Raw genomic sequence first — 144,179 nt, 5'->3', positions numbered from 1 at the left:
TATACTCACAGGACGACTTACAAAGCATATGCGTCCAACAACACTACTCTAACAAAATAAACAGAAGGAACACACAGGTTCCTAACATCCCCTCTCCCTTAGAAAAAAGCTTTGTCCTCAAAGCTTAAGGTGTGGAAATTGTTGTTGAATCTGAAGAAGGGGTTCCCAGGTAGCATCCTCTGGTTGCATGCCATGCCACTGAATCAAGACCTCAGAGATGGAGCGAGAGCGAAGCTGGCGAGTGCGCTGGTCAATGATTGCCACCGGCTCCAGGATAATGGATCCTTCCGTATCCATTTCAGGGAGAGTAGTTTGTGCTCTGACAGTGGTACCCAGAACTTTCTTTAGACAAGAAACATGAAAGACTGGATGAATGCGGGAAGAAGGAGGAAGTTCCAGTTTATAAGCAACTGAACCAATCTTCTGCAGAACCTTATAAGGCCCATAAAATTTTGGGGCCAGCTTATGACGCCCTTTCAGCTTTAGGGAGGATTGTTTGTATGGCTGTAGACGAAGAAAAACCATATCCCCAACTTGAAATGAGTGCTCAAAACGGTGTTGATCTGCTTGCTGTTTCATCCGATTACGGGCCATGTGAAGATTATCCTGTAAGGTACGAAGAATCTGATCCCTGCTGCGGAGAACTATGTCAACTGCCAGGACTGGTGAGCTGTTGGGAGTGTAGGGAAGGAGCACTGGAGGTGCCTGACCATAGACTGCTTCATATGGAGTCATTTTAGAGGCAGTGTGGTAAGAGGTATTGTACCACCATTCAGCTAAAGGGAGCCACTTGGCCCACTGATGTTGCTGTTCGGAAGTGAAGCAACGAAGATAAGTTTCCAAGCATTTATTGACAATTTCAGTTTGACCATCAGTTTGTGGGTGATAGCCCGAACTCATCTTCAGTTTGGTGCCAGTTTTCTGAAACAGTTCAGTCCAAAAATGACTGGTAAAAGTTGCATCACGATCAGAGACAATGGAAGAAGGGAGTCCATGAAGACGAAATATCTGGTCCATGAAGATTTGTGCAATAGAGGAGGCAGTATAGGGGTGGCTGAGGGCACAAAAATGACTATGTTTCGAGAGACGATCAACCACAACCAAGATCACTGTCTTGCCACCGGATTTAGGAAGCCCTTCAATGAAATCCATAGAAATATCAGTCCAAATCCATGTAGGGATGGGCAATGGTTCGAGCAAGCCAGGAAGGAGGGTCGTTTCACCCTTGTGGCGTTGGCAAGTATCACATTCAGCCACCATCTGTTGAATCGTCTGTTTCATCCCTTTCCAAAAGAAGTTTCTCCTTGCTCGCTCATAAGTTTTGAGGAAGCCTGAGTGCCCTGCTGAAGGAGAAGCATGGAGTTCATAAAAAATAGCCTGATGTAGAGCTGGGTTCTGAGGAAGCACTAGCCGACCCTTGTATCGAAGAGAAGCACCATCCCAAGAGTAATGTGGTATAGCAGAAGGATTATTGGCTAGCTGGTGAATGATTTGAGATAAAGAAGAGTCACTATCATAGCCCTGCTGAATAGACGCTAACCAATTGGGAATGGGCATAGAAATAGCGGAAAGGGAAGCTTGATTATCAAATGTGCGAGAAAGAGCATCTGCCACAATATTCTCCTTACCCTTCTTGTAGGTGATCTCATAATCATACCCCATGAGTTTGCTGACCCATTTCTGTTGTGTAGGAGAGGATACCCGTTGTTCCAGGAAGTATTTCAGACTTTGGTGATCGGTTCTGATGCAAAAATGACTCCCTAAGAGGTATGGCCGCCACTTCTGTACAGCATGCAAAATAGCCATCATTTCTTTTTCATAAGTAGAGAGGGCTAGATTCTTACCAGAGAGGGCTTTGCTAGTGAACGCAATAGGATGGTCATCTTGCAGGAGAACAGCACCCAATCCATTGCCGCAAGCATCACTCTCAATAGTGAAGGGTTTGGAAAAATCTGGCATCGCGAGAATAGGTGTACTGCACATAGCCTGTTTCAGTTGTTCAAATGCAGTCTCAGCAACAGGGGTCCAGGAGAAGGCATCCTTTTTTAACAGAGCTGTCAATGGTGCTGCAATTTTTCCATAATCTTTGACAAACTTGCGGTAGTAGCCAGTCAACCCCAAAAAACCTCGAAGGTTCTTGAGAGTTTTAGGATGCGGCCAAGTTTTCATGGCATCTATTTTTGTAGGATCCACCTGCACTCCGTGGTGTGCAACAATATGCCTGAGATACTCCACTTCCTCCTGGCCAAACACACATTTAGATAGTTTTGCACAGAGTTGATGATCAGAGAGAAGTTGCAAGACAAGCTCCAGATGATGGAGATGCTCAGCCCAAGTTTTGCTATATATGAGGATATCATCAAAGAAGACCAGAATGAATTTCCGGAGGTATGGTCGAAATATGTTATTCATCACTGCCTGAAATGTTGAAGGAGCATTCGTGAGGCCAAAGGGCATGACTAAAAATTCATAGTGACCATCATGTGTGCGGAAGGCAGTTTTAGGTATATCCTCCTCATTAACCCGAATTTGATGATACCCAGAACGAAGATCTAACTTGGAGAAAAAATGAGCCCCATGAAGTTCATCAAGAAGTTCATCAACAACTGGAATGGGAAACTTGTCCTTTATAGTGAGATGATTAAGTGCTTGGAAATCAATGCAGAGTCGCCATGACCCATCTTTTTTGCGAACAAGCAGAACTGGAGAAGAAAAGGAACTGGTACTAGGGCGAATAATACCTTGCTTCAGTAAGTCACGGACAAGTATCTCGATTTCGGTCTTCTGATGAAATGGGTAGCGGTAGGGCCTGATGTTCGGTGGAACACTGCCAGGAAGGAGCTGAATACGGTGGTCCTCTGGACGAGAAGGAGGTAATCCCATAGGTTCAGCAAATATACCAGAATACTTGTCCAAAATGTGTTGGAGATCGGCAGGAGTGCTAGAAACTGCTGATGGCTGCATCTGAATGGAATGGAGCTGAGCGATGACACCATGTGAATTCTTCTTAAGACGTTTTTCCATACGGTGTGAACTGATGATGCTGAGAGACCCTGGTTGTAAGCCTTTCAAAGTGTGTTGGTGCCCCTCGGCTGAAAACTGCATCCAAAGTTCAGCAAAATCCCAGAGAATGGGGCCAAGAGTGCGTAACTATTGGGCACCCAAAACCACATCATAGCCACCTAAGGGTAAGGCAAACATGTCAGAGCGCATGTTATAATCTCCAATAGAGGGACGCACATTGCGACATTTCCCTTTACAAGGTAAAGTGCCCCCATTGGCAATCATGACTTCAAAGCTAGAGCAGGGATGGATAAAGCAATCAGCCTGTTTGGCTATTCGTGGATCAAGGAAGTTATGAGTGCTACCAGAATCAATGAGTATAGTAAGAGGGATCTTCTTGAAGAAACCCTGGACCCGCATGGTTTGTGGAGTAGTGACTCCTGCCAAAGCATGGACAGATATCTCTGGTGGAGCTTCTGGTGAAGGAGGTTCAGGCTGGTGAGGCTCATGGCTGACTGCTGAAAGTTAAGACCCAGAATTTTGTCATCCAGATCTTGAAGTTTGGTTTTGAGGGATGCAATTTCCTCTTCCATGATTTTTGCTCCTGTACGCGTAACAACCATAAAACAAGGTTCTTTTTCTTTTTCTTTTTTTTTTTGGAATGGGTAGAAGATGAGAAACAAAAACTTTTTTAGTTACGGCAAACTTGGATTTGGGTAAAACTCATATAGGAAATGGGTGTTCGACGGGTGGTGGGAGACTATCTGGGGACAAGGGAAAAAGAAAAATGAGGGTTTCAAGGGTAGGGAGGCGAAATGAGGCGAACAGTCCAAGAGGGATAAGGGAGCAAAATGAGGAATTGAATCTTGTGGCTCAGTTTGGTGGCGATTGGATGAGAGGTGAAAAAGATAGGGCAAACCCTAAAATTAGATAAATGAGGGATTGAGGGCTTTGATATGTAAAATTTGGGGTTGGGTCGCCAAGGAAGGAAGTATGCGAAATGATATTGCAGACGTTCTGCGGAAGTATGAGCAGAAACAAAAAGCAAACAAGAGATATTAGAAGTGAGAGGAACCTAAAGGCCACGACAAAAAAAAATTTGATGTAATTTCCACCCAGCGAGCCCAAGAGAGTGCTCTGATACCAGATGTGAAGAACCTCCTTATAGCAATATCGTGAGAATGCTCGAAATAACAGAATACAAAGTGATAGCAGAACTCAGAATGAATCTACTGATCACAGGCCACTTCGAGGGGGTAACCTCCTTTGAGCAAGCTCAATACAATAAATTCATCCGTGCCCATCAAGGGCCTCAACCTATTCTTATATACTGGGTACGATCTAGAAAAGTAATACTACCTATGCATGTGGGATAATAAAATATACTCACGGGACGACTTACAAAGCATATGCGTCCAACAACACTACTCTAACAAAATAAACAGAAGGAACACACAGGTTCCTAACATATCAGCGACCCTCCTCACAATGATACTCCCTGTTAGTCCTAAATCATCAGGCTGTAATGGAGTAGTCATGGATCCTCTTCTTAGTGACCACATAACAAGGGCAGCTTGATCATTACTGAATGTTGTTCCCAAGAATTCCTTTTTATCTGGATCCTGTAATCCTAAATTATTTGACACAGAATTAAAAATTAAGGCATTAGCAATATCCCAATTGGGCAATAATAAAATATTTTCATTTTTCACCATCTGTCTACCCTCGTCAGGGGTTATATTCTGGAATTCTTGTATCATTTGTTCCTTTATTTGATTCTGAATGGAGGCTTCATCCATTTTTGGATGCTCTGCTTTCATATTCCTACACCTTTGTTCAAAAATATGCATGTTTGCCCTCCATGCAAACTGATGGAAAGCCCTAGATTTTACAAAACTGTTATCAGACAAAAATTGCTAACTGGCTTGTTCCAAAATAGGGTCTAATTCCCTTCCTTTGAAATCTGCTACAGTTAATTCAAAACTTGGCACAGGAGGCTCCTGGGGGTTCCCTTCATCAATTTCTGCTTGAGTAACAAAAACTCCTCCTTGCGACCCCATTTGTTCAATTTGCTCATTGGTGAGCTGCTCTTCCTCAATTCTCATTGGAGTTTGGGAAGGTGAGTAACCTTCATCATGGGATTCCTCTTCCCTTATTATTTTTCTTCTTTTGGGAGAAGGTTCAGGGGGTCTTTCTTCAAGGACAGTATTAGTAGATTCAATTACCTATTTTTCTTTGTTTACAATGGGTATCTAATCCCGAATAATAATATATCTTGTCCTCTTTCGCACAACCAGTGGACCTACTCCTATGTTAGGGGTGAAACCCAATTTCCTCATAACTTCTCTGGCTTTATCTAGAAAAGAATCAATAAAATGTTGTTTCTTTTCATTCATTACCTCCATTATTTCTGAGAATGTACTCATGAGTTTATTTATCCTATCTGCATTAGTTGCAACATTACTAAGAGGACTGTAATCTTTGTCAAAACAATTAATAAACTCCAAAACTTTTGAATAGACTCTCCATTTTTCTTTCTTTGTTTCTTGTTCCTGGAGAGAATATTCATTCCTTATTATATCTTCAGGGAAATAGAATTCATGCTAATTAGGACGAAGCTTGATCCTATGTCTAAGAGGTGGATTAAAGAAATCTTCTGTGTCAAGAAAACGAGCATGAGATACTGCCATCTTATACCGATCCAAAAATTTGTAGAGGAAGATCCACCCTTGTTTAGTTATTACAAACTGGTGAGCTACAGTGCAAGTAGGAAAAATTGATCCTGTTCCCCTTTTGTGCAAAAAGGTGTCCTCCACTCCTCCCAACTGCCATAAAAATTCAGCTACCCCTACCTTTAAAGGTACCTGATAGGGTAGTACATGGGGTGTCCCTTTGAACCCATAGACCCTAATGACAGTTGAGACTGGATAGGGGATGATATCTCCCCAATTATGTGAAACTTTTAAACTATGGGGTCTGTCCATAGGCCTAACAAGATGCATTAGTGCCTTAGGAATTCTGGGATTGTCACTCAACATGAGGCATCTTAGTTTAGAAGCAAAATGCCTATCAAATCTAACAAAACTAGCATTTTCTGCTTCCCCAGTCATGTCTGCACTCCATAATTGAACCGGTAGTGCCTCCCCCTCTTGTTCCCTATTTAAAACCATTTCTTTACCAAAATATGTAACCCCTTTACAAAGAAACATATGCATCAATAGGGAGTACTGACCCCAAACCTTTTCCACCTTTCCCTTTGCAATCCCCACCAATCCATTGTGAATCTCATTAGCTAGGTAAGATGCAAAATCAAAAATTATTTCTACACCAAAAGAAGAGATTTGGGTGATCATATACATGAAGCTCACTGGAATAAAGTCTTCTTCACCCTCTCCGAAGACTCTACACAGGGTCCTGTATATCTCTACTGCCCTGGCATTAAAGCATGATTTCTTGAAAGGTTCTTTAGAAGATGATGTTATTGCTGGTAGGTTTCCAATTCTACCTATGTGGGCTTTCAGTGCACCTTGTCTAACTACATCCCTTTTGGACATATATTCTTTTTCTAACTCTATCAAATTAATGGGCACATGATACATAGTGAGAGGTCCTAGACTGAAAACCTTCCTAATTTCTTCTGGACTAATGGTAATTAAAACCTCACCATCCATTCTTCTCACTACCTTAGTGGTTGGATCATAGCTTTTTGCTACAGTTTCAAGCAGGTCATAATCCATAAACACACTGGGAACAACAAGCTTTCCAAGATCAAAATTCCATATATTGGCATGAGGGGCATATAATTTCCTTTCTGCAAACCATTTTTTGAACAAACTCAAACCAGTTTGAGAACTCTGAGCATGCTGAACCCAATTACCCTTATCATACAATCCATCAGCTATCCTTAGCCTAGGGTTCAATGAGGTTAACCTTTTAACTTGTATTGTCTCTACAGTAGACTCAGGAAGCAACTCAAGCAAATCATCATGCACATTCCTATCCAAATAATTTACTGCACTTGACAATCCCTTCTTTGGAGGCATCTTGAACTTATTTTTTACAGAATTGAAAAACCTTAGGAGGATTATGGTAGTACTACTTACTTGAATTCTATCTTAGTTTTCCTCTGTATTTCCGCAAACTTTCTGCAAACAGATAACTTTACAATTTCTACCAGGCTTCGGCACAATTTCCTTCAGTAATTGCTTCTGCACAAGAATGGCTCCAAATCTTTGCTCGCATAAGATGAAACCGATGAAATCTCTCTGTATTATACTCTATTTTTTCTCACGGACGATGCTTTCATGTCTAATTAATACAGAGAGTGGCACTAAATTTTGCGTTTAAAACTGCACTGTTGATTTTCAAAGATCCTACAATCATGTGATACGGAGAGAACAACTAGGAGTTGCATTTGACATGTCAGTCAATTTACCCAATGAGAACTTACCACATATATAATTCTTTCCTTGATGGCGCTTGTATCTAGACCCATTGACAACTGAGGACACGTTTCAGCATGTCGCTACTTCGTTATGCATAAAGAACAAGCATCTTGCCATAGCGAAGCAACGACAATCGTCGATCTGATCCGAAATCAATCAAATGATATGTTACTGGGTTTGCTCAGAAAGAAAACGATGGGCCCTATTCGCTATGTCGCTATAATTATCTCCCTCGCAACTCTTCATAGCGAGAAGACGACAGCCGTTGATCATATACTCAATCAAGGGTGAGGAAACTGCATGGGGTCTTCTAATTCATATTCGCTATGTCGCATGGCTTAAAAGGCATGCAATTTTTCAAAGCGAGGTAGCGAGGACTATTGATTCCATTCCAATTTGACATTCAGGATCGCTTTGTACATTCGATTAGAAAGGCAATAATGAAATATAGATTTCTGCATAGTTGGCGCCTGTCAAGATTTTATTGTAGTCCTAGTTATCATTCCACGTCACCAAAGGTCCTGCCGACATTCAGATTTCACGGGGCATCGCTACTTTGCTAACAGCGAAGTATCTAATTTTTTTGATAGCGAAGTAATGAGCTCCGAAACTTTAATGAATTTTATACCAAAAAATGCAAGGGGCAGCAGATAATTATTTCTGTTATTTAAACTGCTTCTGACAACGGCATTTATGACTTGTCACGCCACTTGGTGTAGTCACGGTACCGGCAAAATGCAATGTCACCACCCCTTCAAATTTTACGGGCCTCGCTACTTCACTAACGGCGAAGTGTCTAATTTTTCCGATAGCGAAGTGGCAAAGCATCAGAATAATCCTCATTCTGGCTCTGATTTCAGATATTCTACTGTGTCCTCTTTCCTGTTTTGATGGTAGTTGCAACGTGTACCTACACAATAAACCATTCAGAAAACAAAGCTCTGACCGCCGTATCTTCACTTTGCGGTCCTACCTCGTAAAATACTCAGCATTTGCTACCTCGCCATACTTAAAAAGCATGCAATTTTGCATAGCGAGGTAACAACAGCGGTAGATCTACTTGGATCTGACGGCTGGGAAAAATGAGAAAAAGGTGTCTCGGGGGAACAGAAGATAAAAAGTGACAGAATATTCGTCTCATTTGAAAATTTAAAATTTCGCGCTCGACAATTTATGAATAGATAGAACATAGGGTTTTCATGAGTTTTTTAATGGATGGATTATCCAGAAACCCTATGTTTCACTTAGGAATAGAAAATCCAACTTTTCTACAATTGAACAAAAAACTTCTGTTACACAAAAAGTCAGACCAACATACAGCTTCTATTCTCAAAGATATAAAATAAGGAAATATTAAATCCAAATGCGAAGGCATTCCTTGGGAATGCGATAATGTTGTTTTCGATGGAGTAGTTTGTGAAGTGTTAGACAAGAGTCCAAGCCCTCAAGGCATAAATTTCATTTTGTGGCTTCTCCAAGGAATGAGCTAAAATACAAAGAAAAGCTTTGTGCGAAAAAAAAAGAGTGATAGGATATCCGAAGGAGTATTGCTCATGTTGTGATCCTGAATCAAAAGAAAAGGAAAGCTTATAGAAAGTTAGGTTTATGCTTCCTTCCTTGTACATAAAGAATTATAGCATAAACCTTGTTCTGGATCCTGAAATAAAGAGGGTAGTTTCCATTAAGCCAAAATCAATTGATTCAACGAGTGACTAATCTCACTACTATAGGAGATTTAAGTGAATGATATTTTCATCAAATTTATGAATCATAAGGTAGGTGGAAACAAAATGTTTAAAGAGCCACTAACCTATCTAATTTATTACAAATCCAATTGTTGTGGTCAGTAGTTGTAAGTTATTTCATTCATGTGGTACCAACATTCAAATTTCTAAGTCCATATGATTAGATTTTCCCCAAACGGAGTTCTTCATATTGTAAAGGTTATTTTATCAAAGTGATTTGTCTCCTCTATGAAAGTATAAGCTAATGGCAATTAGAGAAGCCAGGCATGATTGTCTGATCATATTGGAGAGTGAGTTAAAAAACTATTCTAACACTTCCGTCAAATTTTATGACCTTGGTAACCTACATAGAAGATCAATACCCAGCCTCTCCATCCAATTACCCATAAATTGAAAGAGAGCGGATTGGTTGAGGCTATTAGGTTCCCCATGGTCGTGCAAGTACCATAATTGGTAAAGGAATGTATTAAAAGATACAACTTGAAGACAAAGCAGATATTGCTACCCGATCAGTCCATTTTGCTTTCTATAAACAAAGAAGTGATGCAATCTACATTTGGCATCCCAATAAAATAAGAGTATTGCAACATCATCTTTTCTTCCTCTGTATTGATGTTCAATGAGAAAAAGACACTGAGGAGAGAGGACATGCAAAGAACATGGTTTCAAACACCTTGCTCCAAAAGTAGTAAGATGCCAAGGACTTTTTTTGGAACCAATTTAAAGAGAGAAATCATCGACATCTTCGCATTATTGCTAAGATTAAAAGGAAGGGAGGAGATCTTAGATTTTATAGAGCATCACTTCTACATAGTCCATGTCATTTATGTTGAGGGACTACAAATTCACTGGGTGTATATTATATGTGAAGAGCTTGCCTCTTGGCTAAATTTGGCTAAGGCATTCAGGCAGTTCTATATGTTGTCATATTTGATATATGCCTTAGCTACACATCATCTCTGGACTGGTATTCCCAGTATTCAAGACTATGATGAGAACACTAAGGTGTATGAATTCTACCTTCACCTACAACTATAGAGGACCTTTGAGGAATATGTAAAGGTTAATGGTGCCTTTACAATGAGGCTATGTCGAGAATTGCAGGAGTGCCCTAAGTGAAGATTTTCACCAGAGGCTATATTAGCAGTAGGCCAGTTCAAATGTTGCTTCATCCAATTCCCATCTTTGTCCTACTTGAGGATTGGTGCATTCGATGGTTTCCCAAAGAGGCTCCCCAGGTATCGTGAAGACAGGGTTTTTCTTGTTGAGTTATGTAGGAAAATACTAGAGGTGAACACCTTGTGTTCCAATGTGAAGAAGATAGTTGGGTTTTCTTTTCCAATAGTAGTAGGACCTTACTCTTGTGCCTCTAAATTTGATGCTTGAAATCTAGTCAAGGCCTTTGAGAGCATAATTAAATTTATTGATTACGAGGTAATAAGACCCAAATATGACCCATTGAACTTTGTAAAAGATCACCTAAAGCTAGGGTACACTCATAGGCATGTTCTTGACATTAAAGACTATTGGTTTGGGTGTTATGATGAATTCAAAACCAGAGAGAGGTTCTAGTCTAGGTTAATAATAGATAAAATTAAATTTTATAGTGACAATTGATGTTACTAATCTTGTAGATTATGGCTCCTACATACATCCCTCAACCTATGAATCAACTCTGCCTAAAAGTCCTATTGTCGACATAATGGAAGTCTTGATGCGTGGAATCATTAAAAGGAGGGACAAGCGGGTGGAATGGAACAGAGCAAGAAAGAAAAGAACTGGAACTACAAGTTCTACTAGTGGATTAGCTTCTAGGGTAGCCCAATCAACTCTTCCTACGTCCACAACTACTCGTACATCAATATCAACTAGACCAACACAATCTGTTAGTGGAGGAGGAGACCAACCTGTGGAGGTGGATCTTTGTCAAACACAGGAAAGGTAGGGGACAAAGAGAAAGACACGGAAAAATGAAAGGAGAAGGAAAAATTAATAGCTAAGCCCTCTTCCACTGTGCTAGTGATCAATCTCGATGGTGACAATAATCCTCTAGATGGTCAATAGTAGGAGGCATCTCAATAAGGTGATACTCTAGCCGTCTTTGTTACTAAGGCTACTTCTTTCCCTGTTGCCAACCAAAGCAAGATAAACCCTCCAGTTGTGAGGATTCTATTTGATCCTATAACTCTGTAATCGACACTCAATATCCTTTCAACAGAGTCTTGGTTAGAAGTGACTATTGATTGCAAAAAGAGAAGATGTAAGGAGGCTTCTCCATCTAAGGACCTCATCGTGCAAGCAACTTCAACTCAACCAATATCAAAGAAGGAAAAGAAGCAAAAGACTATAGCAACATTGGCCACATATTCCTCTATTGGTCTCATGCTAGTGGAAATTGTAGAACCTCAGAAGGAGGGGAAGTTTGATGAGCTAACTACTAATAGTTTTCATATCAAAATGGTTAAAATAGGCATTCCAGTGCCCGATTCTATGGTCAACATTTGGAAATCAACTAATGAGAAGATTGAGGACAAACTCAAAGAATTGAGATTAGAAAAAGAGGTACTCAAAACCTTAAATAAGGAATTGATGAACTATGTTAGAGTTGCACTTGGAAGCACTTCTACAAGCACATTCGACCCAAGTACATAGGAGAATAAGAATTTTCTACTTAAGCTACAAAAGGAGAGGCAGTTTGGTCAAATTAACCACGTCTAGATTGATGACTTGAAAGCCCAAGGTCCCCCTTCATTGAGAACCTTGGAAATATGTTGCTAGACACTGAAAAATTGAGAGTAGTAGTGACAAGAAATCAAACTTTGATGCACAAAGCATCAAAGAGCCTAACCAAGCAACTGGCCTTATTGCAAGAGGTGATTGATATGAAAACTAATGTTGTTATCACCCATGGGATACTTAAAACAGGCCAAGAACCATTGCTTTATTGGAAGCAAACATTGGAGTTCAAAGTTGAGAGCTTAGGAAAGTTTGAGAATGAGCTAAAGGATATATATGATTCAGTGAAGAAGGTAATGGAGAAGACATTTGAAAAATTAATGATTTTGCACACTGAATCATATGTCACTAGTAATGGTCAACTGGTAGACATCGAATGGATGAAGACTAAATTTCTAGTATTTGTTGACGAGGCTACTGGTCCATGAAACTTCTAGTTGGCAAAGATTCAACAACTATCAACAATAGTTTCCATTTTGAAGCGTGTAGTGGAGAAGCTCAAATCAAATATCTCCAGAGTTGAAGAATTGACTGAAATGCATGATTACTAAATGATTAGAGTTGACAACATTCTCATCTTAAGTGTCCATGAGCTAAAGAGTGTAATTGATGTAATGAAAACATACATAGCCAAGGTTGTAACCCCAAAGAAAAACTAATGCTCTGAGAAAATATTACATTCTTCCTACAAAAATATGACAAGTGTCACCTCTTCTCTCTTTATCACTTTCTAATGTTGTAGCCATATTTGGCATTCTCCTCATGGATAAAGTTTTTTAATGGATGACTAATGATTCAATCCTATTATTAGGATCATTCAATGATGATTTGTTAAGTAATCATGAGATGTAACTGGCCAATTCTAAAGGGGCCTATAAATGTATCTTTTTGAGAAGTAAATAAAATTGGAAAAATTGGGATTTGGGCAAATTCTTGTAGCTAGGAAAAATTGGGATTTGGGCAAATTTTTGTAGCTAGAATTAGTGTAAATTCTCCACAGGTTTGGCAGCCTCTGAAGAACAACAAAGCAATGAGCAAAAATCAAGTTCTGGAATGAGCCCAAAATGTCTCCAAATCCCTTAAAAGAGGGCATAACCCTAACTCACGTCCAAGAGGGGTTAATAAAACATATTTTAATAATAATTTTCATTTATTAGTCCATTGGTTTCCAAAGATTAGCCCCTTTTTTTGAAACTTCACCTTTTTGGGTCTGCCTGCCTTAGCAGAGATTATTATTTTTAATTATTTGAAAAGGGGACATGATAGAATTTGTCTCTAAAGGGCTTTAAAACCCTTAAGTGTAACACATGTGACTCTTCCACCACACTCTTTTCATTGAGGTATTTTTATACTCCTGTGGAAACCCTAGTGTAAACTACCTCACAATTGGCGATATGTCTACACACTTAGCCTAAACGATGGTCCTAGTGCAATTGCCTCATAGTCAGCAATCTGTTTACCCACTTAGGAACTCTGATACCACTTGATCAAGGGTGCTCCTTTTAATACCACAAAGACATAACTAAGACAAAGAAATAACAACAATTTATGAGAACAAACTATGGGGTTCTAATTATCTCCACAAAAGAAAAATTACAAAAAATAGAAATATAATATGCAAACCCACATGAGTGCCTTACAATAATTTGCAACGCAGAGATGCAAAATATCACCCAGAGCTATCCTAGATAATGTATGAGCATTCATTAAATAGACATTTTTACACCACCTGCGAAGTTTCTAGGCATCAAACCCTAACCCTTGAGACCAACTAACTCAAAGTTTCCATATAGAGTCGCCCTGATACACCTTTGACACTTATTTTGCAAAGTTTGGTTGGCCCATCTTTGGAAGGGCACAACTTTCAAACTATTTCTTTGGTTGGCTATTATAACCACTTTTTAGAACCCTCTGCTTTAATCTAAAAGTCTTGATTAGCGAAGGTGACCCCATTTCAAAGCATATTCGGGGCCTCTAAGGTCTTTAACGGTGAGCCTGAAGTTTTTATACTAAATTGTACACCAAAGTTTATGCTATAAATCCATGAATACTCATGATATGGAACTCGGCCTCAACTGGTAGGCTAATATATCCAAGATAAACATCCACCTCTAAAATTAGGACATTTTGAGCTCGTATGACTTACTTACTAAGTAGCAAGCCTCAAGAAACAATAACTCTACACTAAGAAAACCATTATTCAAGAAACAAAAAGGACAATTTTTGGGTGATGCAAGATTACTCTTACACCTAGGATGCTCATGCATTAGACACGTGCGGTAATTTGAGAAGTGACCCCTTCACGTCTTAGGTGTTCAGAGAAAAACCAAGATGATTAACCTCCTCCCTTGCTAGTCATGACGAATCTTCTACTAGCATACCTTTCCACTTGGCCATGTACTCTTCATAAGTTTTGTTCCTTGTACTCTTGCCAATACAATTGTCTAATATCTCTTTGATCTCCTTTCTAGTTGAACTAGTTGCTGGAATACTCCACTGCGCTTCTGCAACTTCATCTCCATCACCTCCTTCACAATACTCTATCAAATCTAAAATGTTAAATACTAGTGGAATATTCAATTCAACAGGAAACTCTACTTCATAGTCATTTCTAGAATCATGTCACTTTACTATCTTGCATAGTCCAAACTTCTTCATTTTTAGTTTATTATATGTACCTACTAAAAATGCTTCTTTCTCAAATGAACAATGACTTCATCTCCAATATGAAATTCCTTATACCTCCTTTTCATATCTACCTTAGCTTTACACTGTGTACTCATCTTGATAATGTGCTTCCTCACCTGCTCATGGATATTCTTCAAATGTTCAACAAATTCTTTTGCTTTAGCACTGCTTATTTAGCCTTTATTCAATTGTTGCAATTCATAAGCATTTCTAGGACTATTCCCGTATACAATTTGGAATGTTGATTTACAAGTACTCATGTTGATAAAATTAATGCATGCAAATTCTACCTCTGATAAAATTAGATCCCAACCCTTTGGTTTATCTCCAACGAAGCATCTCAACAAACTACCCAAACTCCAGTTCACAACTTCTGTTTGTGCATCATCCTGTGGATGATGTGATGAATTGAACTTCAAATCTATCTTCAATTTCTTTTACAATTTTTGCTAGAAATACCTAACAAACTTGGTATCTCAATCTAAAACTTTACTCTTTGGAAAACCATGTAGTATTACCACTTCTTTGAAAAATAACTCTGCTACACGAACAACATCACTAGTCTTCTTGTAGGGAATGAAATGTGTCATCTTTGAAAATCTTTCAACCACCACAAATATTGCATCATGCCCTCGCTGGGTCCTTGGTAAACTAAGAAAAAAATCCATGCTGACATCCTCTCGGGACTTCTTTGGTATAGGTAACGGCTGATACAACTCAGTATTTTCTTCATGCCTTTTGCCATCTAACATAATCTGCAATTCTTTACAAACTTCATCACATCTTGCTGTAAGTATGGCTAGTAATAATTCTTTGCAACCAAAGCAATGGTCTTATCTCTCCCAAAATGTCCATTTAATCCTCCACTATGCTTCTCCTTGGTGAGATTCTCTCTTATAGAACTTCTAGAAATTAACGATTGACATCCTTTGAACAACATACCATCTTGGATAATGAAATCCAACTACTTGGTCCTTTCAAGTGTAAGAAAGTTTTGTACAAGCCTCCCAAGCTTCGCAAAAATCAAGATATGTTGGATATAAAGTCTTGAGTTCCTTGAACCCAACCACCTCAATCTGCTTCTCTATCAGCAAACATTGTCTTCTACTTTGAGCATCTTTAAATTTGTTAGACTTCCCACTATAGTAATTCAAAACAAATGTATAACTCTACAAAAACTCAACCCACTTCAAATGCCTTTGGTTCAATTTTCCTCGACTATTCAAATATTGCAAAGATTGATAATTAGGATACAAAACAAACTCCTTAGGAAGAAGATGGTGTCTCCAGTTCTTCAATGCCTGAACTATAACATTAAATTCCTGATCATAAACATAATATTTTCTTTTGACGCTATTCAACTTCTCATTGAGATAAGAAACATGTCTACCTTATTAGCTCAAAACAACTCATATTGCAGTACCATTAGCATCACAATCTACTTGAAACACCTTGTTAAAATCTAGAAGTGCTAAAATAGGATGCTTTATAACTTTCTATTTCAACATATTACAAATTTTATATGCTCCTACAATCCACTTAAAGTCTTTCCTATTTTGTCTCATTATTTCAGAAAAAGGCCCACAAATATTGCTAAAACCTCTAATAATTTTTTTTGTAAAAACTAGCCAGTCCATGAAAACATCCTACCTCACTTGCACTCCTCGAAGTAGGTCATTCAAGGATTGCTTTGACTTTCTCATGGTCCATTTTCAAACCTTTTGTTGATATGACAAATCCCAAGTACACCAACTCCTCCTTCACAAAACTACACTTCTGTAGAGTTATTAGCATATTTTCTTCCCTCAACTTATCAAACGCCTCATGAATATGTGTCAAATGCTCTTCTAATCTCTTGCTAAAGATCAAAATATCATCTAGGCAAATAATGACAAACTCCTTCAATACCTCTTTCATGAGCCTCATGAAAGTACTCAATGCATTGGTTAGCCCAAAAGGCATGACTAACCACTCATACAATCCTTCCCTTGTCTTGAAGGCAATCTTCCACTCATCTCCTTCTCTGATGCTACCCACTCTTTAGATCCATTTTTGTGAAATACATAGCTCCACTCAAACAGTCCATAATATCATCCATTCTTGGAAATGAAAATCTATACTTTATTGTGATCTTGTTAATAGCATGTGAATCTGTGCACATCCTCCATTATCCATTCTTCTTTGGTGCTAATATTACCAGTACAACAAATGGACTTAGACTCTCTTAGACTCAATCCCTTCTTCTACAACTCATGAACTTGTCTATTTAATTTTTCACTTTTTGTTGTTGTCATTTTGTGCGATGCCTTGTTTGACAACCTAGCTCCTAGAATCAAATCCATTCGGTGACTGATTTTCCTCACTAGGGTTAATCCACTAGGTACATTATCTGACTCAATATTAGGAAACTCTCCCAATAAATTTTCAACTTCTGCAGGTATCTCCTCTACTTCTTCTTTACCATCTTTCGAGATTACAAAAAAATACATCTGCTTATGCGTTATGCCTTTGAGAAAATCCATTCTATCAACAAAACATGTTCTAGTAGCACTACCTACCTTTTCTTCTTTCTCCTTCAACAACTTTGACCTATGGTTCACTCCATCCTTTGTTAGAGTGTAGGTATTTGCTTGCCCATCATGTACAACATGTCTGTCAAACTGCCATGACATGTCCAACAACATATGATATATGTCCATATGTATGATATCACACAACAACTTATCCTGGTAGCTTCCAATCTTGAACTTCACTAAGCACTGCTCATTGACGATGACCTTGTGGTCATCCTGCACCTAGGCAATATGATATGAACACAAATTTTTATGCCTCTTGAGATTTAACTTCATGATCATCATCTTGTCTAATACTAGATTTTCAATAATTTTACCATCAATGGTCACATCACAACACTTATCTTCACATTTGCACCTTGTGCGAAACAAATTTCTCCTTTGATTTAGGTTAATTCTCATGACTCAATAAGACTCGTTGATTAACTAGGACTTCTCCTCTTTCAACATCTTCATAATGCAATGATTTGGCATCTTCATCAACATGCGCAACTTTGGCCTAGCCTTTAGTTGTTCTATCTATTCTTCCTTGGCACTGGGAACATTCAAATGTTCTATGCCCTTCTTCTCCATGTGAAAACATTTGCCGCGAAAACCTCCTCTTCTAGCTCCTTGCCCTCTTCCTCTTCCTCTCTGATCTTTGTTGTTCTAGTCATGGAAGTGATTGTAATTATTTCCCCTCTAGTTCTGACTACTACTACTCGCCTCGTCCTTGTTCTTTTGATCATCATTTCGGCCTCCATAAGACCATCTACCAAATCTTCCATTGCAACCTCTTCTACTATTCTTGTTATCAAAATTTTTGTTTATCTTTTCCTCAACTCTTAGGGAAAAGTAGTATGCCTCTTGAATATTATTTATTCAAACTAGACTCAACTCCTCCTGAATGCTTGGCCTTAACCCATTAAGATAACAAAAAAATTCTCCTTGTCAATTTTTGGATGGTTGGTTCTAATGAGAACTCAATAGAACTCTTTAGTATAGTCTTGAACAAATCTTTCCGCTTGCTTCAACCCTTGCATTTTCTTTAGCAGATCAAGCTCATAAGCCATGGGAGTGAATTGTCACTTCAATTTAACTACCATTTGGTGATTTTTTCCTCTCCTTTTCCATTTCTCTCCAACTAAATATCTTGCCACCAGATCTTTGCATGTCCCTTCAATTTCACCTTCAAAAACTTGACCCTATTAGGATCCTCAATATCTTCATACTCAAATTATTCCTCCAATTCATTGATCTAATTGATCAACTCATCTGGGTTAAGGTTTCTCAAAAATGCGAGAACCTCAAACTTGGGTCTTTTACTAATATTGGAGATGGCTTTAGAAAATCTTTCTTCCTGAGGGTTCATAACTGGTTCTTCTTCAACATTTTCTTCTTCTTCGCCTTCATCATTGATTTTATCTCTTACAATAAGATTTATGCCTCTATGCATATGTTTTGTCAATGCTTGCATTTGTATCTAAAGGATTCTAAAACCCTTAGGTGTAACACATGTGACTCTTCCACCACGCTCTCTTCATGGAGGCATTTTTGCACTTTCACAGAAATCCTAGTGCAAATTGCCTCACAATTGGTGATCTATCTACATGCTCAGCTCAAACCATGGTCTTGGTGCAATCGCCTCACAGTCGGTGATCTATTTACACACTTAGGAACTCCTGCTATGATACCACTTGATGAAGGGTGCTCCTCTTAATACCATAAACATATAATAGAAACAAAAAAAAACAAAAATTTGTGAGAACAAAACATGGGCTTTGTTGTCATTGAGGTTTGCACTCAAAAGGGGCGTGGGTCCAGGTAACTGCTGACATCAACGAACTGCCCAACTGGCGATGAATCAAAGCCTTGTTCCAAGCACAGTCATCCTTCCACGTTGCCTGAGGTCCCACCGTGTGCACTAAATTTCATCACTAATATCCAACAGGGCATGCTTGGGACCCACCTTGCTTCTGATATCGCTGTAGTATCATTTTTCGTTCGGGCGCTATGTCGCTAACGGCGAGGAACACAAATTTTTTGATAGTGCCATAGCGCCCACCGTGGATCTATCAAAACTCAGAGCTGGAGAAACAACAAGGAAAGGGAGGACCCACCCGACACACAGCCAAAAAGCGCTATGTTACTATGGAAAAACAACGTGCAACTTCCCATAGCGAGATAGCGCCAACCGTTGATCTTCCTTAGATCTAACGATGGGGACTTGCGGGCCCACAAAAATATTAAAATGCGCAAGGAAGAAATATCATAAGGTTAGCCTAAAGTATATTGCGCCCTTTTGAATATTTGAATATTTAAAACTTGTGAACGTTACTACGTTGAATTCAAATGTGGTGATTCTGGCGGGAAGGCAAAAATGACCAACATGCTTCTTATTGTCACCGCAAATGCATAGTTACAAAATTTTGAAATACAATATGCAAACCCACATGGGCACTTTCCTTTCAGTAATTTGCAACATAGAGCTATGAACTATCACCCGGAGTTGTCCTAGACAATGTACGAACATTCTTTAAATAGACATATTTACACCAACCGAGAAGTTTCTAGACCAATCTTATTAGATTTCCACAATCCATTAAACATATAATTTTTGCTTCCGGATTTGGTTGTGTTTGCTTTTTTTAGCATCAACATTTCATATCACACTCTGTGATCCATCATCAGTATGAGAGGATGCAAGAATGGAATAGTTCTGGATTTGATTGTGTTTGTTTTGTTTAGCATCAATGTTTCGGATCACACTCTGTGACCCATCATCAGGATGAGAGAATGCAAGAATGGAATAGTAATCATACTATTCCATTCTTGCATTCTCTCATCCTGATGATGGGTCACAGAGTGTGATCCGAAACGTTGGTGCTAAACAAAACAAACACAATCAAATCCATAAGCAAACATTATAAGTTTCTAGACATCAAACCCTAACCCTTGAGACTAACTAACTTTAAAATTCCATATAGAGTAGGCCTGATACACTTTTGACACTTATTTTTGAAATTTTGGTCAACCCTTCTTCAGAAGGCCATAATTTCGGACCGTTTCTCTACTTGGCTATTATAACCACTTTTCATAATCCTTGGCTTAAGATTTGCAAGGCTTTACACACAGAAGGTCCAATTGACCCCATTTCGAAGCTCATCTAGAGTCTCCAAGGGCTTCAACGGTGAGCTTGAAGTTTTTATACCAAAATTACACACCAAAAATACCTAATAAATCCACAAATACTTATCATATGGGACTAAGCCTTAATTGATAGGCTGATATATCCAAGATGAACATCCACCTCTGAAATTAGGACATTTCGAGCTTGTATGACTAATTTACTAAGTAGAAAATCTCTAGAAACAACAACTCTACAGTAAGACAACCCTTATTCAATAAACAGAAAGAAAATATTTTTGGGTGATGCAAGATTGGTCTTACACCCACGATGGTCCTCTGTCACAACCTTGTGTAATGGACCCAAGAAGTTTAAAATAATAGGATCTAGTGCCATTCACTTCTAACCTTTTGAATTTATCTTTATCAACATAGAATCTATCCAATTTGCAAAAGGTTGTTTTATCCCCTAGTTAAAGATTGGACTCAGTATACAATATAGCTTTTTTTTTAGTCTTATTGCTATCCAAATTGCCAAAGAGCTTGTGTTTAATGATCTTTTTATACCAAAAGTATCTGTTTGCACCATTCTAGTCAAAATGACACCCTTTAACCTCATTTTAAGGGGGTTCAATCATATTAATGTCATTTCCAAAAATCCATGAATTGTTTCTTAGTTGGAACATCCATTTCCACAACTCAGTTCTTTCTATGTGGTCATTTTCTGCATATACATTATAGGTGCCAATCTTTTCATGACTATATCTAAAAATGATCCAAATTATTTAGATTAATCTGTGACAAGGAGGACATTCCCAATTGGTAATATGTTTGCTCCACTTAGGGCCAACTAAAATGACAACCCCACTTTTCCTTTATGGCGAGATGTGATGAAGTATTTGAGATCTTTTGAGATGCATTTTAGGGATACATCTTGATAAAAATCAACAACTTGAATTTCTTGGAGAAGGATAACATCTTTTCCTCTATTCATCATAAGAAATATTTTAATAATATATTTCCTATTAGGGGAATCAAGGCCGATGACATTCCATGAAGTACATTTCAAGTCCACAGGCAACCTTAAAAATCAATATCCATGAGTGTTATAAAAGCTCTTATAGAAGCTTGGGAGTTGTTTCCTTGGTATTTATTCCCTTTATTGTTATTAAAGGAGTCCTTCAATCCCCCTCTCTTCTTCTTAATCACAACCTCTTAGGGGTCCAAGTATTGAGTAGGGGTTTCCAAAGTGTTTCTTAACCTTTTGATCCTTTCCCTCCCCTTCTTTTTTAGAGCATTAAAAATAAAAATGCTAGGTTCATCTTGAGTGGCATTGACGAGAACAATAATGATCTCATTAATATCTTCTTTACCTAATTTTAGTGCATGAAACATCTCTTAAGGAGCATCACTTGGCTCTACCTCTTGAATCTTAATGGTACCAGGCTTGGAAGAGACATAAAGGGGAAATGCAAAAATGAAATGCTTGCAAAGGGGAGGTGGGGGAGGAAGATTCAAGATGATCACAAGGGAGAAATTAGAGAGCTTCTTCTCTTTAGCATACATATTTTGAAGGGCTTCCAAGCCATCACAAGAAACTACAATATTAGTATCACTGTTTAAATTCTTAACCCTACCCAAATTCCTAGATTCGTTCTTAGTCACCTTGTGGACACTTCCAACCTTGCTACCATTCTTATCTAGGACTAAGGGTGAAATGACATGTTTTTCCAAAGATGCCTAATCCACGGAGGTAGGATTGTGGGGTGAGGAACCTTCACCTTTGGAGGATCTGTTACTAATAAACATAGGATCAAGGACCCTTGTGATTTTTTCAATAGAAAGTTTTTGAGCATTCTTAGTCCCGTGTTTAGGGTGAGGATCATAGGGCTTCAAACCAAATGTTCGACCACCAATGATTTTTGGAGACATTGAACACTTTGATTATGGTTGGCCATTGGGAAATAAAGACCCTATAGAAAAAAAGGTTGGATAAGGAAATAAATGCTATTAATATAAAATGACCTTCTACACACAAGGAAGGCCTACTTGAAGATCATACTCAACTTGTAGTACAATCAATAGATTTCTTATTTATATGTGAAACTATTTTTAAAACTAGTTATCAAAAATTAAATGAAAACAACTTCAAATTAATATGAAAACTATTGTAATATGTCTACCAATATTTATATAGTTATGTAAATTTGTAAAATTTATATAGTTATGTAGATTTGTAAAAGTATATGTTAAATAATTTTTTTTAAAAAAAAATTCCTTTCATCCAATTTAATTCTTTTCGGTCGCATAGGCAAGATTCAGTCCTCCAAAACCTAAAATTTATTTTCAGAGGTTTAAGCCGATGAAAAAATGCAGTGGCAGCCAGAGAGTTTCTGAAGGAAGGCGCCGCCATTGTTAAAGCTGAAAAGATCAAGATTTTCGAAAATGTTTAATATGAAGAAAAACCAGCAGCGCCATAAGAGCAATGTATCCAAAGGAGGAGGAAGAGGAGGACGAGGAGGAGGAAGTAACAGTAAAAGAAAAACTCCTGCAATTGGCAATGACCCATTTTTCAACGATAAAACCTTTAAACGACAAAGAGGGAAGGGGGAGGAGATTCACAGCAACGAAGAAGACGACGACGATTTTGTTGACAGAAATGGGGAGGAAGAAGATGAAGACGTCGCCTTGGAAGATACAGAGACTGCTGATGATAAGCGACTTAAGTTGGCCAAAGCTTATATGGACAAAATTAGGGAAATAACAAAAGATCAGGATGAGGAAAATGAAGAAGATTAAGATGAAGAAGGGCGGAGGGGTAAACGGGATTCGCTTGTTGCTGAGATTCTTCAGCAGGAGCAGCTCGAAGAGAGCGGCCGTGTGCAGCGTCTTCTTGCTTCAAGGTATTTCCCTTCTTCATTTAAATTTATTTATTGGATTGATAAAATTATCTTTTTGGCTAAGGTAATAATTGGGAGGATGAATTTGAAGGTATCATGTGCGAGAAAACTTTTTCTTGACAAGAACGTTGAGCAATGGAGTTCATGAAATCATTAAACTGGACATCTCGTCTGTTAGCATTAAACCATGAACATAAATAACAATTTCATGCAAATATAACTAATAACAGAAAAATAATAGATTACACAGAAAAAAGAACACAAGACACCAAGATTTAATGTGGTTCACCCAATGCATGGGCTATGTCCACCAAACAACAAGTCTTATATTTTTATGATCCAGTGATTACTACCTGATTACAATCCGTAATCCCTTACAGCTCAATACCACCGCAAGAACCAATTTCACATCACAACTATAAAAAAACCCTAACCCTAAGCCCTTTCATACAAGTATTAAATCACTTTAGGGTTACTACATGTCAACCATAAATTGGCAAATATTAGCCATTACTTTAGTGGTGAATCTACGAATAGTACCAAATAATTTATGAAGTATGTACAATACTTTCTTGATTAGTCACCACAAACTAACACTATTGAAATAGGACCTCTCTAGAATCAGGATCAAACAACCTGTAGACCTTAACATCCTCATAGTAGCCAACAAAAATGAGGTGTCAGCTCTTCTGCTCCATTGCTCTCCTCTGAGCATCTGGTATAAATGCCCATGCTTCACTACCAAAAACTCAAAATGAAGATACATCATTCTCGACATGAGACCAAGCCTCCTCAGGAGTCATTAGTTGAACTGCCTTGTGAGGCATCCAATTCTGAATATAGTTGGCACAATTGACTACCTCTACCTAAAAACATGAACCTATGGACCTAGACTGAATCATACAATTAGCCATCTCCCGTAGGGTTCTGTTCTTTCTCTCGGCCACACCATTCTGTTGAGGGGTGTAGGGCATTGAAAACTAATGTTGAAGACCATGTTCAGAGCAAACATCCTTGAAAGCTTGGTTCACATACTCCCCCCATTATTTGTGCATATCTGCCAAATAGAAAGACTAGACTACTTCTTAATAAATGTCTTAAATACTTGAAATGAATCAAAGACATCAGAGTTGTACTTCAAAAAGTACACCCATGTACATCTGGAGAAGTCATCAATGAAAATAAGCACATATCTAGCACCTGAAAAGGAGTTGGAAATGACATGAGGTCATTATAAATCAACTCCAATGGTGCCAAAGCACGAGTGGCTTGTCCATGAGGAAAAGGATCCCTATGTTGTTTTCCAAGAGCACAACCCTAACAAACACCATTTGTGTAGGAAATCTAGGGAAGCCCAAGAACAAGTGCATGTGTGCTCATCTGCTGAAGATATCTGTAATTGACATGGCCAAAATGCTCATGCCAAAGTCTACTTACTGGATCTACATGTGCTATAAGAAAAGAACTTGTGTCATGAGAAGACTCAAATCCATCAAATCTGTAGAGGTGAGATGCATAGTCAACACTCCCAGTGGCCACAATCAACTCAGAATTAAGTAAGTCCCGAATAAACACATCATGTGGTGAGAACTCAACTGTCTTACCAAAGCCAGAGTGGCAAATCTAATAAATAGACAATACGTTTGTCAATATGTCAAGGACAAAAAGAACATCCTAAAGAGAACCCCCAGCTAATGCAAGATAACTAGAACCTACGACTGAAAGATGTGATGAGTTTCCAACAACAATCTATGAAGTAGCACAAGGAGCACATGAGGTAACCAACTGTTGAATGTTTCCCCTGAGAAGTCTAAGCAACCAATGCTTGGATGGAAGAGCCAGAGGCATCCATCTATTGGATCTTTTCCTGTTCCCATGTCAATCGATGACAAAATGTCTCAAAAGAAGGCATCTGATGTCTGTTACCCAAGGCATCCATAGTGGAGTAGAAAGTGGAAGAAAAGAACTGACACTGTCCTCGCAACTTTGAGAGTATAAAAAAAATACACTCATCATCTATTTTGTTTTTCCCACATCCCTGCAAAACTGTATGTAGAGTTTTAAACTTCATCAAGAAGTCCTCAATGGTGGGCAAGCTAGTAGGTGTCAAAGAAGTCAACTCTGCATCAAGTTGTAGTACCCGAAACTCATTCACTATGCCAAGCAAGTTGTGAAACTTGGTCTAAATAGCCTGAGGAGTGGTTAAACCATCCAGGTGAAACAATAGACTATTAGAGATGTTCACTGCAATCAATCCCATGGCCTCATCCATTTTGTTCCTATGCTGAAGAACCTCAAAAGGGTGCTACAGGATAGGTTCATTTTCATCCAGACATGACCATAAGCCACGTGACATAAGAAGTTGAGTCATGTGTGCTTTCCAATTGTGATAGTTGTGTGGCGTTAGCCAGGCCATAGAGGGGTTCGACATTGAGAGAAAAAGACGAAAGTAGAAGGGTCGATTTTGAAGTAAATTATAGAAAAGAAAATGGTTACCCCCACAATGGATAAATATATCCCTCAAAAACCAAAGCAACAACTATTGAAAGCACAAAAATTGAGAAAAGAACCTGGATTCTGGATGCAGAGTGAGAGGAAATTGAAGCCTCTTCTTCAACACAAAAAGTGGGAGCTCAAATAGACTCAAAATGGAATGAAACTAGCATCATTATCTTTGTCTTGGAACCAGCATTTTGATGCTTCTTTCGAATTGAAAAAAGACCTCCATTTTCTCAAATTATGGCCAAAAAAGCAACTGTTGCTACAATAGACAAGCTCATTGGAAAATTACAGACATGACCATCGTTGAAAAAAATTTCAGCCATTAGAATGATGACATCAACTGTCAGATTGATGATGTTAGCAAGGTAAAAAAATTGGTGCCAAAAAATGATGTGGCTCATCGAAAAGATGACATAATCAGTCGTGATGTTGATGTATTCTAGTCTGAAAATGATTTCATGCCTACATCATGCCTGCACAGGGGTTATCAACGGTGTCACTGGCAGAGGTTGTAGTGGCGGTGGTGGATCTTGGTGGTGCCACTAGTGTTGATAGCGATGGGGTTGAGTGGATGTGGCTGGAGGGCGATCGTCGGAGGTGGCCTGGAGTGGCTAGCACTGCGGCTACGCATTCGGTGTCGACTGAGCATGAGCTGAGCGCAGGCTATGCTCCAATAGTGGCGGGGTGGCCAATGGGTGGAGTAGCCTGTACGACCATTTTTTAAACCATTTTAAAAATTTTTTGCAATAAATGCATTTGTACGACCTTCCAGGAGGCAAAAAAAATTTGCCTAACGCTATAGTAGTCAAAAAACAAAAATTTTATATGGATTCTGACTGTAATGGCAACATCTATTTGGGCCCAAAGTGAGCCAAAAAAATGTCCTCTTGATTGAAGGAAAAAACCTTGAAAAAGCTAGGTTTTTTTACTCCTAATCATGGCTTCAAACTCTGTAAACCAGGAAGCAGTAAGGACGCTCTGATACCATGTAAAAGTTGTCAAAACCAACTTCATAAATCGCCAAGAACACATGCATGCAAATAACCTGTACTGAAGAGAAATCAAAAAAGGAAAAAGCAGAGCTTGGAAAATCTCAATGGTGTGAGAGAAAAATTGTATTCCATGTTATGAAAATAAAAGGTACAAAAGTTCAACCTTAAAGGTGAACAAAACCCTAAAGGCAAAGAAAATTAGGTTTGTGCATTATAATTAATATAAAATATTAATTATATGCATCTAAGAGAAAGCTTAAGTAACTAGAGTAATAAAGAACTTGATTAATTAAATCAATACGATCTAATTAATAAGCAAAATAAATAATTACTCTAACAACACATTTAAGTAATAGGATAAAGAGTGTGAATGAAATTGTTGAATGGTGCAAAGATCATTTTGCTACTCGAGATATTGAACACAATAAGTGCTATTTTTGGGAAGTGAAAGGAAAATATTATATATACATTATTTATTTGATATAATATTTACATATGTATATTTTTATAATTCAAGTTTTAAATTAAATTATCTGTATTTGTATGTTTAGATATAGATCAATCTAATCATTACAATTGCCAAATGATTTCTAGTATTAGAAGTTTACATCAAGTGGTGACTATAGGACACCACAAGCCTCCAGTGATTAAAGTATGAGAGAAATCATGTTTTTGTGATGACTACATGAAGGACAATCCAATGAGTTTATTTGAAAATATTACGAATGGATATGTTTCACATTGGGATTTGAAGCACATAGTCAGAAAGCCTCCTTTTGAAGATGCTGACATTGACATTGACATTCATGATCCTGTATATTTAGTTGATTATGAGTGTGTTTCTAATTCAGTTATGGCAGGTTTGTGGCATGTATTACACACACACACACACACACACACACACACACACACACACACATGTATGCTCATTAAAAAAAACTTATATATATATATATATATATATATATATATATATATTAAAGTTTTCACTTTATAAACATGTCTATTTTTATGTAAATGTAGGAGATATTTTTGCTGTCCAAGCCTTAGCAGATAATGTAGAAAATGTAGACTATTATCTTCTAAGATGCACAAAAGCAAAACACAAGTTACTAGAAGGAACTATAGATGTTGATGGACAGTCATATCCAATTGGATCAATTGTTGTTGAAGGAACATATTATCAACAAAATAGGATAACCAATAGTGGTATTGAATTTATTGAATACATGCTTGGACAATTTTTTTTACAATACAGTAACCAAGTTATAGCGACAAAGTTGCAATTTGACACAATACCAAGAAGAGGACATCATGGAAATCAAAAGTGGAAACTGTCTATTGAAGAACATGATAATATTCTAGAGATAATTAAAAATAGAGAGGATCCTAACAATAAAATGTTTGTGGAGCTCTACTTTAGCTATTTGTACTTATTTTCTATATACAACTCTCATACTTACATATTTACTACATACACATCATTTTGGATATATGTTTTATAAATTTATATACATTTGATCATGGATCTTGGATATATGGTACAAATTATAAGTTACATGTATTGTTATTTATATCTTGTGTATGGTTTGATGTATATATATGTATACATCCCATTAGGACTTCCTCTTTGGACCTCCCCTTAAGACTTCCCCTTAAGACAACCCCTTAAGACATCTCATTAGGACTTCCCCTTAGAACCTCCTCTTAAGACTTCCCCTTAAGACAACCCCTTAAGATATTCCATTAGGACTTCCCCTTAGGACCTCTCCTTAAGACATTCCATTACGACTTCCCCTTAGGATCTCCCCTTAAGACTTCCCCTTAAGACAACCCCTTAAGACATCCCATTAGGACTTCCCCTTATGACCTCCCCATAAGACTTCCCCTTAAGACCCTCCCATAAGACTTCCCCTTAAGACAAAGACTTAAGACATCCCATTCTAAGAACTTTCCCCTTAAGACATCCAATTAGGAAAACCCCTTTACTAATTAAACACACTCTTATTAGATTCTATAGCTCATGTATTACATTCTTTACGTTTGTATGTATTATTTGTGTTCTTATATGTATACAATTTAGTGATTAAATGTTGTAACACATGTTTTCTTTACTAGTACTCTTTATGTTCTTAAATATATATTAAATTTATTGATTAAATGTTGTAACACATGTATTCTTTACTAGTGAGCTTTATGTTCTTAAATATGTATATAATTTATTGATTAAATGTTGTAACACATGTAATCTTTACTAGTACTCTTTATGTTCTTAAATATGTGTACAATTTATTGATTAAATGTTGTAACACATGTATTCTTTACTAATACTCTTTATGTTCTTAAATATGTATTAAATTTATTGGTTAAATCTTGTAACACATGTATTCTTTACTAGTGAGCTTTATGTTCTTAAATATGTATACAATTTATTGATTAAATGTTGTAACACATGTACAAAATAACACATGATCTATGAAATAAAAATATCAATATTGAAAACATAAATACATTCAACATGAACATAACATGTACATCTACAAAATAGCACATCTATGAAATAATGGACCCATGTAAAATGTATCCAAAATACCACATCAATTGTCTCTAAAATGGCACATCAAATGTATCCAAATAACATATAAACAACATCAAGGTCTCCAAATCAAAGTATCTGAAATAACATGTATATATATAATGTCCCAACAAATCAATGAAATAGACATCTAGAATGAGATTAACCACATTCCCCTCTGATCCATGATCCCAAGACGCACTATGATTTGGGTCTGAACCCTGTGTCAAATGAACAAAATTTGTTATATTATATAAAATTATGTACGTGCATATATATATATATATATATATATATATATATATATATATATATATATATATATATATATATATATATATATATATATATATATATATATATATATATATATATATATATATATATATATATATATATATATATATATATATATATATATATATATGAATCAAATATATATTAAAAAATGCAACATACCTGTGACTCATGTTGTGCAGGATCTATTGGGGTCTGAAGATCTCAAAAATCCAACGCACTATCACTAAGACCCTATAGAACAAATGTATGTACACAAGTCAGATTGAATCACTTGAATATATGTATGTCTTTAAGTACATGTATAAAAGCTCAAGTACACGTTAAACTTATAAGTGTAAATTATAGTAACAAGTAAATTTAAACATATATAAATTTATATTTACCATAGCATCATGTAATGCTTTGCCAATCTGATTGATATCTGAATCATAAAGTGATAAAGTAGCTTGGTCCAGGTTGACTACCTCATCTGAAAGCATAGTGGTAAATAAACTTCGTTGTACTGTGGGGGCCTGATTATGGGGGGGTGCTTTAGAAGGTGGTACAAGATCCTGAGCAGTAGGTGGGGGGTGGGTGCTGTAGGGCCCCGTATAGGAGCAGGTGTTGTAGAAGGTGCAAGGATATCCTCCTGTCTCTGTGAACCCAGTGATCTTGCTATGCGTGAGAGAATATGGCTGATGTGTCCACCAATGTCACTAAGAGTGATATAAACCAAGAAGATCAGATGCTAAATAGGATGCCATACAACACAATTCATCCACATCTAATATAGCAGAAACCTTCAGTGGAGATGTTATATCTGCTATCACATACACATCATCAACTCCTGTGCTAGAGGGTGTAGCTCTCAGAATGGTACCACGAGATCATAACATATATCTACCACATCGATCTGAAGACATCTCCTGTAACTGTGTAGTAACTGTGGCAATGCTAGAATAGATTTGAGTTGGATTGTATCATCTAGAATAGTCATACCTACAACAACCATCTGTGGAGCTCTTAGCATGACCAAAAGGTTTGGACCCATCATTGCTCGTTTACTAACGGGTGTAGGGGTGTCTGCAAGTCTAAATCTCTCTGATAATCTATCGAGGCCCTGTCCAACATGACTTGAAAAATTTGTATAATCTACATCATGATGTAAATAAAATTTTGCAAACAATTGTTTGCATAAATAAAGAGGAAACTCATCCATCTATAGCCACCTGTGATGAGTAACTAACCAACGAGGATATATAAATGGTGCAACAAGCTAATCCATACACTTTAAAGCCAAATAACCTCCAAGCCTAGACCTATTTGTATAAAAGGGAAACATACTCTTCACCATAGCGATGGAGACCTCTCTAACAATCTGTGTATACTTCACAGTGCCAGTGACACTATGAGAAAGAGAAGAGTAAAAAGTCTCAATACTGATTTCATCATATGGGTTGTATGCCTCTATCGTCTAAATCATATGGCATAACTCATCTCTCATAGAAACAATTTTCTCCCTGTTAGGGAGAGTGGTAGAAGCCAAAAGTGTAGAATCAAGAAACTCTACAGCATGAGATAATCTAGCAACTGTGTCTCTAAATAAATGTTGTCTCTCCTTAGAGGATGATGTAGGTCTACATGTTGTACCTGACTCAACACTATGACCCCCTCCCTGAACACTAGCCTCCTCTGAGGATGTAGGTGCACCACTAGTACCAGATGTCATAATGATATGCAAAGAAGATCTATGCCGATAAATGCAGAGTTAAGATATATGTAAGTAAATATAAAATTGAAAATTTAATTTAATTCAAAACGTGTATAAAGTTGAATGTAACTAAAAAATATAGATCATCATTTTATTTAACACACTTTTATAAATATATATCAACTTGATGTGTCTAGCTCATATATGTGAACAAAAAATATGCACATGTGCATGTGTGATAAAAAACTAATTTGAAATTAAGTCAACTTTCTTCTACCTAATTTTTGACTACATGTTAAAGTACATAGGTTTACTATGTTAATGCTTTCTAATATGTAACTAATTTTTAGCTATCTTGAGGTCTGAACAAGTTTTTTAAGTTTCATGTACATGTATGTTGAATTATAGTTTCCAAGTTTTCTAAATTTGAAATTGGTTAAATTTTAAGTTTTCAAGTTTGAACAACTATCTAAGTTATTATAGTTTAGTTCTACCTAATGTTTCACTGCATGTTAACTTTATCTATATAGGTTTCTACTATGTTAATTTTTTCTCAAATGTAATTAATTTAGTTATCTAGGTCTCAACTTGAGTTTTCTATGTTTGATGTAAAATCTACATTTATGAAATTAAGTAAATACTTAATTAAAAAATACTATATAGCTCTTTATCTAACATATGATCTAACTATATTAAAAAAATTAACTAATCTAAATAATCAACTACTAAAACACTTAAAATAATATTAATTTGATTACTAAAACACTTTAAAATAATTAATTTGATTACTAAAACACTTAAAAAACAATTAATTTAATTACTAAAATACTTAAAATACAATTAATTTAAGTAATACTCATGGTTGTGCAAAGATTTGGGATGGAAGATTGTCACAAAGTGTTAAGTGAATGCCGCCTTTGTCAAGGCTCTTTAAGCAATGATGTTGGGGTGATATTAGAGTGGATGCAAAACTCCATTAATGGGTCTTAAATATATCTTTATATATGTATTACTGATACTCTAAGATGTATGTGGGCATGTTTTGGAAGAGGGCAGCCAACTCATCTCACATGTTAATTTTGTAGTAGAATTTATAGGTAGTCTAAGGCCATCACTCTATTATCAAATTTATATTATGTTCTGCTTTTTTTCTTAATGTTGGGTATATTTTGTTGTTACAATACTTGGAGGATTCCACTCCAGTATTGTGTTTGGTCTATCATTTTGTACATTTTTTAGATATATCATATCTGTTTATCATTGAATATTTTGCCTAAATATAAACTGTAAGATCGTAATTCCAATGCAGCATTCACCTAAGTTTTTGGTTCTGCAGCTTTTTGTCTCCATTCCTCTCAAATTGCCTGCACCAAACCCTGCATGGAATTATCCGAACTCTGTACAATTGAAGCTTTGGCATTATCGGTGGTCACAAGCATAACTATGACTGATTTTTATGATTTATCTATGCTCATCATACCTACTTAAATGCTTACCTTGTTATAAAAGACGGCATGCTAGGTTAGCTTCCTCCTGAGCTTTACTTAAGGTAGGGTGTTAGAGTAATTATTTGTTTTTCTTATTAATTTATAGATCATGTTGATTTAATTAATCAAGTTCTTTATTACTCTAGTTACTTAAGCTTTCTCTTAGGTGCATATAATTAATATTTTATATTAATTATAATGTGCAAACCTAGTTTTCTTTCCCTTTAGGGTTTCGTTCACCATTAAGGTTGAACTTTTGTACTTTTTGTTTTCATAACTTGGAATACAATTTTGCTCTCACACCATTGAGATTTTCCAAACTCTATTTTTTCCTTTTCTGGCTTCTCTTCAGTACAGGTTATTTGCATGGAGGTGTTTTTCGTGATCTATGAAGTTGGTTTTCATAACTTCTACATGTGTAACATGCATGTATATATAATTTAAAAAAAATTAAATCTGTGTGTGTGGGTGTGTGTGTGTGCGCGCGCACGTGTGTCTCTCTAGACATAATTTATACATGTATATATTCTATAAGTAGATCAAGAACACACTAAATGTATGTACATATGTACCTACAAATTCATGTTGTTTAAGTGCGCACTTTATACATGCTCTTGCTCCATCGTGCTCCCCTTTTCCATGTCCACTTTCAAAGCAGTTCCACAAAAAACTAACATTTCTTCTAGCAAGTTGCATGGCTAACCAATTAAATCCTTTTGCAGATTTAAGTTGTCTTGTGAGTTCATGAAATGAGATTATTAAAAATAAAAATATATAGAAATCAAATTGAAATATGTGTACAAATCAATTTAAGTTTCGAATTTAAAGTTAAATAAAAATGTACACATACATACACTAACCTACACAACCACCAGACCAGATCCATTGCTCTGAAAAATTTATTCGACAATTTTTAAGATCTTGAGAGATCATTGCAAAAAATGAGCAACATAGCTCCTATCATGAACTCTATCATCACTAATATAGAAATGAACCTCCTTGATGATAATGTGTTCATTTTTCTCCGAACTTTCTATCTCATCCACCTCAAATTTTGCATGTCTATAAACCACTTGCACAAATATTGCAACTTGTTCAAAATGAAAATATTTTCCTTGAAGCTCTGTTTGAGGTGAAAATGTATAGTTCTCAGAGAAATCTACAACTAGAATACAACCAAGTGGAAAACAATTTTTTGAATCACAAAATTGTCTAGCTTGCCATCGTGCACCATGACAATGTTGGATATGTAGATATATCAATGGACGAAAGTTGTTCGCAAACTCATCATACCGCATTCCACTCTCCTTCAATACATTTTTTTTGGATTCAACTCCTGTCTTATTTTGGTATGTCTCATATTCATATCTCATGCATGAAACTGTTGTTGATTCATCAATATTCTCAATTTGCGATGGAAATTTAGATAAATCTCCATAATCTGGACATTGATTTATGATGCACTGTACTTTGAACTCATCTAAATCTTCTAGTATATCACGAAACATAGACTTCACAAATTGTGATGTACTGCTAAGGATGACCAAATTTGGATCAAGTACTGCCATAACCTTTTTTTATGATTACAAGTGTAGACCAAATTCAATATGGTTTTGACAACACCAAGTTTTACGTTTCTTATTTATGCATACAAAGGAAGGATGTAGGCTCTCAAACATTCTCTAACATATTTTCACATTTGAAAATTTTTGCTTGAATATTTGAAATAATTCACTTTGTGTTATATCTATAAAATGTTTTGGATGTTCAATTTTTACCCCTGTCTCTTGATCTTTAATTTGTAGAGTATCATGTCTATTGGAAGAAACACGAGACGATGTGGTCCCAAATTCAATAATCTATATTTTTTTATATCTTCAAAAATTCTGTCTTTTCGAGGAGCTCTGCAAATATTCACCCAAATATTCTCAATGTTTTCATCTAACATATTTCTCCTCCTAATGTATCTTTGAATAGTTCTAGATATATGTAGTAAATCAAAAATTGCACGTACTTGTTTTCTATGTGTTAACTTTCTACTAGATATAATAGTCATCAACGCTCTATATGTAGCACTCAAATCACCTCCTTGAGTTGTGTTGTCAATTTTGTTATAAGCAGTTTGCAAATTTTTAACTATTATTTTATTAACATTATGTGCATGGTTTTTCCTGTTATCAACACCCAACAACTCCAAAACAGGCCTCATATATTTTCTCCTAAATAACTTGACAAATAATTGTGTCTTTCCAAATATACTTTTGTTTTTGAAATATTCATCCCACATGTTTTGACAATACTTTTTAATAGTGTTCTCTTTTGCCATTTTTGTAGATGGAATTCGACTATAAAATAGGTCCTCATCCATATCCATCAAATTTCCTACACCTAATAATATGTTTCTATCATTAAAACTATCAATTTGTTCATCTTCATGAATCTTGTCCTCTTCATGAATCTCATCTTCTTCATTAACTTCGATAGGTTGGTTTTGATTACGTTTTGTATGACCCTTCATTTTGTCATCTCTTATTCTGTCGTATTTCCTTGATCTAGCCTTTTTATTACCTATTCAATACTTTGACGATCCTTTAATTTAGATTCCACTAGAAATATATTTCAATACTTCAATATAGAGTACATAAAAATAACTAGGTGAAAAAAAATACCTTATTGACGATCCTTTGTAATTGTCATTAAACTCCACGAAACAATTGATAAACACGGCTTCAAAAAAATATTTATTTTTGAAAATGCTCCTTTAAATTTTGCAATTTATTGTGCAGTTATTATAAATTGAAATTAAAAGAAAATTATTTTATATGAAACCACCAATGTAACCAGTAGCGATTTTTTGGGGCCGATAAGGGTTACGGCCGAAACCGTTACAGCCAAAAGAGTTGTGGTCGAAAGGGGTTTGGTCATAACTGTCTATGTGTCATCCTAAGTGGCAGCCACACAAACAAAAGATGCAATTTCTCGAAACTTTTCACTTTCAATACTAATTTCTCCATACAAAATGAAGTTTTTCTAAAAACTAAAAATACCCTTTTGACGAGCTTGGGGTCAAGATTATGTTCATATAAATTTTGTGGTATTTTGATTATTTTAAGTATGTTATATTTATAAAATATTACGAGTAGGTCTTTTAAAATTCAACAAAATGTTTGTTCAAAAAAAGAAAAAAAATAGTAAATCATGTTCAAAAAATAAAAACTTTATGTGTACCTCTCCAGGAGAGAGTCATCTTCAAGAATATGTAATTTTTTTTTTTTAAATGTGTATATTTGATAGAAAAAGTTTGGCGGGAAAAAAAACTGTCAATTTCTGACAAGTTCGACTTTGAACACTTATAACTTGAAACATATAAGTTTAAAATCTTTTTTTGTCCTCTAGGTATACAAGTCCACTATAACATAGTTTAAATTAGACCAGCATATGATCATTTGCATATATTTGTTTGGTGCGAACAAAACTGTATATTTTCAACATTTTAAAATAATTTAAAAATAGACTTAAAAATTTTTTAAAATGATAAAAAATTATAGGCATAAACTTCATCCAATTTTACACATTTCATTAGTTTACATCATCTTCAAATTTTAAACACAAATGTCCCTTTTCTGTCATTAAATTTGAACAGTTTAAATTTTGATATCATTTTCCTTTATAAAAGGGTGACACATGTTTGTGCTTTTACCCTTAAGTCTAAGTAAACCCACAAAGGATCAAGAACAAGAAGGAACCAAGACTGGTAGGAAGTAATGATGATGTTATGAAGATGTTTTCATTGATGTCAAGGCATAAGAAGGAACCAAGATTGGTAGGAAGTAATGATGATGTTATGAAGATGTTTTCATTGATGTCAAGGCACAAGAAGGAACCAAGACTAGTAGGAAGTAATGGCCAAAAAGGCACATTAATCTTATAGGTGTGACTCTAGTTCACAGGGGTGATCAGAGAAAGATGAAGTACAAGCCTAGTAGAGGCAATGACAAAAGAGATCCACTTAGATGGAATTATGCTAAGTGAAGAGAGAATCTGTTGAAGGATGTCAAGTAGAAAGAATGTCAAATCAACTAGTGACTATGAAAGATGGCTTGGCCAAGTTAGCAAGAAAAACATGAAGCAAGATACTAATGACTGCGATGTCACCAAGTGGGTAGAACTGCACTCATCATTGCACTTAATGGTGATGGGGTTGACATATCAAGGAATGGTCGAAAGAATTCAAATTTGAATTCTTTCCAACAAAAGAAAGTCATCGAAGACACAAGACACCCATGACTCCTATACAAACATACTACATCTAACAAGAGTGACGCACTACTGCAACGAGATTGTTGATTGATTAGCCAAAGAGTCAAGATAAGTGTAATCTAAAAGTGTGAAGAAAGTGACAAAGTGAGGGAAGATCTTACACCTAAGAATGTGTTGAGGATAATGTAGTGAGCCAAAACAACACAAGTGTGATCATGTGCGAGAGTGAGCAGAGCCAAGTCCACAAGTGATCGTGTATGAAGTTGTTTAGCCAAGAGAAGATGGAGCATAGTTCCAAATGTGTCAGAATGGCTGAAGAGGGATCTATTTCCAAGCTAAGTGTAGTAGCTATTTTATTAGATCAATCCCTATTGTTTACTAATCTCTATAACAGAAAATCTCATTGAGAGTGGACCCTAACAGGGTTCTTGCGTCAAATTCCCTAACAGGGTGACACATTAACTTGTGTTCCAAAGTCCTTTGACAGGGTTGCTCCTAATAGGGCAAGATTTTTATAGGCCTCATCAAAATCCCTTAACAATGTCTTTGTAATCTTTTAACACAGATAAGATTGACCAGGCGCACTTTAGGAGAGTGCAAGCTTTGTGAGGATCGACTTACACACTGTAGTTTTTACCCTAGCCGGATTTCCATGAGATAAATATTGTGTTATGTGTTGCTACGTTCATGTTCATTGTTTTTACTTAATTCTAACTAGTTAAGTTGTAGCAAGCACAAACCTGTAGACTGGTGTGAAGTGTGATATAAGCAAAAAAGTTGAAACTAGTATAGTATATTAATTCACCCCCCTCCCCCTCTCAGTATACTAATTTGTGTTTGGGCCAATTGTATTATCAATTGATAAACTGATGTGGGCAAGAATAAAAATACAATTTTTAAAATACTTGGTAAAGTAGTTAAGTATGGTATCTTAGTTCCTATTAAAGTGTAATCAATTGTCTAATAAAGAGGATAAAAGAAAGTTAGATAAATGAGTTATTGATCAATTGATAAATTTTAGTAGAACCTTGGTTGAAATTGAAGATCAATTACTCGAGCATTGATATGGTATATTGGAGGAGAGATCGATTGCTTTAGACAAAAATTGGAAGATTAGTGAAGCATCACTACCTATAATACTCCATTTAATCACTATCGATGAGATATGTAACATGTTGGAGCAAGCTAAAAGAAGAATAAGTATTTTCACAATCGAGAAGCAAAGGAAGTTACCGCAAAATTGATGATGTTATACATAGAATGATTGGGGAAGTTAGACCAGATGTTCCAAGGAAGAAAGAGCCAAGAACTAAGAGGAACAAAGACAAGAAATTTGTTGATGATCAATTCTTTCACAGTTAGAGAATCAAATTTGTTTATAGCTAGAATCCTTGTTACAATTCATTCACATGAGGATATCAATTTTGAGATGAATGAGCTCAAAGATGTAGAAATTAATAAAGGCCAATCTTTAATTGACCCTATAAATATTGATTCTAGACCATAAAGTAATGTGCCTAATGTATTAGACAATTTGAGATCCATTTTAGTCATTTTAAATTGTCATTTTCAACTCAATGAAGTAGTATCTAATTCACCTTCTGCTAAAACCTTTTCAATCAAATATGAGCTTGAACCAAGTGGGTCCACTTTCCTTGGTGTAATCAAAGGATATAGCTCTATTTCCTAGTTCGCATAAATAAAGTCAGGAACACATTATCCAACATTATAACTACTATCAACAATCATAATTAATCTTACATATAAACAAGATTTATTGGAAGAATAACACAACACATGAGCATAACACATTGCCTGAGAAATTGTATGTCATCTCTAAGTCCTATAAGTCTGAGCATACAATAAGAATCACCAACCAACAAATGACAAAATCACAATGAAGATAAGTGCAAGCATCCATGTTAGATCTCTTAAGATCATTACTCACTTTCAACTAAGAAATGTTGTCCTTGCTCAAACTTAGATGCAATGTGTGTAACCTCAATTGGATAGTCAACTGTGTAGTGGTTTGGGGCAACCTCTTAACACCGACTTGCAACAAACTTTTCATTGGATTTGGGATTAGGGCAATCAATGACCACATGCCTAATGGTGTAACATCACCAACAACAAACGTGTAGTTCTTTGCTAGTACATGAGAAACCTAATTTGGTCATCCACGCTGGGCTTTAATTTTGTGGTAGATCCTTTTATATGTTTAAATCTACCAAAATATGTGTAAATGTTGTGGATGAAATATGGAGTAATTGTCAATATCCAAATGTAACCTAATGCATCACCAATCACCTCAAAACAAGAATCACTACAATAATGTAGTGGGAGATGTTGAACCCAAACCAAATTGAATATAGAATGATTCTACAGAAAGATCAAAAAAATGGTCACAGTTTGACCAAAAGATATTGTTCCCATGCATTTAGATTGTGGAGAATTGCATTACAGTCCTCAATATGATCACAATACACAATTGAGAAGCCACTAACACAAGGATAAATTTCTAAGATTTCCTTCAAAATAAGCTTCTGGATATTAGTGATCCATTGATATATAGCAAAAAGAGAATGTCAAAAAATTAAGTGAACAAGAAACTCATACAAGCCTTGGTCGATTAGCATCACCATTGTTGAGTCCCTTGCGTTATCTTTAAATATCAAGTATTCCCCAAGCTTTTCAAAAGAAATGATCACATAAGACTTTAGATACTATATCAACACAAATCCAGATCATATAGTAAATTTAAGATATTGTTAGATTACTTGAATAATTATATTGATGTGCTCTATAAAAACTTTAAAATAAAAACATCCTAAGAAAACAATCTTTTTACATATTGTTTTTAATACTTACATTATAGAAATTATTCAAATTTGATACTAATTATACTTGATAAAACAAATAAGAATTTATATCTATAAATGCAAGATAACTTTCCATTCTCCAACCATAGTAAAGAGATCCACTAAAGGACTAAAGGCGGTGGGATGTCAACATCGGTCTTAATATGTACCTTTCTAAGATTAGGCAATCCAATCTTCCTTCGAATGGAAGAATTATTCAAAACTAAATATCTCGAGAAGGATAGATAAGTTCAAATAATGGAAGAAATTATGACGTAGATAGAGATGAGGAAAATAATAATCCAATGAATACAAATTATTTAGGTGGAAGACTTTATTAATTGAAAGGCGTATAAAAGAGAAATATTAGTTTGCCCATATTCAACGTGATTTTAGAGAAATTACTAAGAGTACAAATCTTAAATAAAAGAGTAAGGCACAAAACATAAAGCAGGTATATATGTACATCAATATATTTAAAAATATTGATGGTTATGTTACAATCCTTATTTTACTTTATTGATTTATGTGCGTCTAGTGTTTTATTATTAAATGATAATAATAAATTATTTAATTTAGGTTTGATTCTATTTGTACTTTTTTAAAATTTATATGTAAAATATCAATTATGTTAATATATATATATATATATATATATTAATTAACTTATTTGGTAGTCACAAATTGATTGGCTTGTGAGAATATTTAAATTGTGTGCTATATTTATGGAGGAAAAAATTTATTTTATTTTAAACATTGAAATGAGAGAGCATAGGTCATTTATAATCCATTGCACAAGCCTACCTCATACTTCAATATGTAGGAGACATCTGATTGCACTTCCAATATTAGTTGTACAAACCCTATCTCTCATACATTTGAATTCGTGACTTCTCTTACAAGAACACAAGTTTCTCACCATCTAGAGTTGGGGTATTTAAATTGTATGCTATGTTTATGAAGGATGAACTTTATTTTATTTTGAACATTGAAATGGCATAGCACATAGGTCATTTATAATCCATTATACAAGACTACCTCATACTTAAATATCTAGGAGACGTGTTATTGCACCTCTAATATAAGATGTGCAAACCCTATCTCCTATACATTTTAACTCGTGACCTCTCTTACAAGAACACAAGTTTCCCACCATCTAAAGTTGAGTATTGAATCATTGTTTTAGCTTTTTTTAACATTCAAAGAATATGATATTAACATTATTTCATCACTTATGCTTCTTCCAATGTGTATAGCACCACTTATGCTCGGATCCTAGTTGAGGTCAACATCTCCAAAGGTCTCTCAGCGAAGATTTGTTTGGCCTCTCTAATTGGATCTTGGATCCAGTGTCTTGATTACGAAGGTATCCCTTTTCGATGCAGGAAGTGCCACAAGACCGGTCACCTTGCTGCTCCTCTGAAAAACCTAGACAGAAGAAGTCTCCTTGGTGGAAGAATGTGTCGAATGATCATTACACTATCCTCAAAGCCCCCTCTGTTGGGGATGGTGACTCTCCTTAGGACTCTTTGGTGGTTGCCACGACTGTTGTCTCAAATGGCTCTCTTGTGGCCCCTTCTTTGGAGACCTCCTCTGTTCTACCCTTGTCTACGAATGTCTCCCTTGCAGATGATTCTTCGATGGAGGAGTTTGTTGTTCCTCGTGGTCCTATTGGGGGCCAGGACCCTGTTCCCTCTCTTGGCCTCGCCCTTGTTCCGGACTTTCCTCCTGTTTCAGTGGGGGGCCAATTGGCTTTGGGTTCTTCTAGGGAGATTGTTGTTTTCTCGAATTCTCTTGGGTTCCATTGTTCTGTTTCTTCTGGAGATCGGATTGCTGAAGCAACTAAGGTGGAGGATAGTTGGAATGCAGTAAAAAGAAAGAAAACTAGGCCATCTACTCCTTAAAAATGAATCTTCGATCATGCAAGGGAGGCTCTAAATCAAAGGACAAATCGTGATGTATCTGGCCCTGCCTCCTAGCTGGATCTTTTCTTTTGCCTGGTGACTGGCTTTTTGTCACCATGGTTACCCTTAGATTGGGGGGTGACTAGTTCTGCATTTATTTATTGTACCTTTTGTTTATGCACTCATTGAAAACTTTAGGCTTGTACAAGGTTTCAAGCACCCTTCAAACCCTATTTTAGTTAATCAAAAACATTATTTCATCACCCTAGGATAGTACTCTTTGGTCGATTGCTATTCTTATTGTGCTTATATTAATGCTTTTAATATAAGGTGTACAACCCCTCCCCACTACAGATTTGAACTTTTGACCTCTTACAAGAGCACAAGTTCTCTACCATCCACAATTGGCAAAGTATCAATTCATTTTTCACTTTCTGTATCATTCAAAGAATATGATATTAACATTATTTCATCATCCTAGGGCAAAAAATTTGGATTATTGTCATCCTTCATCTTTGCTCCAAGCCTTTAAATCTATTCATCTCAAGGTTTGATGAATGGAGAAACTAACCTTGCCTAGTTTTTGTGTGTGCGTGTCATCATTTACAATTTGATGAAGCAAATTATGTCATGCCCTTACAAATCAACAACAATGATTTTAAGTGATTGTCACTATTTTTGCACCAATAGACTCAACAAGACTTTGCATAAAAGCATGCAAATCAAAAGCCAACTAATGTTGTCAATCTTCAAATGTATAGCTATGGAAATAGCATGCAAATAAGCTCAAAATGTAAAATCATAAAGTTCACCCCACATGCAATATTCTGATATGTGCAGTTCTCTACCACTGAGTGGAACTTTGCTTCTTTGTGTAATGTGGAATACTATTGGTTATTGTCGTGACCGGCACTCATTGTATTCTCTAATAGCCACGGTGAATTGTAACTCCTTGCATGTGTGCCATACAATGCCCATTGCTTATTTTACTGCACTTGAACTCCAAATTTAACATTAATCTAAATTGCAAAAAGTATAAAACATATAGTTACAATGAAAATTGACACCAATTGATTTAAACTTGAAAAGGATGCCATCCGTGTAGTCCAATGTGGTCTTCAGCTGATAAAGAACTACATATTTAACTTTGATCTACATTACACATTATATAACACCATAACGTTAAAATGCCAAAAATAATACGACGATTGATTTCAGCATAAAAGGTGCCACACATGCAGTAACATACAGCCATTCAATTTATCACCAGCTCCTGATTATGGTTTCGTGAGTTATATGTTACAGCACATTGCATTTTTATGTTGTGAAATCCATTCTTTAATTTTTTGCGACTTTAATGTAATTTTGTACTACCAACCTCATGTGTCAGTCACCTTGTTTGACAATTTGATGACATAATTCTTTATGATACAAGTAAAGATCGAGCACATTTTCTGTATTACAAAAAAGTTAAATATGAGAAATGCCAAAATACATAATGTTCAGTAGAATCCAACTCCACTAAATAATGAGACATGGACTGATAGGCCATACAATTCACCTTCTATGTAAAATTATTTTGCGAGGCCCATTTAGATATAGCCTAAAATTTGATAAAATCTGGCGAATTTGCATGGCACCTGATGTAGATTCAGGTTTCTCAAAATTGACCTCAAGAAGGCAACTTCTAGAGGTGTATTAAAAAGATTAAATCATTAAGCAATTTTTTTCATATCTACTACAAAATTACATTGGCTTTACAACAAATAAAAGAATGCATAGATTGAGAGGACAAAATTAGAAAATTCTCTCTGCACTACGTCTCATGCCAAGCCAACTTCCTAAAAATACATTTGATATATTCCCGAATAAAATATTCTGGTCGGCCACAGTTAGGGGTCAGAACGATCTTGGTGCTTGAAACTTAAAATGCGGCAGACGACCTTAGACATAAAGCAAACATTGACAAATTAGGAGAATGTGTTGCTATAAAGGATTTCCCAAAACATGCACCAAGTTCTCCTATACACTAATGTACATACCAGGCATATCACTGAGAGAAGCAACAAAGATATGATACGATAATTCCAATTTTCTCCTCATGCTCATCATGAAATATCTATAGGGTACAAAGCAACACCGTTGCGAGCAGCTTGAATGCGACCCCATCTACCTAACCGAGGCTCCTGTTTAAGAAATTTCCAATTAGATAATTAGTGCTTGCTCTAACTGTTGATTTTAATGATTGATAAAACAACTTGAATTGTAATATATGAAGGAATCCGTACAGAATTCAAAATGAAAAGATATGCAGATGAATGTGAAAAATTGTGCATTTAGCATTGGTTTGTAGCTATAAATCAACAAGCATGGAAGCAAAAGTATAGGAGCAAATAGGATTTATTGAAACCAGAGCCCTCCCTTTCCCAAAGACATGTAACACCATATCCAGTACATTTAGTTTGGATATGTATTAACTTGTTAAATGTATTGGATATAGTATCACCAAAAAAATCAAGCCATGAACTAATTAACAATAGTGCAATGCAGTCTTTTATAACAAGGTAAGCATTTAAGTAGGTACGATGAGCATAGATAAATCAAAAAAATCAGTCATAATTATGCTTGTGACCACCGATAATGCCAAAGCTTGAAATGTACAGAGTTCGGATAATTCCATGCAGGGTCTAGTGCAGGCAATTTTAGAGGAATGGAGACAAAAAGCTACAGAACCAAAAACTCAGGTGAATGCTGCATTGGAATTACGATCTTACAGTTTCTATTTAAGCAAAATATTCAATGATAAACAGATATGATATATCTAAAAAATGTACAAAATGATAGACCAAACGCAATACTGGAGTGGAATCCTCCAAGTATTGTAACAACAAAATATACTCAACATTAAGAAAAAAAGGAGAACAAAATATAAATTTGATAATAGAGTGATGGCCTTAGACTACCTATAAATTCTACTACAAAATTAACATGTGAGATGAGCTGGCTACCCTCTTCCAAAACATGCCCACATACATCTTAGAGTATCAGTAATACATATATAAAGATATATTTAAGACCCATTAATGGAGTTTTGCATCCACTCTAATATCACCCCAACATCATTGCTTAAAGAGCCTTGACAAAGGCGGCATTCACTTAACACTTTGTGACAATCTTCCATCCCAAAACTTTGCACAGCCATGAGTACTACTCCCTTGCACTAATTACAAAAAACAAGTTGCAATGAAAGATGTCCCAATAGAAATGCGGTTAAATTAGCATATAAAGGTAGAATCATATAAAGCGATTGGGAAGCATTAAACTATTGGAAGTAACCTAGAACCCTAATAAAAACACTTATATATTGTATGCAGAACTTCGCAGAGAATTATGTATCCTCTTTGCCATAAGTCACAACATGAATGAATGCATGTCTCAAGGTTTGCCTTTTTAAGCTTATTATTTGAGTCTGTAAGACATGATTAAACTCTCCTTTCGAAACAGTGCAACAACTTAAGGACAATGAATTAGTGAACAGTAACCAGCCAGGAAGAATGGCACACATTAAAGCAATTTAAGCATAAGAAGAAGTTTCGTGCAGTAAAACTGAAACACAAAATAGTAATGCGTAACAGAGGAGTATATGTCCGTCAATGGAAGGGTGGTTTTTAGGCCTTATTTCTAGATCTGAAATCCTTTGACCTCTTTGCCGTTTCAAATTTCTTGTAGTGTTACTTTTAATATTTTATTGATCTGTGTTAGTATTTCTTTATTTAGTTATTAAATTTTATTTTTATTTCTATTGAATTGACCCACAAATCAGTCAGCAACCTTGGTTAAAAGCCAGCAACAATTCTTTCCAGCATATAATCTGATAGAAACTTATCTTCAAAATCAGACACGGTAGCTGAATGCAGAACATTAATTGAACCTTTGTGCAGATGCACAAGGCAATTGCAAGCATTTCTATCATTGGTTAAAATGAAGCTTCTGTACAGTAATACTTACAAATGTTTAACAGGATAAACTCAACCTTAATGTGTATTGATTTCAGCATCTGTGTAATTAGTAGACACGTATTAAAAAGCTCAGGAAATATTGAACTCAACCGCAGTGTTTTCAGAATTACAAATTTTATGGTAAAATTGTCAGTGTAGCATAAAACTTCCAAAAGATTCTACAAAAAAAAATGGTTTGACGGTGAAATGTTTGCAAATTAATGATAGACTACTTAATTTGGTACAAGCAGTTCTATGTCTTGTCTTAGATGCATGAGTTGATTTCTAGCACCACAATGCACAACATGGAAAAAAATTATCCTGTTTTTTGAGACAATTTGGTATGTATTGCCATCTCACATCAGAGTTAGGCAGTGAAAATGTCTTAAGGTTGTTCGATCTCAGTGATCTCTGCCCTTTTTTTTTTCTGGCATTGGTACTAACCAGTAATTGCTATTGGTGTGTGATGGGTACGCCAAAGAGGAGTGGAAGGTGAAATGGGGAAAATTTTGGTCTATTTTTGACATACGTTTTTGATGTCCATGAGAGAGAGAGAGAGAGATACAGAGGTTGAGGAAGAGGAAGCTAGAGAGGGAGAGAAAGAGATGAGAGGAGAGATGAATGGGCAAAGAGACTAAGACATGTCTAGAAGTAGATGCAGATAGAGCGAGAGAGGAAAAGAGAGACAAATAGATAGATGTAGAGAGAGAGATAGAAAGAGAGAAGGGGAAAAGGGAGATAGAGAGGGAGAGGGAGAGCATAATGTTCCCTATTAGAACTTCACTTAATTTTCACTAGGACCCCTAAACGAGGTCTGGATTAATACCTTGGTTTAAAGCCCGCACCAAGTTAGTTATCAATAGTTAAACAAACACATACTTCAACAATGTTCCAAAGAAAATTCTAATCATTATTATATAATCCTAATGTACACGAGATTTCCTCAAGGCTTTTTCAAAGAACCCATCCTCATTATGAAGCACCATGGGAGATCGTACAGGGCACATGGAACCTATCCATCAAGCCCAAGAGCGAGAAAGTGACAGCCACCATTCAACCTCCCTGCCCCACTCAGGGTTACCACTCTCAAATGGATCTTATACTACTTACAATCCCTATATGTACACTCCCCTCCATGATGGAATGGTAGATTAAGCTTATTGGAATCTTCATTATTAATTATACATTAGAAGCAATAGAATATCGGCACACATTCCCACTTCCCATCAAATGAACGTCCAATAACAAAAATTAGCCAATTGATATTGTAAACCATTCTTGCTTACTTTGAGTGGATACTCATACATTCCCATAGATGATCAGAAATCGTGACCTCTTGTATGGTTATAACTGTTATACAGGCGTGATTGGGCTATTTGCATTGTTTTGAATATTGGATTCATAATACATCTTTGATCCATTGTTGGCAGAATTCGTGATCAAGTTACCGATTCACAAAATGGGCAGCGTGATGGGCATTATATTTACCCCATGCTTGATTTGTTTCAAGGTCACTGTTTTAGCAAAATTATTCTAGAATCACAACTAAAAATGAGATCCATAAATATGATGCAATGGACAAATTTTATGGCATTTAATTGACAAATGTTGGAGTCCATTATGAATAGCCCTATGATCAACTATGCAAAGAACATTGGGAAGTAGGAGAAACACTTCTTTCTTATAATCCTTGGTTAATTTATGATGTAGATATTATTGGGTGGCTAGAGAGTTTCAAAGAAAAGCCCGACAAGAACGACCAAAGTTATATTTTCTCCCGGCAGTTTATAAAGGCTTTGGAATAGCTGAGATAAGTAGAGGATCGGGCTCTTTCTTAAGTTCAAAAAAAATGCATGCAACTCCAATGCCGAGCTCCAGCTCTTACGGTCAATCTCCGAAGTTGCAAAAACAGAGGATTATGAGGCAAAATAGTGGTTGAATTGTCTATGCATGTGACTGTATCATGGTTAGTCTAGAGAGAGCTCAAGAAATGGTGGTTGCTGCAATTGGAATGTCTGAAGCACATCATCAAACCATTCTGTTGTGACTTCTCTATTGGAACATTTCCCAGTTGGCTATACTGCACCGGTGGATTGGACTTCGTGACACAGTGACAGATATTCACTGTGTCTTCAGTACCTTTGAAGAGAATGTCACATGTCATAAAAGAATGCTTATTGATTTTGAAGCCCAGGGAGATGCTGTTTTTCAGAGACTGTGGTCTTTATGACATGGCAATGCTATGATTTCCTTCTGCTCAAAACATTGCAGATCGTCATTATGTACAAGGTGACAGTGTAAGGCCTATGGATACTCTACATGTTTTATTTGCTGACATTTATCAAGCAATTCATGAAATTGTGACGCTGAATGGAAAGACTGGGGCAGATCATACAAATTGCCAATGTCTGGTTGAACGATTGAAGCTTTTGAAGCCTCTGCTGGATGATGTTAAGGACTCAAAGACAGCTTTGACGGGATCAGTTGTCAGGGTATTTGAAGAACTATATTCTTCTTTGAAGAAGGCTCAGGAACTTATAGAAAGATGTAGTACAAAAGGGAGTCAAGTTTATAGGGTACTTTGCAGCCAGCAGAATATCACTAAATTTCAAGAAAAATCTTTGGATATCTATCATGTCCTGAATTCCTTGCCTCTTCTCTACATAATCCAGACCAGTTACAACTTCAAGTTGAAATTTGTGCTGAGGAATTGCGCAGGTTAAGATACACTATCTCAAACATAATGCCATTATAGGAATCGACACAGTTGGTAAAGGAGAAGCTCCATGAATGGTTATTCAAGGTTAGGGCGCAACTTCTGCGGGAGATGCAGGATACAAGTTTTGAGTTTGTTCTTCAAGATATAAATAAGGCAAAGAAGGCAATGGATAAGGCTCCTTCTGGGAGTATTATCAAAGTTATTGAAAACATGCTAAATACTGGAAATCTCAATACTCAATCTGGTCTTGATCTTCAATAGAGTTCTGTAATGACTGTCATTGCAGAGAAGCTCAACTTTTTCCATTTTCTTTCACATTTCTGATCTTTTCACAGGGGAGCATAGTTTGCACAAATGCAACCAGTACAGTGTGCAAGCTGCTTCCAGAGTCATGGGGCTTTATGTGTCTTGTGCACACACACCAGATGATCACACTCCAAACCGAAGTGTTAATAATGTTAACCTGATCACCTACAGGTCTGATAGTACATACCATAAATGTTCTTCTCAATATAATATATCTCTAAATTAGCATTTTATATAGGACTCTAAGGGCCAGAGACTTCTTAGGAAACAAGATTATAATGTTTAACCAAACTAACAATTAGTTTGTTAAGTGCTATTAATTATATCTTCATGAATCGCCGACTAGGAAGGAGTTTGATTAGTGCTCATTTAGGAAAGTTTATGTCCCTCTAAGGGACATATCCTTTAGAAAGGATATATAGTAGGTTGTAAATGCAGTTTATATGACACACAGTTATAGCAGTCTGCTCCTCCAAGCATTTTACATCCAGCGTATTCTAAATCAGAGATATTCTAATTCAATCAAGATCGATTGTAGAGTACTGGATCTGCATTTAGGATAAGTGTTAAATTCCTCAACAATATAAATATTCATAATATTTAGAAGACCATTCTCAGCAATTCAAGACTGAACTAATAGTCTGATCCAAAGAACAAAGAATTAGCAGAAACTTTACATGGTATCAGAGCCAAGTTATCGGTTCTAGGGCTCTGCAAAACTCAGTTATCAAACTTCATATATATTTAGTAGCTTTCTCCTATCTTCAGTGGCATACACAATCAGACTTGAGGACAAGTTTGATGGAAAAGAACACTTTGAAGCCTGGAAATTCAGAATCTTGATGATTCTTGAAGAGAACAATGTTAAACAATTCGTTGACGGAGCATCCAAACAACCCCCAGTTGAACCTCACAAATCTATATGGCGAAAAGAAAATAGAAAAGCTATTCAAATCATCTTGGATGGAGTTAAAAATGATATTGTACCTATGCTTACAAAACATCAAACTGCCTTTGATATGATGAACGTATTACAAAATGCATATGAAATAAAAAATGCAACCAGGGTTCTTGCACTAAAAAGGCAACTAAATCACATTCAAATAAAGAAAGGAGAATCGATAAATTCTTATTTCCTAAGAGTTTCCGGCATTAGAGATGAACTATCAAGCATAGGAACCATCATTAGTGACACAAAATTAATACTTATGGCTATACATGGATTGCCAGATTCATGGGAGACATTCGCACAAAGAATAAGTGGGAGAGATCAGCTTCTGGACTTTAACAAACTCAAGAATAGTTGTCTTCAAGAGGAATCTAGAAAACTAAAGAAAAGAGGGAAACCAAAAGTAGAAGATGAAGAACTTTACGTTCTTAATACAAACTCTTATAAGGGCAAGAAAAAGCATTTCAAGAAGAAAAAGGGAAATCAAAAAAATGTGAAGCCCAAGAAAAATCTATCTAAAATAAAGAGTTTCAAATGCGAAAAATTTGGACACTATAGATCTAATTGTCTTAAAAATTCCAAACAACAGGCAAATTGTACATATGTCACTAAAGAAGAAGATACTAATGATCCTGAGAACCGTGTTTTGTATTCCTCTCTATCAAATGAAATTTCAAATAAAGCATGGGTAATTGATAGTGGATCTTCTAGACATATAACGAGATACAAAGAAACTCTAGATTTTTTATCAGAGAAGGTTAATAGTGAAGCTAACATTGGTGATAACTCAGCACAACCCGTTGAAGGAATTGGAAATTGTACTTTGAAACTAAAATCAAGAAATACTCTTCTTCTTAAAGGTGTACTCTATGTACCAGGGATTAAAAGAAACCTAATCTCAATTATAGCACTTGAAGATGATGGACATAATGTTGCATTTATAGATGGCAAAGTATTAACTTGGGCTAATAACTCTTCTATCAAAAAAGAAAAGTTAATTGGTCAAAGAAAAGAATATTTGTATGAATTAAATACAGAATCTAGTCAATCCACTCAAGCCCTAGTCCATGAAGCTATAGATACAAATGAAATATGGCACAGAAGATTAGGGCATCTAAATTTTAAAACCTTATCAACTATGGAGAAGATGGTTACTCGATTACCCAAATTAAATAAAGACCATCCTAGTATTTGCAAAGGGCGTGCTCTGGATAAAAGCACCAGAAGTCCCTTTCATGATAGTACTAGAAAAACAAATAATGTACTAGAATTAATTCATTCCAATTTATATGGACCTATGTCTATTCCTTCTCTTGGAGAATTTTGGTATTATATCTTGTTCATATATGACTTCTCTAGGAAAACATGGATTTACTTTTTAAAATGCAAGGAATTAGAAAAAATCCTACAAAGATTTAAAGAATTCAAAGCATTAACTAAAAAAATTTCAGGACATAAAATTAAAACCCTTAGTACTGATAACGGAGGATAATATACCTCGGACTTGTTTAAAAGTTTTGTAACGAATCAGGAATTAAGAGGGAGTACATTGTTCCTTATAACCCAGAGCAAAACAAGGTAGCAGAAAGAAAGAATAGGACAATTATAGAAGCTGCTAGGGCTATGATTTTTGACCAAAATCTAGAATACTATCTTTGGGCAGAAGCCTCTTGTACTGCAAAACAGAAGCCCTCACTCCTATCTTTAAGATAAAATCCCTGAAAAAGTATTTACTAAAGTAAAACCCAATATAAGTCCTCTTAGAATTTTTGGACGTCCTGTATATATCCATATTCCAAAAGAAAATAGAACCAAGTTAGAACCCTCTGGGAGGAAAGGTATTTTTGTAGGGTATAGTGAAACTTCTAAAGCATATAGGATTTTCATACCTGGACAAAAAACTATTGAACTTAGCAGAGATGTAATCTTTGACGAAGATCTTGCATTCAAAAGAGTCATAAGTTCTGATGAACCTTCTTCTTTATCTATTTTTGAAAGAAATAGTGACTTTGGGTCCCAGAGGGAGAACTTAGAAGAAATCAAAGATGAAATTCAAAATATGAACCTTAAAGAAAATTCAAAGAAAAGACCACTTTGGGCCATTAAAACAATTGAAGCAGCCCAAGACTTTGTTGCACCTTCCGAAACAGTCAGAGAAAGCAAAAGACCTAAAAGATTCTCTGGTTATAAAGGTAACATGAGTGACTTATCCAAAACAAAGCCAACCAATCCCTCTGATGCTATTAAACAGATAGCTTGGAAAGAAGCTATGACAGAAGAATACCAATCTATCATAAAAAATGATGTTTGGGAAATTGTTCCAAGACCTAAAGGAAAACCTGTTGTTTCTTCTAAGTGGATATTTAGAATAAAGCATGTTGTTGATAGTAGTATTGAGAAGTATAAAGTCATATTTGTAGCCAGAGGATTTTCTCAGAAAGAAGGGATTGATTATGAAGAAACCTTTGCTCCTATTGCCAAATATACCTCCGTAAGAGCAGTCTTAGCAATTGCCGCATCAAAGGGATGGAAGGTACATCAGATGGATGTAAAAACAACATTCCTAAATGGAAAGATTTAAGAAGAAGTCTATCTAGAGCAACCGGAAGGATTTGAAACTCATGATCCTAACGCTTTTGTTTGCAAGCTCAAGAAAGCTCTTTATGGGCTTAAACAAGCTCCCAGGGCCTAGTATGAAATAATTGATAAATATCTCATCGGCTTAGGATTCTCCAAGAATGAAGCTGATTCAAACTTGTATTATAAAAGAGATAAAAATGATATGGTAATTCTGATATTGTATGTTGATGATTTATTAATCAAGGTGATGATCATCTTATAGATCAATGCAAGAAAGATCTAACTAGAGAATTCGAGATGAAAGACTTGGGGCTTCTCCATTACTTCCTAGGATTAGAAGTACGACAGTATTCTGACAATATCATACTTAATCAAGGGAAGTACACATCAGACATTTTGAACAGATTTAGAATGTGGAATTGCAAGTCTATGTCTTCTGCAATGGAGACTAATTTACATAAACTTAAAGAAGCAGCAGCAGAATCACCTTCCATAGATTCTACTCTCTACATACAGATGATTGGATCACTTATGTACTTCGTAAATACAAGACCAGATATTTGCTATGCAGTTAATGCCTTAAATCAGTTTATGTGTGAACCAAAGGAGATTCACCTAGTTGCGATTAAACACACTATGAGATACTTACAAGGCACCCTTAATTTTGGACTCAAATATGAGAAAGTTGCTTTAGATTTGCATGGATTCACCGATTCAGATTGGGGTGGAAGTGTTAAAGACGGGAAAAGCACTTCAAGATGCTGTTTCAATTTAGGATCAACTCTAATATCTTGGATATGCAAAAAGCAGTCTTTAGTTGCTCAGAGCTCCATAGAAGCAGAATACATTGCAACAGCAATGGCCTCTCATGAAGCAGTCTGGCTGAGGAAGTTACTTGTAGGATTATTAATTTACTTGGGCAAGCCATGAATCCTACGATTATTCATTGTGATAATCAGAGTTCCATCAAACTCTTAGTGAATCCAGTTTTCCATGACAGGTTTAACATATTGAAATTTCTTACCATTATGTAAGAGATATGATAGACAGGAATTCTGTAAAATTGGAATACATTTGTACTGCAAATCAGACAGCAAACATACTCACCAAACCTCTATCTAGAGTAAAGATAGAACATTTCGAGAGGAGACTTGGTATGGTTGAGTTGTAATCCATTTGTACTCTTTTGATTATTAATAAAATAATTTTATTTTTGTCAAGCTATCGACTGTTATGGCTCCACCATTTGTATTCATTATTTTAAGAGGTGATGATCTCTGAAAAATAATGGACACTTGTACAAAACATTATGAGAGATGACTATCTCTTAGATAATGTGTTAAACATAAGAGTTCTACTGTAAGATCTAGATGAGTTCAAGATCATATTGTGATGTAGACATTGCTATGTTTATGAGTCACAAATTGGATAAAGGGAGAATTTTATTCTTCTCTGAGGTTATCCTGTTTTTTGATAGATCTTAAACTCTGGATATTGTTGTGATACTAGTTTCTATGAAATCACAATTTGGATAAACGAAGAGATTACTCTTCAGATTTATCCTGTATAATATCACTAGTAGTAGTGATTTGTCATACCACAAGTTTAGTAATATGACTTTGTATCATGTGTTCTATGATACCATATACTAAGAAGAATCAAATACATAGAGAGTATTAATTCTTCTGTATTGGTATTGCTAGATATAATATCTCTCTATAGGATTATCAGTTTAAGAGGGAGTGTTAATAATGTTAACCTGATCACCTACAGGTTTGATAGTACAGACCATAAATGTTATTCTCAGTATAATATATCTCTAAATTAGCATTTTATATATGACTCTAAGGGCCAGCGACTTCTTAGGAAACAAGATTATAATGTTTAACCAAACTAACAATTAGTTTGTTAAGTGCTATTAATTATATCTTCATGAATCGCAGACTAGGAAGGAGTTTGATTAGTGCTCATTTAGGAAGGGTTATGTCCCTCTAAGGGACATACCCTTTAGAAAGGATATATAGTAGGTTGTAAATGCAATTTATAGGACACACAATTATAGCAGTCTGCTCCTCTAAGCATTTTACATCCAACGAATTCTAAATCAGAGATATTCTAATTCAATCAAGATCGATTGTAGAGTATTGGATCTACATTTAAGATAAGTGTTAAATTCCTCAACAATTTGAATATTCATAATATTTAGAAGACCATTCTCAGCAATTCAAGACTGAACTAATAGTTTGATTGAAAGAACAAAGAATTAGCAGAAACTTTACACAAAGTGGGTTCAACTTTCCTAAATTTACCCTTGAATGGCAAAGGTACATCAAAAAATTAAAAATTATATCCATTTCCAGAAGTAAAGGGGATTAAAGGCAACATTTTGCATGAAGTATGGTATTGAGAATTAAAAAATTATAGTTCTCTCTAGGCCCAACAATATGCCAAGTGAGTATTGCTACTCAATTGAAAATATTTACACAAAGTTCTGAAAGGTGAAATTCACTGGACAGGAAACCTGGATATATATTTGCGATCTCAAGTGAAACTATATTCACCCAGATTAGCAATTTTTAATATCTATTAAGAGATTAAATCTTTTCATTAAAGGTGAAAATTATGTTCACGGGAGAGTTAACGTAAGTGTTAGCCATTTTTGCCTCCCATTCAACCCACCATCAATAACCGATCAGGGATATCTTCAATGGACTATTTTCTTTTTGTGGGTTAACACATAATTAGGTTGGGGTTAACATTTTGTGTTAACTCGGTCTCTTCATGAACCAAATTGACTCGGTTCCTTCATCAATCGAGCTAGTTCAGTGTGTTCTTTGACCTAGTGAACTAGGTCGTCTCATTTGTCAAGTTGCGGGTTAACACACGTTTTCTGTCAGGGTTAACCATTTTCGCCATTTTAGAGAATGACTTTGCTCCTCTTTCCAAAATAACGAAATTTGCTATTTTGGAAGGCTTACCCTTTTGCTTTCATGAAATCGCATGCTGCCTCCTCCACCGTGCAATTGGGAATGTGTTGACCAACTGATTCATGCCACATGGCAAATTCTTCTTATGTTGGGTTGCTTTTGATCCAATGGTTTTTGTATTTTTGCATAGCTGCCTTAGATCTGGACGCATCTTTTAAAATTTATGTATGCATCTCAGCCATCCATTTGTTATGAAGATCTTGATCTACAGTTGGGTTTTATTCACTTGTTGAGGAGATTTCTTGCAGCATTTGGGCCGTCTATTTCAGAATGAAGATCTACATCGAGGATTCATCTTTTTTGGGGAAAATCAGATTTATTCCACGCGGGTTAACTCTACAATTTTGCTGCAGGTTAACAGTGCATGTTATCCCATCACGCGTTTTCTAACAGTGGTGTGAATTCATTTGTTGCAGCCATGACACATTACAAGGATTGTTCTTTAATGCTGAACTACATTCTTAGGCCTTGTTTGCATAACACCTTTGCATCTCCATGCCTCTTTATTGAATGTAATGATCAAATCTCATGGGATTTGATTTCTTACGGCTGGGTGCATTTGTTTTGCCCTTCTTGTCACTTCACTACAGCAAGCTGATTTTAAGATCAGATTTTACTCTGATATTCATTTATTGCTCTCTGTAATTCAACTCCACTTAGGTTGGGGTTTGAACTCCATAGTTTAGATCCGAGTTATGCCTGCTCTATAAAGACAAGTTGTAAATACTTTTTCTGAGTTCTTCTCTGTTCTTCTCTGGTTCATGACAGCAGCCTTGTGCACTGTTATTATAACTGCAACTTTTCCTTCCATTAATAAAACTTGTCATTTTCTTACCTATTCTTACCATTCTGCTCTCTAGTGCATGTTTTTGCCTTGTAGTGAATAGTTCCTTTCTGTTTTCTTGATTCATATGTTGTGTTAAGTCTATTAGTAATTGTTGCATAGTGAAATATCTTTCCTTTCAGCACTTCAATCAGTTCCAAACCTGCATGTGGTTCCTTTGACATAGAATAGAGTCAAGACTAGAGTATTCCGGATTTTCATTGTTGTGTAGTGCAGTCATAGGCAGAGCTGTGACCACACTTCTATCTCGGAGCATCACCCCCTTTCCCTTTCTACATTCTCTTTCAGTTCTCCCTTTTCCTTCCCAGTTTTAGTTTAGGTGCATAATAGTAAGGAAGCCAGCCTTCTCCGAAGATTCAGCCTCAGAGCGCAAGTCGCACATTTGAAGGTTGTTTCCATGTTACACAAGGTCGCTTGAGGGTCATACCTCAAGCAAGGGTGCAGACTTTTTTGTCAATAGTAAAGAAATTGGTAAAAATAAAATGATATTTCCTTACAGCAAAGGTAAACATAAGGGTCAGATATTTTAAAATAGGGAAAAGTGAGAAACCAATGAAGAGGGACCTTTTCAAGATTCAGTTGCAAAACTGAATAATGTTTTCCAGGGGAATCTGTTTATTGAAAAAGATGGGCCAGAAAAGGCTGCTTCTTTCTCGAAAGTCTGTAGGCTACAGGGAAGAGAAGATGGTTTTCGAAGTTCTGATTGTAACAGAGAGAAAGGGGAATTATATTTGTGTTTTCTGCAGCTAGATTTTAATGGCAGGGTTAAAAGTGATCCAAGGATCATTTTTGTTGTGTATTGAAAATTAAAGAGAAGTTTGTATCCTAGATGTTTTGGTCCAGATATTTACTTCTCTGATTGAAATAAATCAGTTGGTTGTTTCTTTCATGTTTTTTAATATTATCCTGTATCATCTTGTCAAGTAGATGTTTGCAATGTGAATCTGTTGGTTTATGTATACATGTTTTGCAGATAGAGATATTAAATTCCCTTTTGATTTCTCTGTAATAGGGAAGATTGAATATGTGATCTGTTGATCATTTGTTTATTTTTCTCTGAATCTTTCATGTAATCACATTCATTTCGTATTGATGAATGAATGTCAGTTGCCTTCGTGTCTTCTAGTTAAAGAAATAATCAGTAACTAATTCGTTGAATATCTTTTAGGAGGGAGCTGTAGCTCTCGATTCAGAGGAAAGCTAGCAATTCCATGATAGTCTTTCCAACTGTTGGTTGAGTTTGTTCTTCTGTTAGGGCATTCTGAGTCTTTCTGTATCATTCATTTTGAAGGATAAATCTGTCAACCAACATATGGTATACCTTCTCCCGAATGTACTGTGACTGTTTCCAACTAATTGTTGGCCTTGATCGCTTGTCTTAATTAGGTGGTTGCTCTTAACTATGACTATCTCTAACATCTATTCACAACACAACTAGTAATATTCTTAATACATAATCGATTGCGTACTGCTGCTTGACAAAAATGTATCATCAATATCCATGGTCTGCTGTAGACGATGAACTACCATCACCACCTTCACTGGAGGAGAGTAACAGTTTTTTGGGTGGAATACATATATCTTCATTATCAATTTAAATATTTGTTTTTACTTTAGGTTATTGCGGGGCCATGATAGTCTGCCCTTCCCAATATTGCTTATCCTCGAGCAATCTCAAATTCAGACAATTGATGATCTTCTCTTTCCCATGTAGCATCTTCTATAGGCAGGCCTTTCTCCACTGAACCAATAATTTTGGAGTCTTATTCTTTTATCTTTTCTTCCCCATAGCTCGGAAGTCTTATTCTATAATCTTTTCTCCCGCATAGCAAGGAAGATTTCAAGTTTCAAAAATAAATTTGCCTTCGATGGAAACATGAAATATATTGTGGATTCTAATATTTCCAGACAATTCCAATTCCAAAGCTATCACATCTCTCTAATAATCTTGTATTATCCAAAAAATTGAGCTTCCACTCCAGTAGCCTTGATTGAAAATTATTTGTGGTTGTAACCTAGGATACCAATGTAGGCATTGTAGGCTTCCATCCACATTTGGATGCCTGTGGGTGGCATCCGGGAAATTCCAGTCACATCCACGTGCGTCAGCCCAGAAAAACAAAAAAACAATGACTTTTCACTTTTACAAGAAAATTAAAACATGTACGTTTTAGCACTTTAATAACATTTTATTTGCCAAACCCTAAAACGGCCCTAATAGAGGCCTTTCAACCATTCAACTATCATTTTGTTGCAGCTGGGTTTGCTCTTCTCATTTGGCTTCCATTTTGGCCTTTTGAAGGCAACTTAATTATATTTTCAAAGAGGAATCATCGTAGGGTGAGAGTTGACTTCCACAAGTTCATTAAAACACAAAGAGGTAAGCATTTTATCCTATTCTTGAGTGTCTCAATGAAATTTTTTGATATTTTGATGAATCTTTGGAAGTTTGTGAAGAAATCTTCCATGTTTGTTTCAATTTATTTTTTCTAAAGAAATTTAGAAACAAGTTTAGGTATCTATTCGAATGGTTTTGTATCATTGTTTTTTACTTGTATGCTTGATAATTGATATTCATAGTTTTTTTATTTATTTAAATTTATTTAATTTCTTATTATAGAAAGAAACTACATTGTATTGTGCAAGAATGGTTGCCACCAGAAGTTAGGACCACTAGTAGTCAAAGTTCAGTGGGAGGGAGGGCAAGGTCAGAGTTCAATGGCAGGGGAAGGAGGGGATAATTTCAAAATTAATTTAGGGTCTCCTCTATGAAGACATGCAACAAGAATATCACAGGTTTCAAGTGGTGGCTCCTATAGTTGGAGTTGTAGTTATTATCAAAGTAACAAAAGCAAGCCTTTTAATAGCTCTTATTCCCGAGTAAAACTTCATTTTATGGGCCCAGTTCGTAGAGCCTTTGGAATATGCAAAGGTGCAGAGGGGAAGGGGTTGTTTGATGCACAGATAGCTTCGTTCATAAAAGAACAAGAAGTTGTTGATCGTTTGGTTAAAAGATCAAAAAAAAGTTATTATCAACCTCCTTCCTCAAAAATGAACAAAATGCAATCACCCATTGAACCGGAACCAATTGTATCCTCCAAACGTTCATTCATGCAAGTACTTGTACTGGGAGAGGAGGAAGAAGTAGAAAATAGTGCATCAGCCCAAAAAAGAGGCCCATTGCACTCTACATTTAAAATGAAGGCAAGAGACCACGCTAATGAAGCCATTGCACGTTGCCTCTATGCTAATGGCCTTGCGTTCAACCTGGTAAGATCACCACATTGGAAGGAAATGGAAAGAGTCATCAAAGAAGCACCAAATGATTACACAAGTCCTGGGTATGAAAAGGTGTGTACCATACTCTTGCAAAAGGAGAGAGTTTCTATAGAGAAATAACTTCAACCCATTAGAAGTGCTTGGAAAATTTTGGGTGTGACAATTATGTTTGATGGTTGGGAAGATACAAGAAACAGGTCATTAATTAATGTGATTGCAGTGTCCCCAAAACGGGAAATGTTTCTAAAGGCAATTGATTGTTAGATGGAGGTGAAGGATTCAAAATTCATCTCTAATATTTTCATTAAGGCCATAGATATGGTGGGTAGTGAGAATATGGTCCAAGTTGTTACAAATAGTGTCAAAAATTGTAGGGGAGTTGGTGCTTTGGTTGAGGGTCGGTATAACCATATTTTTTGGACACCATGCACTATACACTCCCTCAACTTGATCATGCAAGAGATTGGCACTCAAATAGATTAGGTGAATCAAATATACAAAAAGGGAGAGGACACACAAATGTTTGGAAAAAAATCACAATCCATTTTTAGAACGTACTCAAAATTGGAGTTGCTGAAGGTAAATTAATTTTTTGTAATTATTAAATTTCATGGATTTGCAATTTAGTTAATATTTACACTTTTATTGTCAATTGACATATTGTTCACTTGCTTAGGTTGTTAAGACCCGTTTTGCATCTCATACTATTGTTATGAGACGACTTCTTAAGGTGCAAGATGCTTTGAGCCAAATAGTCATTTGTCCTCAATGGGGTATGTGGAAGGCTTCAAATATAGAAAGAGCCCTAAAGATTAGGGGTATGATCTTGGATGATTGTTGGTGGACTCGTGTGCAATACGTACTAGATATCACTGAGCCCATCATGACTATGCTTCGCTTTGCCGATACAGATACACCTTGCTTGGTAGATGTGTACAATGGCATGGACACCATGATTGAGATGGTAAAACATTCTATACAAGCACATGAGAGTGACCCTACAGAATGTCAAGCCTTATGAATTAAAGCAGAAGCAGTAATTCTTCATCATTGGGAGAAGATGACTACCCCATTGCACCCCCTTGCATATGCTTTATCTCTCAGGTATTATAGTGAGGCGATACTTTCAATGCCAGATAGAATTGCACCATATGGTGATGAAGAGTTTGCTAATGGGTGCTCCAAAGCTTTTGCAAGAATCTTCGAAGATGATGAGATGCATGAAAAGGTGAGGCTAGAGTTTAACTATTTGCTTTCGGAGCAACACTTACTCCATTTCCAATTAAGGACCAAAATGAAATGGGAGCAATCACATGGTGGTACATGTATGATCAGCCATACCAACATCTACAACATCTTGCAATCAAAATCATCTCACAAGTAAGTTTTGATTTTTGTTTTTAGAATACAACTTGTATTCTACAATCTAGTGTTTAACATCTATCATATTGTCATTTGCTTTTCGTTTGTATGTTTAAAAATTAATTTTGTGAACACAATGTGAGTTGTGAATTCTTATGCTGCTGAAAGGAATTGGGCTACATACTCTTATATCCATTCAGTGAAGTGCAACCAATTAGGGTCAAAGAAAGCTGAGGACTTGGTCTACATTCATACCAGCTTGCATCTTTTGTCACATAAGGATGATGAATACTTGGATGGGGCAGCCAAAATTTGGGATGTACTCCCTCAGTGTGCAAACTTGGATGCAACACTTCATGATCTTACTAAGATGGTGGATGATTGTGATGATAGGTCTATGACACAGGGTGCATCTAGTGCAAGTGGAACCATTCTTGGTTCAAATGATATGGAGCTTGCAAATGTTGGAGATGAGGAGGATCCAGAATTTTTTGAGAATCCTTATGATTCTGATTAGTGAACATTGAATCGTGAACTATGTTTTTGATTTTGTAGTTTGGACATGGAGTCTAGAACATGAATAATTGTGGCTATGAAGTTAAATTTGAAGTTTGAACTATTTAATTGACATATAAATAATCTTGAATCTTGATCAATGGTAAAGCATCATACGATACTATCAAATGATGTATGTTTGTCTATTTCTATGTTTCTAACTCTAAGTTCTTGTATTTATAAATTTCTTAAATTCTTTGCATATTTATTAATATGCAAAGAATTTAAACACATCCGTACCCAAAAAAATCCTACATCCTATATCCGCATCTGAATCGATAACTTAGGTTGTAACCATAAGAAAGCCAAACCTCCAACTTCAAGCGTTCTCTCAATGCAATTCCAATTGGTATAGATCTTTTGTTAGTTCCAGGTACGATGCTAGATGCCCTTGAGAGTCTTCGCGATATCCATATTTTGTTGTGCAAAGTCCTTGGCCCTTGGTACTCAACTTTCTTGGATGAACAATGACATGTGGTTGGAGGTATTATAACAATGATCACCAAGGTGCAACCATCTTGTCCATTCATTTTCTTGTCTAGAGACATAGTTCCTCAAGTATCCTTGTATCACTTGTTTACAATCTTTGTTTGTACATCTATTTGGGGATGGTAGCTTGTATTGGGTGTAAGTTTAGTACCTATTAAATGGAAGAGAACTTACCAAGATAGGCTCAGGAACTATCTTTACCACTGATAACTTGCAAGGTCATGCGGTTAGAAGTTTCAACTATTTGCAGAGCTTGACAATCCACCACTACATACATACAATCCTTTCCTTCAACCTTGAGTAACCAGATTATGAATTCCATAAAGATAATTCCCATTTTTCATTTGGATTGGATGAAGGTTGTAGGAACATGACTGGATGACTTTCTTCAGTTTTGTTTCTTTGATAGTCATACATTTTTGTACACATCAAAGGACATCTTTTTTTAAGTCCCTTCCAAAAGTATTTTCCCCTTTTTTGTAAGTTTTGTCAAATCCATGGTGACCGGCTAACGAGTTGCCACAATATTCCTTAATAATCGTGTCCTTCATTTTAGAATTGGGTACCAAGAAAGCCTATTCTTGTACAAGAAAAGTTTTTCTACTACTTTGTATTCTTCATTGAGCATATTTCCTTCTAGAATATTATCATCTTGTGTGTCTTTAACATATTTCGCAATGATGTCATTCCTCTAATTGGCTCCAATGTTTTTCATGGAGTTAAGGTGGGATCCTTATGATAGGGCATCTGGGGACAAACATAATCAAGATCAAAAGTTATAGGCTTGTATATTGTTTTTCATTTAGGTGCTTTGATTAATAAAGAATCTCAAGCTATTATGATCTATTTTGACATGGAACTTCCCACAAACCAAATAGTCTTGACTAGGTTATAGGGTATGCATGATGGCTAACTTCTTCTTGTCATAGATGGAGTACCAATTTGAAAGAACGTAAAATCAAGGATGGCTATGAAAGAACGTAAAATTAAGCATGGCTAAGATAGGGCATAAGCTCCTATACCTCTTTTAATTTCTTAGAAGCCTATTGAGTCGCTTATTCCATACAAAAGCGCCCTTTTTAGTTAAGCCTGTGAGTGGAGTGGCCAGTTCAAAAAAACCTTTTACAAACCATCAATAATAATTGCATATTCCCACAAATCCCCATAAATGTGTTAGGGTTCTTAGTTGACCATTTATTGATGGCTTTAATTTTATCCTCATCGACACTCACTCCACGTGCATTGATTTGATGACTATGGTACAAAATCTCCTCTAGCCCATATTCAAATCTGCAAGTCTTGGTGTATAGTGGTTCTTGTCACAAAATGCTTAGAACTCGCTTAATATAATTCCTATGTTCCCCGGGGATGCATACCCGGCCTAAAACCCGACATTTTGAGGACAGGAACGTCCTAGGGACGAGGGGGACAAGTAGGGGACGTCCCCTAGCCGTCCCCAAAAAGTGAAAAAATGCAGGGGACATCTCGAAAACTTGGGGACGCTAGAGGGAAAAAATGGGGGACGGCTAGCTGTACCCAGTACGAAAAGGGAACGTCCAAACGTTCCCTTTCCGAACATTCCCTTTCCGTACTAGGTATGGCTGGCCGTCCCCCTTTTTTGTTTACATAAAATTAAAAAAGTTTTAACATAAAAAAATATTTTAAAGCCTCCAACTTGGTCGGCTAGGTTGGCCCCACCCGTCCAAATGCCCTAAAAGGCAATAGAGGCAAAATAGGAGCACCAAGCTGCTTCATTTTTCTATGTTTTGTTTTTTAAGTTAAAAAAAAACATGATTATGATACATTGATACTTATTACTTTATGGCAGCCCTCTATCCTTTGGGCCTATAGCTTTGGGCATATTTTGATTTTGATTTTCAGATTTATCATGTTTATCATTATGACATTTTGATATTGACAATTGTTAATGTTTATTGTTCAGCGTTCACTGATATTGTTATGCATTTTGACAATTGGGTACTAAAATCGGATATTATTTCCTAGATGGCATTCAAATGTTGTATGTTATGGTTCTATAATGTTTAAATGACATGCTCATATGAATGATGTGTATATTTGCAAATTTGAACATATATTTTTAATTTTTCTATATATATATATATATATAGCCGTCCCCGTTTGCCATCCCCCCCATCCCCAAAATCACCATTAAAATTTGCCGTCCTGAAAACCCATCCTGCCATCGAACACCGTCCCTGTACAGGAAACTTGGGGGAACATAGTATAAATCATATGTTCTTTGCATGTCCTATTGTAATGAAGGATATTATCGGAGATCAATAGAAACCTCCTTAGTTGTTTCCTCAATATATTATTCGTGCACAATTCAAATGTTGCAGGGGCATTGGTCAAGCCAAAGGGTAGGACCAAAAATTCAAGTGTCCAACCTAAAAGTCGTCTTGGGAATATCTTCTTTTCTCATTTTTATTTGATGGTACCTAGACCTTAAATCGATCTTGGAAAAATATTTTGATTTGTGTAATTCATTAATTAATCTGTTAATTCTTGGGATAAAGTAGGGGAGTTTTTCTTGTCTTTTTGTTTTAACACCCTTTTATTTATGCACATCTTCATAGTGCCATTGACTTTCTCAACTAGCACCAGGATGGATGCAAAAGGTTCAAATCCTCTCTTTGGGGGTAGTCCTAGAGGAATATCACCAAATACCTTCCTATGTTCTTTTTACATGGGTTGGATATCAATGTGAACTATCTTCCCTTGGGAAAAAGTCTTGTTAATAGTCATACATTGCACAAACCATGTTAATAGTCCCTCACTGGATTTGCGACATGGTTTAACAACCTCATGTGTCTTCAATAAGTCTAGTAGTTTGTATCAGGCATTGACAAGTCGATCACTTGGTGCAACGGCACCCCTAGCAGTTAACAAGTGATATCAGAACTTGGTCACAAGTTTGAATCCTTGCAGGTCGCAATGAGCAATGTTGGGAGGGGGATTACTAGCAATTGCATACATGTGCTTGCAACGATAATTTGATAGGTGCTCAATAATAAAATTATTTTTTAAAACACAATCTTACGTGAACAAATTAGATTATTAATAATTTTTAATTTAAATAACATAGCATTTTACTAAAATCTTTTAAATAGATAAATAATTATTATTTATTTAAATTCAATTTATCAAATATGAAGGCAAGAGCCTACAACATAACGGTAAATTGTGAGCCTCTTAATTGGGAGGTTTTGGGTTCAAATCTACTCAAGCTTAACTAATAATAAAAAATCTTTAACCACAAATAATAATAATTAACCGATAAATTTTTTGTAATCAAATATGAAAAAAAATTAAAATTAAAAAAAAATCAAAAAATCTATTATGAAAAATTAATAAGAGAAATAAAAAAATAATAATATGAAAAACTAACATCTCTAACAAATATTCTATTGACTAAATAAAATATAGAAACTAAAAAAACTACACTAATATAAATATAATTTAAAAACTAAAATCAAAATCAATTTTAAAAATCAAAAGCTAAATAAATAGAGATCACAACATGAGCTAATGTGGAGATCACAAGTAATTATTTTTAAAATAAGTAGGAAAAGAAAAACAATAGTTAAAAATGGAGATTTAAAATATAATCTTCTGTGAACAAATTAGATTATTAATAATTTTCAATTTAAATAACATAATATTTATTAAAAATCTTTTAAATAGATTAATAAATATTATTTATTTAAATTCAATTTATCAAATATGAAAAAAAATCATTTAAAAAAACCCCTTCAAAAAATCTATTATGAAAAATTAATAAAAGGAATACAAAAAAATAATATGAAAAAATAGCAACATCTCTAACAAATATTTTATTGACTAAATAAATTATAGAAACTTAAAAATAATATTTAAAGAAAAAAATAAACTAATATAAAAAACAAAATAAAATAATTTAAAAGCTAAAACCGAAATCAATTTTGAAAATCAAAAGTTAAATACATAGAGATCACAACATGAGCTAATGTGAGATCACAAGTAATTTTTTTTTTTAAATATATAGAAAAAGAAAAATGATATTTAAAAGTGGATACAACAACTAATAGATATCTAAACAAGAGTAAAAAGTGGAGTGAGATAAAAACTGGTCGGTAAATAATTAACGGGAAATATCTACAATTTTTCGGCTAAACTGACAACTTTTTAGTCAAAAATTTAATTTTTGGGAACAAAGTTCCCACAAATAGCCTATCAGCTAAATTAGCAATAGGCCAACATCCCTCACTGGATTCGCGACATGGTTTGACTGACTTATGTGTCTTTTATAAGTCTAGTGGTTGTATCAGGTATACATAGGTCGATCTTTTGGTACAACCCTAGTGGTTAACAAACCACTCTTCTTCCTTTGAGATGAGACTACTTTTGGTAACTACTACTCCATTATGTTGGAAACAAATCTCCAAATTTGGAAGGTCAAAAATGAAACATCCCAAGGAGTGTATCCGAGTACCTAATCTGTCATTGGCATCTAATGTTACACGGAAATCCTCTTTGATGGGGTGTTTTCCTGGGGTAATTTCTAGTCAGGGAATTATCTTGGTAAGTTGACCCATTGTAAAATCATTGAAGTCCTTATCTCCAATTTCAATTTTGCAACTAAATCTTTATTGATCAGGTTGTAGAATGCCCCACTATCCAAGATCTGGAGGCTTGTGAGATGGTGGCTAAGTTCCCATGATCTTCCCTTCTTCACCCCATCTTCATTTGCTAGGGTCTTCTTTCCCTCCTTTCTATGTTACTTTGCCAAATAATGCTTCCATATAGTATGCTTGACTTTCCTTTCCACACAATTGCCTAGTATCGATTCTTATTGGTAGCTAAACACAAATTTTGATCTTCTCATTGTCTTTTACAAATGTATCCTACTTCCCTTTCTTCCTTGCACTTAAAACACAATTTGTTTTTCATAGACTCTTTCCTTTCTTTGTAAGGCATCAATGTTTTTTCCATTTGTCTTTATAAAAACTAAAAGGTTTAGGAGATTTTGAGTCTTTGTATGGTTCTTGTCCTTTGTAAGCATGATGACTACATTAAGTTCTTTTTGAATAGCATAGTTAACAGGTGTAGGCTTAAGTGCACTTACCAAGCTCCGAATACAATCTTTTAACTTTGGACAAATAGCTAGGTCAGTCTTCTATGAGATACTTTTGGTACTATTATCAAAAGGCACAAAGAAGGGTTGTGACCCAATTCTTATGAAAGGAGGTGACTCTTTCACCAATGAAGTATAAATGAGAAATTGTTTCAAGCATTCAATGTTCGATCATTAGAACAAAATAAAATAATTTAAAAGCTAAAACCAAAATCAATTTTGAGAATCAAAAATTAAATAAATAGAGATCACAACATGAACTAATATGAGATCACAAGTAATAGTTTTTTTTTTTAAATATATAGAAAAAGAAAAACAATATTTAAAAGTGGATATAACAACTAATAAATATCAAAACAAGAGTTAAAAGTGGAGTGAGATAAAAACTGGTCGATAATAATTAATGGGAAAGATTTACAATTTTTCGGCCAAACTGACAACTTTTTCGTCAAAAATTTAATTTCTGGGAACAAAGTTCCTACAAATAGCCTATCGGCTAAATTAGCAATAGGCCAACATCCCTCACTGGATTCGCAACATGGTTTAACTGACTCATGTGTCTTCTATAAGTCTAGTGGTTGTATCGGGTATTCGCAGGTCGACCTTTTGTTACAACCCTAGTGGTTAAAAAACCACTCTTCTTCATTTGAGATGAGACTACTTTTGGTGATCTATCAAGTAACCCTCTCAAAGTGACTACTACTCCATTATGTTGGAAAAATATCTCCAAATTTGGAAGGTCAAAAATGAAGCATCCCAAGGAGCGTATCCGAGTACCCAATCTCTCACTGGCATCTAATGTTACACGAAAATCCTCTTCGCTAGGGTGTTTCCCTGGAGTAATTTCTACTCAGGGAATTATCTTGGTAAATTGACCCATTGTAAAACCATTGAAGTCCTTAATCTCCAATTTCAATTTTGCAACTAAGTCTTTGTTGATCAAGTTGTAGAATGCCCCACTACCCAAGATCTGGAGGCTTGTGAGATGGTGGCTAAGTTCCCATGATCTTCCCTTCTTCACCCCATCTTCATTTGCTAGGGTTTTCTTTCCCTCCTTTCTATACTACTTTGCCAAATAATGCTTCCATACAGCATGCTCGACTTTCCTTTCCACACGTGCCTAGTATCAATTGTTATTGGTAGCTAAAATACAAATTTTGGTCTTCGCATTGTCTTTTACAAATATATCCTATTCCCTTTCTTCCTTGCACTTAAAACACAATTTGTTTTTCATAGACTCTTTCCTTTCTTTGTAAGGCATCAATGGTTTTTTCATTTGTCTTTATAAAAACTAAAAGGCTTAGGAGATTTTGAGTCTTTGTACAGTTCTTGTCCTTCGTAAGCATGATGACTACATTAAGTTCTTTTTGAATTGCATCGTTAACAGGTGTAGGGTTGAGTGCACTTACCAAGCCCCAAATACAATCTTCTAACCTTGGATAAATAGCTAGGTCAGTTTTCTATTAGATACTTTTGGTACTATTATCAAAAGGCACAAAGAAGGGTTGTGACCCAATTCTTATGAAAGGAGGTGACTCTTTCACCAATGAAGTATAAATGAGAAATCGTTTCAAGCATTCAATGTTCAATCATCACTCCAAAATCCAACAAAACAAATCCTCCATTCATCCATCAATCAACAATCCCTAAAGAAATCAAGCAAACAAACAATCAGTTAGGTCAATCAAATCATCATCAATCATCACTTCATCTTGTGAATAAGATAAAAACAATCCAGCAATCAACCATCACTTTACTAAATCAACAATCTTAGATCATCATCCACCAATACCTCAAATCAACAAATCAAAGGAATTCATTCAATCAATCATCACAGACATCAATTTGGAAATACAAATAGAGAGCAGCAACTTGTGTGTGTGCGTGCGTGCATAGGGGTGTGTGAGTGTGTGTGTGTGTACTTGTTACATCTGTTTGAGAATAAATCTATTAATTCATCAAGAGATATTTTGCTGGCAATGATAAAGAAATTTCCTTTAGGAACATATTTTGAAGTTCATGAGACCCAAGCATGCCCACCAAGATGACTGTTATGCTTGTAGGCCAGAGGCATTAAGTGCCCCTAAGTTTGAGGCCCCATCAAGTATGCCACTCTAAGATGGTTGGAGCCATTCTCATGGGTTGAGGCGAGTTGCATGCCCCCAAGTCAGAACAAGGACAGCAACCTCCAGGGTGGACTGAGGGATGGAGGAGACCTTACGCTTGTCATACATATGGACCAAGGGCATTGAGTGCCCTTGGGCTTGAGAGTCTTATCAAGTAGGCCACCTGGGATGGATGGATGTGAGCTTCGCGCATGCTCTCAGAATACAAAAACAATTATCCTTGGGATTGCAGTATGCAAGCTATTCCTAATACATTCCTAATATGATTAAATATTGGAATATAATTGCTTAAAATGAAATTGATGTGGAATTAGATATTAATATGGATTTATGTAATTAAAAAGCTATTATGGATTATTAATATTTATTGTAGTAATATAAGTTTCTAGTGACTATTGACAAGTGCAGATCCTAAACCAAAAATAATTCCAATTAGGATCTTTAGAGTGGGCAACTTTATTACAAGTTTATGTCACTGAGCATTATGCATTCTCATCTTGAAGTTGATTTTTTATTTTTGGGCTTAATCCAAGTAAATCCCAAAAGGGACAGACATCACATGTTCACCTAAACGTGTAGGTCGACTTGCATTTACCTTGGATATCTGCATGTCCATAAGATATCTAGTGTTGCTGTTGCTCAAGAAAGGTATAAAAATGGTCCAACATTGCATTCAAAATTTTAATCAATTGAGAAAGGTTCATAAAAATACCAAATAACAAGTTGTGCAAACAATTATGAATTTGTGTTCACAAAAAAGGTTATTTATCATTCACGGTCGTCCAATACTTGAGCTTAATGAAATGGTAAATCAAGATACAAGGTATATGGGTACGTGAATCTTTATCAGAAAAGAAACCTTGAGCTAGGGAGATAGAGGCATGATGCACATTTAATCTAGCAATTAAACAAATAGACTACCCCTTATAAATCAATGTTTCAGTAGTAGGAGAATAGGAAGTATTAGGTGCAACCACATAAATGCAAGACCACGTTTATCATTAAAGAAGAATGCTCCTACCAAAAAAATGCAATGTCAATGCATGTATGTTAGAAATTTTGGCATTCTTCTAGATTTTTGAATATTAGAAGTTAGAACAAAAACAGACAAGAATTCAACCTTGAGCTATTGTTGCCCACCATAGAAACAACAAATAAAAACCTTCAATATAAGCTGAAAATAAAAAATACAATGGTTTTGAATCATACTGAACTCAGATTGCGTATAAAAATAAAAAGCGTACCTGCCCAACTCCAGCAATAAGAAATCGTCCAGACTGTGCAAACGTAAGTGAATTAACAAATCCGGTCTGTTTTCCACATAGCACAACAAGGCATCTATTCAGATAACTGACATAACATGAACATAGGCTTAATATTTGAAACAAAATAAAGTATAGCCTCAGAGCATATGAAATGCACAAAACAAGAAATATAGCATAAAACATAATACTAATGGAATCGTGATTGTGTACCAGCCTGAAGACCCAAAAATTTAAAATAAGAATATAATTAAATATCAATCTGAGAGAGAGAGAGAGAGAGAGAGAGAGAGAGAGAGAGAGAGAGAGAGCGGAAAAATGCAGAGAAATGACAAAAAGATTGGGAGCACAAAAAAATGGAGCAATAAAGCAGAATAATATATCAATTGAAGGAAAGTCTCAGGAGGCAAGAAGAGGAAGGGCAAGAGGTGAAAGTCCAAAATCTGCAAAAGGCTTCTTCCAAGTTGAGTGTGAATCAAAGATTCAAAAAAAATCAATAAGGGACACCTTGGCTAATGGATCGAGCTGGATTCTACATCAAGGATTAGGAGCCAAACTTTGACCCTTCTAACCACAATGTTTTGAATACACAATTGTGGATTAGAATGTATAACCGAACTCTAAAACTGGAGCTCTTTGCTCCTGGTAGGACTAGACAATTACCTATACACTTTCATAATGGCTGATAAAATAAAATCATAAAATGATTTTGGTTATATGTGCACATTTGTGCCTTCCTAAACCTACCACACAATGCCATATTCAATTGGAATCCGGACCTAAGAAAGGAGCTGAATACAAAAGGATGAAGTCAAGGGTTGTCAGAGTTCTACCCTAACTGCTCAAAATGTGGTCAAATCAAAGAGAATTGCTAAAGAATTCAAAACAACTGCTAGCCTTGGAAGAACCGAGTCTCTCGAGAAATAAGAAACAAAATCAAACCCCAAAACCTGGCAATAATTAGGTAGAAATGGAGATTTGCAAATAATATTGCATACAAATCATACTTTGTTAGGGGGATATTTGGATATATAAGGACAATCTACCTTTGATATCACCTTGAATCTTTTTGGAGGTGCAAAAAAAGTAGGGGAATATTCACCCCTAGGGAGAAATGAGAAAAGGACAAGGAATCGATCAGCAAACAGCCCACCCAATTCCAAATGAAAGATAAGCGGATGCAATACAAGGAGAAGAATAGGAACAAGTGCAACAAGAGATCCTCAATTATCAAACATGAAATCACTTGAAAAGAACGACACTAGTGATGAGTAAAATTAGTAGTATTACCTATATCTTTGTTCAAATTGAATATTTTTCTTGATCAAATGTATATGGCCCAACTATATGCACTAATAAAAAGAGTTCGGGAACAAATTATCATCTTTATTGATACCATTCATGTAATGTCCCCTTTCAGAACTAATATTATATCAAATCGAATATTTTTCCACAATTAAAAAAGGATTCAAGAAAATAATTATCATATTTATTGATACTATTCACGTGATGTCCTTTTTCAGAACAACTTATAGTTTGCTCTGAATTCACAAATCCAAAATGAAGCAAGAGCAAAAATGCAGTTAGAGTTGTAATTCTTAGCAGTTAGAGTCGCAATTCTTACTTAAATAAGATGAAATAAGTTGTATGAATACCGAAAGTCCAATTTTTCATATCAGCTTGATCTCTTAAATCAATCTCCTTTATCAAATGTTATTCTTCTACTCAGTCTACTCTCAAAATCTGCATAACACTCTTTTACTGTTATTCCTCCATTTTGGCTTGGAATGATAACTCTTGTATACTTTATTGGTAAAAGGGTCACCACATTTCATTAGAATTGAGTCAACACTTATCAATGCTGCCTTTGAGAATAATATAATATTCCCCAAATTGCTCTCCCTAAATGTCCTCAAATGAAACACTTGCCCCTTCATATCTTGCAATGTGAGCTTGAACCACACCTCTTCATCGTGGCTCCCTTTGCAAAGGTTTACCCCTCTTTGGATGAGACAACCCTTAATAATTATGCCTTTGGAAAGAGTCACAACCCTTGAAAATTGGCCCTCTTTCAAAGAGTAACAAACCTCCAAAATCACCACGTTTTCAAAGAGTCACAACCCTTCAAGACTTTTGACCTTTGAAGGAATCACTTCCTTATTTTCTTCTTATTTCTATTTATCCTCTTCAATTAATCTTCCTTGCTTCACACCTTCCATTTTATACTCTCTCCCCCTTTCAAATGAAGTTCTCCTCCCACTATATATCACATGTTTGATCGAGTTGCACCTTTTCATTTCATGCCTTTTGACCCTTCACCAACTTAACTAAAATTAATTATATTATATATTAATATTTATTTTATTACTTTATATTTTATTTTTATCCTTTTATATTTTGATTTAATTATGTTAAATCCTATTTCAAAAAGGGGACGTTACATGCCCTTCCCAAATTTGCTCATCCTCAAGCAATGAGTAAATGATCATGGAATCTCATCCATATCCACCTTCCACTGCACAATTATTATCATGTGTTCTCTCCCTTATTTTGAAAGTGAATTATGATCAATAGTAGAAACTTGACAAAGCTTGAGAGAATTTTTTCTCTCTTCTTCTAGAAAAAAGATCAAGCCCATCTCATAATGGTGTCAATTGAATTTGCAAATGCCAATGTTCGCATGATAGCATACCACAAATTCATATCTTTTTGTTCACTCTTAGTTATTCTCTTCTTCTAGATCAACTAAAAACATAAAGCAAAGCATGGATCGTACACTTGAAAACATGATGCATACACATGAATGCGTGAAAACATGGAGCATTCACAAAGAAAACAAGTGAATATATCGAAACACAAAGCATAACATTAAAACACAAAACATACACATAAAAAAAATGGAGGGAACACATGAATATAATGTAGCCAAAGTTAACTTGGTCCACAAAATAGGTAGGAAAGTCCAACCAAGACCAGAACCATCTCTTAGGGTAATCAATTCACCACTTAGGCCACATGAGGCAATAACATAAAATCGGGACCAAAACCATCCCTTGGGGTAATCAATTCATCATTTGGCCCACAGGAGGCAAGGACGCCCAACCAGAACCAAATCCATCCCTTAGGGTAATTAATTTATCATTTAAGTTTTTAACCCACAAGAGGCAAGAATATTCAATCAAGACTAGACGCATCTTGTAATGTCCCTATCATAGATCACCACAAGTTGCAGAGAACATTAGCCTATCAATTAATATAACAACCCTTCATCATTTATGCCCTTTAAAAGAGTCAAAACCCTTCATAATTGGCCTCTTTGAAAGAGTCACAAGCCTTCGTAATTAGTACCTTTTCAAAGAGTCCCAACCCTTCAAAACTTTTGCCCTTTGAAGGAGTCACATCCTTATCTTTTAATTTCCTTTTTTTTCTTCTATTAATTCTTCCTTTCTTCATACCTTTCCCTTTTTACTCCTTTCTCTCCCCTTTCTAATGAAGTTCTCTTCTCTATTTATATATGTCATGTTTGAAGGAGTCACAACTTTTCATTTAATGCCTTTTGAACCTTTATTGACTTAATTTTGTATTGTTATATTTTAATATTATTAAATTTTTATATATAAATTATTTTGTGTTCTCTTATAATTTTATTTTATTATTACTTATTATTAGGTCCTATTTCAAAAAGGGGACATTAGAATTCAACAAAAATATATTATTAATGAGATAATTTAGCGGTTGTTAAGAAGGTGAAGCAATCATAACTGGACTTTATATTATTTGTAAATGGAGCAAGTTTACCAAACACTAAACTAAAAGACGCACCCTTAACTTGGATAAATCATCATTTGAGTTTTTTTAATATAACTAAAGATACTAGATCAGTAGCAACTGGAAATCTTTCCCACTTGTGCATAAAGTATGCTTGTTATTCTTGGATCTGACCACTTCTCAATTTAGCTACTACACAAAGAAGATCAAAACCTAGATCAATGCCCGTTTGAATTAGAAAACATGTGGCTCAAAGATCCAAATTTCAATTCCAGTATGGAATAACAACAAGCTGATGCTAAGTCACAAGGTTCTAATTTGGGTTTGTAATAATAAAATTAAGATTATGCAAGGGTACAAATTTGAAAAAACAAAATCAACATTACAATCGCCTTATATAAATTTAATTATTTTGAAGTAATATATCCACAAAATTATCAAAATAATTTAACATTACCTATAAGAGTTTCTGGATTAAATTGTGTCGAATAATTTTGCATCAATGTTCCAAATCACACTCAATTATCCATCATCAAGATGAAAATAAGAAAGCATAAGAAAAATAGGATAAAGTTACAAACCTAAACAAGTGAAATAGAGTGGGAGAGGTGGAAAAATACAATTTTAGAGAACTTGTGATGCAGGAGCATCCTGGGTTTCTTTATAATCCTGCACATTAGTTCATTCTGCCTAGTTCCAATTGGGCCGACTTCGCTCACATTTAATTTTGGTATAGTCAAATTATATTTGATGAGGGCCGACTTGTGGTTTCTCCATGTTCTAGAATTATCCGTAAGCCATTTTGGCAAGTATAAGTAGGGTGTTTAGGTTTAGGGTTAAGGTAGACTTTTGGGGAGAGTTCAATAGAAAAGAGATATGTGGATTTAAAAAGCTGATTTGAAGATCTGGAAGTTGTACATTTGTAATTGGTCGTAACCCAAAAGGCCTTACAGCTGGGCATGTATGCTGAATATTTGATGAATCAATAAATATATCCTTGTTCTCCCTCTCCTTGGTGCTGTTCCTCGTGTTTGCTTCCGTTGTGTTAACTCTTGTAGGGTGGTTTTGATAGATGGGTGTTCCTTTGGCCCTAGTTATTCATCCCTTGCCTGCATCAGTTGGTATCAGAGCCCAAAGTTCATCCTTGTGGAGATTGGATCGTGTAGAACCCTGATTTGGATCTGGTTGTAGGGTGGCAGATCTGTGGATTTGACCTATAACTTGCAGAGGGTTACGATCTTGCAGGAACCTAATTTGTAAAGATGGTTCGTGGTAGAGGAAATAATGTTGATAACGCTATATTGAATCAGTTAAGACAAATTGCACCCAGATTAGATGATGTGGAGACAGCCCAGAGGAGAGGAGCGCATCTTGAAGATGTAAGTGATGATGAAGCAGCAACACCAGACCATAATCCAGAATCTGAAGAAGATCGAGATGAGGAAAGATTGTTGCAATTATTGTCTAGGGAAAATTCAAAGCCTGTTGTAGAAGTTGTCCCTTATGATGGGAAATTGGATACAAATACTGTGCTAGATTGGATCTCTGATATGGAGAAGTTCTTTTGGTATGAAAACACTCCTGATAATAGAAAGGTGAAGATTGCAGTCACTAGGCTGAAAGGTCATGCATCATTATGGTGGGAGCACTTGCAAACTAATAGACAAAGGAGAGGAAAGGAGAAGATAAGAACTTGGCCAAAGATGGTGAACAAGGTAAAGAACAAATCCCTTTCTGCTGATTACCAAGTTAGCTTATTGAGAAAGATGCAAAATTTGAAACAAAGGGACATGACTGTGAAAGAATATACCGAGGAATTCTATAGATTGGACATCAGATCTGGACATGTGGATGATGATGTTGAGAAAATTGCAAGGTACATTAATGGATTGAGACTCTGTATCACATGAAAAGTTCTAGTAACACTATGAGGTGTTCAAGTCATTTCAGATTGACAGGTCTAGAAAATGTGTAACTGCTATTGAAAACATCCCCAAATCCATCATAAGCCTCCATGCATGATACAAGTATTATGGTGAATGGTCATATCCCCCCCATAATATTGATGTAGCCCCTCTATCATATGGTGCGATAGTGAACATTGTTCCAAATATGCAGATTTTTCCAAATTTGACTTTATGTTAGATATATTCTAGAAGTGTTTAATGATATTTGTCTCTTCCGAAGATGAACATGATTGTTACCATCCCTATTAACAAAACATTGTTCAACTGGATCACGTATTTCCTATCTCAGCTACCGCTGTGATGACCCCTTCCTTTTGGTAAGTTTTCTCTCAATTTGTTTAGGGTGATAATATAATTATCTTATTTTGACAATAGACGTTACACTCTTACACTCTTACTCATTGAATCAACATTCCCATTTCATACTTCCTTATCACTAAAATTATGCTATCAATTTCTTATACAACTGGAGACCATATTTTTGTTATGATGACATTTCCAAACCATTTTCTTCACAATAATCAATGTCCTCAAATATGATTGCTGTCTAGTTCGATCTTGGTTATTGACTTATCATAGATTGGGATGATACAATTGCAGTCTTTAATAGTGCCTTGTGTTAATTTGGATCAGTTTGGATTTTTCATTAAACTCCTCAACTAAGTAAGAAATGGACCGACTTCCTATGAGACCCCCATCATTGTTTGTTTATATGTGGCAAAAATACTGACCGTATGTTCTAAGTGATGAATCGATTCCCTTTTCTCCAATTCGGTGATTATATCAATAATAAGCATCACAAAATTCTTCTGTGTCTTCACCTTTTAGCAAATACCCAAAATAGTTGATTTAATATTATTCCTTGGGTCGATACTTATGCTTTGTTAGCATGTTATTTGTATATAATGATCATCAGTAGTTTCTGACATATGCTGAATAGACACAAAGTCTGAATCTTCATTCGTACCATTGACTATGTATTCTTCCATGTGTATTCCCTGGTTGGATATTCATTGTCTGATTATATTCCAATCATATGGGATATTATTCGATTTATAAATTGTAATCCCTCTTTTTCCATCATAGTCATCTGCGACTAATGAATTTACCCTAGAGTTGAATTTCTGTCTGATAGCTGAAAGAGAAACTGAGATTTTTTATGATATATAATTGTGAGGTTCTATACTGGTCGCTGATTCTGACTGGACCTGACTTATGTGATTCCTTCCTTCTTGATTATTTCTATCAATCATTTTTATTAATTGATTGAGGTGTCATCCTAAGCTATAGAAAACTGGATAATATATATTGATGTCTGAATTGAGTCTAATCATTGATGCTTATAGTACCAACACTGCCAATAGAGAATATTGCTGGAGCATTCGAATGAATCTCTGAGATAACTTCTATTAATATTCATCTTCCTTTACAATTCAGCAATGGTAGGTTTTTGTGTGAAGAGAATTTTGTTCAATTCTAGTTTCTGCACTGTGTATTTAAAATATGGTCTGTAGAACAAGTCTTCAAATGATAGTAGACCTGATTCTCTTCCATAGTGTGGATGCTCAATAATAGGTATCAATGTAAGTCTTGTTTGATGAGTCAATCCTTATATTCCATTGACTCGAGTATACGTGGTAGTAGGTTAATTGTGATACCTTATCTTCTTTCATTCCCATAGCTGAGATGAAGTTTGTTTTGCCGGCAGATACCTTCCATTTTTGTTGTTTGATAATCCTCTATGCACTATACATATATAATCTTTATTATATCAACATTGTATCTTATGATTAAATCAATCCGACTGTAGCTATAATCTTAACAATATGCACTCAAATGCAAGGAAAGTTTTACATCAGAAGTTAAAAAGGCAGAAAAGCAAGCCCTTAATGTAACATATATTTGCAATATGCAATAGTGCAAGACAATCATCTTTTAATGAGTCGAATTAGATAACCTTAGCATTTAACTTCAGCAATATGAACTTCCCACTAAAAATATGCTCACTGGTGCTATTTAAATTTTAATTAGGCCTTTTCTCATCTGACATTGACTTCAGAACAGAAAAAGGTGATCTCATTTCTTACCAAAGGTATATCATGCACAACTTTAAGGCTTTTATTGCTGTTCTCAATAGCCCACAATCGCACAATTCCATCACCAGCCCCTGATGCAGCAAGATCACTCCCTCTACACACTGCAAGAGCTCCAACCCAAGACTCTACAGAAGAGCTACTTCCCATTTTATGTGTTACGTTACCATTTCCTGCATCCAAGCAAAAAATTCAACACAATGTTTTAAACACATAAACTAGAGAAGAAAAGAAAGAGAAACAAATGAACCAAAACAAAAGCGTGTTAAAAACATAGACATCCAAAAAGCAGTAACAAGGTCCAAACTTGCAGGTCGTGTAATGTCTCCATTTTGGATTTTTTTTACAATGCAATTGGTGTTGGCTTTGCAGGTTAGTGTCAGCCTGATCAGAGGAATAATTTACCAATGAGCTTAGATGGTTTAAAGGAGTCATTAGTACTTTCACATGTTATTTACGACTTCTGGTTGTTAATGTTTTCGAACCAGAATACAGGAATGCGATAACAAATGACACAATAACTTATCCTGAGAAAACCCTCCTACTCAGGGGTGGAAAATCTAGCCCCACAAAATATAGACCCTTTTATAGAAAGCTAAAACAAATACACAGGGCTCTTAAACTTCTGATTATCAATACCAAACAATCGATCAGTCAGTAGTATACGAAGTTCAATCACTTCAACTATGCAGATACAGAATATAAAAGTTCTTCAAATGAGATTAACTAACTCACTCAAATCTGGTTTATCACAGATCACATACATAAAAATACAATATCATAAGATGCGCTTGATACAGAAGATTTACTCATATTTCAGACCAGTAAATATCTATGCAGCAAAATGATCAAACACCCAATACTCTCTCTCAACCCAATTTCTCTCCAACTGAACAGTATAATAAAGGCACCAATGATTTATCAATTAATTATATCTCTTTGAATAAATGACATTATTTCTCTTGCAACAAATTTGGCTAGTTACAGGGGTTGTCTTTACAGTCCACTCATCCTTGATTTTTAAAAAAATATCTACCATAGAGATTCCGGAATAGTATAGAGAGAGAGAGAGAGACTTCAAGTTTGAAGAGCTGCAGTTGTGACACTTATTTTGCCTAGCATAATTGCTAATTGCACCTTCCTATGCAAATTAATTCATTTTGTTCAATGTTTTCTTTTTTAACCTTTCTCAATAGATCAATTATTTTTGTTCAATGTTGGCATTTTAATCAAATAGTGGCATGACATTAAACCCAAATTTCCAATTATCATTTACAAATTGCTTACCAATATCATTGCCATCATTAACTTGTGATGATGTCATTTCTTCTGGCTTTTCCTCAGCGCCATGATTCTCTGAGAGATGTTGAATACCCGCATGCCCATGTGCACCTTTTGCAATAAAAACCGGTTTTTTCCGCATCATGCTCCAAAGTTCTATGCTTCCATCATCAGAACCTGATATAAACTCTTCATTGTTGACAAAACAACAACATTCTAAAGATGCTGCAGGTCCTCTAAACACTAACTGTGTCTCCTCAGGAATCTGCACACCAAAGTTAGTCATTGGGGAGAATCTATTAAATTATCAGTAAACCATAACCATCACACAAGCACTCTAAAGAAAAAAGGCCATAAATAGATTTCATCATAAAAGTTGAAGCCACTGAATGGATGGTGATGGGAATTTCTAGTTTATCTGCCTTGAACATCATTAGTAATAAATGATCCATCATTTTATATAATGTCAACAAATAAAATACTAAAACTATACAGGGAAGCTAGAAAAAAGGGGTAAAATATTGTGAAAGATAAAACGAACTTTTCACAACCATGGGAATGCTCCATAATATAGACACTAGATTGGGAGAATGATATGATGAGCTAAGAACCTACACCATAAGATCATTCAGATTTTCTAGACAAGAAGTTTCAAAGCAAATTACAGCAGATCTTGGTATTTGTTTCATGACACACAACACATACTGATAGCAAAAATTTCAGAATACTATCATCAAACACCTCAAAAGAAGTGACATTATTTTTTAATGTAAACTTGAGCTGCTATATAAAAAATTATATATGAAACAGGATATCTCTAAGTGCCTAAATCCTTCCACCAATACATTAAAAGATACCTTCCATAAACGCAATGTGTGATCACGTCCAATAGAAAGAACTCGTTCTTTTCGCAAGCAATCTACCATTAGGATTTCACTTTGATGACCGTAGAGAGTATCCATGTACAATCTGTCTTCTGCACTCCACAATTTGATTGTGTGATCAAATGATCCAGATATGAGTTGTTGTGTACCTTGCCGAAAAGCTAAACAAGACACAGCTCCCCTGTGACCTGGAAAGGCCTGCAGTAAATAGAGAAGATTAAAAATTGAATGATTGCTCTGCCCAGATTAATAATGGATAAGCACTAGAGGTTATGAAATTTGTACTTGAATATGTTCCCGTGTGCGGGTATCCCATAGATGAACAAAATGATCTAATCCTCCAGTAGCCATGTACCGGCCATCAGAACTGATAGCCATTGATAGAATATGTTTGCTGCGCTGCTTCCTATTTAAACTTTTTGTAGAGGCTTCCTTGCTAGGCCAGTCATATTTCTCACTTGCACCTGTTTCAACATCCCAATGAAAAATAGTACCATCTTTTGATGCTGAGAAACCCTTTGAATCATCTTCTCTTAGAGCTACAGCTATTACAGACTGCTTGTGTCTTTTAACAACTCGCCACTCTACCTGATTGGAAGGCTTCACAACCCTGTTGAGAATTGACCTTTAGCATTCATTTATTATACGAAACCAAACTAACATACCACAACATATTGTCTTGAATTTCCATTTACTAAATGAATTCTTTTCAAAATTCTGAAGGGCTAATCAATAATTTCCCGTGGCACTTATTAGAGAAATTTGGAATTTGGAATAATTGTCCACTCAATTACTTACTACTTCAAACCATCATACGAGGCTATGCATTGAACTCTTTTACAAAACTCAGCACCAACCACACTATCAACATTTCTTTAGCAAAAAAAAAATATTACCAATAGGCTGGATAGCTATTCAAAATTCATGATATAAACATCAAAAAAAGAAACTAAAACAGCTATAAACATTCATGCGCATAGACTTGTTCCTTGAATGAAGTATGCACACATGTAACAGAATCAAACGACTAGGCAGTTCAGTTGAATACAATGCCTTTTCTGGAAGTAGAGAAAAGATAAATGCACCAGCAAGCTATCATAACATCTATGAAAAAATGATCTTTAAATTGTATTTTGTTAATATTTCATTGACAATCAAGTAAACAAGCAAGTATTTTTAGATTAACAATCTTCTGTTAATATTTCAGATTATCATAACTACTAATTTTAAGTGTTTGAACCATTCTCTGGTGAATGAAACTCAAAAACTTTAAAATAAAAGCCCTGGTCTAAATAAACACAAAGAATCACCTCAAGAAAAAAAGTTCTTATAATAAAAAATTTAAACACAAGAGGTTTGAATCTCCAGGCCATCAAGTTGCTCTTATTTGTTGCATCAACAATAATACACAACTAAACCAATATACAGTTGAGAACTCCAGACACCAATAAAAATAACTAAAAGATCATTGTAATTTGATGGCATACAGTCAACTGTGACTTATTTCTGGTGCAAAAGCTTAAGCTGTATATCCATGGCATCATTTAGAGTTGGATCCACACCCAAAAGAAAAACGTGCAGAACTTGTCCCAAAAAGATAATTTTTGCAATGTCCCTAAATTTAAGTTCCACTAAGGCCATAGCTAAAATTAAAAATGTATAGTACTGCAAAAATGCGAAGTACTATAACAAAAATTTAGGTACTATAAAATCATAACTTCAACTTGCAATGTATAAACTTACTGATAACCAAAGCAGAGTATCTCATGGTTTAGAGCCCCATAAAAGCATAAATCGTTTGGGGAGTAAATCCACAAACCAGAGGAGTGGGATTTTTAAATCCGCAAACCAGAGGAGTGGAATTTTGGAAAAAATCGACAAAAATCAGATATAGACAAAAAAATGTGAAAAACTCAAGAAAAGCAGTCAAGAACTGCGCTTCTTTTTTAATTAAAGGACATTTCCATAGAATGGATGAAAAGGGACATACATAATGATTCAAAGCACTTGCACAACCTCCTGATATATTTTAAACTTGGAGTACTCAAAGTTTTAACCGTGATATTGTTTGTTTAGAATTCAATCAAGCTATGATTTGAACAACAAAATATGATGTGGCCTTTCTTATTTTTCAAAATCAGAATGAAGCTACGAAAATCTTCATATTCATTTAAGTAGAATTCATTTGTGATATTGCTATCAAGATTCGTCTGTGTAGTTTTTGAGTCAAACTCATTGACCCAAGTTTCATGAGTAGTAGTTTACAATATTCCATCTCACATAAGAATGAATGGAACACTATGCACTCATTACATCCAAGTGGTGCTCACAAACGTGAACCACTAGGACTTCCCAAAAGGTCACCCATCCCAGTACTACTCCAAGCATAAGTGCAATTAACCATGATTGTACCTTAAGAATCATTCTTTAGAAAGCCTCTTAAACTCATCAATTGATAAGTGGGAGATGTTTTCCACAGAAAATCTAATCGTTATATTTACTATCAGGATTCATCTATGTAGTTTTTTAGTCAAACTCATTGACCTAAGTTTCATTAGTGGTTCGCAAGAACCCATCTCTTATGAGATTGAATGGAACAATTAGCATTCATTTCATCTAAGTGATAAAGAGTGAAGCACCAAGACTTCCCAAGTCGTCACCCATCCTAATAGCGGTCTAGCTCAAGTGTGTTTAACAACGAAGTTTCCTCCAAAGTTAATCCCACTTGGCTTGCAACCCCATTTACATAACCTTCAATATGTGTTGTGCCTTATGAACCATTTATTGGAAAGCCCCTTATACAAATCAAATAATAAGTAGGCCATATTTTCCACAAGTAGTCAAACTATGATATCTCTATCAAAATTCATCAGTGTAATTTTTGAGTCAAACTCATTGATCCAAGTTTCTTGAGTAATGGTTCTCAAGAATCCATCTCTCATGAGAATGAATGGAACACTTAACACTCATTGAATCTAGGTGATGAGCAGAGGTGAAGCATCGGGACTTTCCAAAACATCACCCATCCTAGTACTATTCCAACTCAAAGTGCACTTAACCACAAAGTTGCCTCCAAGGTTAGGCCCACTTTGTTTGCAACCCCATTCACAAAACCTTCAGCAAGTGTTCTGCCCTATGAAACATTCATTATAAAGCCCCTTAAGCTCATCAAATGATAAGTTGGAGATATTTTCCATAAGTTAAATTTTGATATTGCTAATAATTTTTGAGTTAAACTCGTTGACCCATGTTTTGTGAGTAGTGGTTCACAAGAGCCCATCCCTCATGAAAATGAATGGAGCACTAACCACTCGTTGCATCTAGGTGAAGCTCGTAGAGGTGAAGCATTAGGACTTCTCGAGAGGTCATTCATCCTAGTATTATAGCTTAGACATGCTTAACCATGGAGTTTCGTCCAAGGTTAAGGCTACTTTGCTTGAAACCCTGTTTGCAAAACCTTTAACAAGTATTGTGCCTTATGAAGCATTCATTAGGAAGCCCCTTAATCTCATCAATTGATAAGAAGGAAAATTCATTATTTAGAACTCTCTCAAGTTCCTTTCATTATATACACTCAACAAACAATTGTATACAAAGTTGGCATGACATACACATATGTGAAGTGATACATACACGTGTATATAACAAAACAATTCTATATATGTTGAACATAAAGACTGAGCTGCGTGAATTATAAATTTAATTTAAGTTATAAATATTGAGCAATTTCATAAATCATAAGAACTTATATGTCATAATTGACAAGCCTAAAGTGATTTATATAATTATCGACGGGTTCTTTGTTTTCTCTAAAATAGATAGTGAAAAACAATGTTACCCTGCTCTTTTAGATATATTGCAACAAATAAGGAAGCTTTGTTATGATCTTCTTTTGCTTCATATTGCAACAATTTAAATATTTGAAATTCACATAAACAAAATCAATGTTAGAAAAGAAATATTATCAATCAAGTTATACAATATATTCAATGCAGAGAGGAAAAATTTCTTTGTAATTGCCTATCTCTCATGCCACTTCCCGAATCTACAATACTTTGCGACTACGCAAAACTTTCAACCCCACTTTCCCAATTGCATCTTGAACGCCACGCATCAATTTCATAGAGAAACATGTCATATTTTTGCAAGTTTTTCCCATCACAATTGCTATTAGAGTTTTCGCTAGTTTCCCGTAATTATTTTGCTTATCAAATTGTCACTTTTTGCCAATTAATCATCTAATAAATTGCAAAAAAAGTTGAAAGTCGTTGACCAAAAATCCTTGATTTTTGGGAGAATGAATCACTGCACATGCCAACTAATGATTAATCACACATAATCGTGATTTTTTGTCATTTTTTGCTTCTATGCTATTAATATTTATTAATAGACAATAACAATTAATATTTTGAAACTACTTTGTAATATTAATTATAAACTATAAGAGTTTGTTGCTTCTTGTAAACGGGCAATCTATAATAGTCATAGTTACACCGCCTTCGAGGACGGGGGGACGGCAGAATTGGGGGGCAAGTTCCTAGGACGGGCTTACAGAGGGGCCTCAATTTGGGGACAACGGGGAGACGGTGGCAGGGGACGGGGCGTTGTATATACTATACATATGATACTTAAAATGCTAGTTATGAAAAGATGTATTGCAATAGAAGATATAAAGATGTAAAAGTGTCAATACTTGAACATTGCATTGAGTTGGAACATCGAACATTGAACATAAATAGTCAAATCAGCACATAGTAAACATTGGACATCCCCCCATCCTCAGTGAAGGTGGCAGAAATTGACGGTGTCGCTTGGGATAGGGGGACAAAGTCCCCAAGTACCTGGTGCATCCCCTTCTTCGAGATGTGGGGCAAAAGGGGAGGGACGTGTCTCCATGTTACTATGATAATAGTGCATAATAATTATAGTTTCATAGCCCAAGTCCCCAGTGCATCCCCGTCTCTTCATAGCCTTTGCTCATTATAAATTAGAGGTTGCTGGCATTTGGAACACAAATACCAATCTGGCAGCGCTTAGTACATTTGCAGCGATCCTTCGCGAAAACCAACAAATAATGCTCCTCAACCAAAAGCCAACTACTCTACAATTATTGGTGTTGTCTATTATGATAATGGTCAAGATAAAGATGTAATCAACACATGCACCATCTTCATCTCCCCCTTAAAATCCACTATTATTAGATGCATTTTCCTTTTACAAGTCACTTCAATGACTTTGATTGATCAACAACTAAAGGTTTCCATTATTCCATCCATGATATGGATACCTCTACCTCATCCCACAAATTACTTATGGGCTTCAATGGATCCCTTACGAGGTTCGTCTTTTGCAATTAGTTGTCACATACCTCAAAACCTAGGCACTTGTACCCTTTTCAATCTTCATTAATTTATCTGAGCATTTTTTGCCAACATGGTGAGAAGAAAATGTTGAAAGTCAATCCCTTTGCATAGATACATCTATGAATGTGATAATTGGCAATCTCTTGAAACTCTTGTAAAATATCATTTCCAGCTATTTGATTTGGTCTCGTGTAAGAACCATGGATTGTTCTTTAAGTGTGGCCAAAAGTGGGCAATTTCTCTACCAAAAGTTCAAGATCAGATGGAGCAAGGGGGCTCATTTCTTGAGGCCCTCTCCACAACCCAAAACACATGTTACATCACCAAATGTAAAGAACTAGCCTATAGAGATTACTATAACAGTGTGTCGTGGTCCCCAAGAAATTGAAGATGAGGATATTCCTTCCAAATGTCCATTTAGCTCTTCTAGAACCCATATGACTACCATTTCCCCACGTATATAAATCACCAAAAAGTGTTATACAGCACAGCTGAGATATTCCCCACATGCTAAAAGCTCACCGCTAGTATTAACGAGAGCCTCAACATGTTTTGGATGTGAAACATTGACATCTACAGCATGGCCAAGTCTACCTCCACAAGCAATGCTCCTATACATCAAGCACTACAGCTGACTTCTATCACAGACTTTTGTAACTATTTATCTACCCCCTTTTACCTCATTTCACAGTTCTTGTATGATTTCTGCATGTTTTCCTCTATAGAATCATATGCGACTATATTTGAGGATTGTTTTAGGTTTGAAAGTTGCCTTTTAATGAATACAGTTTTGATTTGAACTATGAAAACTCTTCATGCCTATGACTATATAATTGCATGCTTGTATGTATTACTCATCTTGACAGATTCAAAGGAACAAAAAGTTTCCATATTTCTGAAGGAATTTAGACAACTACTACAACCAACCATATGATACAACTTTACGTTTGCAATATATCATGCCCATGCTAGAGATCATGTTCTTAATAAATAAACCTAGGATATACAATAAAATATAATGGCAATTCATTATAATAGGCCACCGCCAACCATATCTACAAGAATTAAACAGAAGAAATTTATTTTAAAAGGGAAAGTAGAGTTAGAAGAAATTATAAAGCAATTTAATTTTTAATAGGGTTGACTGGAATATTTTTATCATTAAATAGCGGCTAGGGGCAGCGCCCTTGTAGTAATATCTAAAAAATCACATCATTGGGCAAGAGACTGTATTCAAAATGTCCTGATTATTACTTCTATCTGTAATTCATCTACCCCTCAACCGAACATCTTCTATAAATCCTACTAAACAACAACCCATCCAGGCATTTCCTTGGCAGCACAAACCTTGACTAGGCATCCAGGGCCACACTTAGAATGAATGGCCAAATCCTCTTTCACAAGTAGCTCCACACTAGAGGAGGCAACACTGATATCTTTGACCTGAACACTCTCCTCATCCCTAGCAAGACCTTCCAAAATGAATTACTTCTGCAACCAACCAGGCCACACTCCTTTAGTAGGTCCATCAATTTCTTCAGAAAAGTATTGCATCTTGCCACCATCCACCGCTACACAATTCTAGAACCATCCACCCAGCAAAGGGGATATCTCTTCACTTCCTTCCCTCATTGACATATCACATAGTAGACTTTTAGCAAAGCGATCATCTTCTTTTCATCAATGTTCTCCTGCATATGGTCTAATTCATCAAGGAAATTTTCTTGAAAAGCTTCGTACACAATGCAACCATATCCTTCGCTTCACCAACATTGTTCAAGACTGCAACAAACATTGTCGTAATATCCATATTCACACAACAACAATGCTCAGATGAGAGAAAATCCCCGCCCAAAAGCCTATGTACTGCACAGACAACCAGCCCATGGCTGTAGATCAGAAGCTTTTCTGCCATTTCTCTAATTAAAAAGCAGTGCCCCATTATGGAAAGGTGTGAGTCCCCCAACTCTGGAAGCTACAAGGGTGAGCAAAATGCATTTGTAGATGGGAGCATTCAAGACATTTTTGGAATGGAAATCGAATAAGCAGATCAGCAATTTGGATTATATATGAGGACCTATTAAGGAGTGAAAGACAAGTCAATATTAAGGAAGAGAACTGCAATCAGCAATGACACAGCAGAAAACTCATATGAGTTTTCTTTTCAGAATTATTGAGTTGAATGATAATTAAATTTCATCATTTTTTAATATTTAAGATACAATACAGTTTTCAACCTAAATAGGAACTATTGTTCTAGGGCAAAAATAGGAAATGTCCCTAAAGAGAAAACTACACAATATTGCCCATGTAAACTGACACTAGTTCTGTTGCTCCTTGCAATGTCTATCTTGCTTCTTTAAAACGCTGTCGTGCTCAATTTCTACCTTTAGGACTATCTCTTAACCAAAACAAAAATCAAGTGATTTCATGAACTCCATTGCTCGATGTTCTTATCAAGAAAAAGTTTTCTCGCACGTGATACCTTCAAAATCATCCTCCCAATTATTACCTTAGCCAAAAAGAGAATTTTATCAATCCGATAAATAAATTTAAATGAAGAAGGGAAATACCTCGAAGCAAGAAGACGCTGCACACGGCCGCTCTCTTCGAGCTGCTCCTGCTGAAGAATCTCGGCAACAAGCGAATCCCGTTTACCCCTCCGCCCTTCTTCATCTTCATCTTCTTCGTTTTCCTCATCCTGATCTTCTGTTATTTCCCTAATTTTGTCCAGATAAGCTTTGGCCAACTTAAGTCGCTTATCATCAGCAGTCTCTGTATCTTCCAAGGCGACGTCTTCATCTTCTTCCTCCCCATTTCTGTCAACAAAATCGTCGTCGTCTTCTTCGCTGCTGTGAATCTCCTCCCCTTTCCCTCTTTGTCGTTTAAAGGTTTTATCGTTGAAAAATGGGTCATTGCCAATTGCAGGAGTTTTTCTTTTTCTGTTACTTCCTCCTCCTCGTCCTCCTCTTCCTCCTCCTCTGGATACATTGCTCTTATGGCGCTGCTGGTTTTTCTTCATATTAAACATTGTCGAAAATCTTGATCCTTTCAGCTCTAACAATGGCGGCACCTTCCTTCAGAAACTCTGTGACTGCCACTGCATTTTTTCATCGGCTTAAACCTCTGAAAATAAATTTTAGGTTTTGGGGGACTGAATCTTGCCTATGCGACCGAAAAGAATTAAATTGGATGGAAGGAATTTTTTTTTTTTAAAATTATTTAACATATACTTTTACAAATCTACATAACTATATAAATTTTACAAATTTACATAACTATATAAATATTGGTAGACATATTACAATACTTTTCAGATTAATTTGAAGTTGTTTTCATTTAATTTTTGATAACTAGTTTTAAAAATAGTTTCACATATAAATAAGAAATCTATTGGTTGTAAGTTGAGTATGATCTTCAAGTAGGCCTTCCTTGTGTGTAGAAGGTCATTTTCTATTAATAGCATTTATTTCCTTATCCAACTTTTTTTTCTATAGGGTCTTTATTTCCCAATGGCCAACCATAATCAAAGTGTTCAATGTCTCCAAAAATCGTTGGTGGTCGAACATGCGTCTTTCAAGGAAGCATTACAAGAAACCCTCTCAATCCTAGATGGAGCACGCTTCTACAAGTAGTGATCAACCACATCCACCTCTACCAAGGACTTCAATGGGTGTAAGGAACTACCTACCAATGCTTAAACCTAACCAACAAATGGTCATGGCTATTGATGTAGAAAAATCTAAATTAAAGAGCTCTATTGTATTTCTAGCAACCCAGGAACTAACTAATCTGCCTTCTCAAACTTTTTAAAATGAGTGGCTTCATAAAGTGTGGGGAAAAATATTAGTTTTTCACTTTTCATGCTTTCGTATGTTACAGCAAGGATTGTTTTGGGGTTTTCAATAAACAATAATAGCGAAAAGAAAAGTATTAAGACAGTTTTGGAGGATAGGTGCCTATAACTTTTGGGTCATCTCATGGTCTCCATAACCTATACAAGAGGAGATTTTTGCCCTATCCTGCCCTTGGTGGCTCTCTAATGAAAACATTCCTCCATTTTTGTTCAATATTATACCTCGTGCTCTTTAACTCATTATAAATGTTATAAGGGTTGATAAAAACTAATTATCTTCTCCTCCATACTAATGCAAGGGTCCTTATATCTCTCAACCCTAGTCTAGACATCGCCAAGGGGGGGGGAAATGATTTGGATGATCAATTGGTTTCTTGTTTTGTTACATTCCTTGGAGGAATCAATGTGTGCTTCTTGTGTAGGACAAGACGTATGTGAAGCTCTTGTCCACTAATCAAAAGAAACTTATTTCTAACCCTAAATCATTAGAGACTTGCAATGGTAATTCTTACCTTAATAATCTTGCCAAGAATACTCCAAATACATAGCCCTTTAAATTTGCTTCTCATACCCCCTCTAAGACATCTTCCATCAAACTTTATGGTCATTTCTAAAAAACTTGACCACCTCAAAGTTGCTTTCTCGGAAAAGGTGAACCTGTCACTTTGTACACCAGCTAGACTCTCCCTAGGGGTCAAAACCTACTTAAGGCCAACTCTTGAAAAATTGGTTTGAAGCCCTATGATCCTCATCCTAAACACGGGACTAAGAATGCTCAAAAACTTTCTATTGAAAAAATCACAAGGGTCCTTGATCCTATGTTTATTAGTAACAGATCCTCCAAAGGTGAAGGTTCCTCACCCCACAATCCTACCTCCATGGACTAGGCATCTTTGGAAAAACATGTCATTTCACCCTTAGTCCTAGATAAGAATGGTAGCAAGGTTGGAAGTGTCCACAAGGTGACTAAGAACGAATCTAGGATTTTGGGTAGGGTTAAGAATTTAAACAACGATACTAATATTGTAGTTTCTTGTGATGGCTTGGAAGCCCTTCAAAATATGCATGCTAAAGAGAAAAAGCTCTCTAATTTCTCCCTTGTGATCATCTTGAATCTTCCTCCCCCACCTCCCCTTTGCAAGCATTTCATTTTTGCATTTCCCCTTTATGTCTCTTCTAACCCTGGTACCATTAAGATTCAAGAGGTAGAGCCAAGTGATGCTCCTTAAGAGATGTTTCATGCACTAAAATTAGGTAAAGAAGATATTAATGAGATCATTATTGTTCTCGTCAATGCCACTCAAGATGAACCTAGCATTTTTATTTTTAATGCTCTAAAAAAGAAGGGGAGGGAAAGGATCAAAAGGTTAAGAAACACTTTGGAAACCCCTATTCAATACTTGGACCCCTAAGAGGTTGTGATTAAGAAGAAGAGAGGGGGATTGAAGGACTCCTTTAATAACAATAAAGGGAATAAATACCAAGGAAACAACTCCCAAGCTTCTATAAGAGCTTTTATAACACTCATGGATATTGATTTTTAAGGTTGCCTATGGACTTGAAATGTATGTCATGGAATGTCATGGCCCTTGATTCCCCTAATAGGAAATATATTATTAAAAGATTTTTTATGATGAATAGAGGAAAAGATGTTATCCTTCTCCAAGAAATTAAAGTTGTTGATTTTTATCAAGATGTATCCCTAAAATGCATCTCAAAAGATCTCAAATACTTCACCACATCTCGCCATAAAGGAAAAGTGGGGTTGTCATTTTAGTTGGCCCTAAGTGGAGCAAACATATTACCAATTGGGAATGTCCTCCTTGTCACGGATTAATCTAAATAATTTGGATCATTTTTAGATATAGTCATGAAAAGATTGGCATCTATAATGTATATGCAGAAAATGACCACATAGAAAGAACTGAGTTGTGGAAATGGATGTTCCAACTAAGAAACAATTCATGGATTTTTGGAAATGACATTAATATGATTGAACCCCCTTAAAATGAGGTTAAAGGGTGTCATTTTGACTAGAATGGTGCAGAAAGATACTTTTGGTATAAAAAGATCAATAAACACAAGCTCTTTGGCAGTTTGGATAGCAATAAGACTAACAACAAAGCTATATTGTATACTGAGTCCAATCTTTAACTAGGGGATAAAACAATCTTTTGCAAATTTGATAGATTCTATGTTGATAAAGATAAATTCAAAAGGTTAGAAGTGAATGGCACTAGATCCTATTATTTTAAACTTCTTGGGTCCATTACACAAGGTTGTGACAGAGGACCATCGTGGGTGTAAGACCAATCTTGCATCACCCAAAAATATTTCCTTTCTATTTATTGAATAAGGGTTGTCTTACTGCAGAGTTGTTGTTTCTAGAGATTTTCTACTTAGTAAATTAGTCATACAAGCTCGAAATGTCCTAATTTCAGAGGTGGATGTTCATCTTGGATATATCAGCCTATCAATTAAGGCTTAGTGCCATATGATAAGTATTTGTGGATTTATTAGGTATTTTTGGTGTGTAATTTTGGTATAAAAACTTCAAGCTCACCGTTGAAGCCCTTGGAGACACTAGATGAGCTTTGAAATGGGGTCAATTTGACCTTCTGTGTGTAAAGCCTTGCAAATCTTAAGCCAAGGATTATGAAAAGTGGTTATAATAGCCAATTAGAGCAACGGTTCAAAAATTATGGCCTTCTGAAGTAGGGTTGACCAAAATTTCCAAAATAAGTGTCAAAAGTGTATCGGGCCTATTCTATATGGAATTTTAAAGTTAATTAGTCTCAAGGGTAGGGGTTTGATGTCTAGAAACTTATAATTTTTGCTTATGGATTTGATTGTGTTTGTTTTGTTTAGCATCAACGTTTCGGATCACACTCCGTGACCCATCATCAGGATGAGAGAATGCAAGAATATACGATTCCATTCTTGCATTCTCTCATCCTGATGATGGGTCACGGAGTGTGATCTGAAACGTTGATGCTAAACAAAACAAACACAATCAAATCTAGAACTATTCCATTCTTGCATTCTCTCATCCTGATGATGGATCACAGAGTGTGATATGAAATGTTGATGCTAAAAAAAGCCAACACAACCAAATCTAGAAGCAAAAATTATATGTTTAATGGATTGTGGAAATCTAATAAGATTGGTCTAGAAACTTCTCGGTTGGTGTAAATATGTCTATTTAAAGAATTTTTGTACATTGTCTAGGACAACTCTGGGTGATAGTTCATAGCTCTATGTTGCAAATTACTGAAAGGAAAGTGCCCATGTGGGTTTGCATATTGTATTTCAAAATTTTGTAATTATGCATTTCCGGTGACAATAAGAAGCATGTTGGTCATTTTTGCCTTCCCGCCAGAATCACCACATTTGAATTCAACGTAGTAACGTTCACAAGTTTTAAATATTCAAATATTCAAAAGGGCGCAAAATACTTTAGGCTAACCTTATGATATTTCTTCCTTGCGCATTTTAATATTTCTACGGGCCCGCAAGTCCCCATCGTCAAATCTAAGGAAGATCAACGATTGGCGCTATCTCGCTATGGGAAGTTGCATGTTGTTTTTCCATAGGAACATAGTGCCTTTTGGCCATGTGTCGGGTGGGTCCTCCCTTTCCTTGTTGTTTCTCCAGTGCTGAGTTTTGATAGATCCACGGTGGGCGCTATAGCACTATCAAAAAATTTGTGTTCCTCGCCGTTAGCGACATAGCGCCCGGACGAAAAATGATACTACAGCGACATCAGAAGCAAGGTGAGTCCCAAGCATGCCCCGTTGGATATCAGTGATGAAATTTAGCGCACACGGTGGGACCTCTGGCAACGTGGAAGGATGACTGTGCTTGGAACAAGGCTTTGATTCATCGCCAGCTGGGCAGTTTGTTGATGTCAACAGTTACCTGGACCCACGCCCCTTTTGAATGCATGAAGATTTCCTCACCCTCAGATCAGTTTGGATCAATGGTGGGTGCTATCTCGCTATGGAAAACTGCGAGGAAATTATCCATAGCGATATAGCGCCTCGACAACGCGTGGCACAGACAACATCATGGGCATGCCCTTCTCCAAAGTAATATTATGGCTCGTCCTTGATGGCAATTGTCAGGTGGGTCATAGTACAGTGGTGATATTTCATTGGTCCACTCAGCCAACTCGGTGTGCAGTCGTGCATTTTTGTTGATCACCATAGATCTAGGGAAAATCAACGGTGGACGCTATCTCGCTATGGAAAACTATGAGGATATTACCCATAGCACCATTGTGCCACATGGATCGGTAGGGCCAGGTTACGCCAAGATGAAGATAACAGGTGGTTGCCAAGTGGTTCGTGGGCCTAAGTTTTCAAGTTTCTTTTAAGGAGATAGCGCAATAATATGGCGAGTCTTCATGATCGTCAGATCAGTCTAAATCCACAGTGGGCGCTATCTCACTATGGAAAATTGCTTGGAGGATATGCATAGCGACATAGCACCTCAGTGACATGTGTCCTAGTGGGTTTGGTGGAGGCAATAACGGTTAGATGCGTTGGCAGTTAATGTGACCATCGTAGTTGGAGTTTGAGGAATTGGCGCAATTAGTAAAGAAAGATTAGTGAACCTCAGGAAGACCTTGTGGGGTGGCAAAGTGAAAAGAGATTGTTGGTCCATGTGGCTCATTTCAGTGCCAAGGTTATGTTGACCTGCTGACCATGCTGGTTCGTGAACTAGGAACAGGGGATACCGAAGTTTTTTGCATAATCTGATCTTATGATCGATTCCAACCACCCTGGAGTAAATATGAAACAAAGAGGAACACTCTACCCCCCAATCCAACTTATCTACCTGGTCAAAGCACAATTATGGTGTCATTTCTATCTTTTTGAGGCCCTATTTTAGTTAAAAATCAGATTTCATGGTACCAAAAAGCTATATTCAGATCGGATTTTCTTCTGGATCCCCATGATTGTTCTATGTAGGACTTTAATGTAGTGGTTGGGGAGTAACTTCAGTTGGAGGACATCTCAGTTATGGCCGAGCTATAAAGGCAACTTCTAAAAAATTTGAAGGGGTCAACCTTTCTTTGTTTTCTCTGTTATTGCTCTGCAGATTCTTAGTGTAAATTCCCCTGTGCCTCAGAACTGCATGATTTTCTGCCTTATATCTTTCAGCCATTGTTATGAAAGTGCAAGAACTCTTTGCCTCTTACTGATGTTTTGTAGAGATCTATGATCTGCATAACTGTATCTCCTTGGCCCATGAATGATAATATAAGTGAATCTCTCTTTCCTTGTGACATTCATCTTGGTCTTTTGATCTGTATGTGATTATTATATTAAAGCAAGTCTGAATGTGTATGTCCTTAGTTTCATTATGGTTCAATAGTGAATATATCGACAGAGATTGGTCTGAACACTCTATTTTGGTGCATCACCTGTTTAGATTAGATTAGGTAGATTCACTTTCATGTTCTCCTTCTCCCTTTTCCTCTCCAAGAGTAGTTAGGTGCACCCTGATAGTAAGAGGAAGCCGACCTTCTCCAGAGACTCAACCTCATAGTTCAAGTCCCACAGCTTGGAGGTTGTTTTCATGTTTCACTAGGTTGTCCTCATGCATAGGCTTTGGACAAGGGTTCAAACCTCAGTGACAACAAAGCCCATGTTTTTTTCTCACGAATTGTTGTTTTTTTTGTTTCTATTATATGTTTATGGTATTAAGAGGAGCACCCTTCATCAAGTGGTATCAGAGCAGGAGTTCCTAAGTGTGTAAATAGATCACTGACTGTGAGGCGATTGCACCAAGACCATGGTTTGGGCTGAGCATGTAGATAGATCGCCAATTGTGAGGCAATTTGCACTAGGATTTCTATGAAAGTGCAAAAATGCCTCCATGAAGAGAGTGTGGTGGAAGAGTCACATGTGTTACACCTAAGGGTTTTAGAATCCTTTAGAGACAAATGCAAGCATTGACAAAACATATGCATAGAGGCATAAATCTTATTGTAAGAGATAAAATCAATCATGAAGGCAAAGAAGAAGAGCCAGTTATGAACCCTCAGGAAGAAAGATTTTCTAAAGCCATCTCCAATATTAGTAAAAGACCTAAGTTTGAGATTCTCTCATTTTTGAGAAACCTTAACCCAGATGAGTTGATCAATTAGATCAATGAATTGGAGGAATAATTTGAGTATGAAGATATTGAGGATCCTAATAGGGTCAAGTTTTTGAAGGTGAAATTGAAGGGACATGCAAAGATCTGGTGGTAGGATATTCAGTTGGAGAGAAATAGAAAAGGAGAGGAAAAAATCACCAAATGGTAGTTAAATTGAAGTGACAATTCATTCCCATGGCTTATGAGCTTGATCTGCTAAAGAAAATGCAAGGGTTGAAGCAAGCAGAAAGATTTGTTCAAGACTATACTAAAGAGTTCTATTGAGCCATCCAAAAGTTGACAAGGAGAATTTTTTTGTTATCTTAATGGGTTAAGGCCAAGCATTCAGGAGGAGTTGAGTCTAGTTTGAATAAATAATATTCAAGAGGCATACTACTTTTCCCTAAGAGTTTAGGAAAAGATAAACAAAAATTTTGATAACAAGAATAGTAGAAGAGGTTGCAATGGAAGATTTGGTAGATGGTCTTATGGAGGCCGAAATGATGATCAAAAGAACAAGGACGAGGCGAGTAGTAGTAGTCAGAACTAGAGGGGAAATAATTACAATCACTTCCATGACTAGAACAACAAAGATAAGAGAGGAAGAGGAAGAGGGCAAGGAGCTGGAAGAGGAGGTTTTCGCGGCAAATGTTTTCACATGGAGAAGAAGGGCATAGAACATTTGAATGTTCCCAGTGCCAAGGAAGAATAGATAGAACAACTAAAGGCTAGGCCAGAGTTGCGCATGTTGATGAAGATGCCAAATCATTGCATTATGAAGATGTTGAAAGAGGAGAAGTCCTAGTTAATCAAAGAGTCTTATTGAGTGGTGAGAATTAACCTAAATCAAAGGAGAAATTTGTTTCGCACAAGGTGCAAATGAGAAGATAAGTGTTGTGATGTGACCATTGATGGTGGAAGTACTGACAATCTAGTATTAGACAAGATGATGATCATGAAGTTAAATCTCAAGAGGCATAAAAATTTGTGTCTGTATCATATTGCCTAGGTGCAGGATGACCACAAGGTCATGGTCAATGAGCAGTGCTTAGTGAAGTTCAAGATTGGAAGCTACCAGGATAAGTTGTTGTGTGATATCATACATATGGACATATATCATATGTTGTTGGACATGTCATGGCAGTTTGACAGACATGTTGTACATGATGGGCAAGCAAATACCTACACTCTAACAAAGGATGGAGTGAACCATAGGTCAAAGTTGTTGAAGGAGAAAGAAGAAAAGGTAGGTAGTGCTACTAGAACATGTTTTGTTGATAGAATGGATTTTCTCAAAGTCATAAAGCATAAACAGATGTATTTTGTTGTAATCCCGAAAGATGGTAAAGAAGAAGTAGAGGAGATACCTGCAGAAGTTGAAAATTTATTGGGAGAGTTTCCTAATATTGAGTCAGATAATGTACCTAGTGGATTAACCCTAGTGAGGAAAATCAGTCATCGAATCGATTTGATTCTAGGAGCTAGGTTGTCAAACAAGGCAACACACAAAATGACAACAACAAAAAGTGAAAAATTAAATAGACAAGTTCATGAGTTGTAGAAGAAGGGATTGAGTCTAAGAGAGTCTAAGTCCATGTGTTGTACTAGTAATATTAGCACCAAAGAAGAATGGATAATGGAGGATGTGCACAGATTCACATGCTATTAACAAGATCACAATAAAGTATAGATTTTCATTTCCAAGAATGGATGATATTATGGACTGTTTGAGTGGAGCTATGTATTTCACAAACATGGATCTGAAGAGTGGGTAGCATCAGAGAAGGAGATGAGTGGAAGATTTCCTTCAAGACAAGGGAAGGATTGTATGAGTGGTTAGTCATGCCTTTTGGGCTAACCAATGTATTGAGTACTTTCATGAGGCTCATGAAAGAGGTATTGAAGGAGTTTGTCATTATTTGTCTAGATGATATTTTGATCTTTAGCAAGACATTAGAAGAGCATTTGACACATATTCATGAGGTGTTTGATAAGTTGAGGGAAGAAAATATGCTAATAACTATACAGAAGTGTAGTTTTGTGAAGGAGGAGTTGGTGTACTTGGGATTTGTCATATCAACAAAAGGTTTGAAAATGGACCATGAGAAAGTGAAGGCAATCCTTGAATGACCTACTTCGAGGAGTGCAAGTGAGGTAAGATCTTTTCATGGACTGGCTAGTTTTTACAAAAAAACTTATTAGAGGTTTTAATAGCATTTGTGAGCCTTTTTCTGAAATAATGAGACAAAATAAGAAAGACTTTAAGTGGATTGTAGGAGCATATAAAATTTGTAATATGTTGAAATAGAAAGTTACAAAGCATCCTATTTTAGCGCTTCCAGATTTTAACAAGGTGTTTGAAGTAGATTGTGATGCTAATGGTACTGCAATATGAGTTGTTTTGAGCCAATAAGGTAGACATGTTTCTTATTTCAATGAGAAGTTGAATGGCGTCAAAAGAAAATATTATGTTTATGATCAGAAATTTAATGTTATAGTTCAGGCATTGAAGAACTAGAGACACCGTCTTCTTCCTAAGGAGTTTGTTTTGTATCTTAATTATCAATCTTTGCAATATTTGAATAGTCGAGGGAAATTGAACCAAAGGCATTTGAAGTGGGTTGAGTGTTTGTAGAGTTATACATTTGTTTTGAATTACTATAGTGGGACGTCTAACAAATTTAAAGATGCTCAAAGTAGAAGACAATGTTTGCTGATAGAGAAGCAAATTGAGGTGGTTGGGTTCAAGGAACTCAAGACTTTATATCCAACATATCTTGATTTTTGTGAAGCTTGGGAGGCTTGTACAAAACTTGTTACACTTGAAAGGAAAAAGTGGTTGGATTTCATTATCCAAGATGGTATGTTGTTCAAAGGATGTCAATCGTGCATTTCTAGAAGTTCTACAAGAGAGAATCTCACCAAGGAGAAGCATAGTGGAGGATTAAATGGACATTTTGGGAGATATAAGACCATTGCTTTGGTTGCTAAGAATTATTACTAGCCATACTTGCAGCAAGATGTGATGAAGTTTGTAAAGAATTGCAGATTATGTTAGATGGCAAAAGGCATGAAGAAAATACTGAGTTGTATCAGCCGTTACCTGTACCAAAGAAGTCCCGAGAGGATGTGAGCATGGATTTTGTTCTTAGTTTACCAAGGACCCAGCGAGGGCATGATTCAATATTTGTGGTGGTTGAAAGATTTTCAAAGATGACACATTTCATTCCCTACAAGAAGACTAGTGATGTTGGTCGTGTAGCAGAGTTATTTTTCAAAGAAGTGGTAATACTACATGGTTTTCCAAAGAGTAAAGTTTTAGATTGAGATACCAAGTTTGTTAGGTATTTCTAGCAAAAATTGTGAAAGAAATTGAAGATAGATTTGAAGTTCAGTTCATCACATCATCCACAAGATGATGCACAAACAAAAGTTGTGAATTGGAGTTTGGGTAGTTTGTTGAGATGCTTCGTTGGAGATAAACCAAAGGGTTGGGATCTAATTTTATCAAAGGTAGAATTTGCATGCATTAATTTTATCAACATGAGTACTTGTAAATCACCATTCCAAATTGTATATGGGAATAGTCCTAGAAATGCTTATGAATTGCAACAATTGAATAAAGGTTAAATAAGCAGTGCTAAAGCAAAAAAAATTTGTTGAACATTTGAAGAATATCCATGAGCAGGTGAGGAAGCACATTATCAAGATGAGTACACATTGTAAAGCTAAGGTAGATATGAAAAGGAGGTATAAGGAATTTCATATTGGAGATGAAGTCATTGTTCATTTGAGAAAGAAGCATTTTTTAGTAGGTACATATAATAAACTGAAAATGAAGAAGTTTGGACTATGCAAGATAGTAAAGTGACATGATTCTAGAAATGCCTATGAAGCAGAGTTTCCTGTTGAATTGAATATTCCACCAGTATTTAACATTTTAGATTTGATAGAGTATTATGAAGGAGGTGATGGAGATGAAGTTGCAGAAGCGCAGTGGAGTATTCCAGCAACTAGTTCAACTAGAAAAGAGATTGAAGAGATATTAGACAACTGTATTGGCAAGAGTACAAGGAACAAAACTTATGAAGAGTACATGGTCAAGTGGAAAGGTATGCTAGTAGAAGATTCATCATGACTAGCAAGGGAGGAGGTTAGTCGTCTTGGCTTTTCTCTGAACACCTGAGACGTGAAGGGGTCACTTCTCAAATTACCGCAGGTGTCTAATGCATGAGCATCCTAGGTGTAAGAGTAATCTTGCATCACCCAAAAATTGTCCTTTTTGTTTCTTGAATAATGGTTGTCTTAGCATAGAGTTATTGTTTCTTGAGGCTTGCTACATAGTAAGTAAGTCATACGAGCTCAAAATGTCCTAATTTTAGAGGTGGATGTTTATCTTGGATATATTAGCCTACCAGTTGAGGCTGAGTGCCATATTATGAGTATTCATGGATTTATAACATAAGCTTTGGTGTACAATTTAGTATAAAAACTTCAGGCTCACCGTTAAAGACCTTAGAGGCCCCGAATATGCTTTGAAATGGGGTCACCTTCGCTAATCAAGACTTGTAGATTAAAGCAGAGGGTTCTAAAAAGTGGTTATAATAGCCAACCAAAGAAATAGTTTGAAAGTTGTGCCCTTCCAAAGTTGGGCCAACCAAACTTATCAAAATAAGTGTCAAAGGTGTATTAGGTCGACTCTATATGGTAATTTTGAGTTAGTTGGTCTCAAGGGTTAGGGTTTGATGTCTAGAAACTTCGCAGGTGGTATAAAAATGTCTATTGAATGAATGCTCATACATTATCTAGGATAGCTCTGGGTGATATTTTGCAGCTCTATGTTGCAAATTATTGTAAGGCACTCATGTGGGTTTGCATATTATATTTCAATTTTTTGTAATTTTTCTTTTGTGGAGATAATTAGAAGCCCATATTTTATTCTCAAAAATTGTTGTTATTTCTTTGTCTTAGTTATGTCTTTGTGGTATTAAAAGGAGCACCCTTGATCAAGCTGTATCAAAGTTCCTATGTGGGTAAATAGATTGCTGACTATGAGGCAATTGCACTAGGACCATCGTTTAGGCTAAGTGTGTAGACATATCGCCAATTGTGAGGTAGTTTACACTAGGGTTTCCACAGGAGTGTAAAAATACCTCAATGAAAAGAGTGTGGTGGAAGAGTCGCATGTGTTACACTTGAGGGTTTTAAAGCCCTTTAGAGACAAATTCTATCATGTGCCCTTTTCAAATAATTAAAAATAATAATCTCTGCTAAGGCAGGCAGGCCCAAAAAGGTGAAGTTTCAGCAAAAGGGGCTAATCTTTGGAAACAAATGGACTAATAAATGAAAATTATTATTAAAATATGTTTTATTAAACCCTCTTGGACGTGAGTTAGGGTTATGCCCTCTTTTAAGGGATTTGGAGACATTTTGGGCTCATTCCAGAACTTGATTTTTGTTCATTGCTTTGTTGTTCTTCAGAGGCTGCCAAACCTGTGGAGAAGGAGACCCAAGGACAGGAGTTTGCAAGTTTAAAGGAAGGCTAAGGATGGTATTTTAAAGCCATTCCATGTGAAAGCTCATGCAGAGTTTTCCCTTGTGTTGAACAGTGCAAATTTGTGGGTTTTCGAGTGTGTTTTTGTAAGAGTTTGGTGTTTTTGGTTGAGTATTTATTATCAGTTTGGGTTGCTGCTATATTTCAGACATTTATATGTTAAAAAAGAGATGAATATATGTATTTGGTCATGGTTATACTTCTGTGATAGATTATTAGTGTTTTTGTGGTGTTTTCAAGCTATTTTGTGTTATTTTTGGGAGCCCGATGAGCATTGTTTTTGTCCTCCGTTTGGAAGTTGTTGTGTAAATGCTATACAGATCGAGAAATGTCATTTTGTAGGTCGTTATGCTGGTGAAATTTTTGTAAAAATGTCCACTTTCAAATTTATTAATAATATGTGAAGCTGTGAAGTTTTTGGCACTATTTCGGGCATACTCGATTTGGGTTTTATTGAGAAATTGGTGGATCTTTGAAATATTGGTTGTTTGATTTTAAAAACCTTATTAGAGGTTTTAAATATCAAATAAAATTAGTAAGGGGATATTTCAAATTCAAGCATTGGAAAATCAAATGCGTAAAGGGATAAATCTTTTTGTAAGAGATGAAAGTGATGATGAAGGCGAAGAAGAAGAAAATGTTGAAGAAGAGGTGGTTCTGAACCTCAAAGAAGAGCAGAATTTTTAAGGCCATCTCCAAGATTGGAAAAAGACCTAAGTCTGAGGTTCCCACATTTTTGAAAAATCTTAACCCAAAGGAGTTGATCGATTAGATCAATGAATTGGATGAATACTTTGAGTATGAAGATATTGAGGATCCTAATAGGGTGAATTTTGCGAAGGCAAAATCGAAAGGACATGCAAAAATCTGGTGCCGGGATATTTAGTTGGAGAGAAATAGAAAAGGAAAGGACAAAATCACTAGATGGGACTGGATGGTAGTTAAATTGAAGCAACAATTCATTCTCATGGATTATGAGCTTCATCTACTAAAGAAAGTACAAGGGTTGAAGTAAGCAAAAATATATGTTCAAGAGTATATTGAAGAGTTCTACCGAGTTCTCATTAGAACTGGCCATGTGAAAGCCAACAAGGAGAAAGTTTTCCATTATCTCAATGGGTTAAGGCCAATAATTTAGGAGGAGATGAGTTTAGTTCAAATGAAAAGTATCAAAGAGGCATACCAATTTTCCATAAGAGTTGAGGAAAAGCTAAACAAGAAGTTTGATAACAAGAATAGTGGAAGAGGTCGTAGTGGAAGATCTAGTGGACGATGTTATGGAGGCTAAAATGATGATAAAAAAGAATAAGGACGAGATGAAAAGTAGTAGTCACAACTAGAGGCGAAATAATTCCAATCATTTCCATGACCAAAACTGTTAGACTAACCGATAGTCTTCTCCTTTAGGATTCATGACATGACTCGACTGCCTCCTGTGTTCTATAAGTCCAGTGGTTGTATCGAACATTAATAAGTTGATATATTGGTACAATGACAACCTTGGCTTCTAAAAAGTGGTATTAGAGCTCAATCACAAGTTCAAATCCCCTCAGGTAACACTAAGGGGGGAATTGTTGGACTAATTGACAACCTTCCCCTTCGAGATTGGCTACATGGCTTAACTACCTCTTGTGTTCTATAAGTCTAGTGGTCATATCAGACATTAATAGGTTGACCTTTTGATGCGATAACAACTCTAGCTTCGAACAATAGAGATCAGAGAGAAAGAGGAAGAGGAAGAGGAAGAGGGCAAGGAGTTGGAAGAGGAGGTTTTCGTGCAAAATGTTTTCTCTAAAAAGAAGAAGGGCATATATCATTTGAATGTTCCCAATGCCAAGGAAGAATATATAGAAGAAATGAAGGCCAGGATAAAATTGTGGATGTTGATGAAGATGCCAAATCATCATATTCTGAAGATGTTGAAAGAGGAGAAGTCCTAGTTAATCGAAGAGTCTTGTTGAGTGGTGAGAATCAACCTTATCAAAGGAGGAATTTTTTTTACACAAGGTACAAATGTAAAGATAAGTGTTGTGATGTGATCATTGATGGTAGAAGCACTTACAATCTAGTGTCAGAAAAGATGGTCACAGAGTTAAATCTCAAGAGGTAGAAACACCCATATCCAAACCGTATTGCCTAGGTGCAAGATGACCACAAGGTCATGCTCAATGAGCAATACTTAGTGGAGTTCAAGATTGAAAGCTACCAGGATGAGGTGTTGTGTGATATCATACCTATGGACATATGTCATATTTGTTGGGTAGGTCATGGCAGTTTGACACACATGGTGTACATGATAAGTGAGCAAATACCTACACTTGACAAAAGATGGAGTGAAACATAAGTTGAAGTCATTGAAGGAGAAAAAGAAAAGGTATGTAGTGCTTCCAAAATATGTTTTGTTGATGGAAAGGTGTTTCTCCAAGGTATGAAGCATGAGCATATGTGTTTTGTTGTAATTCCAAAAGATGGTAAATAAGAAGTAGAGGAGATAGTTGTAGAAGTTGCAAATTTATTGGGAGAGTTTTTTGACATTGTATTAGATAATGTACCTGATGGATTACCCCCAATGAGGAAGACCATTCACCGGACAGATTTGATTCTAGGAGCCCATTTTCCAAACAAGGTAGTGCACATAATGACACAAACAAAAATCGGAGAATTAAATAGACAAGTTCATAAGCTATTACAGAAGGTGTTGATCTGAGAGGGTCTAAGTCCATATGTTGTACCAACAATATCAACACCAAAGAAGAATGGAGAATGAAAGATGTGCACAAATTCATGGGCTATCAAGAAGATCACAATAAAGTACATATTTACATTGCCAAGGATGGATGATACTATAGACTATTTGAGTGGAGCTATGTATTTCACAAAGATAGATCTAAAGAGTGGGTACCATCATATTTCCATCATGGAAGGAGATGAGTGGAATTATCCCTCCAGGACAAGGGACAGATTGTACATATGGTTAGTCATACCTTTTGGGCTAACTAATGCACCAAGTACTTTCATGAGGCTCATGAATAAGGTGTTGAAGGAGTTTTTGGGTAAGTTTATCATTTCTTACCTAAATGATATTTTGATCTTTAGAAAGATGTTAGAGGAGAATTTGACACATATTCAGAAGGTGTTTGATAAGTTGAGGGAAGAAAAGCTACTAATAAATCTAAATAAGTGTAGTTTTGTGAAGAAGGAGTTGGTATACTTGGAATCTGTAGTATCAACAGAAGGTTTAAAAATGGACCATGAGAAAGTGAAGGCTATCCTTGAATGACCTACTCCAAGGAGTGTGACTGAGATAAGATCTTTTCATGGAATGCCTAGTTTTTACAAAAAGTTTATCAGAGGTTTTAGTAGTATTTATGAGCCTTTGACTGAAACAATGAGACAAAATAGGAAAGATTTTAAGTGGATTGTAGGAGTAGATAAAAGTTCTAATGTGTTGAAATAAAAAATACAAAGCAACCTATTTTAGCACTTCCAAATTTTAACAAGGTGTTTCAAGTACACTGTGATGCTAGTGTTATTGAAATAGGAATTGTTTTGAGCCAAGAAAGTAGACCTGCTGCTTATTTTAGTGAGAAGTTAAATGATGCAAAAAGAAAATATTATTTTTATGATCAGGAAGTTTATGCTATAGTTCAGGCATTGAAGAAGTGGAGAAACTATCTTCTTCCTAAGGATTTTTTATTTTATTTTATTTTAATATTGATCATTTTTGGTTAACAACTTGTCTTCCTTGATTTGGTTTATGCCCTGACTCTTGATATGCCCAATATGGTGAAAGAAAAATTTGTTAGTAACATAATGGATCTATATAGCTATTCTATCAAGGACCCCTAAATTGAAAGGTACAACTCCCTTGTATGAAAATATTTGCAATGAATGTTTTTTTTAGTAGATCAACATAATTTAAGGGCATGCTCGTAACCAGAGAGCAGAAGAGGTATGACTAGATTCTCTGAAGCTCTCAAAAAATATAGGTGAATCTCAGATGATGGCTCACAAAGCTCCACAACTATGAATGCACTTGAGTCACCTTAAGTTCCTTTGATACCCAAACGTAGCTTATTTAATTTATTGAATGAAAGATGCAACAATGCAAGACTAACTAATAATGCATACTACATAAGAAGAAAAAAGAAAATCAACTTAGCAATGTTGTGATTGCCTAAGTTACTGAGGTTTCACAATAACAGTTTGCTTCTTACTTAGTAGCCTACATTATTAAATATTGAACTTCCCACACAACCATGAAGATGCACATAAACTAACTTATATAGAGCATAAGGAATTAGATAACATTGCAAATAATGGAAATAAAGCTTACATCCACTGATAAGGAGGAAAAAAAAACCCAGTTCATTTACAATCCTACAATTTTATTAATAGCACATCTCATTAGTGGTAAATTTTTATGTCTCGTGTTCTCTTCTATGTGTTTTATTATTTTTTGATATTGTTATATTTGCATGTAATTATTATTTTAGTTTGTGGTTAATCCTAACATTACACAATTGGATTTATGGAATAGTCAAAGCATGTTGAAGACGAGGATTGATGAGCTGACATATTTAATACATGATTAAGCTTGATGAATAATCTAAGATGAGGATTCAATGAGATATTTCAAGGAAAGAAGAAGAAAGAGAAATGATGAACAGATTTAGTGAATCTAATCAAACCCTAAGTTCTATGATAATGTTTAAGTGGCAAAGATTAAACCTATCTATTTAAAGAGACATAAGAGATGACAGGTTGGCTGGTGAACTTGAGAGAATTTGTGAAAGAACAAGATTTGTAGATAAAAATGAGAAGTTGGTTAGAGTGAGATTGCTTGAGGTGTTGCCGAGCAGATCAGAGATGGAGAATATGATGAAGACTAATCAATGAACTAGGAATGGGCTTAATGGAGATCTGAACATGTAAAGTGAGTTGTAATTTTTCAGATCAACCTAGCTTTTTTTTTTTTGATAGGTAATATTATGATTTTGTATTAATATTAAAAAGAGGAATTACAATATTTTCATATGCAAAGTTTGGCCGAAGACCTTAATAACTACCCATCCCTAGGGCCATACATATTTGTTTGTACAAAAAATAGAGCATTAACACCCTGCCACAAGTACTAACCACCCAAACCCACTTAGCCACCCAAAAAGAAAACATATAGGTGCCCAAAGGGCTAACACCTACCACCTCCACTAGCTTCCTATGTCTTGTCCTTGAACCAACGAGCCATCTCCTCCCATGTGAAGGTTGGAGTTGATTGATTGTCTAGTAGAGATATCGACCTTGGCTTCCCATGTGGAATTTGGTGATGCTTCCTATTGCTTTCTCCTGCCTCTTCTGTCAATGAAACATCCACCCACATGCCCTTTACCCTGGATTATCCCCCTTCTTTTTTATTCTTCCTCACAAGTTGATGTCGTAGGGGCTACCCTAGAGCTAACACACTCTTTTGCAATGTTGCCTTCTTGAATCCATGCTTATCCTCAACCGACACCCAAATCCTCCCCTATAGGAAGTCCACTATCTTCCTCCATCCTCGCTCTACCTTGGGGATGTGTGAACCTTTTGGACTTGTTGAAGACCAAACTACCAGGGGTTGTATAGAAGATTCCCCACCTCCAATCAATCTCCATGACTCTTCTCCAATCTCTAAGTCCACACCCAAAACAACGTTTTCCACTGTCTCTTCCAACCCCAATAGCTAGTACGGGTTGACACAAGCTGCCACGACCCAATATACTTCCTCATTCAATTCGCCCACCATCAATGCCAGTGCCACAAAAGTGAGGCAACGTCCAATTTTGATTGCTACTTCCAGTAATCATCCAGGTACTCCACATGGAACATCTATTGTATGTCCTCCAAGAAATCTAGATCATCGAACATGAAAATGTTCTTCAAACATCGGACTGTAATATTTCCTTCATAAGTTTGCATTTTGTTCTCTGACCTTAATGCAAAATTTGCCTCCATTTTTGTCTTCCTTGTTTAAAACTCTACGTATTACCCTGCCTTTCCTCCTTATATTAATTTGCTTCAAATACTCTGGAAGCAAGCATATGTCTAGGTGCCAAATAATGATATCACAAGTTGACATGCACTAGAGATTATGATCTCTATATACCATAAATTGATGAATGCCATCAAGGGATGGAGTCATGATGAAAGTTACATTCCCTAAATAATCAACAAGGATGCTTTATTTTTTTATTTTGGCTTGTTAATAATTCCTCTCTTCAATCTAAAATGAGAAGCTGAAGGTCTTCAAATATTTCATCCTAAATCCCCAAAGATGCATTCGCGCCCATATTGGCCAACTTGTCCACCACGCTCCTAAAACTAGAGCCTCTTTTGTCACACAAAATTTTGCCACATTATTTGTGCCATAGCTCAATCGTTTGGCCATTAATTCAAGAGTGTTGTCCTTATGATCTCTTTTAATTAAATAAAAGACCCCATTCTTCTAACCCACTTAAAGTGCACATATAAAGTCCTTTTTCTATTTTACAATTAAAAGAAAAGGCTTGTGAGACTTTTTGTCTTATGTGACAAGTCAACTTATATTCTATTGGTTGACTTGTGTGTACACATGGATCACTCCTATTTTTGAATTCCACCGTTGATCATCCACCATCTTCATCTTGATCTCTATCGTCCATATATCTTTAAAAGGGAGAGATCTTTCCCCCTCAAAGGATCCATCTTTTGAATATTGTCATGCTGCAGGTTTTCTAACAGGTTTCTTTGGAGCTTTGTGGAGAACTTCTCATTTCTTGTCTCATTCTCTCATTCCATCATATTAGCATAAGATCGTATGGCATTCTTAGCATAGTTGCATTTTAGTTTAGCTTTGATTTCTTGCAATAATCTCACATAGTATAAATATTTGGTTTTGAAATACTCTCATTCATGTTTAGCATAGTTGCATCTTGCATTTCCATTCAAGTTTAGTCTTCCATCTTGCATTGCATCTTTGAGGAACTCATTGTAGACACTTGCATTCTTGCTCTTGTCTCAAAGAACCTCCCATTGCATGGTTTACTAGCAAGAAGCACATTTCTAAGGCTTGGCTGAGAGCCTTCATGCTTGAATACTAGCTTCTTGCACTCCATGGATAGGGAGCTCTAAGCCGACATCTAAGCATTCCAACTCATGGAATTGTTTGGATAGAAGGGTTTAGAGTGTGACACAAATCAAGTGTACATTTTTGGCACCCACCGTGGGGATGGACTGTACGTTTCGCCCTACCTTTTCTTATTTTCGCTTGCATTTCCCTTACTGCTCTACTTTTTTTTCTTTTTTACAGTCGCAGGGTTGGGCGACATTTTTCCAGTATCGCACAATAGTTCACAGTACTGTCATGCGACACTTTTTTTGGAAAGTGTCGCTCTTGCAGCCTGCATACTGTCGCCCTCTATGCAAAAATCTGTCGCACGACTTAAGAAAAACTGTCATCCAAACAAAAAATGTCGCTTGCGTGTACTGTGAAGTATCGCACGACATTTGTTCAGCAAAAAGTATCGCTTGACATTTTTTTTGCTCGTTCCTTGAGGGATTTGATGAAATTTCTTCTTAGCTGGCTAACTGTCATTTTTAAGAAGATTTCTAGGTTGTTTTGCAGAGGTTTAATTCACGATTTTTGTGATTATTTTGTGCTAACTTGTGGGCTAACGAGTTGTGATTGCAGGTTGCCCTCTTTGTGAAGAAAAAAATTGAAACCTTGCATACAAAAGAACGCATGTCAAAGCTTCAAATGTGCAAGGGCTACTAACATTGTTTGCAGGGCTGCCCAAAGCATAAAAACCCAAACTAGCTTGACTTTTTGTTTCCATGTGCGGCATTTGAATAGTTGTTCATTTTTTTAGGCACATAAAACTTGTGATTGGAGTCTTTTGGTAATAGGAGAGTATGCTCTTCACCCTTGTGGTGAATCAGAAATCTTGACTTGCCATTTGGTTTCAAAAGCAAGGGGTAATTGAATCTTCTTGGCATGTTTGGGAGAAAACGATTGGAATAGGAGAGTATGCTCTTCACCCTTGCGGTGAATCAGAAATCTTGACTTCCAAAAGTTGATCCACTTTGTGTAGTTAGAATCCTTTAGAGGGCTTGCTCTCGGACGACCTGAGAGGAACGACCCAAGTGGGGACAAGCCAATTACCTGGCTCTTCCAACCCACTATAAACTCAAGGCTACCAAGGACACAAAACTTTGGTAGACGTAGTGTTTGTCTTCGCCTAGTGTGATCGCTTATGGGATTTGGACCATAGGGAGATCACTAGGCAAGAATGCTTAAGGTACTCTTGTGATCGCGAGATCGGTTACTCATTGTAAGGTGAGGTGTCCCGTAATTGGGAGCAAGAGGAACACTATGAACGGAAGCTCGATCTAAAAACTCTAAGTTAGTAACTACCCTTTTTAGCCGCTCAACTTCTTGGTGCAAGGATCGATCCTAGTGGACTACCTGGATCACCCCTAGATTTACACTCACCATATGTGTTCCCTTGGTTGTGCTTATGGAACTTCCATGACAAAGCCAATATCTCTTGTGAGAAACCACTTGGTGTGAGGAAAAGGAGCATCAAGCGTGGGCCAAGTTGTTGAGTAATGAACCGTGACTCTAAGGTAGATTGCTTGGCTATTGTTTTCGATGTTTTGACCAGTTTTATGTTTTTGCAACATAAACATTCTAATAAAAAGTTGTTAGGAAGGTCATTCTGATATCCCAAATGCATATTGACAAGGTTGTTTTTGCCCTTGATCAATTGTTTTGAGACATGTTACAACACTTACTATTTGCAAACCTTGCTGTTTACTGATACAAACTGAAACGAAACGCTGTCTAATTAAAACGACTGTCTGATTGACAAATTGAAACGAACTTCAAATTGAAAAATTGACTTTTTTGCACAAAACTGACACTCTGTCGCACACTTTCAGAAGAAATATCGCATGACATTTTTTTCAAAAAATTCTGTCGCATGTCTTGGTAAATTATATCGCGTTGTTCGCAAGATTCTATCGCAATCGGGCCTAATATCTGTCGCTTGAAAAAAATGTGTTGCACTGTTCCTGAAATTCTGTTGCATGACACTGTTTTCGAACTTATGTCGCCCTCCTTTTGAGAAAGTATCGCCTAGAGTCATTTTGGGTCAAAAATAGAGTTTGCCGTTGGATTTGTTTGGTCTAAGGAGTGTCACGCTGGTCACCCTTGATCCTGGCTACGTATCAGTGTGTGAAGAATTCATCGTAGGTCGAAAAGATGAGTTTAGTCCGTCGAATGTAAGTCTTGAAACGTCTTGATGAATCACTTATCAAAATTCAGCTATTATTTTATTCTAGCTATCCACTATTGATCTTCTCGCTTGTTCGCCCGGCTCGAGTCACCCGTGCTATAAGATCTTGAGCACTGTTTGACAAGCCATCTATCACATTTTGATAAGTGACTAGTCCTGATCGTAAAAGCTTCAAATTCGGTTCTCTTTTCTTGTCCTACTAAACAAAGACAACTCTTTACATGTCGGTCACAACTAGATATCAAGTTGGTAACGGTAGCCACACGCCTTTTATTTTCAAGCAATTGGAAACACCACCCAAATGTCTTTGAAAACAACCTTGTCATAAGAATCTCGAATTTGCTCAAACACAAACAGCTAACGTTTGGCACAACCCGCTTTATAGTTTTGAAAATCCATTTGGTACACCTTTTGAGACACTCGAGGATACGAGTGGTATAGTCTATGGTGCACCCTGATGAAATTAAACGTCGCTTAGAAGAAAAAGCATGTGAAACCCAAAAGACTTTGGAGGCTATATACGCTATGGAGAGAGAAAATCAACAAGCTAAAACTGACAATCAGGCATGGTATGAAATATATAAAGGAACTTGTCCTCGAAATCCCTTTGAAAACAATGATGGTAATCACACGCCTCCAAGGACTCCTAGAGCTGCCGCTGGCGCATGTCCTTCACCTAAACCATCTCATCATGATAGTGATGAAGAAGTAACTAGCGAAGACGTGATCAAATTTCAACAGGATGGCTTCACCCAAAAACTAATGCTCAGAGCTTTAGAGGAAAATAGAGACCAATACTTCAGATACATGACAGCTAGGGGATGGAAACTCCCTCAAGGTTTTAATGTTGAACATATTATTCCAAAATGAGAGCCCACTGAGGCTGAAATCTTAAGGGAAGAAATACAGGAACTAAGGAAACAATTTGCACAACTACAAACTTCAAAAGAGCCTCCTAGGACATCATTTGTTGAATCAATTTGCGCTCTTCCATTCGATAGGAGTCTATACATGCTGCCATTTCCTAAGGATATAGAGGTTCCTAAGTATGAAAAATACGATGGAAATGGTGACCCTCACAACCATGTGAGACATTTCTATGCTATTAGCATGGACTTTATGCATGAAGACACCTTTCTTATGCATTTGTTTCCTAGAAGTCTAAGAGGACAAGCTATGGAATGGTTCACAAAATTGAGTCCTCCTCTTAAACCATTTGACAAACTTGCGCAACGCTTCATCCAACAATATTCATACAACATTCAACATCCTGTGACTGTGCTAGACTTATGCAACATCAAACAAAAACCAGGAGAATCTTTTGCAATATACCTCCAACGATGGAGATCTTTATACTCTCGGTATCCTTGGCAAGTGCTCGAGGCTGAAAAAATTGACATTTTTGTCAATACGCTTGTACTCGAATTATACTTTGATCTAAGAAAATAGTTATTCACATCCTTCAACACCATGGTAGAAAGTGCATATCGCATTGAGGATGTTGCTATCAAAAGAGGTGATATTTCCATAAACAAGGATAGAATTAACAATGGAAACGGTAAAGACAAAGGAAAACCTTGGAACAAAAACAAGTATGTTGTCAATGACGGAGTAGTGGACACTCCTAAGACTAAGGAACCTGCATTTAATCTTTCCAATGCCATCTATGCAACAAAGCAACAAGAAGGTTCAAGACCACAAACCTTTGACAAAGGCTCTAAATTTGCAAAGAAGCGACGTGTTTACACACCTATGGTCGAACCTTATGAAGTGGTTTTAAAAACCTTAATTGCAAACAAATTGGTTATCTTGCCAGACAACTCACGTCCTTACGATCCACCCGTTAGACCTCCATGGTGGAGAGAAGATCATACTTGTAGCTATCACCAAAGTAAGGGACATAACACAGAGAATTTCTTCAAACTCAAAGATGTAATTCAAGACCTCATTGAAGCTGGCAAAGTTGTTACAGATGGCCTTGTTAAGAATACTGATCATAAGGCTTTCCAAAAACCATTACCTAAATACGAAAAGGGTGAGACCTCAAGGGTAGCTGCCAAAAAGAATCATGACGCCAAAATCAGTTATGCTTACGCTAACACTGATAATGTTATAAGCATGCTTGAGCCCGTTGAATACATATGTATGACAAGCTCCAACAATGAAAACTGGCCAAATTATGATGCTGAAGATGAACGACCAAGAGTGGTCTTAAGGACACGATCCACTCCTCAAGATCATACTGATACTAGACCCAAGGTGGTACTCCGAGTGGCTGAGTCTTCATCTTCTTAAGGTGAACCACTCAACGCTATCACTAGGGTGCAATCTAAGGTTGTCCTAAAAGTTGCTAATGATCCTAAAAATGCTTCATCGTCTAAGCAACCAATTACTTCCAAGATCTCCAACTACGATCTTGTTAGCCAACTGCAACGCACACAAGCACAAATATCCATTTTCGAATTGCTAGAGTTATCTCCTTTGCACAGGGATATCCTTGAGAAGGCTTTACGTTCTGCCAATGTTTCCATAGATATTGATGCGGAACAATTCCAAGCTATGGTGAACCACATCTCCTCGCCTCACTATCTCACCTTTTGTGAAGAAGATGACCGAGCTCTCAGTCATCCCCATAACCTTGCTCTTCATATCGAAGTTCAAATCTTTCGTACTCGCGTCCGTCAAGTCCTGATAGACAATGGTGCAGGGTTAAATATCATTTCGTTCAATGTAATCCAACAATTGGGCATGTCTGAATTTGCCATCGATCCTAAGCGCAAGATCACTATAAAGGCCTATGATGAGGTTGAAAGGCCTTCTAAAGGTCTAATTGTACTTCCAATCAGAGTTGGTCCAGTTGAGAAGAATGCTATTTTTCAAGTCTTAGACATACCACTTGCATACAACTTGTTGTTGGGACGACCATGGATTCACGATATGCAAGCAGTACCCTCTACATACCATCAGTGCATTAAGTTCCCTTTTAATGGTACTGAAGTAGTTGTCCCCGGTGACAACTCCATGTCTATCAACACATTATCTGCTGCTGAAATGCTAGTCCCACACAATTGCTCTTCTCATGAGCTAGCACCATCTTTCACAGAATGTGAACAAAAACTGAAAATGATGAGCCTTGGTATGGGCGAGTACACTTTGGACTCTATTGCTGCCTTACCAATTTCCCCTCGGCCCTATGGGAAACCAACTATTGCAAAGAAGTCTTCTGCTTCTGCTATGACACTTTTTGGCACTTTTGTGCAATCTTCCATACGATTGGAAGCGGAGAAGGAGGGACAAGCCATTAGGGATCGGATCTACAGAGAAGAGGAAGACGAGGAGGTTACAATGACTACCCCTATTTCTCCCAAAAAATATGGAAAAGGCTATAATTTTTTGACAAAAAAGGGCTACCAGGGTCACGGGTCCTTAACTGGTTGTAAGAACGCTCTAGTTGAACCTTTAAGTCACACTCAAGGTCGTGATGCTCGAGACACCGCTGGTCTAGGCTTTGGGCTAGACAATAATACACCAAACTGTGATCGAAGATTGCTCATGTCTAGTGAATTAGAGGATGATGACTCTCCCGTAATTGCTACTACTCCACAAGACGAAGACTTTGTTCCTCTCACTTCCCTCCTTTGGGGAGAAGAAATAGTGACTGCTAATAATGAAGAAGCTTCTAGCTCCCAACAACAGGAACAAGAAGGGTCTACTTCTGAGGACATAAATAGAGGACAAATTAGGCAGAATATTGCTCATCTCATAGATAGGGGTCAAAGTACAAATTCTCATGAGTATGAGTGGGAAAGCATCTCTGATACATCCTGCGAGCTAGGGGTGGATGTCATTCATGCCTATGCAACCTAACCCGATGTAGTCGAACGGTCTAGTATTGGGTCGGATGAGTTTGACTCACAACATGTCTCAATGGATCACGCTAGTTCTTCCAGGACTATTCCTGAGTTGGACTCTTTTGCGACATTTTCTATAGGCTCAACTTCATAGGTCACCAAAGATGACTCCTTCCATATCAATCACATTGAAACTTCTCCCTCACTCTCGCTAATTTACCCAAATCTCATAGATTGGTCTATCCAAAATCAAAGACCTGAAATATGGTCTTTCCAAAACGACTATGAGATCGCTTGTTATCTAAACGCAATTGAACCTGTCATTTCTTCCACCAGCGAACCCACGGTTAACATGACGGAATTGGATATCAAGTACCTCAGTCAAAAAATTAAAAGGAAAAATAAGCGATCAGACGGCGAAAACCACATTGTGGGTGTGTCTGACCCTCAAAAAAGTAAAAATAAAGGCGTATCTAACGGTGAAAACCTCTCCGAGGCACCTGCGGATGAGGTACTTGGTAGTCTGCCAAGCTATTTCCAGGATAGATCTTCGGTTCTAGTCGAACCTACAAAGCCTATCAACTTGGGAACACAAGAGTGTCCTCAGATTATCCATGTAGCTCAATCTTTCTCAAATGAAGAAAAGACACAGTTTGCTCAATTCTTTCAAGACAAGAAGGTCAACTTTGCATGGACATACTCTGACATGCCAGGGCTTGATACAGATCTCATCACACATCACTTATCAATCTCATCAGATGTCAAGCCTGTCAAACAAAAGTTGAGAAAAATGCATCCACATGTGGCCCTACTGGTCAAGACAGAGTTAGAAAAACTATTGAATGCAAACTTCATTAGGGCCATTGATTATGCCGAGTGGATTTCCAACATTGTACCTGTCTCCAAGCATGACAAATCCATACGAGTTTGTACTAATTTTAGAGATCTCAATAAAGCGTGCCCCAAGGATGACTTTCCACTACCAAACACCGATATGATAGTTGACATGACTGCGGGTTATGAGATGTACTCGCTCATGGATGGATTTTTTGGGTACAACCAAATAAAGATAGCTCTAGAAAACCAAGAAAAGATAGCCTTGACATGTGCATGGGGTACCTTTTGTTGGAATGTCATGCCTTTTGGGCTCAAAAATGCTGGCGCTACATATCAAAGAGCAATGACAACCATCTTTCATGATATGATGCATAAAAACATGGAAGACTATGTTGATGACACATTGGCAAAATCAAAGAAACGAGACACACATCTCAAAGACCTTAGTTTGATATTGGACCGTATGGAACAATTCCAACTTAGGCTGAATCCAAAAAAATGTGCCTTTGGTGTCACTTCTAGAAAATTGCTAGGTTATATCATTTCAGCAAAAGGCATTGAGGTTGACCCTGAAAAGGTCCATGCTATCATGGATATGCCTCCACCAAAGACTATCAGTTAGCTTAGAGGTCTGCAAGGACAACTACAATCCATAAGAAGATTTATCTCTCAATTAGCTGATAAGGCTCAACCTTTCAATAAAAATCTGCATAAAGGATCTACCCATATTTGGAACAATGACTGTCAACAAAGCTTAGACCAGATCAAAGGCTACTTGGCAAAACTGCCAGTTTTGACGCCACCCATTCTGGGAAAACCTTTGATTTTGTACATTTCAGCTACGGATTCTTCTCTAGGAGCACTCTTAGCCCAAAGTGATGAGACGAGTAAAGAAAGAGCCATATACTATATCAGTCAAACTTTGGTGGCTTATGAACTAAATTATACAAGTATAGAGAAGGCATGCCTTGCTGTAGTTTTTGCCTCCCAAAAACTTCAGCATTATATGTTGGCCCATATAGTTCACTTGATTGCCAAGATAGACCGTTTGAAATATTTATTAACTAAAGCTGCACTTACTGGTCGCCTTGCTAAATGGATGATGATTCTTTCCGAATTTGACATTCAGTATGTTGAACGTAAGGCAATCAAAGGACAGGCCATAGCTGACCAATTGGCTGACTTCCCACTTGAAGATGTAGCACCTATGCAAATTGAGTTTCCAGATGCCTCGATCATGAACATTACTGACAGAACATGGAAGATGTTTTTTGATGGATCCCATACACAGAATGGAGTAGGAGCGGGGGTGTTGTTTGTTTCCCCTCATGGTTATACGATCCCAAAGTCTTACAAATTATTGTTCTCATGTACAAACAATATTGCAGAGTATGAAGCATTAACAAATGGGATCAAAATGGCCCTTGAATGGCGAATAACTGAGCTACACATCTATGGGGATTCTCAATTGGTTGTGAACCAAGTGAATAATGAATATCAAACAAAGGATGACAAGTTGATCCCTTATAAAAAGTTGATAGATGCTCTAAGGAATTATTTTACCTTTGTAACATTCCAACAAATTCCTAGAGCAGAAAACAAGGCTGCTGATGCTATGGCCACCTTCGCATCTATCCTCCAAATACAAGAACATGAATCACGATTTGAGTTCCTGGTGGAAGAATTGCGCCATCCAGCCTATGATTCCTCAGATAACCAGGTGATCTACACTGTTGTGGGTCACAATTCCTCCCGCTATGTGGCTATTTTCTCCTACCTACGTGATCAAGTTATTCTTGAAACCCTCACGCACAACCAAAAATGCCAACTCCATCGTAATGCTTCACACTACACTTTGGTCTCTGGTGACCTATATAGGAAGGGTCTAGATGAAACGTTGCTTAGGTGTTTAGAGCTAGAAGAGTCTGAGAAGGCACTTGCCGAAGTCCACGATGGCATTTGTGGGGCACATTCTAATGGCCTTGCACTTGCCTGAAAACTGCTTAGGACGAGTTATTACTGGCCCACCATGCAAGCTGATGCTGTGCTCTATGCAAAGTCCTGTCAGAAATGTCAGCTCCATGGCAACTTGATACATGCTCCTAGGCGAGAGTTAATCCCTTCTGTGAGATATTGGCCATTTCAGCAATGGGCCTTTGACTTGGTATTAAAGATTCATCCAAGCTCATCCAGCGGTCATAAATTCATCATCACAACAATGAAGTATTTCACTAAATGGGTTGAAGCTGTACCATTATCTGCTGCTACAGACAAACATGTTGCCCTATTTATACTGAATCACATCATTTGCCGATATGGTATGCCATCCTCTATTGTTACGAATAATGCAGGGCAGTTCAAGAATAAGGACTTAAAATAGTTGTGCAAAAAATTTTGAATTAAACAACACTGGTCCTCCATTTACTATCCCCAAGGGAATGGCCAAGCTGAGGCCTCTAATAAAACACTGCTGAAAATCCTACACCGCACAGTTCACAAGTCTGGGAAAGATTGGCACTTGCAAATAAATTCAACACTTTGGGCCTATAGAACCTCTAGTCGTACTCCTATAGGGGCTACACCCTTTTCTCTAGTCTATGGCTTTGAGGCTGTTCTCCCATTAGAAGTCGAGATACCTTCTTTGTGCATCTCCTTACATGGGTTAATAACCGATGAAGATCATAGAGCTATGCAAGTACAAGAATTAAAGACTCTGGATGAACGTCGCAAGGCTGCTTTTGATCACATGAGAGCTTATCAGAAGCGCATGTCTACACAATATAACAAGAAGGTTCACCCCCGTGAGTTCCAAGTTGGTGAACTCGTGCTTAGAGAGAATCCCAAAAATCAGCAAAATCGGGAACAGAAAGGAAAATTTGAACCTAACTGGTTGGGTCCTTACATTGTCACAGCAGCATTTGGGTCTGGTGCTTACTAGTTGTCTACTTCAGAGGTTGAAGAGCTTGCAGAGCCTATCAACATCCTACACTTGAAGAAGTTCTATACTTAGAGGCTTGTTGCTCAGCTATCTTGTATATATCTATGATCATGAAAAAATCCTAAAAATCAAAAAAGTCCTCAAAAAATGATCATCTTAGTGAAAACCTAGCAATAGGCACTTTGGTGTATCAAAAAACAAAAAAAAAAGTCCTGAAAAAATCTGTCAAGTGGTGAAAACTTGGAAACCGGCGCTACTTGAAACCCTTACATCTATGTCTATCAAACTCAATCATCCACTTCGCTACACATTTCCTAGCTTGGAATTGTTTCTTGTCCTCATCTCGAGGGCATAGCTACTTAGCCTATTGAGTTATTCTTGTGCATTAGGGTTTCTTTGACAAATCACAAAACAGTGTTTCTCAACACTTCCCCCACTTTGACATCAAGTGTTTTTTTTTAACACTTTACAGATAGTTTACCTCCGGTCTCCGATGTTGCGATATTTCTCACTATTAGAATCAAGTCTTGAAGAAATGGCCAAGTGACTTGCACACATGCACTTTAACACTTAAATGACTGAGCTATGCTGATCTTTATCTACTTTGTGTGCTGTCTATGATGATTTCTTTTCCATGTGTTCCCTCCCTAATAGTCTTTCAAGGATGTCATTGACTAGAAGACTGGGGGCATGGGACATATTTTCTTGATTTCTACTTGTGGGTATGCTTTTATTTTTCTATAGTGTTGTAAGCATTCGTGCTTGTCCTATTCAACACTTTGACTTATAAATCTATCATCCTTGACTATTTTGCAAGACCGCACTCAGGGTTTATCCTGGCGCTTATGCCTTGATACAGGTGTAATCTTGCTAAATTAAACTTAGGGAATCTAATCGTGTAGTTATCTTGACTTACATGTCTCTGATGCTTAGATTGGATTTCCACATACCTATCTAATATCGATCATATTCATATCCTCATAGTTATACTAGTGATGGTTGTATGATCTCATGATGTCCCTAATAAATGCTCAATGATGAAATTAAGAGTCTAAATGTTATGCGCTTCTTGCTGGTAAACCAATTTGCATCGTAGTTTGCATTTTAGGTTCATGTCATTTTTTTCTACTTGCACATTCCTACATGTGGGAAGAGCTCTCTCTCTTCATCTTTTTCATGGGCATATCAGTTAGCTGCTTTTATCTTTCGCCTCTACTTGTCTTTTCACCTTCTTAATCTTTTGCTACATTTCTTTGCTAACCTGTCATCACAAGGGGTTAATCCAAAAAATCATCACATACGATCTATCCAAGTGTCACATTTTCACAAAAATATTTAAATCTATACCACCCATATGAGAGACCAAAAACAATACACATAAGCATATACACATACATGAGCTAAAAACAAAAACTGAAACATCACATGAAAGCTGAAACATACATTTTGAGACAAGTACAAAAGAATATCGATAAACCCAGTATCTCATATATATATCAAATGTGTCATGGTACATATACAAATGTGAGATCCAAAATCTGGATATATGTCTCAAAAATACATAAGGTACAAATCAAAACACAATGTCATGTCTGACTGCCACCCTCTACAGCTGGTGCTGGCCCTGGTGGAGGAGCCTGTCTCCTATCTAGCGCCTACACTGCACCCTCTAATCTGCCCGCTCGCTCCGAATAATCAGGAAGACCCTGTCCTAGTGGTACCACACTCTTATAGGCGGCATAATAGTATGCAGCTCAGGCACCATGATGTGCTGCCTCTCGCCTCGCAACATCCCGCTCTCGGCGCAGCTCATCTACTCGTGCTCGCTCGTCCATCAGTTGTTGATCCCGTACTGCAATGGTCACCCGAACTACCTGCAGCTTTGCCTCTAAGGCACAGATCCTCGCACTCTGCTCCTCTCCTCCTGCTGGCTGCTCTGTAGGTGCCTCTACCCTCACCGCTCACCATCTCCTCAAGGGCACCTCCTCCTCTCCTCCTGCTGGCTTCTCTATAGGTGCCTCTACCCTCACCGCTCACTGTCTCCTCAAGGGCACCTCCTCCTCTCCACCATCATCACCATCAGACTCTAAGGACTCCTCTGCCGCCTGCCTCACCTGCGCTCGCATCCTCCTCCGCCCTGCTCGGGAACTCTCCCCCTCCATCTGCCTACCCCCTCTCCCTCCTCCTCCGCCTCCTCCTCTACCACCACCTCCACCTCCCACTCCTGCAGGTGTTGCATCTGGATGTGTGAATCGCTCTACAAACTACCGCCATATGCGACTGATCACAAACCGCTCCACAATGTTTGTGCTGCAACCCACCAACGGTCTGCTATACCGCATGTAATCTAACTCCCATGAATCTGACCATCGCTGACACTCCTGGTATGGTCACCATGTGATTGTTTTCAGCTCATCAAACATGCGTCAGTAATAGGTCACATCTCCACTATGCCTCTATGGGATGGAACCTCTATAGCAAAAAATGTACGGCTGGCTGCGTTCTCGTGGCTACACTTGTGGTCGGATCACAGTGATGTGCTCCCAAGCCCAGATCTGCGCCAACACTGCTCTGCATGCCCATGATCCACCCTCATGATATACTATCTCATGAAGCTCGTGGTACATCTCTGCCAATATCACAGGCCCCCATGCCATCCTACGTGGTCGGGAGATCAGATCATATACCAGCCGACCCCATCCTAGTAGAAAGCCCTTTTGGCCTCGGTCTGTCACCAGGGCCTGGGCTACCAAAGAACATAACAAGCTGGGCAAAGGATAATCATATCCATACTCAGTCATCAATCTCTCCCAACTCAGGTGATGATCCAGAATGGTCACATCTTGGAAAAGCTCCTGCACTCGTGCTTGCCCCTCTGTCGGGGTCATATCATAGTACACCTGTGCCATCATGAAAACTTAACATCAGTACACCTGGCATCCAACATTGAAATGGCTAAATCAACAAACTACTAACCAAGTAACTTACCAACTCGCCGTGGCATGGCACTCGGAGAATATGATATACGTCCTCCAAGGTAATCAATGCCTCGCCGATCGGTAAGTGAAAGGTGTTATGCTCGCTATGCCACCTCTCTGCCAGCGCAGATAGAAAATCGTGGTTTGCCCGAATATGGGGCACCGTACAACCCAACACAAGCCCATAGCCACTAGCGCAGTCTGCTCCTCATCGCTCAAATGCTACACAATGCACAAACCAACCACCTTGGGAGCTCTAATCTGTAATGTCGGGAATACCTCCTATCCAAGTAAAACAAGCAATCATCAGTAATAGTCACATGACGAAAAAAGCATTAAGATAAACAACAAAACTAGTTGTACGACACTTTTTACAAATAGAGTGCGACACATTTTTTGAAATAATGTCGCGCGACACCTTTTTAAATACGAGTGCAACATTTTTTTGTCGTGCGACATTTCACACCATGTCGTGTGACATTTGGGTGTTGCCCATGCGACACATTTTCTTGAACAGTGCGACACTTTTTTCGAAAAAATGTGTCGCACGATAATATTTCTGAGATCGTGCGATACTTTAAAAGTATCATGCGACTTTTTTTCAAAAAACTTTAAAACGTACGAAAAACTCACAAAAAGCTCGAAAAAGCAATAAAAAGATAGTCACTTACCGGCGCCCCATATCGCTCTGGCCGGTTGTGCAACCGGCTGTGCTCGAAATGGTGTCGATGAAGAGGAATGTTCGCCCTAGCCATGATGCTATGTGGACCACACAAAATATCTCAAATCACAAAAAGACAAATGAATAGTGAAAATGACACTTGGACCCCTTTTACAGCCTCCAACCTCATTTTGACCTAATTTTTAAAACTCCTCGAAATTGCGCAAAAATTGCACCCCTAGCTAATTTCGACGTCCTGGATCCATTTTCAGGATGGAAATCAAAATTTGAGTTCATCTTAATGGTCAAAATCACATTTTTAAATTTTTCCTTCTTCTGAGCAGTTAGCTGACCGTTTGAGGTCTAATCTTTGAATCATCGTTGGGGCATCTTCATTTCTTCATGTCTTCATCATTTCTATACTTCATATCTCCTTCTATTCACCTTTTCACATCTAAATCATCTCTCTACTAGATTTGACCTAATTTTTATGCTATATCCTTCAAGGTCAACTCTAGTCAAACTAGGACATTTTATCAATTTCTTATAGTCATTCTTGGGTTCTAATCATCTATCTGTCATCTTGGACATTTCTCTATTCTAATTTTCTCATGTCTAGCCAGTTTTTGCATCCCCTTACCTCATTTCAATTTCGATCTCGAGGGGGCAGAAATACTCTATTGCTGATTGTTATAGCTATCTATTTCTTAGGAGCATTTGTTTGACCTTATCACTTTCCCTCGGTCTATTCACTTTTCTAGGTGTTAAAATTCTTTTTGGATCCTAACATAATATTCCTAATGTTTAGTACTACCACTATCAGCCTGTGCATTTAGGACTTGCTATCTATTTCTGCATTCCATTTTTTGGAATCAGACGTCTATATCTATCACCGCCTACTTGTCTTTCTATTTTATTTGACATAATGTGTTCCCAGATCGATCACGCATTAGTCAAAGAGGGGCAAATGTAATCACCTAAAAATGGTCATCTAGACTATTAGCCCCCTTTTCAGCATTTTGGCTAAATTAATTTAATCATTTATCTACACCAAATTGCTAATAATCAATTTATTTGATTATAACCTATAGTTTGACTATGCTATCCTAAGTTCATTATTTGATTAAAAGAACATGTCCCCTTTTAATTAAATAAAAGACCCCATTCTTCTAACCCACTTAAAGTGCACACATAAAGTCCTTTTTCTATTTTACAATTAAAAGAAAAGGCTTGTGAGACTTTTTGTCTTATGTGACAAGTCAACTTATATTCTATTGGTTGACTTGTGTGTGCACATGGATCACTCCTATTTTCGAATTCCACCATTGATCATCCACCATCTTCATCTTGATCTCTACCGTCCATATATCTTTAAAAGGGAGAGAGCTTTCCCCCTTAAAGGATCCATCTTTTGAATATTGTCATGCTGTAGGTTTTCTAACAGGTTTCTTTGGAGCTTTGTGGAGAACTTCTCATTTCTTATCTCATTCTCTCATTCCATCATATTAGCACAAGATCATATGGCATTCTTAGCATAGTTGCATTTTAGTTTAGCTTTGATATCTTGCAATAATCTCACATAGTTTAAATATTTGATTTTGTAATACTCTCATCCATGTTTAGCATAGTTGCATCTTGCATTTCCATTCAAGTTTATTCTTCCATCTTGCACTGCATCTTTGAGGAACACATTATAGACACTTGCATTCTTGCTCTTGTCTCAAAGAACCTCCCATTGCATGGTTTACTAGCAAGAAGCACATTTCTAAAGCTTGGCTGAGAGCCTTCATGCTTGAATACTAGCTTCTTGCACTTCATGGATAGGGAGCTCTAAGCCGACATCTAAGCATTCCAACTCATGGAATTGTTTGGATAGAAGGGTTTAGAGTGTGACACAAATCAAGTGTACAATTAAATCCTTTAACAAGTTCACACCTAATAGTGTGTTTTGTAACCTATAACAAGATTAACTCTTCATCGAGCTCACTTCAGAAGAGTGAAAAAGTGGTAACATATTACTTGGTCATTTTTCAAAAATTGGGTTTCCACATTAAATCCTAGTGTCATACTTGTGTGAATGTTGTTTTCATGTGTTATGTTGTTTACTGCTATATTTTTCTGCAATTTAGCTAACACTAAAATAGAGAGTTGGGTGTTGATATGAATAAGTTGAATTATTGATAATTTGCTAAATTGAATCAGTGGATGTATGAGCTTGATTAAGTTGTTAAAAGTTGTATTGGCACATCTGGACCTGAGGATAACTAATTCACCCCTCCCCCCTCTTAGTTATTCTAATCACTTTAATAATCCTTTCAACTAGTATTCTAGGCTTCAAACAATGTAGAATTTTCTTTTAGTCTATACTTATTATTGAAATATTTTTGGTCACTTAGAAGTTATGCAATGAAGACATTTTTAGTGGTAAATGTGGATTGCTTACCAAGCCTAAAAAAATACTCATCTATCACAATATTGCTTTATAGGTCACCCTTATCATGAAGGTGGATTAGAAGAAATTTGTAGATTTTCTCATTGATGGTATTGTTCAAGTTTTAACAAAAGAGGTTGCTCATGGGTAGACATATATTCAGAAACAAGAAGAACATGCATAAACCTTTCAACAATCCCTTTATCATCTTATGAGATAGTTAAATGATGTGTTAGATATAGAAAGAGACAAAGTCATACCAGTTTGTGCTAATCCACTAGTTTCCATTCTGCCTCACTCCAAAACAACAACAAAAATAAATGTCAACACACCCATATGGTATTCATATATAGAATGATAGGATCCTAATATGTATGGAATTCCCCAAGATGTGGACAACATGGGTATACATGAGGAATAATGAGTTACGATCAAATATATACATGCTCTTTTGTACTTTGATATGTGATACTATTATTTTCATGGTAGATTGGTAAGGAATTGTGATTATGGTCTCCATCTCATGAGCATAAATTTATTTATGTTAAACCATATGTAGGATACTCTATATTTGTAGTGTGATTTCCATTGTATCTAAAGATCAACTTATCAATGCCCAATACAACCACTAGACCTATTAAATCCACAACAAGCAGTTAGTCCCTTGTTACAAATCTTGAGGAGACCATTGACCATTGTTCTAACAATCTCCCCCTCAACATTACCTGAGGGGATTCAAACCTATGACCAAGCTCTGATGCCATTTGTTACAAGTGTGGTTTCCATTGCACCAAATGATCAGCCTGGTAATACTTGATACAAGCACTAAACATATAGAATCCATAAGAGGTAGTTAACCCACTGTCATGAATCCTAAAGAGAGCCTTGACCATTTTGCCAACAAGTATATATTGTTGACTTCATTATACTAAATAGGAAAAAAATCAAATGATTGAAAAAATATATGATAAATTAAATTAAATATTTAAAAAAAATAATTAAGTCGTGATTGAATTAAAAAAATATTTCCTTTCATGCTTCATTCTAAAGGTTTATCTGCTTAACTATCCCGGCTTAGACAAACTAGATCCACTCTTTAAATATTTTGGCAACTACCTTGCTCCTTTGTAAATTATCTAAAAACTGTTGATTAACCAGAGACTTAACATCAATGATAGCATACATCTCATTAAGTGGCTTTGGTTCTGGGTGTAAGATAACATTGATATATTAGGCCATACTTTTCATTGTTTCTTTCATATCTTGATTATCTTTAGCATCTTTCCAGACCCAGTTAGGAATTTTCTTATTAGAGACTTCAAAGATTTTCATATCCACTACCTTGCTTCGTTTTCTAAGGTCCACCTTTGATACTTGGTAATCATGAGAAATCATTTCACCCTCATCCTTATCTTGAGATGGCTTGGCAATTTTTGCAAACCAACACCCTGTGTCTTTATCAAAATCAAGCTTGGATTCAGTTTTCACTTTCTTGGTTTTGAATGACTTGCACAGACATTTACTTGCCGAGGCATCAATGGGTAGAGACAATAGTACTAGACTTCATTTCTTGGCTACTGAAGTCTCTAGCCATTTAGGTGCTATGGGGTTCTTTTATGGTGTTGTGAAGGTGTTGGTCAGGGCAAGAGCATCCATGGGTATGCTACCATCTTTAATTGAGATTTGATGACTTTCTACCATGAATGGGATGTTGTTACTAAGGATTTTCTTTGTTTTGGGCTCAGCTTTAGGGCAATCCAAATCTATTAGCACTTCTCAACCTCCTTTAGGGCTGTGTCCTCTTTGCTTCTTCCTTGTGCTCGAACAAGTTACTCTTTTAATAGCTTTTGCTTTAGGTTAAACTTGAACCTTGGGTATGGTTGGTTCAACTTCAAGTTCCTACTTACCTGCAATAGAATCATTTACACCATGGTGAGAGGAGACAATTAATCTTTAGGAGACTTATTTTCTTTAGATTTTGAATGTTTCTTTGATGACTTAATGATAATTTCTTAATCTTTCTTTTTCTTAAGCCAATACTTTGTCCTTTGAAACACATCTATAGTTTGAGAACGTAGATCATCCTCCTCTCTCTTGCTTCAGTCTAATTTAGGGACCCGGAAACATTCAATTTTTTCAATGTACCAAGGATCTATCACTTCTTTTTCATCTTCTTCTACCCCACCGATGTCTAGGCTGAACTAGAAGGTTTTTACTTGATCTAAGGTCATCCTTGACTACAACCTTTTTTTGACTTCAAATTCATTAGAGCATTTGGCCCAATAATCTTCCAGATGAGGGATATGTCAAAAGGCGGATGTAACCTAAAGATTCTCTTTAGAAAACCCTTCATAGTCAAAACCTTTCCTGTAGGCATAAAGTTCAAGATAGAGGTTAAACATCTCTTCTTTTACCATTACAGCATGCTTCATTTGTAATGACCCAATTCTATCGGAAAACATATCACATCTGTCTTCTTAGTGCTTTTATACAAGTTTTTGACAATGATCAGTTGTTTACACAGCTCCAATAGAGCAACATTGTGTAAGTAGTAACCATGTAACTTAAGAGGTTTTCCATCAAAGGCACCAACTTTGAGATAGGTGAACCTAGGGAACTCGATGTACTAGCAACCATAGCTTTCAACCGCCTGCATGGCTTCTTCTGAAAGCCTGCAATTTTCCTTTCCCTTGAGTTCAAATACCTGCCTTCCCAAAACACATAATTGATTCTCCTCAATTCTTGGGAGGGCTTTCTAGCCTGAAAATGTTTATAATATTGATGTATTGTCATATCTTCCATCCATGGTTTGTGAGGAAGACCTTCCCACTCCTTTGAGACAACCAAAATATAGATAAGGAAAGATGACATGAAGAAAGGAGCAAATTAGCCAAACCTAAGAGCCCTTTATGTAATCCTTCTACTATCAAATCAATCCATTCAACAAATTTCTCACCTCCTACAATCTTGTGAATGAAGAAATAGATCCAGTCCTCCTAGTGGAAAGCATGCTCATTCCCTTTCACCTTATTCAAGAGGAAAACTATATCAACAATTTCCTCAATAAAATGTTCAATAGTTAGAGGTTTGGGTAACTTTGAACCTCCCATTGCTGGCTTCAAAAGCCAAATTTGCGCAATCATGAAGTTGTAATCTTTCTTGTTCTTTTCATATAGTCACACTACTTCTTCAAAAGTCTAGGGCTCATAAGGTTCTTTTTGAGGAATTTCCAAGGCTGATACAACAATCGCTCTTTCAATTCTTGCTAAGACTTCACTTGGAAATTTCTTTCTACACCAACTTTGAGGGTCATAGTGATTTGCACATTCTATTACTCGCTTAGGACATTCCATAGCAAGAGGAAAATTTGCAGCCTCTAACAATCTGCTACCGGTTAATTTTTGAGCTATGGTTCCATTCTAGGCACTTTTGGTTCTTTCTACTAACTCCATTAAATTTACATTTACTAAAAATGTATCTTGAATTTCAGAGAGAGAACTCAATAAACAAGTTTTTTTTTCCAGGTTTCAGGAGTTTTTGCCAAAATAGGGTCATGTTAATTTGAAAATGAAAATGATCCACTAAATATAGCTGCTTGAAATTCTTAAAGAGAAACCAAAAATGGAAAACCATAGGAAATATTTCTTTGTACTCACAAATTTCACGTGCCAAATCAGTCCTACAAATCTTTACTAGCTTTGTTGCTCCAAACTCCAGAATATCAAATTTAGGATAAATGGAAAAGAAATTAGTACTTAAGGTGCAAATTGTAAGAAATATCACAAACATATATGGGAATGTGAAATCATTAATACATCTATGTGAAGATTTATTTGACAAGACACTTTAGTCTTTTCAGTTAGATTCCCCTATCAAGTCGGCACACAATCTGACATTTGAATGACCTCAACTTGCAATCACACTCCATTCAATGATGACTTGTACTTTAACACGTGTCTTTACAACTGTCACTGTCATCATGCTTTCAACATCAGAACATGACAATGTGTACATTTTTTCCAAAACTCTGCTCTTAAATTATTTTTGAATTAATACTTGCAGGAAAAATGAGGCAACAATCTTTGATAACATTTTTTTTTGAAGTTTAAAATCTCAAGTTCAACTTCAACTTTAACTTGTCAGATTGATGGACTATGCGTCGAAGACTAGGAGCAAAGAAGTTTTTAACTTTTAAACACTCCTATACAACTTGACTTGAACTTGAACTTGAATTAAAAATGAAGTACCGGTTCAAGTTCAAGTTCAACTTTGGAGGAATGCACAACCAAAATGTGTGAAATAAGAAGGATTATTAAGAGTGTAAAACTAGGTAACTCCACATTTGGATCATGTTCATTGCCAAGTACCACACACCATCAATAGTGGATCTTATTGAATTGCCCCAAAAGGAGAAATACCATTTGGATCTGGTCATAATCTTGTTGGAAATGTAAGAGATTAACTAAGAGGGGAGGGGTGAATCAGTTACCACAAAAATAAATTTGTGTCCCTTAGATGTCAATACAAACTTTCACTGATCATGAAATATTGACTAACTTAGTTAACATTAGAATTTTACTGTCACTTGGTTAACAAAGCAATCTTAAGATTATTAATTAGTTTTAATCTCTAGTAACTTAGTTGAAAAAGCATAAAGCATAAGAAAATAACATGAACACAGATGACACCAAGATTTAACGTGGAAACCAAATTTGGGAAAAACCACCTTGCAACTAGTCACAATAATCTTCACTCTTCAGGAGTGAGCGTTGTTAGGAGCCAACCTGTTAAAGGTTACAAAACATACTGTTAAGTATGACCCCTTTAGATGATTTAGATTACCCTATTAGGAGTGGCCTGGTTAGAGGTCTTCAAAAACTTCAATCATGAAATGTCACCTTGTTAGAGGATTTACAAATGACTATTAAGTCAACTCTATTAAGATATTTCTTTACTGTTACAATGGTTAGAAAGAAACAATAGTTTGACCTAATTTGTGAAGCGACTTCCTTTGCAGATTTAGATCTCTATTTTGGCTTGACCTCTAGATCCTTCATGATTAGATGTTTCTTTGCAACTTATCTTTCATACTATCTTGCTCTGCCTTTTTTCCTTTGCTCACATATCCATCATTTTCTTATTCTCCTTGTTACATTTTGTCCTCTCAACTTAACCTTTCTTAGATATCACAAGCTAGGAAAGGCCATCTTGAATACCCTTTCAAAACATCAATAAAAATCCACATAGTCAGCCTCCATTAATAAAATATTTGACAATTTCATTCAGATGCCACTTGGCCAACAGTAGGACTAAACACTTGGTTGACACTGTGACTTCTCATTGCCCAACCACTCGGTCAATACTGCAAGCAGGAATCCTTTTATTAACCAACTGCTTGGTTAATGCTGGAAACTCTTGATTACCCAACTGCTCAATTAATACTGAGATATACAAGGTTAACATTGCAAAATCTACATTTCTCGGTTAATACTGACATTTATGTAAACATCAATGACAATACACAATTGAATGATTATTTTCAACAAATCTGTGATTTGTAATGACATATACAACATCTCTTACAGTTGCATGCTCAAAGTATTGGAGGTGACAGATGAATGTTTAACAAAATGTTGATGTATTCATAGCTCATATGCCAAGTCGACATAGTGGGCACTTGAGATGTGTTGATTACCGATCACAATATCCATAATTAGAGCATAGTGGAAATTATCAAAGTGAATTATAGCGAAGAACATGACGTAGAAGATATTGACACCAATGCATCTAGAGCCTTCCAATTTCAGGTTTCAAATCACGGTAGACATGAGAAAGACATGGTACTCAGAGTGTCTCATGAAGATGAATAAAGCGAATGTCTAATGAAGGGAATTGTTATAAAATGCCACTTATAATATTTATATTTAAGTAGAAACATTATAAAGATCCATAAAAAAAATCAATAAGATTTTAAAAAACAAGAAGCTTTAGAAATTTTTAAAGCAATGTGTTCGGTTACCAAGAATCACTTTTGACAACTAAATAGTCATTGGGAGGCAGATGTGAGAAAAACTAGTTATTTACAATTTCTCATCACTGGAGGGGTTCTTCTTTTTCAATTTTGGGAGTTCTGTAGCTGCAGGAGGATGAGGGGAAGAATAGTATCTTGATTGTAACAAGGGAATATATGAGAGTTTATTTTATGTTTTCTACATTCTTGATTGCAAAGGGAAGACACATAATAGTCTTGTGGTTGTTTTGTTATATCTAGAAATAGGAATGAATTCATATCATAGGTCATGTGAGTTGTATTTTTTTTTTTCTTGATTGGGAGTTATCATGAGGTTCTCTTCTTCACATTTCTAGATATATTCTTCCATTTTGTATCAAACATGTGCTGTACTTAATCTTGTGGTTCATGTAGTCACATTTTGCTGAATAATATGTTCAACTCCACTTATTTCCTCTATAAAGTAGAAGGTTGAGTAGGTAATCTTATGGTTATTTGTTCATCCTCTTGTTTTTAGTTTGTAAATTCAATAATAGCACTCATTCCATGGTTATGGGTGAGTGTTAACATGCCTTAGTGCCTTCACGTTAAAGGTATATCTAGATATTTAATTCATTTAATATCTTCTAAGAGGGAGCTGTATCTCTCAATTTAGAGGAAGCTTATCAATGCAATGATAATCTATCCAGCTGTTGGTAGAATTTGTGTCTTCATTTGGGCATTTTGATTCATTATTTGCATTTATTTTTTGAAAGACAAATTTGTTTACCAACAACACATATGGTGGATGTACCTTACAAATTATTTTAATAAAAATGCCCATGTAGATGTAGCATGTTATTTGATGAATAGTCTAATGCCATTTCATTGAAGATAATAGAAAGTGTTTTTGTTTTTGTAGTTGTTAGTGTCTTGAAAATTTGTACTAATTTCTCAATTGTGTTGTACGTGTTTGGGTTAGTAAGGGGAGTACTTTGCAACGAAAAAAGTCTTAAACATTGCTAAAATGGCTAGGATTTGAACTTATTATTTCATTCTTTAACTTAGATTTTCTTATTTTATCTAGCTTAGCAAATAGTCCCACCATGGTTTTCCAAACATCATGAGGAGGTGTGCTATATGTAACATGATATCTCAAATAAAGAGAGATAGACAATCAGAGAGTGCCAATAGCTTTATCCCTTCAATCATTTTTTAAAATACTTTATACATCACTTGTGGCTTTTGGATCCTATTTGAAAGTGATTTTAAGCAATCTTAAAAGTAACAAAAAATCCTAAATAGTATTTTTTCATTCATGATAATTAAATGGAGTTAGGGGTACAATTTTGACAAATCCATAATATTATCAGAGTACAACAGAATTGGAGGTGACCCCTTCAAATTGTTGATGCAAAATACAAAATTGATATCTAAGTATATTAGTGTCAGAATAGTCCCAGCAAGGATAAAATGTATTGAAAGTGTTATGTCCACTTACAATGACTAAAATCTAATAGCAAATCTAAAAACTAGACAAAAAATCGTGCACTTTAAAAAATAAGGCAGCTACAAAATGTTATTGTATGTGTCAAAATGAAGCCCTGAAAGTTATAGAAAACAATATTAGACAAGTACAATTAAGAAAAAACTATAAATTTTGATCATTCTAGTCACCAAAATTAGAAATAATGCCTGCGCTAGAATGTTTACAAAAATCTACCGTAAGTCCTCCCAATTTTTTTTTTGTCAAAACAAAGACTTAAAATGAGCAAGATATGAGCCTTCAAAGTTGGAATACAAAATCAAAAAGATAAATGATAAAGAGGGAGAATTTCCAAAATCTTTTGACATTAGAAAATCACTCAATTAAATTTTAAAGTTATATGACTGTCACATAAAAGATAATTAGTCATGTTTGAATGGATAGACAATCATTAATTTTAGCACCACGGAAATTTGCATATCACAGAAGATGATTTTGACTGGGTAAACAAACTACTTGTGTATCATTGATGTCTTTTTCTTTGGTAGTAACTATGTGATGATATGGTTCTAAACATGTGGTGTGTTCTAATTAGGTCTAGGTGTTATTTGCATGAAGTCTTTTCCACTTGTAAGGACTATGAATCTCACCACTTATCTATGTTCTGTGTATTGTATGTTCCCACATGGAACTCTATCTTGTGAGTCATGGGATCATTAGAAGATATCATGTATCCACTAGTATATGTTTGTGTGGCCAATTTTTAAATTTTTTTTTTTTATGAAGTAGCATCGATATGTGTCAATGTAGTTATATTTTCTGGAAGCAACATAATTATGGGGAAGAAAGTCATGTGTATTTTTCTAGAAACCAAGGGACTTAGTCTCACATTATTAGTGGGAGGATATATATAGCAGTTTATAATTAAATATGTACTTATTTCCTACCAAAGAATTCATCAGTGGCTTGATATTCCAACATGTCATTTCCAATGACCCTAAAATTGTATAGTTCTAAGAAATGTACAATCATTATATTCTTAGTCTCCTATACAAAACTAATAAATGATAGAGGCTAGGTATGGGTCTTGAACAAAATATATTTATTAAAAATAAATAAGAAGATAATTATGAAAAGGAATATACTATACTTGTAGAATAAAAACATATTTTCTATATTTTACCATTTTTTGCAAATTGGGTCGTGTGACCTAATTTGCTAAAAACAATGTAGATCACATTTGGCTTTTGCCAATATGCACAAATTTATTGTCAAAATTCATCAAAATAGCCTCTTATATGTAGTGGTGATGCTCAAGCAACTTTATTATGCACCACAATAAATTCAAGCCAAAAATTTTGAGTAAGAGTTTTCACACCTTGAGAGCTTTGATACCATGATAGAGTTTTAGGTGACTTTGCAACACCCCCATGATCAAATGAAAGACTAAAAATAACTTGCACAATAGAATGGGAGGACAATTAAAGCAAGATGTAAGGATGGAATTATTACCAATAGTCATAAATAAAATATACATAACGAGCCTACTTATATAAGCAAGACAAAAATATACAATGATAACAAGTGGATAAATCATCATTACAAAAGGTGGAATCACATGCCCAACAAAGGTGGATCATACTCCACTATATAATGAAGTATATGCAACATGTGGAGGATAATAATGTGATAAGAGCACAAAAGGTGGATTTCGTACATAAAGTGGAACATGATAACAAATATTACCATGTAAAGTTAAATTTGTCATACACCATGTGCTAATATAGGTGTAAACTACTAGATGTCTAACACACAAATAGTTATGTATGCATTATCCTAAGTAAGTTTAATTAGTGAATGCTTAAATACACAAACTAATCAATAGTGTTATGTATGAAACCTCATAAGTATCAAATCCTTTGGAAGATAAAACACATCATTATGAAAAATTCCATACAATTAAAAAATCCAAGATAATGGACTTGAAAATTTCATGGATATTTTCCTAAGAATATATTATTATCTTTTTATAGGATTTGAAGAATAAGAAAGGAGGCATTAATTTGACTAGGGATAGATTTAGTGTCATATGCACTATGTCACATTAATTTTTTTCCTTTTCCTTTAATTTCTTCTCTTAATTTACTTCTAGGAAAAATTGAAGAAGAGGAAAAAGTGTACAAGAGGATATATGTCTTTTCTCTCAACCCTATTCGTGGAAACCCACATCTATTTAATAAAGGGAGATGAGATAAAGGGGATCCAATATTTTTGGTAGGTATTCATAAATGGGATATCACTTTAATGGTTAAATTTACTATTTTAAGTGTATGTGTGTGTGTTCTAGGATTGAAATGATTATCTAGGTGTGTTTAAGCCAATAAGTCAAGTAGATCTTGTACATATAAAAACTCCACATTGACAAACAATCATCTGACTAGTCTTTGTTCCTTCGTTCTTTTTTCTAATCAAATTAACAAGGCATAAGTATTCTCAAAATGAATATATAATATGAATACCACATACTACATTTATCTAACTTAATGGGAACACATAATGTTAGATATAAAGATGACATCAATGACAATAGATTGTGCCAACAATATACCCCATTTTAATTGATAGCAATACCATGTGGGTGTGTGTGTACTTCTCCTCAAACCTGTACATGCTTATATTTATATCCAATATCTCTTCTAATACTTTATCTATATAAATTGTGCAATAATTACCCATTTTATATCAAGGAAAAAGGGTGTAGTATTGAAACTATAGATGATATGTTCCCCTTAATAAAGTGCATATATTAAAAAAAATACCTCTATCTTAGATGGAGACCCTCATCAAAACTGAAACCATATCTAAAATCTTGAAAATTTGTACAATCAAGACAAACCTTATCTATCCCTTTTGGAATGTATGATACCCTTCTAATTTTCATTAAGTTTGACCAAAGCAATATCCCATGTGTCCTTTTTTGAAAAGAGGATAGGATTTTGGCATTCAAATTACAAGAGTAAGTCATCAATAATAACAAAATTACCTAGAATATCCATGTTTTGCTCTATTTTCCAACCAAAGGGCTAATATTTTCTTCTCTACTATTTAGGGGGAAAATGACATCAATAAATTTAACAATGAAAACTATATGAGATGAATTCATTTGTTACACACATTTACACTAATTCATCTAATACAAGAGAAATAGAGAATTCCAAACATAACTCTCAATATTACTCAAGTTAGAGTATAAAAAACAAAATAGGATAAAGGGATGCTAGTACTAAACCCAAACTATATTAAGGAAGCACACAAGAAATTCCTCTTTCATGCTAGGTTCATTAACCTTAGATGTGCAATGTGAATGTAAATTAAACCAACTGATTAAATGAAAAAGATGAAATAGATCTAGGATCGATATGTGTGCAATCAGTCTAATTAAATTACAAAATTAGATACATGGAATGGGATGAAAATGATAGAGAAAACTAAGCTCAAAATGTGTAAGGGAAAGTTATTTTCTACTCTTAAAATTGTGGATCAGTAAATGGTATTGAAAATTTGACTGTGGATTTGTGATCAGTATAGAAAACCCCCCAAACCCTAAAAATCCCAAATCTCTAGTTACATTTCAATTTGTGCATCCTATATTGATAGGTTTACAGATGACATACATGTTCCCAAGGCACATAAAGTAACCCAACCAAATAAATTCTTGAAGCCCTTAGTTGATAGTTTTTTAATCTAAATTCAAAAACTATGATAACTTGTTCTTGCACATTAGAGAAATTGATTTTGTTTTTTTAGGGAGGGCTTGCCTTGTTCAAGACCTAGATTGAGGAATCAACTATGAAATCAAAGTGGTAATACTAATAAAGGAAATGCTAGCATGTAGTATAGCTGAATCTAACAATGAGAGATACAATTGCCTTTGTAGATGTAATTGAATTTAGTATGCGATCAAGTACACAAATGTAATAGCCTTGACTTAACACAAAACCAAAAAGGAACTATGAAAGTAAAAACCTCATGAATGAGAATGTTTGTGATATGACTTGATGAGGACTAACATAACTTGAATTAAATAATGGAAGATATCCTCCTTAAAAGCCAAACTTCTCTACCACCTTGAAGGAAGAAACTTGATTCAAGAAGGAAATGCTAGATTTTTGATGAATGCTTGAAGAATGCTTGCTTGATGTCTTGTGTACATGTGAATTCTTGCTTTTTATTTCTTTTGAGTATCTTATAGATGAAAATTAAATGTTGAAGCCTCCTTATATACTAGTTTTCAAGATTGAAAAAAGTAGGTTGACCTAGGAACACAATAAAACAATTTAAACACCTACAACATCTCAGATGCTGGGATTAAAAGCCCTTTGGGTATAGGTCAACCTAGCCGATCTATACCCAAGGGTATCTTGAGGTCTCAAGGAAAGTACAATAAGATTTAGGAAATAATGATAATGCCCAAAGATATGGCAAAAATGTGATGAAATAGAACCTAAAGGTCCTTGCATAGAGGTGTGTGTGTGTGTGTGTGTGTGTGTGTGTGAGAGAGAGAGAGAGAGAGAGAGAGAGAGAGAGAGAGAGAGAGAGAGAGAGCATAACCACACTAAGGAGTGCTAAAACATCTAAAAAAGTGTTTCTATTTAACTACTTCTCTCTACATTTGATCTCTCCAGCCTATAGAAAATATAATTTCTTGCGGAGTTGTTGAATTTGGCCTTTAATAGAGCCATATTTACCCTTTCCTTTATCATTTGAAATGACTAGATACAAAACTCATGACTCAGCTAAGTCACATTTTGTGTTTGTGTAGATACCTAAAATCGTTCTTTGTCTTTTCAATGTTAATATAATATAATTATATTAATGTTCCTTAATAACATTGTAATTGTTATTTTCCTATATTTTTTTTATCAAACTTTATTTAATCAGATAAACCCACTTTCTAAAGTATTTAAATTTAATTTAAATACTTCGCTATTACTGGTTAATTTTAATTTTATATATGTTCCCACCATAGTCCTCTTTTTAAATATTTTCAATTTTTTAAATCTCTTATATGCCTAATTCTTCTAAACCACAATTAAATTAAATACTGTTTAATTTAATCCTAATCCAATCCTTGATCTCACCCTACTCCCATAACTTTCATCCTAATAAATCTACTCACTAATTAATTAAGGTTACTTAACCCAATTTTTTGATTCCAACAATCATTAGTCTTAATTATTTGCTCATGCATGTATAAGCAAATTTCTAAAAGATGTTTTATAAACTTCCCAAAATTACCAAACATAACTCTCTTACAACATTGATGATACTTTTGTTAGCATGAATGCTAATGATATTCATTTAGGGGAGTATCCTAAGTATTGGAGATATTGTGTACATGATTGATATGTTGCAATCATGTATGTGTTTGACATTGATGTCAAAATAGAATTGTTTCTGTGAATATTGGTAGAGTAAAAGATAGAGAACGAGGTCATACGTACTGTGTGTTGATAATCAGGTCAAGTACAATTAAGGATGTATTCTACACTATATCCAAATGATGTGGACAAGTGCACATAGAAAGAGTCAAAGACATGCAAAAGTTATTATTGAATTACAAAAGATAGTAAGCAGACAAAGTACCTGATAAGTGATTTCTGATGTTTGGATTATATCTCCTAACAGTGATAGAATCATGATGAATACAATTAGATAGTGATAGTAGACAACCTGATGATGGTGCCAATAAGTGTGTAAGGTCAGCGGTCATACGTGTGAAAAGTTTTAAAGATTGTGAGCTAACAATGTTGTATAATTGTTGTAATATCTTAATGAGGTCCTATTATAATTGATTGGGAAAGCCTGAAGGCCAAATCAAGGAATTATTTTGAGGATATGGTATAAAGTAAGGTTATTTTTGTTTTGATGAATCATGTAATTGATTAGAGCAAGAGTGAAGTGTGAATTGTGCAAGTGATATGCAAAGTTGGAAATTCCATGTAAGATATCCAAGGGATTATTTGGACGCAAAGTTGGTGATATGTTATTGAGATCAAAAGAGGAGAGATCCAGTCAAGAGGATAGAGGAGTTTGAGATCATTCATTTTCTATTATTTAGCAAGGAATAATACAAAGACCAATTGGATAGTGAGTTTGGTGGTCTTTCCCTTGAAGCTATTTGGACAATGGGTCCATCTACCTTCTACAACTCCTAAAGACTGATATGTGCTGAATGTATTTCATTGGATCCTAACATATTCCATCCTCTTACAAGGAACTTTTATATTAGTACATAATTTTGTGGGTACCATCCCCACCGGGGTTTTCCCTCTTATCAAAGGTTTCCCTAGTTAGCATAGTTGGTGTTACTGTGCATGTATATCTTCTTATGGTTGCTAATTATATTGTTCATATGGTTAAAGATTAATAAGGTTGATAATTTTTTTAATAATTGGATAATTTATTCAACACCCCCCCCCCCCCCCCGCCCAAAGTGATCTTGGTGGAATTTACTTTCTAACAATTTGTATCAGAGCATCAAGTCCTGAAGAAAAAACTTAACAACTTAAGGAGATCAATGATGCATCAAAATAAAGTCCTAAATTTGATGGAGTTAACTATGATAGCTGGAAGGAAAAGAGGAAGACTCATTTTCTATATATGAATCCATGGTATTAGTTGATGACAAAGAGTTAAAAGGAGATTGCAGAAGAAACCAAACTTGAATAATGGAATGAAGCTGAAAGAGATATGTTTATGTGTAATTAGGTTTGCTAGAGAAGCATTATTGTCAGCTCAACTTGAGAATGAATATGGCCAGGTAAAATCCTTAGAGACATCTCATGAAATTTGAGTAGCCTTAGAATCCACTTTTGAAGGTGATAAGAATGCTAAAAAAATCAGACCACAAAATTGGATATGTTTGTTTCAAGATGCTAAAATGATGGAAGATGAATATGTGAGAAGCTATATTGGTAGAATATTAAAAATTTTTGTAGGAATTAAGTCTTGTAGTGGATATAAAGATGAAGATGAGATTATATGGAATATTTTAAAAACTTTGACACCACCATTCAGATAGACAACATAGATGATTGAGCAAGTGATACCTTGCAATGATAATTTTACCAAAGAGACTTTACTTGGAAGATTAGAAGTAGTAGAAGTGAGCTTAAAGAAACCTGAAGAATTGCCCGAAGTGGAAACAAATTTTAGTTCATTAAGTGTTCATCCTTCTTTATCAAGAAGTGCAAGCACTAGTGGAGACTATGCTAGCAGCAACAAATCCAAATTTGAGGAGGATAGAAGAATTGAAGAAGGAATTTCCCTACTTGTAAGAAGAGAACTAGATGGTAAGAGAATTTTTAAATGTTAGACTTGCAATGAATTTGGTCATTATGCTTCTAAGTGTCCTAAAAGAGATAAAAATTATAAGAGGAATTTCAAGTCTAGAAGACCTAGAGATTGTTTGTATGCAAATGAAGATGATGAGTCTAAGGAAAGAGTTCAGAGTGAAAGTGATGATGAATTAGGATTTGTGGCTATAAAAGAAGAAAACCCTGAAAAAGTAATTAAAGAAGAAAAAAGCTTTAGTTTCAAGTTGTAACATACACATTTTCTAGACTAAAATTAAATATTAGATTTTGAAAAATAAAAGCAATTAGGAAAGTAATACACAACCATATTACCAAAGTAAACATCTTTTACACCTTACCATCCATTTCATGTGAAAATAACTGAAAAGCTGAAATAACTAACTAGCAATTTTTTACTAATTAAACTTACTTAGGATAATGCATACATAACTATTTGTGTGTCAAACATCTAGTAGTTTACACCTATATTAGCACATGGTGTATGACAAATTTAACTTTACATGGTAATATTTATTATCATGTTCCACTTTATGTACGAAATCCACCTTTTGTGCTCTTATCACATTATTATCCTCCACATGTTGCATATACTTCATTATATAATGGAGTATGATCCACCTTTGTTGGGCATGTGATTCCACCTTTTGTAGGTGATGATTTATCCACTTGTTATCATTGTATATTTTTGTCTTGGTTATATAAGTAGGCTCATTATGTATATTTTATTTATGACTATTGGTAATAATTCCATCCTTACATCTTGCTTTAATTGTCCTCCCATTCTATTTTTCAAGTTATTTTTAGTCTTTCATTTGATCATGGGGGTGTTGCAAAGTCACCTAAAACTCTATCATGGTATCAAAGCTCTCAAGGTGTGAAAACTCTTACTCAAAAATTTTGGCTTGAATTTATTGTGGTGCATAATAAAGTTGCTTGAGCATCACCACTACATCTAAGAGGCTATTTTGATGAATTTTGACAATAAATTTGTGCATATTGGCAAAAGTCAAATGTGACCTACATTGTTTTTAGCAAATTAGGTCACACGACCCAATTTGAAAAAAATGGTAAAATATAAAAAATATGTTTTTATTCTACAAGTATAGTATATTCCTTTTCATAATTATCTTCTTATTTATTTTTAATAAATATATTTTGTTCAAGACCCATACCTAGCCTCTATCATTTATTAGTTTTGTATAGGAGACTAAGAATATAATGATTGTACATTTCTTAGAACTATACAATTTTAGGGTCATTAGAAATGACATGTTGGAATATAAGGCCACTGATGAATTCTTTGGTAGGAAATAAGTACATATTTAATTATAAACTGCTATATATATCCTCCCACTAATAATGTGAGACTAAGTCCCTTGGTTTCTAGAAAAATCTACATGACTTTCTTCCCCATAATTATGTTGCTTCCAAAAAACATAACTACATCGACACATATCAATGCTACTTCAGAAAAAAAAAATTAAAAAAATTGGCCACACAAACACATACTAGTGGATACATGATATCTTCTAATGATCCCATGACTCACAAGATAGAGTTCCATGTGGGAACATACAATACACAGAACATAGATAAGTGGTGAGATTCATAGTCCTTACAAGTGGAAAAGACTTCATGCGGAATAACACCTAGACCTAATTAGAACACACCACATGTTTAGAACCATATCATCACATAGTTACTACCAAAGAAAAAGACATCAATGATACACAAGTAGTTTGTTTACCTAGTCAAAATCATCTTCTGTGATATGCAAATTTCCGTGGTGCTAAAATTAATGATTGTCTATCCATTCAAACATGACAAATTATCTTTTATGTGACAGTCGTATAACTTTAGAATTTAATTGAGTGATTTTCTAATGTCAAAAGATTTTGGAAATTCTCCCTCTTTATCATTTATCTTTTTTATTTTGTATTCCAACTTTGAAGGCTCATTTCTTGCTCATTTTAAGTCTTTGTTTTGACAAAAAAAAATTGGGAGGACTTGTGGTAGATTTTTGTAAACATTCTAGCGCTGGCATTATTTCTAATTTTGGTGACTAGAATGATCAAAAATTATAGTTTTTTCTTAATTGTACTTGTCTAATATTGTTTTCTATAACTTTCAGGGCTTCATTTTGACACATACAATAACATTTTTTAGCTGCCTTATTTTTTAAAGTGCACGATTTTTTGTCTAGTTTTTAGATTTGCTATTAGATTTTAGTCATTGTAAGTGGACATAACACTTTCAATACATTTTATCCTTACCGGGACTATTCTGACACTAATATACTTAGATATCAATTTTGTATTTTGCATCAACAATTTGAAGGGGTCACCTCCAATTCTGTTGTACTCTTTGATAATATTATGGATTTGTCAAAATTGTACCCCTAACTCCATTTAATTATCATGAATGAAAAACTACTATTTAGGATTTTTTGTTACTTTTAAGATTGCTTAAAATCACTTTCAAATAGGATCCAAAATCTACAAGAGATGTATAAAGTATTTAAAAAAATGATTGAAGGGATAAAGCTATTGGCACTCTCTAATTGTCTATCTCTCTTGATTTGAGATATCATGTTACATATAGCACACCTCCTCATGATGTTTGGACAACCATGGTGGGACTATTTGCTAAGCTAGATAAAATAAGAAAATCTAAGTTAAAGAATGAAATAATAAGTTCAAATCCTAGCCATTTTAACAATGTTTAAGACTTTTTTTGTTGCAAAGTACTCCCCTTACTAACCCAAACACGTACAACACAATTGAGAAATTAGTACAAATTTTCAAGACACTAACAACTACAAAAACAAAAACACTTTCTATTATCTTCAATGAAATGGCATTAGACTATCCATCAAATAACATGCTACATCTACATGGGCATTTTTATTAAAATAATTAATAAGGTAGATCCACCATATGTGTTGTTGGTAAACAAATTTGTCTTTCAAAAAATAAATGCAAATAATGAATCAAAATGCCCAAATGAAGACACAAATTCTACCAACGACTGGATAGATTATCATTGCATTGATAAGCTTCCTCTGATTTGAGAGATACAACTCCCTCTTAGAAGATATTAAATGAATTAAATATCTAGATATACCTTTAACGTGAAGGCACTAAGGCATGTTAACACTCACCCATAACCATGGAATGAGTGCTATTATTGAATTTACAAACTAAAAACAAGAGGATGAACAAATAACCATAAGATTACCTACTCAACCTTCTACTTTACAGAGGAAATAAGTGGAGTTAAACATATTATTCAGCATAATGTGATTACATGGACCACAAGATTAAGTGCGGCACATGTTTGATACAAAATGGAAGATTATATCTACAAATGTGAAGAAGAGAACCTCATGATAACTCCCAATCAAGAAAAATAAATATACAACTCACATGACCTATGATATAAATTCATTCTTATTTCTAGATATAACAAAACAACCACAAGACTATTATGTGTCTTCCCTTTGCAATCAAGAATGTAGAAAACATAAAATAAACTCTCATATATTCCCTTGGTACAATCAAGATACTATTCTTCCTCTCATCCTCCTACAGCCACATAACTCCTAAAATTGAAAAAGAAGAGCCCCTCCAGTGATGAGAAATTGTAAATAACTAGTTTTTCTCACATCTGCCTCCCAATGACTATTTAGTTTTCAAAAGTGATTCTTGGTAACCGAACACATTGCTTTAAAAATTTCTAAAGCTTCTTGTTTTATAAAATCTTATTGAATTTCTTTATGGATCTTTATAATGTTTCTACTTAAATATAAATATTATAAGTGACATTTTATAACAATTCCCTTCGTTAGACATTCGCTTTATTTATCTTCATGAGACACTCTGAGTACCATGTCTTTCTCATGTCTACCGTGATTTGAAACCTGAAATTGGAAGGCTCTAGATGCATTGGTTTCAATAACTTCTACGTCATGTTCTTTGCTATAATTCACTTTGATAATTTCCACTATGCTCTAATTATGGATATTGTGATCGGTAATCAACACATCTCAAGTGCCCACTATGTCGACTTGGCATATGAGCTATGAATACATCAACATTTTGTTAAACATTCATCTGTCACCTCCAATACTTTGAACATGCCCCTGTAAGAGATGTTGTAGATGTCATTACAAATCACAGATTTGTTGAAAATAATCATTCAATTGTGTATTGTCATTGATGTTTACATAAATGTCAGTATTAATCGAGAAATGTAGATTTTGTAATGTTAACCTTGTATATCTACGAATTAATTGAGTAGTCAGGTAATCAAGACTTTCCAGCATTAACCAAGCAGTTGGTTAATAAAAGGATTCCTACTTGCAGTATTGACCGAGTGGTTGGGCAATGAGAAGTCACAATGTCAACCAAGTGTTTAGTCCTAGTGTTGGCCAAGTGGCATATGAATGAAATTGTCAAATATTTTATTAATGGAGGCTGACTATGTGGATTTTTATTGATGTTTTGAAAGGGTATTCAGGATGGCTTTTCCTAGCTTGTGATTTATAAGAAAAGTCAAGTTGAGAGGACAAAATGTAACAAGGAGAATAAGAAAATGATGGATATGTGAGCAAAGGAAAAAAGGCAGAGCAAGATAGTATGAAAGATAAGTTGCAAAGAAACATCTAATCATGAAGGATCCAGAGGTCAAGCTAGAATAGAGATCTAAATCTGCAAAGGAAGTTGCTTCACAAATTAGGTCAAATTATTGTTGCTTTCCAACCATTGTAACAGTAAAGAAATATCTTAACAGAGTTGACTTAATAGTCATTTGTAAATCCTCTAACAAGGTGACATTTCATGATTGAAGTTTTTGAAGACCTCTAACCAGGCCACTCCTAATAGGGTAATCTAAATCATCTAAAGGGGTCATACTTAACAGTATGTTTTGTAACCTTTAACAGGTTGGCTCCTAACAGCGCTCACTCCTGAAGAGTGAAGATTATTGTGACTAGTTGCAAGGTGGCTTTTCCCAAATTCCATTTCCACGTTAAATCTTGGTGTCATCTATGTTCAT

At 35.9% G+C, this 144,179-nt stretch overlaps 1 protein-coding gene across 1 annotated transcript; it reads right to left on the bottom strand.

Annotated features, from left to right (window-relative positions):
* Positions 1-43,754: 43,754 nt before the first annotated feature.
* On the bottom strand, positions 43,755-88,740 carry LOC149575981 (U3 snoRNP-associated protein-like EMB2271). Its single transcript, XM_089818969.1, has 7 exons — positions 88,283-88,740; positions 80,632-80,956; positions 80,320-80,544; positions 79,469-79,727; positions 78,176-78,354; positions 70,336-70,401; positions 43,755-43,949 (listed from the first exon to the last, which is right to left on the bottom strand). Exons 1-7 carry the CDS (start codon positions 88,738-88,740, stop codon positions 43,872-43,874), a joined length of 1,590 nt encoding a protein of 529 aa, XP_089675095.1. The 3' UTR covers positions 43,755-43,871.
* Between the last annotated feature and the right edge of the window lie 55,439 nt (positions 88,741-144,179).

This window comes from Cupressus sempervirens, chromosome 1, assembly GCF_028749045.1.
Source record: "Cupressus sempervirens isolate cs-2001-9-10 chromosome 1, ASM2874904v1, whole genome shotgun sequence".
NCBI classification, from domain to species: domain Eukaryota; kingdom Viridiplantae; phylum Streptophyta; class Pinopsida; order Cupressales; family Cupressaceae; genus Cupressus; species Cupressus sempervirens.
This window is presented reverse-complemented; position numbering and strand designations above follow the sequence as displayed.

What these genes read in the sequence shown, in the direction of transcription:
- LOC149575981 (XM_089818969.1), bottom strand. Translation starts at nt 88,740, where the DNA reads ATGTTTAATATGAAGAAAAACCAGCAGCGCCATAAGAGCAATGTATCC. An exon ending in GCACACGGGAACATATTCAA is followed by an intron (nt 80,545 to 80,631) that starts GTACAAATTTCA and finishes TATTTACTGCAG; the next exon opens with GCCTTTCCAGGTCACAGGGG. An exon ending in TAATGATGGCAATGATATTG is followed by an intron (nt 78,355 to 79,468) that starts GTAAGCAATTTG and finishes GCTTGGATGCAG; the next exon opens with GAAATGGTAACGTAACACAT.